Genomic DNA, 144,179 nt, shown 5'->3' with positions numbered 1-144,179 from the left:
TGCGGCGCACGATTATCCCTCTCCATCACTAAAGTAAAAGTCACCGAGTTGTGGTCACTGTCCCCGAAGTGCTCACCTACCTCCAAGTCTAACACCTGGCCTGGTTCATTACCTAGAACCAAATCCAATATAGCCTCCCCTCTTGTTGGCCTGTCGACATATTGTGTCAGGAAACCCTCCTGCACACATTGTACAAACACCGACCCATCTAATGAACTCGAGCTATAGCTCTCCCAGTCAATATCTGGGAAGTTAAAGTCCCCCATAACAACCACCCTGCTACCTTCACTCTTTTCCTGAATCATCCTCGCAATATTATCCTCTACTTCTCTGGGACTATTAGGAGGCCTGTAGAAAACACCTAACAGGGTGACCTCACCTTTCCTATTTCTAACCTCAGCCCAAACTACCTCAGATGGCAAGTCCTCTTCCATCGTCCATTCCACTGCTGTGATACTATCTTTGACAAGTAATGCCACGCCTCCCCCTTTTTTACCCCCATGTCTGATCCTACTAAAACATTTGAACCCTGGAACGTGCAACAGCCATTCTTGTCCCTGTTCTACCCATGTCTCTGTAATGGCCACAACATCGAAGTCCCAGGTACCAACCCACGCTGCAAGTTCACCTACCTTATTCCTTATACTTCTGGCATTGAAGTATACACACTTCAATCCACCTTTCTGGTTACAGGCACCCTCCTTAGAGATCACTGCATTATTCCTAACCTCCCTACACTCAAGGTCCTGTACCCTAAAGCTACAGTCCTGGTTCCCATGCCCCCACGGAGTTAGTTTAAACTGGGATGTCGATATGAATCATGCCTCTAACCACATCTTCTCTGACAGGTTGTACCTTTCTAACTCTAACGTCCCGACCGACAACGTGCGCATTGCCGTGTCGCCATATTGTGCATTTTCATTTACAACGTATTGTATGTCCAGTGTTTGGCCGTCCCGCTGCCCGAATATCCCCCAGCCCACTGATTTTGTCTCTCTCCTTTTCCCCCGCTGGTCACAGGCCTCAGGCCTCCAGCTAGGATGTGCTACTCAGCACCCAGCAGGGTGCTTGGCCCATCTCCCTTCCTCGCGGCCGCTCACTCATCTTTTTGTCCATCGGCATGGGTGTTTAGGCCATCCCTTTTCCCCTCGTGTTCACAAAGTGCCAAGAACGAGGGGGGGCCCACCTACTCCTTCTTCTGTCTATGCCCTCCACATTTTTCTGCCCCCTCTCACGAACCCATTTTTATCTTTTCTCCCAAGTCCACAGATTTTTTCATTCGCTAAAGCATTATGGACGCTCATAGTCACGCCTCTTCATCGTTTTCTCCCAAACCCACACACTTTATGTTCACCGCCGGATCTGAGGTCGTCTTAGTTCTGTCTTTCATTCAGCTTGCAGGAATTCAACTGGGTCTTGCTGAATAGAAGATCCGCGGATCCTTACGCTCCATCTCTTTTTAAGGTTTTCAGCTCCCTGAGGTTTTCTACCAGGGCACAGTAACTCATCTTCTGGCCTCATCTCTCCATTAGGGCATTTCACTCACTATGCTTCTACTGCCTTGCTCTGCGCCCCATCTTCTTTCCAAAGTCTCATGCTCCCTGAGGTTTGCCACCAGGACTTCCCAACCCTCATGCCCTGCCCAAATCCTTCAGTCTCCTCAGCTGCGAGTGCTCCTCGCCAATTCATCTGTTCATATCTTTTGCGACGCACAGGTACGCACTGAGAACGGCAGGGTCACCAGGTTCCTTTATGATTCTTTTCCCGGGGTATCTTTTAAAGGCTGTTACTTCCCTCAAACTGATCAAATCCTCAAGTGTCAAACGGAGGAAAGTGCTACTCAGACAATTTCTGTCCTGACCTGTCTGACCATCCTTTTATGATACTCTCCCTCTCCCTCTCCTTTACACAGGGATGAAGTCCGATATGGCCGCAGCACCTGCGCATTCTCTTTTGTCTATGCCACACGGCCCTACACACACACAGATGCTTGCATTCACAAGGATTATACTTGCACCTCTCGTTTTGTATCTCGTTTGGGGGGACAAGTCCCCTCAGGCAAACAGTCCAATTTCGTCCCACCGCAAATCTCCTAATTGCCCAGAGTTTTACATTGTCCCCCTCTCCATAATCATCATCATCATATCTTATACTGAGCTGGCTGGAAACACATAGGCCACTACACGCACCACTTCTCCCATTGCTCCAGGTCAGCGCAACCTAATATATCCCTAAAATCACTCGATGAGACAGGACCTCGCGGGGAGATGCAGACTGAGATGGGAACATGCAGCCCCACCTTGACACGGCCCGACATGGGTCCATTTCACTGATATCTTTGCTCTTCTTGTACTTTATTCTGCCGTCTAAACTCTTCATTGGGCCTTCTCTTGGGAGGTCCACCTTGTTAATCATGGACTCCGCTGTGAGCAGGCGAATAGCCGTCCAAGTAGGATTGTGCCCTTTTTAGTTGGTGATTCAACTCCCTTTTCGTCTAAATTTGTCTTTATCCCTTGCGTAGGCGCCTTTTTCTGATGTTACCCATACTCTGAGTTACAGTCGCGTTCCGCTCCAATATCCTAACCAAATGTCTGGGGGCGACAATCCGCCCTGCCTGCAAAGGGGGGGTCCCAGCCGCCTTGAGGCTTACGCTGCACGCCCTGAGAGGTTAGGGCGATCTCCTGCGCTGTGTCTTCCCTAACCACATGGTGGAAATTTACCTGCTCTATTGTCCTGTTGCCACAGAGTTGATGGGGATCCTCATCATTCCCACATTAATGACCCTTATCCTAAACGGTCTCCATGGGTGACTCACCAAACGATTGTCCTACGACAACCCCACTGGTTGTGCGCCCTGAGCACGGGCAATTCCCCGGGGTGCAAATCGGGATTGCTTGCGCCCCTTACCGCGCAGTATCAAGGCGTACCGTAGGCCTTCCCCTATGCAGTCTATTGTAGTTCCCTTCTCAATATTACCAATCCCACTTCCCTCTCGAGGGACTTACTCTATTTTTTCGACACAACTCCTGGACGAATGTTTTTACACTTCAAACATTGCGTTTTAAAACATACAGGCGCCTGCGCTCCTGCAGCTGCTAGTATACATTCCTACCGAGTCAGAACTGCCACTCGTACTATCTTGCATTTATATCAGTGTTCCGACTTTCATCTACCCCGTGTAGTGCTGCTCCTCAAATGGACACGGATTATCCTACTAATTGTCTTCCACACTATGCGCACACTTGATTTTAACTTTGTCAGAATATTTCGACTTGACACCGTTTGCGTGACTGCTCCCCGCAATTACCTCACCCCAGTGTCATGATTACGTTTTTACATTTTTCCTCTGCCTCTTCGTAATTCGACGAACATTAAAACACCTATAGTATAATCTGGCTACCCCTGCCTCGACTGCCTTTTTGTGGCAGCCCGTGCTGGGGAGCCTTTTTTCTCTGATTTGAGATCACGAATCCCTCTGACTACCTTTGTGTAAAGTTGTACCCTTTCCCTTACATGAAACCACTCCTTCTACCTCACACAGAGTTCTCTCTATTCTGATGTGACTCCTTTTTGTCGGATACTGCCACGTACAGGTCCGCAACTCATAAGAAAGGTTAAGGGGTTCAGACTACCTTCATTATTTTCACCATTGTCTTTTTATATCTGCTATCTCCATTCCTCTTACACAAATGGTTGAGTGCACTCTTCCTGCTTGCATTTGACAGTCCACATGAGCACAGACCTTATGTTCAGGAGTACTGACTGGAGACTTTGGGGACTGCCTCCTGTCCATTCTGGTCTCCCAGACATGCCACCCCAAAGACCCCTTACAACACAACACTTTATTTCCCATAGTAGTCACATAGTTCCTGACTGACCCCACCATATATCACCCTGGTGATGCGGGGACTCCTTTTTACTGCATTCCCACAGCCCCATCTCACTCATTTAAAGGTGATAAGGTATTATTACTTTTCAACCGGACCCCCATCCGTTGAGCTCTACCAGGAGACGCCGCTGCCACCAACTCCAACAACACGACAGCCTGTGTGTGACCTCCTACAAACGGACAGGGACACATCCAATACATGCTGTAATGCGACGTCCGCTCGTGAGCCATGACACCGGGTTTCTTGCTTACGGCTGGTTGCGATAAGGGCTGGCGAGTGGGGACCTCCCAATTCTTTTCTTCATTGCTATAAGTACCACCTTTGCATAAGCTCGCGGTTCGGGCGTGGTAAATCCTATCTCACCGGTGCGTGTCAGCTCCCTCAATGACTTTCTTTCGAATTCGTCTGATCCTGTTGTACTCATGACTAACTTTTCATCTTCATGTACGATAAATGCAGCCTGGTTGTCCAAAGAACCCCCACTTATTTATTTTGCCCGTTTAAATTAGGGATATGTGAATTGATCCTTCCATAACAGCGGGTGGGGGAAATGTACTGTGTGCCTTGGCAATTGAGACACTGCTGTTCTCACAGGCGGCCTTTGCGGACTGTCCAGTATTCCTGACTGGCCTCAGCCACCCTCGGAGGCCACTGACCATGCTACTGAGCTGCCCATGCCTGTCCTTGGGGTGGTGAAATGGATGTCACCATCTATTACTCAATGCAGCACGACTGGTTAGCCAATGACGGGTAAGATCCCTCGGGCGAGGGACAACCTAAGACAGGCACAGTCGCGCATTGACATCGGAACGCGTGGCCTCCGTTTGTCTCCATTTGATGAGATTTCTGCCTATTTGCATCCGTGTCGGATGGTTGAACAGCACTGCTGCTCTCTAGAGCATACTGAACTACGGGACCACCGGGGCACAGTACAGTTTCACACTGGGTTTCAGATCTCTAGCGGGTACCTAACTGCTGGTACCAGGCTGTTCCTACTCCCTTTCCAAACTTACAACGCCTATTTACATTTGCCGGCTCTTTGGACTACAGACTTGCGTTTACTAAATGGCTTACTCATTCTGACGCACTCGCGTCCATATCGCCAGCTCTGAATGACTTATTGCAATGCTTGTCTAATCCTGTGCTTTTCGTTATTCCTGCAGACACTGCCTCAATTACTTCAACTATTAGTTTAGCTTAGCATGCAGCTGTGACCATCTATTGCTTAATTGTGTAGCGGCGCGTTTTTCAGGGCACCCTTCATCCCCATATGACTGTCTCCTTAGAACCGGTGAATCTGGTCGATACAACACCGGACACCGGTCGCCTCGTGGGGTTGCGTTCCTTACGGGATAAGGGGGTGTGGCCTCTTTCGAGGCCAAGGGAGGGAATGTTGGGGAGAATCTGCTATCGGGGTACCTACATTGGGACTAGGGAGGGGAGCACCATTATTAAAGCAGACACTGTCAGATACCAGCTAAAACACAGCCATGTAAAGTAAACCCAGCCACTGCAGGACTGTCTGCCTGGGGCCACATTCCTGGGGGATTAGAACATGTCCGTCAGTTTCAGATCATCCTATTACACTCTCATTGTTAATAAAGGAAACCGGTAACTATCGGATAGTGTAAATCGCACCGATACCACACTTGATTGATAAAGTACTTGCTAATGCCTCCGCTGACGTCAAACTCATTCGGGTCCTATGTTAAATGATAATATCTGTATATTCAACTATGGAGAACTATTGTGAACGCCCAGACAGCCAGACGCATGGCAATGAGGAAACCCTTCCAACAATAAACCTTTAATTTACAAGATCGGAAACTGCCGAACCCAGGATGTCTACCCATTGTTCGGCACAGCAGGAGTGGGACAGGTATCTCGGGGCAGCCAATAGAGACACTAATCCCTTCACAGACAGGTGAACCGACCAATGAAAGAGCCGAACAAGGGGAACCTGACCGGGAACTCGAGGAAGCGCGAAGTATAACTGCACCAGATCCGAAGGGAGAGACAGAACGCCTTCTCCAACGAATTGCATGCCTTTGAATTCGTTGTATAGTTTGCCAGTCTTGATTCTGTAATAAACGGTGTTTTTGCTCCAAACTCTAGCCGGTTTGATCTCTCCTTCCAACGAACACGTAGAGACGAGACCATTCGGTTTCCGTCTCAACACACCACAGCTGGCAACGCATTCCACACACTCACAACTCTCTGCATAAAGAACCTACCTCTGATGTCTGCTCTATACCTTCCTCCTAACACCTTAAAACCATGACCCCTCATGGCAGTCAATCCTGCCCTGGGGAAAAATCTCTGCTTTTTGACTCTAAGCATGTCTCTCATTACCTTGTATACCTCGATCAGGTCACCTCTCTTCCTCCTTCTCTCCAAACAGAAATGTCCGAGCTAAGTCAATGCCAAGAGCTGTGGATTTGCCGAGAGGTGCGAGGGAGGAGCGAAGGACTTCTGGGAAGTTTTTAAGTGGGTGAGATCTAAACCCGAGACCCTACACTGTAGGGTCTCCCTCCCACCCACCTCCTCTAACCTTACTAAGAGTCTGTAAACTAAGTAAGTTTTCAGGTTTTTTTTCTTCTCTTCCTTTGTTTAGTCCTGTGTTGGCTTTCAGAGCAGCGCGATATGGATGTTAGGGCAGTTGCATGTTCCTCCTGCAGAATGTGGCAGGTGAGAGACACTTCACATGTCTCTACGACTACATCAGCGGGAAGTGCAGCCAACTCCAGCTCCTCGAAAACCGAGTTAGGGAACTGGAGCTGGAGCTGGATGAACTGCAGATCATCTGGGAGGCTGAGGGGGAAAGTGAGAGGATTTACAGGGAGGTGGTCACTCCCCAGACACAGGATAAGGACAGCTGGTTACAGTCAGGGGGAGCAAAGGGAATGGACAGACAGAGCAGGGATCCCCTGTGACCGTTCCCTCTCAGCAATAAGTATATCGTTTTGGATACTGCTGGTGGGGACTGCCTACCAGGGGAAAGCCATAGTTGTCAGGTCTCTGGCACTGAGCCTGGTACTGAGGATCAGAAGGGAAGGGGGGAGAATAGAAAAGCACTAGTGGCAGGGGACTCAATAGTTAGACTGATTGACAGGAGATCTTGTGGTCAGGAACGTGATTCACGGAAGGTATGTTGCCTTCCTCGTGCCAGGGTCTGGGATGTCACCAATCGGGTTTACAAGATTTTGAAGGGGGAGAGTGAGCAGCCACAAATCATGGTACATATTGGCACCAAAGATATAGCCAGGAAAGGGATTGAGGATCTGAAAAGTGACTACAGAGTGCTAGGTTGGAAGCTGAAGAACAGGACGAGTAGAGTAGTGATCTCAGGCTTGCTACCAGTGCCATGAGATAGTGAGATGAGGAACAGTCAGCTGGTGCAGGAGGGAGGGGTACAAATGTCCTGGGTGAGAGATTTGCTTGTGTGATTTGGGAGGTTTTAAACTAGGTTGGCAGGGGAGTAGGAATCAGAGCTATATGTCTGAGATGGGGTCAGTTGCAGATGGGGCAGTGACAGGATGTATTGAATCTATCGGGAAGGTTTCTCATGTGTTGAAACAAAGCGATCGGTTAAAGTGTGTCTGCTTTAATGCAAGAAGTGTCCGGAATAAGAGTGACGAACTTTGAGCATGGATCAGTACTTGGGGCTACGATGTTGTGGCCATAATGAAGACATGGGTTTCACTGGGGCAGGAATGGCTGCTTGATGTTCCAGGGTTTAGAAAGTTTAAAAAGAACAGGGAGGGTGGAAAAAGAGGAGGGGGCGTAGCATTGTTAATCAGAGAGTGCATCACAGCTACAGAAATGAAGGTTGTTGAGGAAGGTTTGTCTACTGAGTCAGTATGGGTGGAAGGTAGGAACAGCAAGGGAGCAGTCACCTCATTGGGGGTTTTCTACTGACCCCCTAATAGCAGTAGAGAGATTGAAGATCTCACAGGCAGGAAGATTCTGGAAAAATGCAGAAGTAACAGGGTGGTTGTTATGGGTGATTTCAACTTTCCCAATATTGACTGGAACCTCCTTAGTGCAGATGGTTTGGATGGAGCCGTTTTTGTCAGGTGTGTTCAGGAGGGTTTCCTTATTCAGTATTTAGACAGAGCGATGGGGGAGAGGCCATTTTGGATTTGGTGCTCAGCAATGAGCCAGGACAGGTGTCAGATCTTGCGGTGGGAGAACACTTTGGTGACAATGATCACAACTGCCTCACATTTACCATAGCCTTGGGAGAGGGAAAGGAGCAGTCACCAAGGGAAGATATTTAATTGGGGAAAAGGAAATTATGATGCTATCAGATAGGAATTGGGAAGTATAGACTGGGAGCAATTGTTCCACAGAAAGGGCACAGCAGACATGTGGAGACTATTTAAGGAGCACTTGTTGCGAGTGATGCACAAATTTGTTCCTCTGAGACAGGTGAGAAGGGTTAAGATTGAGGAACTTTGGATGACGAGAACAGAGGAACTTCTGTTCTGAGGAGAGCCAGGAGGAGGCATGAAAAAGGCTTGGCAAGGAGGATTAAGGAGAACCCAAAGGCATTTTACTCATATGTGAGGAATAAGAGAATGCTCAGGGAGAAGACAGGGCCGATCAGGGATAGGGGAGGGAACTTGTGCGTGGAGTATGAGCAGATAGGGGAAGCCCTAAATGAGTTTTTTGGTTCAGTTTTAACCAAGGAAAGGGAACTTGTTGTAAATGTAAACTTAGAGAAGCTGGGATACAGTCTTAACCAGATTGATAAGTCCCCAGGGCAGACCAGATTTATCCCAGGCTGCTCCGGGAAGTGAGAAGGGAGGTTGCTAAGCCACTGGCGAGGATATTTGCCTCTCCACAGGAGTCGTACTGGAGGATTGGAAGGAGACGTGTTGTTTCACTTTTCAAGAAGGGTAATAGGGAAATCCCTGGCAATTACAGACCAGTCAGTCTTATATCTGTGGTTAGCAAAGTTGTGGAAAGAATTCTGAGGGATCTCACCTACTTAAGAAACAATCACTTACCTTCCTGGCAGCCCTCGCTTCTCTCCTTAGTTGCTATTTTGACAATTCAAATTTAACCAATCAATTTAAACTATGCTCCAGGATACTAAAACCCAATCAAGCTTAGATTAGATTAGACTTACAGTGTGGAAACAGGCCCTTCGGCCCAACAAGTCCACACCGACCCGCCGAAGCGAAACCCACCATTACCCCTACATTACCCCTTACCTAACACTACGGGCAATTTAGCATGGCCAATTCACCTGACCCGCACATCTTTGGACTGTGGGAGGAAACCGGAGCACCCGGAGGAAACCCACGCAGACACGGGGAGAACATGCAAACTCCACACAGTCAGTCGCCTGAGTCGGGAATTGAACCCGGGTCTTCAGGCGCTGTGAGGCAGCAGTGCTAACCACTGTGCCACCGTGCCGCCCATAAAAATTTTATTGTTTTTGCCAACTTTGAACCAATGAGATGATCCGATATTTGGGATATAAAGAAGCAGGTAGCTTGAAAGTTAGACAGAAAGTAAACCGCCATTGAGAGAATAAAGGCGATTGAGAGATTGCCATTCAAAACATTCTCTATCATAGGTCCCTTCTTCATGTGTCATGTCATTGCAGTAAAAGACAGAAGACGACACAGGGAGATCTACAGCCAGAGGAAGACAGACACTGATGATGACAGCCACTGTGTGGTTTTGAAATTAAGTTGATGTAATTTTAATAAGTTTCTTATTGGAACAATATATTGTTCTAGAGTTGGAAGCAGATAATAAGTAGTTAAGATAAAGGGGGGCTTAAAGTTGTGAATAGTTGTTGTTTAATATTCACTTTCAGAGTTAAGGAATAAATTGATATTATTTTCATTAAATAGTGGAATTTGGGAGTTCTCTGTCACTCATTTTAACAGATTACGAGGCAAGGTGAGGTTTTCTGGGTGTTTGGTTTAATTAACAAAGGGGTTCACTGCCATGTAGTAACACTAGCCTCGGGTGACTGTGTGGAGTTGCGCGTTCTCCCAGTGTCAGCGTGGTTTCTTCCCAGTGCTCTGGTTTCCATCCACAGTCCAAAGATGGCCATGGAAAATGCAAGGTGACAGGGTAGGGATGGTAGGTCTGGGTGGATGCTCTTCACATGGTCACCATGGGCTCATTGGTCAAATAACCTGTTTCTACACTGTAAAGATTCTGTATTTCTCTTTGTTACACATCTACCTAATACAGGACCTATCCATTACATATCTATCTACTAGAGACATAGAAGTTTATAGCATGGAACAGACCCTTCAGCCCAACTTGTCTATGCTACCCAGTTTTCACAGTTTAAACTAGTCCCATTTGCCAGTGTTTGGTCCATATCCCTCCATACTCTTCAGACCTCTTGCCTTGAAATAAATGCTGTTTAAGTCAGGCTCCCCTGCTTTCTGCTGTGCTCTGAGCTGCCCTGTCTAGCACTGAGACTACCAACACTGCCTTCACTATTTAACTTGCTCTCACTAACCTCTGTACTGTTATCACTTTCTCTTTTCTTTCCCTACTGGTTTGGATTCTACCCACTTGCCACACTAGTTTAAACCCTCCTGAGTGGCTTTACCAAATCTCCCTGCCATGATATTGATCCCCTCCCATTTCAGGTGCAATCCTTCCCTCTTGTACAGGTCACCTCTGCCCTGTAAGAGATCCCAATGATCCAAGAATCTGAATCCCTGCCCCCTGTACTACCTCTCAAGCCAGACATTCATCTGCCAAACCCTCCTATTCCTACTCTCACTAACACATAGCACTGGTAGCAGTCGAGGAATTATTACCATTGAGGTCCTGCATTTTAACCTTCTGCCTAATTCCCAATAATCATTCTTCAGTTCCTCATCCTTTTTCCTGCCCATGTCATTGGTACCAAAATGTACAATCACCTCTAGTTGCTCACCCTCCCCTTAAAGAATTTCATGCAACACTCAGAGACACTTTGACCCAAGCACCAGGGAGTCTCAATCACAGCCATAGAAACACCTGTCTATGCCCCTGTCTATTGAGTCCCCTACTAGTAATGCTCACTTGGACTTTGCCTACCCCCGGCCTACAGTTGATCTAGTGGTGATGCCACAGACCTGGCTACTGCTGTTCTAAGGGCGGCACAGTGGCTCAGTGGTTAGCACTGTTGCCTCACAGCTCCAGGGTCCCAGGTTCGATCCCAGCCTTGGGTGATTGTCTGTGTGGAGTTTGCACATTCTCCCCATGTCTGCGTGGGTTTCCTCCGGGTGCTCTGGTTTCCTCCCACAGTCCAAAGATGTGCAGGCCAGGTGAATTGCCCATAGTGTTAGATGCATTAACCAGAGGGAAATGGGACTGTGTGGATTACTCTTCAGAGGGTTGGTGTGGACTTGTTGGGCTAAAGGACCTGTTTCCACACTGTAGGGAATCTAATCTACTCCCCAAGAGGCTATCCCTCCACAACAGTATACCGGTTAGAGAGGGGAATAGCCACAGATGACTCCTGCACTACCTGCCTGCCTCTCCTGGTGGCCATCCATCTACCTGACTGATCTTGTCGTGTGACCACCTCCTGTGACTAATGTCTACCATACTCTCTGTCCCCTGTATGCTCCTCAGTGTGTCCAACTATCGTTCCAAATGAAGTACGCAGTCTGTGAGGAGCTGCTGCCGGTCACACTTCCTGCAGACACAGTCCTCTGCGACACTAGACTGCTCCCTGATCTCCCACATTTGGCAGGAGGAGCACACCACTGCCATAACTGCCAACACTACCCCTTTACATCAAAACAAAGAACAGAATCTTACCTTAGCCACACCTTGTTGCTGATCACCCTCCTCAAGAAAGCCCAGTATTCTCCAAAGCTCACACTTAAACCTCCAGCAGCCATTCCACTGCAAAGCAGCACTTCTCAAAACGGCTGCTCCACTAGAGTTTGCTTCCTTTTATTCACTGCTGGGCAGTCTCTGGCGACCGAGTCGATTCCTCCCAGAATCCTCCTGTCACTTCTCAGTAGTGCCTTGTGTACAATCCCACCTTTTTCATATCCACTGACTACATACATATCTATTGCTTACACATGTATCAATTATTCACTGTCCAGTTATATTCCTGTGTTGGCATAAGTTCCCGACTCAGGCGACTGACTGTGTGGAGTTTGCACGTTCTCCCCATGTCTGTGTGGGTTTCCTCCGGGTGCTCCGGTTTCCTCCCACACTCCAAAGATGTGCAGGTCAGGTGAATTGGCTATGCTAAATTGCCGCTAGTGTTAGGTAAGGGGTAAATGTAGGGGTACGCTTCGGCAGGTCGGTGTGGACTTGTTGGGCTGAAGGGCCTATTTCCACACTGTAAGTCTAATCTAATCTAATCTAATCTAAGTGGTTTTCAAACCTAATAGAAGATTTCTGTTATGCTCCATTCTGGATGGTTTTGAACTTTTTAAGTTCTGTTGCACTTTGAAGTAAATTATTCATATTCTATGTCAGCTTTGTAGATGGTGGAGAAAATTTAAGGGGTCAGAAGGTGAGCTATTCATCACAGAATATTCAACCCCTGACCTGTTCTTGCAGTGAGTCTATTGATGAAGTTTGGCCAGTTCTGCGGTGTCCAGGCATATGTTTTATACACTAACTCTCATTCCAATTAAAGCAGTATTGATTTGCAGTTTCTGAAGTTCATTTCCATCACATCATGTCTACACTCCCACCCCTTCCCCATAACCCCCTTTGATTGACTCTGTTTCTGTTCATGCTTTCACTCCTGGATTGAGTCACTCTTTACTGTCTCATGTGTCCATGAACCCTCTCCACTCTGCTCCCCCAATCCCACCCCAGAACACATTTTTTTTCTTTCTCTGCTTCCCATTCTCTGCCATCTCCTCCCACCCCTCTGTTAGGATCAGTTCCTTATCATTACTTGATTTCTTCCTAGTTCCTCACCACAAGCTCAGTCTCTTGGTTAAAAGTGAAATCGCAAATTGATTCTTCCCTTCACCATATGGATTCCAGTTTAAATCCCACTTCCCAAATGTACACTGAGAACAACTCAGTAGAGATTGGGAATTGGGACCCATCACTAGGCGAACTCACGGATTATCAGGAGCAAAGTGATACAGTAAAACACTTGGTTAGACTTTATGTGAGAGAATTCACGGGATAATTAATAAAACTGGGGAAGTACAGTCACAGATTGCCTTGTGGGAATGTGTTAGGGTGATATCAGAGACTTGGCTGATGGAAGGGCAGGTCTGGGTGTTAAATATTTCTGGTTATTACATGTTTACAAGAAATGGGAAAGGTGGAAGGTTGGCAATTTTGGTTAAGGAGAGCATTGCCATGCTGGAGGTAGAAGATGTCTCAGAGGGTTCAAGGATCAACTCGACAAGAGTCAAACAATAAGAAGTGTGCAATTGCATTGTTTGATGGGAAGGACATAGAAAAAACTGCAAGGAAATTAGAGAGGTGTAAACATCATAGAAATAATTATAAAGGAGGACCTTAATGACCCACATATTGACTGGGATAGTGTCAGTACAAGGGGTGGTGAGGGATAAGTGTTCCTAGATTGTATTGAGGAGAATTTTGTATACAAGTATGTGACCAGTCTAACAAAGAAAGGAATGACTGCTGTACCAGTTCTTGGAATTGAGGTGGGCCAAATAGAACATTTAGGAGACAGTGATCATCGTATAAAAAGGCTTAGGTTGATAGAAACTGATAGGACCAATCCAAACTCTATTCAACACACTATAAAAATTGGGAAGCTCAAAGTTAGCGGGGTGAGGTTTACGGCTAACTGAAATACAATTCTGTTAAAAGTGTAGTCTTGATTGTTGTTTAAATACAGTTGTCCTAACATTGATAGCAGACGGTGGTTGAGTCAAAATGGAAAGTTTTAGCATATGAGTACCCACTCTTGTTTCCTGACAGAGAGCTTAATGACTATAGTCACAGAAACAAACCCTTCAGTCCAACTCATCCACACCAACCAGAGTGCAGTTGCAGAGGGTTTAAACTAACATGGCAGGAGGATAGGAACCAATACAGGAAATCAGAGGGAAGTAAAGTGGGGACAGAAATACAGGATAGGAAGGGGAAAAGTAAAAGTGGAAGGCACAGAAACCCAAGACAAAAATCAAAAAGGGCTATGATTCTAAAAGGCTCTGTGCCTCAGTGTGAGGAGCATTTGTAATAAAGTGGATGAATTAACTGTGCAAACAGTCATTAATGGATATGATGTAATTGGGATCACAGAGACCTGCCTCCAAGGTGACCAAGGATGAGAACTCAACATGCACGGTTATTCAATGTTCAGGAAAGACTGACAGAAAGGAAAGGGAAATGGTTAAGGAGGAGATTAACACAAGGACATTAGCCTGGACAATGTGGAACTTGTTTGGGTACAGCTGCGGAACACTAAGGGGAAAAAAACATTAGTGGCAGTTGTGTATAGACAAACAGTAATTGTAATGTTGGGAACTGTATCAACCAGGAAATTAGAGATGAATGCAGTAAGAGTGCAGCAGTTATTATGGATAACTTCAATATACATATTGATTAGATTAATCAAACTGGAAGCAGTGTGATGGAGGAGGATTACCTGGAATGTATGAGGGATGGTTTCCTTGCCCAATATGTCAAGGAACCGACTCGAGAGCAAGTCATCCCAGACTTTTTACTACTGGTGGCATGAGGTCTTCTTGGTTAATACTCTTGCCTCACAGCGCCAGGGACCCGGGTTTGATTCCACCCTCAGGTGACGTCTGTGTGGAGTTTGTATATTCTCTCAGTGTCTGCATGGATTTCCTCCCACAGTCTAAAGGTATACAGGTTAGGTAGTTTGGCCATAGGAAAAGGCAGGGTTACCAGTATGGGGTGGGTGGGTGCTCTTCAGAGAGGCAGTGTGGACTCGGTGGGCCGAATGGCCTGCTTCCACACTGTACCGATTTTATGATGGCACACCACCAATTTTCATGTCATGTGAACTTACTGATCATACCTCCTACATCTATTTCTGTCTTTAATGCACACATCAAACAGCAAGGAACCCTGTGGTACACCTGTAATCCAGTGACCTACAACCATTAACATCTCCCTCTGGCTATCAAGCCCATTTTTGATCCAAATTATCATTTTTCCCTGAATCCCACAGGCTCTCAGCTTCTTGACCAGTCTTCCATGTTGTAACCTATCAAAAGCCTCACTGAAGCCCACGTGAGACTACATCCCTTGCACCACCCTCAACCAAACAGCTAGTCACCACCTCAACAAACTTATTTAAACCTGACAGATATAATCTCCCACTGACAAAGCCATGCAGACTATTCTTGGTTAATACTTACCTCTCCAAGTGGAGATGAATTTTATTGCCCAGAATTTTTTCCAATATATCCCATGTTGTAGACATTAGACTCATTTGCCAGTAGTTTTCTAGCTTATGTCTGCCTCCCTTCTTGAACAATGCTAACACTTTACCTGTCTTCTGTGGCCAGAGAGGATTTGAACATTAATGACAGAATCTCAGTAATCTCCTCCCATTCTCCCACATCCCACCTGAGATTCAGCTCCTCTGGCCTTTGGATTTCTCCACATTTAAACATGCTCAAACCAAGAACAATGCTCGGGCTTTTTTTTTAAATTATATCGCAGTTTTCTTTCCTGGGCTTTATACCTACGTTGTCTTTCTCTACAGTCAATACAGATATGAAGTACTCATTTAAATTTCATCTGTCTCTGGCTCCATATACAAATTGTTATTACAATCCCTGATGTGCCCTGCTCTTTCCCTTTGGATTATCTCTTACCTGCCCTCAATCTCTTCATTGAAAACTGCCACTATGACATTGGCCTTCTCAATTTCTCTGCTACTCTTATCCACTCTAACCTGTCCCCTTCTAAAATTGCTGCAATTCGCACTCTCAGGTCAAATCCTAACTTTGTTATCAAACTCACTGACAAAGGGAGTGTTGTAGCCTGGCACAATGATCTTTACCCTATGGAGGCTCAATGTCAACTCTCTGTCAACTACCTGTCCCAGACCATAACCTCACATCCGAACATCAAGCCATTGTTACCAGGACTGTCACCAACCTCATTACCTTCAGAGATCTTCCCTCACTGCTTCCAATCTTACAGTCTCCCAATCCCAGATAGCCCGCTTCTGCCTCCTTCCCAAAATCCACAGACCAGACTATCCTAGGATGCCCATTGTATCATCCTGTTCCTGCCCCACTAAGCTCATGTCCACCTACCATGACTCCATCTTCTCTCCACTTGTCCAGACCCTGCCCATCTATATCCATGAGTCCTCTGAAGCCCTCCACCATATTGACAATTTCCAGTTCCCTGGCCAACTGCTGCCTGTTCACCATGAATGTCCAATCCCTCTGTATCTCTATTCCCCACCGGGATGGTCTGTGAGCTCTCAGTCTTTTTCTTGACCAGAGGCCTGAACAATCTCCATCCATCACAAATGTCCTCCACTTGGCCGAACTTGTTCTCACATTGAATAATTTCTCTTTAAATTCATCTCACTTCTACCATGTCAAGGAGTGGCTCTAGGCACCCGCATGGGTCATGGACTCATTGAGCTGTAGAATGGAAACAGACCCTTCCGTCCAACTTGTCCATGCCAACCAGAAATCCTAAATTAATCTAGTCCCATTTGCCAACACTTGGCCTATATCCATCTAAACCCTTTCCTTTTCATATACCCATCCAGATGCCTTTTAAATGCTGTAATTGTACCAGCCTTCACCACCTCCTTGGGCAGCTCCACAGTTATGCGTCTTTAATGGGTATGTGGAACAATCCTGGGTAGTCGTACACTAGCCCCTCCCACAACTCTTCGTGCAGTACAGCAACTACTGTTTTTGGTTTCTCTTCATGCTCCCACCTGGACCTTGAAAACATTGTTCATTTTGCCTCCAATATCCACCCCTCTATAACTGTTACATCATGCATTTTCGACACTTCTCTTCCTTTCCTTAAGCTCTCTGTCTCCATTTCTGGGAACAAACTGTCATCTGCCATTCACTACAAAGCCACTGACTCCCACAGCTACCTTCACTATAACTTGTCACACCCCACATCCTACAAGGACTCCATCTTATTCTCCCTAATCCTTTACCTATCTGTTCAGATGATACCACCTTCCCCATCAGCGCTGCTGACATGGCTTCCTTCTTCCAAAATAGAGGTTTCCCACCCACTGTGGTTGACAGGGCCCTCAACTGCATCCGACCTATCACCTGTGCTTCTGCCCTTGCCCCTTCCCATCATGCACAGCAGCTTGATCAGGTCTTCCTTGTCCTCATTTTTCATTCCACCAGACTCCGCATTTAAAAGGATCAGTCTACATCATTTCAGACAACTCCAGCAGAACGCCACCACCAAACACATCTTCCCCTCACTCCCCCCATCTGCATTTTGCACAGATTGTTCTCTCCAGGACAGCCTAGCCCATTCCACAATCACTAACACCACCCCTTTCCCCCAACCCTCCACAATATCTTCCCATGTAACCGCAGAAGGTGCAACAGCTGCCCCTTCACCTCCTCCCTGCTCACCATCAAGGGGCTCAGTCTTTCCAGATGAAATAGCATTTTCCCTATACCCCCTCCAATCTTATGTATTGTATTTACCACACCCAATGTGGTCTACTCTACATTGGAGAAACCAAACACAGACTGGGTGCTCACTTTGCAGAACTTTGTGGGCGGTACGGTGGTTAGCACTGCTGCCTCACAGCACCTGAGACCCGGGTTCAATTCCCGCCTCAGGCGACTGACTGTGTGGAGTTTGCACGTTCCCCCCATGTCTGCGTGGGTTTCCTCCGGGTGCTCCGGTTTCCTCCCACAGTCCAAAAGATGTGTGGGCCAGGTGAATTGGCCATGCTAAATTGCCCGTAGTGTTAGGTAAGGGGTAAACGTATGGGTGGGTTGTGCTTCAGCGGGTCGGTGTGGACTTGTTGGGCCAAAGGGCCTGTTTCCACACTGTTAGTAATCTAAAAAAAACTCCTCCAGTCTGTGCTCCAGCAGTACCCCCACAGCCGGTCATTTTAATACAGCATCCTGCCCATACGTCCAAATGTCTGCCCTCAGTATGCTGCAATGGTCCAGTGAATCCCAGTGAAAACTGGAGGAATAACATGGCTTCTTCAGACTGGACACTTTATAACCTCTGGGCTCAATACAGAGTTCAACATCTTCAGCATGGAGTTCAACGCCTTCAAACTGTGATCCTTCCCCTTCTGTTTGTTTTGCTTGTTATATTCTCTCTGTACTCTCTTCCCGCCCCCCCCATGGGACTGTCTGTTCTTGCCAGTTTGACAGTTAAACATATCATTCTTCTGTCATTTCACATTCCATTCACTCAATCTGAACTATCAAGATCCTTTCTCCGCCACCCCCCACCCCAAACTCCAAAATTCCCTCCCCTCCATGACAGCATCAATGTTGCCCCTCCCACACTTCACTTCAGCTCTGATGAAGGGTCATCTAGACTCAAAACATTAGCTTGCTCTCTCTCTCTCTATGGATGTTCCCTGTTGTGATCTCCAGCATATTTTGTTTTCACCTTTGGATTATCCTTAATTTTTCACCTGTGCTTTTTTTGTAATGCTCCCTCCTCACTCTCCTGATTTCCTTGTGCAACTCTGGGATATTTCTCTATCTCTAGTGCTTCTGATATTTTGAGCCCATGGTATTTACCCCATCCAATCTTGTACAGCCCTTGACATTCAGAGTTCTCCGCACTTACTGTTCCCATCCCTCAACTTTACAGGAACATGTTAGCCCTGCACTCTTCCTATTACCCTTTTAAACATCCACCCCCTGCTCCGATGTTGATTTTCCTATAAATAGCTCCTCTCAGTTCACTTTAGCCAGTTCCTGTCTTATTGTAACAGACATTCCCCTAATTCATGACCTTCTATTCCAGACCATCTTTGTCCTTTACCATAACCACTTCAGATCATATTGAATTAGAGTCACTGTCACCAAAACACTCCCCCCACTGCCACATTTACCTCTTGCCCAGCTTCATTCCAGAAAACTACACTTTCTTATGATGCCTATCATACTTCCTTCAAACTCTGCCAAACAGTTATGGAGTGGTGCTCCTACTTGGAAATGGACCCCTGTTGTCCCAGAAGTTATAATTTACATAACATTCATATACATTCAAGAGAAACAGGAGGCTGGGAAAAGGTATCAGCATAGCTACTAACAAGACATTGGTACGATAGTGAGATGATCTCAGTTCAAAATTATAGCATCAGTTAAGGTTGGAACTAAAAAAAAAGAGGCAATGTTTGGTGGTATATAATGTAAATTACAACATAAATCAGGAAATTGTTGGCTGCATGTAACAAGGATAATACAGTCATCAGGAAGGATTTTGACACATATAGACTGAAGCTGTGAAGGACAAATTGTCTGCAGATTTGGAAATTACATTAAATGTACAACATTAATGGCTGACGTTTAAAGAACTAATACATAGTTTACAACAAAAATACATTTCATTGTGTTACGATTAGGTTAACAAAAGAAAGCAAAAATTGTATTAGATCAAATGAAAACACCCATAAATTTGCCAAACAAAACAGCAAATCTGATGATTGGGATGATTTTAGAATTTTGCAAAGGAGAACAAAAAAATTAAAGAGAGAAATGAAGAAATAGCAATAAATATCAAAACTGTAGGAGTTCTTTTGGTTGTGGCCAGGCCGGCTGCTCAAAATGATGGATTAATGAAAATGGGCAATAAACAAGGCATGCTGGGAAGTTGAGACAAGCCTTGGCCAAAAGTGGGCAGCACGGTGGCTCAGTGGTTAGCACTGCTGCCTCATAGCACCATGGACACAGGTTTGATTCCCGCCTTGGGTGACTGTGTGGAGTTTACACATTCTCTCCATGTCTGCGTGGGGTTCTGCCCACAGTCCAAAGATGTGCAGGTCAGGTGAATTGGCCGTGCTAAATTGCCCATAATGTTCAGGGATATGTAGGTTAAATGCATTACTTAGGGGTAAATGTAGAGTAGTAGGATAGGGGAATGGGTCTGGTGGGTGACTTTTTAAAAGATGTCAGCATGGATTTGTTGGGCTGAATGGCCTGTTTCCTGCCGGGATTCTATGATTTGGTGGTGCCGGTGTTGGACTGGGGTGGACAAAGTTAAAAATCACACAACACCAGGTTATAGTCCAACAGGTTTATTTCAAAACACTAGCTTTTGGAGCGCTGCTTCTTCATCAGGTGGTTGTGTAGAAAATGAAAAGTGACTGTGCTCAAAGACTCTGGAGTAAACAAGCTACAGAATCCAGACAGGCTGCAGCTAAAGACAAAAGACCATGACCCAGCAGCTGCAGACAATACAATACAATATACAATTGAATTTGACAGGAACGGGATCGAACTGAATGTCATCCCCAGGTCAATCAGAAACAGAGTTGTTTACCCGACACAGGGGCACCTCACACCTTTATTTGGAAAGGACTATCTGACCTATGCGTGCCTAACACTTCCAAGGAAGGATGCTCACTGACCACCCTGCATCGCCTGATTGGATCCAATCGATCAGGGTGATTGAGGTGCAGTAACTCGAGACTAACCACCATGAAGAGAAGACAGTCCTAGGGCCACCAAGAGAAGACAACCAGATGATCATCGCCACATGGATCAAGACCAAGATCTAGCATGTTGGGATATGATCATCCAGATTTAAGGTAAAGCACAAGACAGTTAAAGTAATAAATGATAATATTTATTTAAGAGTCAACTCACAGTTTCTTTGCTAGATACAAGTGTTTAAACAAAAACTGTGTGGTAACAGTATGCAAAATAGAAAAGTTGGAAAAGCCCAGCAAGTCAGGTACCATCAGGAGTTGGAGAAATTGGTATTTTGGGTATAATCTTTCTTCAGGACTAGGGGTGAGGGTAGGTGGAGTTGTAGACAAGGAGAAGGGGGGTGGGGAGAGGGGCAGAGTGGTGAGGTAGTGATAGGTGAATACAGGTAGTCGGTACGAACTGTTAGGTCCACAGGAGGAATGAATCCTGTTGGTAGCTGGAAAGTGGGGTCACTGGGAGGGATGGAAGGGAGGAGGTGGGGCAGCAAAGGGAGTTGGGGGATTAGTGAGAAGGTTATTTGAAATTGAACAACTCAATATTGAGTCCTCCGGGCTGTAGGCTGCTTAGGCGGAAGATGAGGTGTTCTTCCTCCTACAATACCTCATCTCCTGCCTGGGCAGCCTACAGCCTGAAGGACTCCACATCGAGTTCTCCAATTTCAAATAACGTCCCTTCCCATCCCATCATTCCCTTTACTGCCCCACCTCTTCCCTTCCATCCCTCCCACTGACCCCTCCTTCCAGCTACCAACCGGATTCATTCCTCCAATGGACCAAACAGTTTGTACCTACTACCTGTATTCATCTATCACTACCTCCCCACCCATAACCCTTCCCCCATCTTCTATTTATCTGCAGCTCCCCTTACCTCTCCCTCCAGTCCTGAAGAAGATTATACCCAAAACGTCGACTTCTCCACTTCCTGACGCTACCTGGCTTGCTGTGTTCTTCCAGCCTCCTGCTGATCAACTTTGGATTCCAGCACCTACAGTTTTTTTTTGTCACTAACTGAAATAGAAAAGTTGAGCAAATAGAAATGTGGGTCCATTACAAGTCAAGAAGGAAGAATTTATAATGGGGAATATGAAATAATAAAACTAAAACGGAATCTGTCTCCCTAACTTCAAGGACAAAAATCCTACTAATCTCCAAGTAGTAATGGAGAATCTCAGAATTAAAGCATTTTGGGTAATCCAAGATAGAAGATAGGACAAAAATATGACTGTCAGAGTTGCTCCTTTTTTGAGGTATTTTGGGTGTTTGAGGTGATTTCCTAAAATTCCAGGAGCAACAATTACTGTTTTATAAGCTGTTGCATTGTTTTGGAACTTTGGGGGAGAAAATATCGAAACAATGGCTTTTTAAAAAGGAAGACAGACAAAGGCAGTCACCAGATGGTCACAGAAAGAAACCTATCCTGCTGTCTGACACAGCAGTGAATCTGCACAGTTACTGCCTTTGCTGTTTGAGTTCAAGTACCGCTGGACATCGGAGTGCATGTAGGAAAAATTAAACAGCAAAATTCTCAGCTAACCTTGGAGGAACCTGTGTGGGAGAGCTCAAAGCACAGGAACAGTTAAGTGCATAGCTTTTAAGTGAGGCCTTGCTGCAAATCTACAATAGTGAGTATAGGGGGTTCCTTCTTGATTATATGTTTTACTGAGATCTGTCCCTTGATTAAATTTTTAAAATATATTAAGTTTGCCTGGAGCAGTGTCTTTTTTTACAGCAAGAAGACAGTGCTATTTTCTGGGTCTGTAGATTCTGAAGGAGCAAATATGACCTTGAGTAGAATGATGTGCTCTTCCTGTCAGATGTGGGAGTTTCCATGTTACTGATGATTATGTCTGCAGAAAGTGTTTTTGGTTGCGAATCCTATCAGATTACATGGATTAATTGGAATGACAGTTAGAGGCAATGAGGAATTTATAAGAGCTAGGAGGTATGATGGATGGCAGTTGTAGGAAGGAAGAAAAGCCGCAGATACAGTCAGGTCAATGAGTTAACTCCAGGAAAGGTAGGAGGAGTAGATAGGTAGTGCAGGAGTCTCCTGTGGCTATCCCTATTTCAGACAAGTATTTTGTTTTAGAAAATGTAGGGGCCAATGGACTTTCAGGGGAATGTAGCACAAACAGCTAAGTCTCTGGTACCGAGAATGGCTCTAACGTAATGAGGGGTACATCTGGTTCTAAGCGATTGATTGTGATAGTGGACTGTCCAGTCAGAGACACAGATGACATTTCCACAGCCGGCAATGAGAAATCAGAATGCTGTGTTGTCTCCCTGGTGCCAGATTCAGAGAGGGTGCACAATGTTCTCAAAGGGGAAAGAGACTAGCAGGAGGTCATTGTACACATTGGAGCCAATGACATAGGAAGGGAAAATGAGATTCTAAAGGGAGAATATAGAAAGTTGGGTGGGAATTTAAAAAGGAGGTCCTCGAGGGTAGTAATATCTGGATTACTCCCAGTGCTACAAGCTAGTGAGAGTAGGATTAGGAGGATAGAGCAGATGAATGCATAGCTAAGGAGCTGGTACATGGGAGAAGGATTCACACTTTTGGATTATTGGATTCTCTTCTGGGGTAGAAGTCACCTATATAAGAAGGACAGATTGCACCCAAATTGGAAGGGGACTAATATACTGGCAGGTAGAGCTGCTCAAGGGGATTTAAACTAGGGGGGTTGGAATCCAGGGAGATAGTGAAGAAGGAGATCAAACTGAGAATGGTACAGTTGAGAACAGAAGAGAGTCAGTCAGGACAGGCAGGGACAAAGCAGAGAACAAGGGAGGACTGATAAACTAAGCTGCATTTATTTCAGTGCAAGGGGCCTAACAAGAAAGACAGATGAACTCAGGGCATGGTCAGGAACATGGGACTGGGATATCACAGCAATTACAGAAACATGGCTCAGGGATGGGCAGGACTGGCAGCTTAATGTTCCAGGATACAAATGTTACAGGAAGGATAGAAAAAGGGGGCGAGAGGAGAGGGAGTGGTGTTTATGATATAGCATTAGTACTGTACTTAAAATGGAGGATATTTTTGGGAACATATCCAGGGACGTTATTTGGCTGAAACCGAGAAATAAGAAAGGGATGATCACCTTATTGGGATTGTATTGTAGAGCCCCCCAATAGTCAGAGTGAAATTGAGAAACAAATTTGTAAGGACATCTATAAGAATAATAGGGTGGTTATGGTAGGGGATTTTAACTTTCTTTTAACTTTAACAGATCTAAAAGTTGCAGTTCTAAATTTGAGGAAGGCCAATTTTGACAGTATTAGGTAAGGACTTTCAAATGTTGATTGGGGGCGAATGTTTGCTGGAAAACAGGAAGCTTTCAGAAATGCGATAATAAGAATCCAGAGACTCTATATTCCCCTTAGGGTGAAAGGAAAGGTTTGTAGGTTTAGGAAATGGTGGATGACTAGAAAAATTGAGGTTTAGTTAAGAAAAAGGAAGTATATATCAGGTACAGACAGGATAGATCAAGTGAATCCTTAGAAGAGTATAAAGGCAGTTAGGAGTATACTTAAGAGAGAAATCAGGAGGGAAAAAAGGGGACATGAGATAGCTTTGGCAAATAGGGTTAAGGAGATTCCAAAGAGATTCTACAAATGCATTAAGGACAAAAGGGTAACTACAGAGACAATATGGCCCCTCAAAGATCAGCAAGGCAGATTATGTGTAGAGCTGCAGGAGATGGGGGAGATACTAAATGAGTATTCTCCATCAGTGTTTACTGTGGAGAAGGACATGCAAGGTAAAGAATGTGGTGACATCTTTTTAAAATGTCCATATTAGAAAGAGGAGTGGTGCTGGATGCATAATGGTGGATAAATCCCAGGACCTGATCAGATGTACCTTAGAATTCTGTGAGAAGCGAGGGAAGTGATTGCTGGGAACCTTACTGAGATATTTGTATCATCAATAGTCATAGGTGAGATGCTGGAAGACTGGAAGTTGGCTAACATGGTGCCACTACTTACGAAATGTGGTAAGGAAAAGCCAGAGGTCTATAAACCTGTGAGCCTGACATCAGTGGTGTGCAAATTGTTGGAGGGACAGGATTTACATCCAGTTGGAAAGGCACGGACGGATTCGGGATAGTCAACACAGATTTTTGCATGCAAATTATGTCTCATGAATTTCATTGAGTTTGGTGAAGAAGTAATGAAGTGGATTGATGAGGGCAGAGTGGTGGATGTGATCTTATATGGACTTCAATAAGGTGTTCAACAAGGTTCCCCATGGAGACTGAGTAGCAAGGTTAGATCGCATGGAATACAGGGAGAACTCACCATCTAGATACAGAACTGGCTCAAAGGTAGAAGACAGAGGGTGGCGTGGAGGGTTGCTTCTCAGACTGGAGGCCTGTGACCAGTGGAGTGCCACAAAGATCGGTGCTGGGTCCAGTGCCTTTGGTCATTTATGGATGTAAGTTTGCTTGCTGAGCTGGAAGGTTTTCAGATGTTTCGTCACCATGCTAGGAAACATCTTCAGTGAGCCTTTGGATGAAGCCCACTGTGTGCGGAGGCTCAACGAAGATGTTACCTATTATGGTGATGAAATATCTGGAAATGAACCTTCCAGCTCAACGAACAAACCTACATTCAGAACCTCAACCTGAGCTACAAATCTTCTCAAAACTCGTTTGGTCATTTATATAAATGAATTAGATGTGAACATAGGAGGTATAGTTAGTAAGTCTGCAAATGACACTGAAATTGGAGGTGTAGTGGACAGCAAAGAAGGTTACCTCAGAGTACAACAGGCTCCTGATCAGATGGGCCAATGGGTTGAGGAGTGGTGGATGGAGTTCAATTTATATAAATGTGAGGTGCTGCAGTTTGGAAAGAAATATTATAGCAGGACTTATAGAATTAATGGTAAGGTCCTGGGGAATGTTGCTGAACAGAGCCCTTGTAGTGCAGGTTCATAGCTCCTTGAAAGTGGAGTCACAGGTAGATAGGATAGTGAAGAAGGTGTTTGGTATGCTTTCCTTTATTGGTCAGAGCATTGAGTACAGGAGTTGGCAGGACATATTGGTCAGGCCACATTTGTAATATTGCATGCAATTGTGGTCTCCTTCCTATCGGAAAGATGTTGTGAATCTTGAAAGGGTTTATAAAGGATTTATAAGGATGTTGCCAGGGTTGGACGATTTGAGCTACAGGGAGAGGTTGAACAGGCTGGGGCTGTTTTCCCTGGAGCGTTAAAGGCTGAGACGTGACCTTATAGAGGTTTACAAAATCATTAGGGTCAAGGATAGGTTAAGTAGACAAAGTCTTTTCCCTGGGGTGGGTGAGTCAAGAACAAGAGGGAATAGGTTTAAGGTGAGAGGAGAAAGATTTAAAAGGGACCTAAGGGGCAACCTTTTCACACAAAGGGTGGTGCGTGTTTGGAATGAGCTGCCAGAGGAAGTGGTGGAGGCTGGTATAATTACAGCATTTAAAGGCATTTGGATGGGTATACGAATAGGAAGGGTTTAGATGGACATGGGCCAGGTGCTGGCAAATGGGACTAGATTAGGTTGGGTTATCTGGTTGGCATGGACTATTTTGACCAAAGGGTCTGTTTCCGTGCTGTACATCTCTACGACTCTATTCACAATCTATATAAAAATGATTTGAATATGGGATTAAACATAATATTTCCAAGTTTGCAGATGACACCAAGCTAAATGGTAGTGAGAGCTATGAGGAGGATGCACTGATGGTTCAAGGGGATTTATCGACACTAGATGAGTGGACAAAAAATTGGCAGAGAATTGACAAAATGGAGAAATGTGAAAATATCCACCTTGGCAGGAAAGACAAGAGCATATGTTGGGAAATGTTTAACTACAAAGAGACATGGATATTCACTCATGGGTCACAAAGTAAACAAGTAGATACAGCGAACATTTAAGGAGGACCTTCCAAACCCATGACCACTACCATCTACAAGGACAAGGGAAACAGTTGCATGGAAACACCACCACCTGCAAGTTTTCCACTGAGCCCCACTCACAATCCTGGCTTGGTAGTGTATTGTTATTACTTCAGTGTTGTTAGGTCAGAATCCTGGATGTCTCTTTGCAATGGCATTATGGTCGGCCTGGACCTGCACTGCAGTTGTTCAAGGCGGCAGCTTGGCACGACTTTCTCCAGGGAAACTAGAGGCAGGCTATAAATGCGAGCCCAGCCAACAATACCCACATCCCATGAATAAATAAAATATTGGAGTAACAATGTAGAAATCTGAAAGGTGATGAGAAATACAAGTACGATCTCTACAGCCACTTCTTTCAACACTCAGATGTAAATCATTAGATTCAGGGGAAAATGTTACCTTGTTATGGATATTAACTACCTTGCAGTTTTGCTTACACCGATCCTTACTGGACTTCCACAGACGATACTTGGAGTATTGCCTGCAGCTTGGCCTTCTTGCCTAAGGAAAGATATACCTGCTGTACAGCCAGTGTAATAAAGATTCACCAAATTAATTCCTGAGTTCGAGTGATGTTCCCATGAAGAAAGATTAAATAAAGGCCCCTCATCCCCATGAATAGACAGCAAGATAAGTTTCCATATCCTACACATCCAATTTACCCATTTCAGCAGGGGAACAGTCTGGCAGGGCAGAGAAAGAGACAGAGACAGGAAAGAGAAGGGGAGGGGGGTGAGAAGGTGGGAAGAGAGGGAGAAAATATTAAGGAAGAACTGGGGAATCTTTTGTACTCATCCTGTCTCCTAAAGCACATTATCAACCTTACCAACCAGCTGCAAGTCTTTGTCAGCCATCTGCAATGCTGTAGCTCCCATCACACTGCTCTTCAGTGGACACTGAGCCACAGTCTAGGGCAATAATGAAATAAATAACCCCAATTGCCAGTGACCAGATTAAATTGTTTTTTAAGATTCCCTACAGTGTGGAAACAGGCCCTCCAGCCCGAACCTCCAAAGAGTAACCCACCTAGACCCATTTCACTTTGACTCAGGCAGCTAACACTATGGGCAATTTTGCATGGCCAATTCACCTGACCTGCACATCTTTGGACTGTGGGAGGAAACCGGAGCACCCGTAGGAAACCCACGCAGACACGGGGACAATGTGCAAACTCCACGCAGACAGTCACCCGAGGCTAGGATTGAACCTGGGACCCTGGTACTGTGAGGCTGGAGTGCTAACCACTGAGCCACAGTGCTGCCAGGTGGTGGTCAGGATTGGGATTGCCATCAATCTATTTCAATCTGAGACAAAGTTTTGCTACCAGGTTTTTGCAAATCTCTGTACAACTACACACTTCTCAAAAAGCAGAACTTACACCGATCTTTGATCCACCAACTTGACTTTGGTCATTTTATTCCTCTTCAGCATCATTTTGCAATGTTGTGGGTCTTCCCCTCAGCTAGAGTGACATTGCAGGGAGACAGAATAACATCAGCATCTTTAGCCACTCCAGCCACACCAATGACCAACTCTGTGACAACCTGAGGCACTGAACCCATCAGGGCAGTGAACTTGGATGTGGACCAGGATCAGGATACTGGGTATCTCAGCCCCTGGTCTCTGTCCCCCACTATTTATCTGTACTTCTTCCTAGTCCCAGGGGGTGAGGCTTAAATGTCTACACTTCAATGAGGCCTCAACAGAAAGAAGCAGTAAGTCAATCAATATAAATCAGTGAACACAGATTCAACACAAAAAGACAAGAAACTTCTTCAGACAGAATAAAAACAAGAAATTTCTCTTCCCATACAATATATTCAATATACAATGAATATATACAGCACCACAAAGTAACAATAGCATGAAAATATTCAGCGTAACATTTGTAAATTTTATAATTTAACATAATGTACACAGACATATACAGTTTCAATGTACAATATAAATATCTTTAGACTATTACCATGTTCTCTAAATCACACAAATGCCTAACTGGAATTAATTGTTGATCAATATTCCAACTATAAACACTAGAGTACAACAATTATGGGTAGATCTTAGTCAGGAATGAGGAGTCCACTCCCAGTGGAATTTAACTCTATGGCTCTGATAACTCCTGGTAATTTTATGCTTCAGTTCTGACCTTGAATGACTGAGTGGCACCAACACAAGAATATAGGGGAGGATGGTCAGCAGATAAACTGGTGGAATAGTAATAGACAAATCTGCTGTGAAACTATTCCAAAACTTTGATAGGTAATTGCTGTTTTCTATTGTTCAATCTCTTTTCTCACATTGATTTGATTTAATATTAGTTTTTTAGAACTTTTCTCTCTATATTAAAATCATATCTGCAAACTCTTGACTTTTGCCTTTATAAGCTTCTCATTGACACCAGAAGGTCCAATGACATTTGTGTATCATAATCCATCCACCCTATGAAGGAGCTCAGTGCCACCCTGGTGCACGGTGTCATGACAACCTGATAAATTTGTAAAGACTGGAACTCAACAAAAAATACAAGGCACCAGGAGAAACTTGTGCTAATTATTTGACTGCAGTGCTACATGTTCTCAATAAGTGTCTCCTCTATGTTCCAAACGTTAAAACTGACTAACCTTGTGTATCTGTGCCAAGTCAGCAGAAGTCCCCTGAGAAATACAGGGATGATTGACACTGCAAAGCTGATAACTTTAAGCCTCATCTCTGCTGTTGGCATTCCACTGGTGTCTCTGTTTTGATCAACGTTTATATAGAGACTTGGTAGTGACTATGTCTAAAGCATTAGCTACTTGTCAGTGCGACTAGTTCAGTGCCAGTAAATGTTCCTTTACACTACATCCTCCAATATGCTACTTAAAAGTCTCTCACCATCTACTCCCTTTCACACAGTCCAATACCAAAAGATGTCAGTCTGACGAAGCATTACTTACTGCATTCACCTTAATTTAAAACATTAAATAGAACTCTCTTCCTCTTCTCCAGCCTGATAATACCAATTACAAACAGTAAATAAAAGCAATAGGCTATTGGCCCTTTGAGCTTGCTCTGCCTTTCAATATGGTCATCCAAAAGTTGCGATTTCAAATAAACTTATGAACTATAAGCTGGTGTTGACTGACTTCTGAACTAGAGTTTACATAGCCACTGGCCCCACCTGCAGTTGAAAGATTGTACTGCAAGCAAGCTCCCTCCTGCCCCACATTTTCTTACATCTAGTTGATGTTAATACATCTGCTTAAGTGTAAAGAATTTTATCTGAAAGCAGATTAGTGTAATTTTCAATAAATTAATTACATAAATACTTTTGAAAGGATAAAAATGAAGTGTAGGAGGAATGGGACTGATTATATAGCTCTACCAAAAGAGCTAGTACAGGTGTGAGGAGCTAAACTGCCTCCCTTTGGGCTGTATATAATTCTGCCTCTGGATTAAATAGCGAACTTCTAGGAATAATAAAGTGCAATTAACAATTATATCTGATCCAACTGATTGTACAATTTATCAACACTTTAAAGCTGAAAACTATAAATCTCTGAAAACAGTAGGATCTAACTACACCAAATCTAGAGAAATTGCAATGGTACGTTTCTCACTGTGCTTACCATCTTGTGCTAAACATTAACTGGGCTCCACAGAACGTCTAAAATAATTTGCTCCCCAGACACACACACTTACCACACTACCTAAAATACCAACAATATCGACAGAAACTTTAACTACTGACATCTAACACGAATACATCAATCTCTGAACATTATACAGAATGCAACGATTATTACTCAGCACCAGGAATTTGCTGCTTATTTGTTGAAGTTGTTACTTGTATATTTTGAGCTTTAATACTGTAATTTATAAACCAACACTGATTTTTCAGTGACGGTGAGACCAGCTGCCACCTACAAGTCGATCATTAAACAATATCAACAAAGTTGAAAAAGCTGAGGGGCACAATGGGTTATGTTGGCACTGCATGTTGATGCATTGTGTGTCAATTCTTGCTGGGCAGATCTTGCCTGACTCAGCTGTGGCTTACATCCCTGTGACAAGGAAGCAGTGAAACTCAGTTGGAACACTTTATGAGAAGAATCTGTTTGAATAAGATTTGAGCCATGAATGGTTTCTGCTGTTCTCATGACTGCAAATTCATTCCGGATCTGCCAGAACCCAAATGATTTCAACCAGAAACTGCTCACAAGATCTCAGCTCTTCCTACTGCCTCCATAAAAAGGTTCAAATTCTGTATTAAAAGGTGAAATTACAATAGTAGACTATGGGAGCCAAGTGATGTAGATTTCACATAATGGAACGTTAACTGAAACCAGAGAGGAAAGCAGGTGAAGGGGAGAGTGAAGGGCCAGGAGTCCACATGCTGACCAAATCAGTATGCAGTAGAAATGTTGGCTCTCTCTTGAATTTGTATCTCTTGCAAACTGTCCAGATGAGTGAAAATGACAAGCTTTAACAAAAAAATTATTTTTTAAACAATAATCAAGTTCTATACCATCAAACAATTAATAACAATGTGCAAGGACACCTACTTTACACTGTTAAATATCACACAACACCAGGTTATAGTCCAACAGGTTTAATTGGAAGTACACTAGCTTTCGGAGCGACGCTCCTTCATCAGGTGATAGTGGACGGCTCGATCGTTACACAGAACTTATAGCAAAAATTTACAGTGTGATGTAACTGAAATTATACATTGAAAGATTGATTATCTGTTAAGCCTTTCATCTGTTAGAATACAGTGATAGTTTCACTTCTTTCATGTGTAAATCACAAAACCTTTTTTTTAAAATTGCACTCTCAGGTTAGCTGTTAACAATGGTGATAGCTAGACAATATGTTGAAGGTGTTGGCCTCCTGTGTTCTCTGTCTATGACCTGATGTTTAGATTGATTCTAATCTAAAAAGTGAGATAACAAAGTTTTACATATATTCATGCAGTTTTTGAGCTCAGAGTTCTACATGAATGTATGCAGTTTTTGAGCAAAGTACAATGTAACTCTGCAAGTACTAATTCACCCCACAAAAAATATGTGTGCATGTGGGTCTTTGTCTGTCTGTGTGTGTGTGTCTGTCTGGGGTTGGGAGTGTGAGAAAGTGTGTGTGTGTGTGTGTGTGTGTGTATAGTGAGTGCAGAGTATCTTAAGTCTGTGAGGAGGTGCATGTGAGAGTGTGGGAGTGTGTGTGGCTCTCTGTGTATACCTGTGTCTGTGTGTGTGTAGGAGTATCTGTGAGTGTGTGTAATGCAATGGTGATCGCCTGTAATGTGACATGAGCAGAGGCTGATAGCTAAGTTCGGTACCCATAGGGAGGGCCTCAACCAGGACCTTGGGTTCATGGCACATTACAGGTGATCATCATTGCACTACACACAAACACAGATATTCCTGCACACACACACACACACACACACACACACACACACACACACACACACACACACACACGCACCCCCTCACAGACTTATGACACTCTGCACTCACTACATACACACACACACTTTCTCACACTCACAATCCCCACCCCAGACAGACACATACAAAGACCCACATGCACACATATATTTTGTGGGGTGAATTTGTACTTGCAGAGTTACATTGCACTTTGCTCAAAAACCACATACATTCATGTAGAACTCTGAGCTCAAAAACTGCATGAATATATGTAAAACTTTGTTATCTCACTTTTTAGATTAGAATCAATCTAAACATCAGGTCATAGACAGAGAACACAGAAGGCCAACACCTTCAACATATTGTCTAGCTATCACCATTGTTAACAGCTAACCCGAGAATGCAACTTTTTAAAAGAGGTTTTGTGATTTACACATGAAAGAAGTGAAACTATCACTGTATTCTAACAGATGAAAGGCTTAACAGACAATCAATTTTTCAATGTATATTTCAGTTACATCACACTGCAAATTTTTGCTATAAATTCTGTGTTATGATCGAGCCCTCCACTATCACCTGATGAAGGAACGTCACTCCGAAAGCTAGTGTGCTTCCAATTAAACCTGTTGGACTATAACCTGGTGTTGTGTGATTTTTAACTTTGTACACACCAGTCCAACACTGGCATCTCCAAATCATGACTACTTTACACTGTATGTGTTATTCTGAATGGGTCACTAAAGATCATTTTACACTTATTCACGTGTATTACTTGTGCAGATTTTGGAAAGTTAGGGTCCAATGACAGAAAAGGAGAATCAAAGGTAAACACAGTCAGGTGATCAAGGGAACAATGATCATCACAGAAATGCAACTAGTAATGGCCTTGCAAGTTCTCAGGGACTGCTCTCAGAATAACTGACTGAATTTACCACTCTGTTACCAGTTTTTGTGCTTTAGTCGAGGTCTTTACCTATAGATCCTTAGCTGATAGAGCTCGATTTGTAGGATAATCCTCCGAGGTTAGGATACAGTGTGTTCACTGGAACTTCAGAGCCTGCATCACTTACACACAGGTGCTATCAGTCCACACATGCTCAAACTCAGGGTTAGTAACAAATCCATACAAGGCCTAGTACCAAAGCTTCAATGAGATCATTAATACAGCAACAACATTAATAACAAAACCAAAGACAAGCTTAACATATCTGGACTGACACACCGAGCACACACTCATACTGACTCATGGCAAGTACACAACACTTACACGCTCAGTTAGTACACAGACTCATACTGACTCTGGTTAGTACATGCATTGCTTGTCTTCATAAATGGCAGTATATGGCATGTACGTGCAGATACAGGCCTAACATTTGTGCTATTTCAGGGCTGATATGGTGTTTGGAGTAATATAGTGTAGCAGATGTCGCTCTTGTGCTGATTTTGTTTCAGGATGTGCATTTCCTGTACAGTATTTGCATTATCTGTACTTAAACTCAGTTTTTATTTCATCTGCTACTGCTGAAGGGGACAGGGCAAAATCTTCAGCATTGATTCCGAGTAAGAGCTAGTATACTTGTCTTGATGCAGGTTCAGCATATGTAGTGTATGTGCAGATAAAAGGTGAGTATATACATATCTGCACTGATGCAAGGCTGGTATATGTGGTATTTGTGCTATTACAGGTAAATGTGTATGACTGATTTGATACAAGGTAATATATTCAATGTTTGCTGATATAGGGTCAGATCAATTACAGTGATTCCCATTGTAGCATTGTACATGCAGTGCCCGCACTGCTACAGGTCCAGTCTATCATTGGCTAATTTACATAATTGTGTGTTTTTTTTAAACCAGTGGAGATCAATGTCAAATTGACCAGATTTCAATCAATGGTGCTAGTTACAGGTTGTTTTCTCCAATTACAACCTGCTAGTTAATCGTTACACCTCTCACCAATTCACTCAATATTATAACTATATTAGATGCTGATTTGCCTCTTGAAAGCCCAGCTTACAGTTCTGATTCAGGAGTGCCAGCGGACAGGTAACCAATGCCGTATCGTCCATTAGCAGCAGTCATCTCCAGCGGTGATATACTGTCTGGCCCATTATAGGAGCGATGAATAGGCATTGGTGAGGGAGTCTCACTGGGGACCTTACTCAGGATGAATCGAGTCTCATCGTGATCATCCAAATTGGACATATCTTTCATCATTCGACCTCTGTTGTAGGAGACTGATAAAGTGTTGGACCCATCAGACACGAGATGGAAGTGCCGGACAATGAAAACAATAGGAATGGGGAGAACTCCCAGCACAATCAGAGTTACAGTCAAACCCAGGGCCCAGCCCGGGAATATCAGGAACCTCTCCATAGCCTGTTCAAAGAAAGGAAGACTCTTAATTATTAATCAATATACTCAACTAGCAAAAAGGTAACTGGATTATGTTAGGGTTATGGGTAGTGCCTATAACCAACTGCAATCCTAAACTAGAGGGAAATTGAGATCATCACTGATGAGGCTAATCCATAAAGATCCTGTCCCATTATAATTTCCTGTTCAATTCTAACACCTCACTGTCAAATGCCAGACAGCTCAGGATCTGCTTGGAGGCATTTTTCCAATCCCCGGCATCTCACCAACCCCAATCTCACAGAAACACTGCACTGACCCCATTCCTAAGCAGCTCCCACCTCTGCGACCCCATCGTCACACAGCCCCACCACCATCAACCCCATCCTCACACAGCCCCACCACAATCAACCCCATCCTCACACAGCTCCAATGCACCCACCCCATCCCCACAAAGCTCCCACCTCACCGTCCCCATCCATACACAGCCCCCAACCGCAGCAAACCTACCCTCACACTATGACTCCATTCCCCCAACATCCCACTGCATCCCCAATACAAACTCTTCACACACCCCTCATAGCCCAGTGATTTGATGACTGTCTCTACACATCCAGATTCTGTCCTTTGGAAAGTAATCACTTCTCATTGCAACCATAAGACTAATGTATCTCTGTATTTGAGAATATTAACATCAGATATGCCATCTTTCGATTACCTCCTCCATTATCCAGGCATTGTATCCTGGTGGAGTGATCCCCATCTGAATAATACTGGCCAACATCAGAATGACCATAGCCAGAGGGGAGATATACTTCCAGGTGTAATAGTAGTATCTGTATGGAGTGAAACCCAACATTTCTGTCAACTCCTGCATGAATCTGAAAAACAGCAGAGTTTATGTTAGCTGGTACCTTATGCTCGCAACAGTTGGATTTCTGCCTTTGGTTGTTACTCACTGCCAACAATGTGTGCTGACGTAGCAGTTCAAATGACAAAACCCTCCATTATCTGTAATTATGGCATCACTATTGGAATGTATTTATTGAGCAAATTCAAATTCTCAGAGCCAAGTTATCACCACCTCACTTGCTCAGTTTGAGTGAATGTGCTCAGTCTTGAGAGGGGTTACTCCTCAGTAATCAGCAGCACCGTGAGAGTCTCTCTGCAAGAACATTATGGCTTTATCCTGAGGCCTCAATGATGGGGCTGGCTGCTGGCTGCTGGCTGGTCAGCAAGGACTACTCTCACTGTGATACCTTAAGGCCTGCCATTTGACAGATAGGGTTTGTCACAAATAACTTTTTGTGAAATCATTAGCTGGAGCATAGAATACAGGAGCAGTGAAGTCTTGTTACAAGTTTATAAAATATTGGTTAGGCCACAGATGGAATACTTTGTGTAGTTCTGGTTACCACACTACCAGAAAGATATGATTGCACTGAAGAGGGTGCAGAGGAGATTTGTTGCTGGTTAAAGCGCAGCAGGTCAGGCAGCATCCAAGGAACAGGAAATTCGATGCTTTGGGCATTTCTGATGAAGGGCTTATGCCCAAAACGTCGAATTTCCTGTTCCTTGGATGCTGCCTGACCTGCTGCGCTTTAACCAGCAACACATTTTCAGCTCTGATCTCCAGCATCTGCAGACCTCACTTTTTACTTGCAGAGGAGATCTACCAGGATATTGCCAGGGATGAAAATCTCAGTCTCAGAGACTAGATAGTCTGGGACCTGGGATTAGGCAAAATTAAGGATTGCACGTGCTGGAGATCAGAGTCTAGATCAGAGTGGTGCTGGAAAAGCACAGCAGGTCAGGCAGCATCCGAGGAGCAGGAAAATCGACGTTTCGGGCAAAAGCCCTTCATCAGAAATGAAGGCAGGGAGCCTCTGGGATGGAGAGATAAATGGGAGCAGAGTGGGGCTGGGGAGATGGTAGCCAAGAATACAATAGGTAGATGGAGGTAGGGATGAAGGTGATGGTTGAAGAGTTACCAACCTATCATCTTGGCAAACAAAAATCTCTCTACCTCTGCCTTAAAAATATTTGAACATTCTGCAGTATTCTACAATATTTGAACAGTCTTTTGAGAAAGGGAATTCCAAACACACACGCAGAAAGTAAAAAAATTTCTTAATTTCTATATTAAATGGGTGCCCCAAAAAAAACATTTTCCCAAATGCCCTCCCACTCTGACTTTTGCCACTTTGCATGCCTCATTCCCTACAACCCCTCCCTGTAGGGCTGGAAATATACTGTTCCAGAAAGTTCTCTGCACACACTGCAAGGATTTCTCCCGTTCCATGCCCCACACTCTAATGTTTTTCCCCAGTCTGCCCTTGGATAATTGAAAATGGCTTGTCCATTTTCATATTCTGCTTACAAAGGTCTTTACTAATTCCTTCTTACTATATGGAGTCTATAATAAATACTCAGCAAGGTCACTGCTGTCTTCATGTTTCTCACTCTAACCATTTAATTTCTACTACAGAAACTGCATCTCATTTATGGGCAATGTTACTATCTTTGACCAAGACTGCTACGCCTCCTCCCTTTCTAACCCATCCTGTTTCTACTGAACATTTTATAACCCAGGTTATTAAGTATCCAGTCCTATACTGGCTTGAGCTGTGTTTCTGTTAATACTACTATGTCATATCCTCCTAGTGCAATTTCTGCTTCCAGTTCTTTGTCCACAATCCCCTTCTCAGTTGTAGTTAGTGAGCTGAATTCTCTCAGAATTCTCCTTAATCAGTTCTCACTCCCGGCCTCTCTGATTCATTCTTGTAATTCTGATCTCATTCTCAAAGAGGCTCACATCATTACTAATATGTGATGAGAAGATCTGGTCACATTACTCCAGTTCTGACTTGATCAGAGCTTTACAAAAGGTTCAGAATAACCTCCCTGATTTTATGATCAGTATCACAGAATGCTGTAGAATAAGAGGTGGCCATTCGCACCATCACACTTGCACAATTCACCTGGTGTCATTCCGTTATGATATAATAATCATCATCACTCAAATAATTTCCTACTGACACTTACTTTACTTGGTGCACCTCATTCCCAAGAACTAGGTCTAGCAGTGCATCTTTTCTCATTGGACTGGTAACATACTGCTGCAGAAAACTGTCATGGATACATCCTAGAAATCTTTGTACCTTTCCACTCTTTGCATGACTACTATCCCAGTCTATTTTTAGATAATTAAATACCTTCATTATAACCACTCAAATTCTTGCATCTCAATGCTGATGTAAATTGTTCCTCTACATCACTGACTGATAGTCTACAGACTATTCTCAGTAAAAGGATTTCTTCATCCTCAAATAGATTCTGTCCTTGACCCCTCTGGGGCAAAATCTCTTTTCAGTTTTGCAATATTCTGCTTAATCAATACTACCTTCCCTCTGTTCAGTTCCTTATTTTTATGAATACGTTGCATCCAGGAATATAACTGTCCTGGATACTGTAACACAGTAAAATTTCATAATTTGCTGATGACACCACATTGTGAAGTGCAGTTAACTGCCAAGTTAATGACAATGGACTGCAACAGGAGAAAGAGAGGCCAGCTGATCCAATTTAATACAGAGAAGTGTGAGGTGATGCATTTTGGCAGAAGGGATGGAGAGAAGCAACACAGACTTAATGAACCAGTTCTAAAGCGTGCAGGGACACATCAGTCATGATTTTTCAAAGTGGCAGGACATATTGAAGCAAGCACATGGGATCATGGACTTCATAAATAAAGGTATTGAGGGAGATTTTCTCTTAGAATGGTGGGATAGGAGGACTGACTGGGCTCCTTCTTTACTTATCTCCCTTGGTCTTAAGGAAGCAGAGATGATGGTTACACAATGGGCAGCAGCCTGGGCCAGTTAGAGTAAGGGTTTAATGGGGATTATAGCATTAAACAAATATACATAACCCAGGGATTTGTCTTTGCTCTCAGCTTTAATGAAATATATATCAGAGGATTTGGGAAGACTTACTTTTTTGTCCCATAGATCCATGAAACAGAGATATTTTCCAAAATGACCACAATTGTGAGGGGTAATGTAGCAGAGTAGTCATCGAACATGGTGACAAAGTAGTTCCCAGAACGCTGAACGAATATGAGTCCGATTGAGAAAGCGATAATTGTGCAGCCAACTGTGAGAACGAGGAGAAATTAAAATTGATCACAAATAATCATTGCGTAATTAAATAAACAGAAGCTCGTTTTGCAAATAGCTTCAGAAACTTAAGAGTTCAGGCCATGAAAGTCTTTATTTCACTAAAAATTTCTCTTTAAAATGCCACCTCTCTCAGACCATCATTCAATGGCATGGTCTGAGAGCAAATGCTAATGAGGGTGAATACAGCAGTGACCAGTGAGGCACAACAGGGCTCAATATGAGGATCCCAGCTATTCACAATATACATTCATGATTTAGATGAGAGAACTAAAGGTTACATCTCAACATTTGCAGATGGTACACAGCTGGATGGGAAAGTGAGCCATGAGGTCGATACAGAGATGTTATGATGTGACTTGGCTTGAACACACTGAGTGAGTGCAAACCCATGACAGATGCAGTGTTATGTGGGCAAGTGTGACATTATTCACTTTGGCAACAAAATTAGGAAGGCTGATTATTATCTGAATTGTAAGTTGAGAAGGGGAATGATCAACGAGATCTGAATGCTCTCATGCACCAATTACTGAAAGTAAATCTGCAGGTGCAACAAGTGGGAAAGAAGACAAACTGCATGTTGGATTTCATAGCGAGAGGATTCGAGTACAGCAGCAAGGATATCTTGCTACAATTATTTAGGAGTTGTTAAGGCCACATCTGGAAAAGAGTGTGCCATTTTGGTCTCCTTATTGGAGGAAGTGTGTTCTTGCTGTAGAGGTGGTACACTGAAGAATTATCAAATGAAGTCCTGGAATGTCAGGACTGATATTTAAGGAGAGACAGAGTCAGTTAGGATTGTATTCACTGGAATTTAGAACAATGAGGGGAGGGGAGGAAGATCTCACAGAAATCTATAAAATTCTAACAAGATTCAGCAGGTTAGATGCGGGAAGGATATTCCCAATGGTGGGAGAGTCCAGAACCAGAGGTCAGGTTTAAGGATATAGGTAAACATTTTAGGAAGAAGATAAGGAGAAATTGCTTCACCCAGAGGGTGATGAGCCTGTGGAATTCACTATCACAGAAAGTAATTGAGGCCAAAGTATTGTATATATTCAAGGAGTTAGATATAGCTCTTAGGGATAAAGACATCAAGGGATACAAGGAGGACGAGATTAGGGTATTATGCTTGATGATTAGCCATGATCATATTGAATGGTGGTGCAGGCTTCAGGGGTGGAATAGCCTGCTCCTATCTTTCACGTTTCAATGTAAATTTCTTCATGCAAACTATCAAGAAACTTTAATATCCTTTGCACCAGACAGTTCTGGTTTATCCATCACTAAATAATGTTTTAGACTAAAGTAGCATGCTTTGATTTCTCGGGAAAAAAAGGTATGAACAGCAGGAGATTAAGTGGAGTTGGAGGCCAAGATCATCCATGATCTTACGAAATGGTGAAGCATATCACTGCTGCTGGAATAGTTCTACATGATCTACTCCTGCTCTTACTTCTTATTTTGTGTTATTTTAATGGGACAGTGTTGATGGAATTTTACTCTTGTGCAAGTCATGGTTCAATTGATAACACTTTTGACTGAGAAGAGTATGAGACAAATCATGGGAACATTGCCATCATTAATAAGGGATTCCAGCAAGTCAGCTCAAGACACAAGTTGAAATTCTGAATTCTGGACAATTAATTTTTACTCCAGCAAGTAACTGACAAAGTCCCAGAAAGTAACATTGGACTCTTACTTGTCAAGAACTCTTTGCGCATTTTAAATGAGTCAACAATCGGTGAGATGATGCCTTCCATGGTTCCCATCATGCTGCCCAATCCCAGGTTAATGAGCATCAGGAAAAAGAGCACAGACCAGAAAGGGGAGGCTGGGAAATGGGTCATTGCCTCCGTGAAAGCAATAAAGGCAAGGCCTGTACCCTGCACTGACTGCAAGAGATCAGAAAGGTCAAATTAATGGCAGAAATTGAATAATCATGACAGAATAAACTGCAGCCAGGTATCAAATGGCACATTGCAATCAGAGTGCTATCTATAAAACAGTGGATTAAAAATTTTTGCCATGTCTGTATGTTGTGCACAGATAGCGCTCATTTTCAAACTGACAATTTTTGCCCAGTTCCGACTCAACTCTTTTGTATACCAAACATTAAGTCTTTAAAGAGCCAACAAAACTAGCAGCATTTAGAAAATAATATTTTTTAGAAATACACTAAAAGTTATTTCTTGATATATTTAAGATTGATAACTTGTTGCAGCTCTTAAGGCTAAAAACAGGCCCATTCAACAATAACCTGCATAAATATGATGCTTTGAAGGTAATAAAACATCTCACAGGTGTTATTAGATATTAGAGATTAGGATTATTAAAGGATTATTAGAGAGGAGGATCAAGGGCTTCTGCAAAAAGGAATATTTTAAGCAACGTCCTAAAGGAAGAGATTAGAGAGGGAAAGAGACAGAATTCGAAAGTTTAGGGCCCAGACAATTAAAAGAATCAATTGTGGAATGATTAACAACAGAGAAGCTGAACAGACCAAAACCGAAGGAGTGCAGATATCTCAAAGCATAGAGGGGCTAGAGGTAGTTAGCTTTGGGGAGGGGCTGGACTATAGTATAATTTGTAAAGATAATAGTTTAGTGAGTTCAGGGATGTCAGGTAAATGCAAGCTAAAACACAGCAGAATTTTAAATTACCTCATGTTTATGGAGGGTAAAATGTGGCAGATCAGCCAAAAATGTTCTGAAATAGTCAAGGTTAACAGAGATACAAACATGGAGTCCAGCAGCAGATGAGCAGATACTGGGTAGAAAGTTGGGTGGTGTCATGGAGACTGCAAAAGGCAGTCACAGCAATGGCACAGATATGTTATCCTGGGGGTCAGAAATGACATGAAGTTGAAAACAATATGATTCAATCTCAGTCAGTTGTCATGGATACCATTAATAGCTCAGGAAGGACAGGGCTACGTACTAAAAAGAAGCCTTCAGAGATTCATAAATCCTACAATGACTGATTAATAAAATTTAACTTAAATTAGAACTGAAACTAAAGAACAAGATGAAAATACACCAATTTATTTCTTTAGTAACTGGCAAGGAGAGAAGGATACAGAAACAGAACTCTGCATTTAAACAACAATTTAAATGTGAGTGCTAGGAGCAAGGAAACTGACTCTGCCATGATGTGATGTGGTCAGAAAATATCTTTTATTAATCAGCTTTGAGGTCGTTGCACATTGTGTCAGTAGAAACCTCTCTACTCAAAGTGGTTTTGAAATAGCTGCTGTTAAAATATTGAGGTATTGACGTCAACTCCCTCCCGTCATCCCAACCCCACCACCTCAAAAAGTAGGACAAATCCAACCCAGCCAATTACCACACAATCAGTCTACTCTCGATCATCAGTAAAATGATGAAAGGCATCATCAGTGCTATCAAGCAGCACCTGCTCAGTGACACCTTGTTTGGATTCTGCCAGGGCCACTCAGCTCCTGACCTCATTATAGCTTTGGTTCAAACATGGTCGAAAGAATTAAATTACTGACATCACTGGTTGTGGTTGTTGAAAACGAGTCATCTCAGCTCCAGGACATCTCTACAGGAGTTCGTCAGGGTAGTTTCTTGGGCCCAAACATCTTCAGCTGCTTCATCAATGACCTTCCTTCCATCATAAGGCCAGAGTGGGGATGTTTGCCAATGTTCACACCATTCATGACTCCTCAGATACTTAGAAGTCCATTCAATTGCAACAAGATCTGGACAACATCCAGGCTTCGGCTGACAAGTGGCAAGTAATATTCGCTCAGACAAATGTCAGGCTATAACCATCTCCAATAAGAGACAATCTAACTACTGTCCCTTAACATTCAATGGTGTTACCATCACTGAATCCCCACTAGCAACATCCTGGAGGTTACCACTGACCAGAAACTCAAATGGACTCACCACATAAACATAGTGGCTACAAGAGCAGGTCAGAGGCTAAGGATAGTATAGTGAGTAATTCACCTCCTGACTCCCTAAACCTGTCCAAGGCACAGGTCAGGGGTGTGATGGAATACTCCCCACTAGCCTGGATGGCACAGCTCCAACAACAGTCAAGAAGTTTGAGCCAAGAGTGTGGTGCTGAAAAAGCACAGCAGGTCAGGCAGCATCACAGGAACAGGAGAATTGACGTTTTGGGCGTAAGCCCATCATCAGGAATTCATCATCCCTGATGAAGGGCTTATGCCTGAAATGTTGATTCTCCTGCTCCTCAGATGCTGCCTGACCTGTTCTTTTCCAGCACCCCATTCTCGACTCTGATCTCCTGCATCTGGAGTCCTCACTTTCTCCTAGTCAAGAAGCTTTACACCATTCAAGACAAAGCAGCCCCCAAAACTACATCCACAAGCATCCACCCCTCTGCCACTGAAGCTCAGTAGTAGCAGTGTGTACCATCTACAAAATGCACCTCAGAAATTCATTAAGGCTCTTTAGACAACTTCCAAACCCATGAAGACTTCCATCTGGAAGGACAAGGGCAGCAGATAAATGGGAATATCACCACCTGCAGTTCCCTTTCAAGCCACTCACCATCCAGACTTGGAAATACATTGCCTTTCTTTCAATGTCACTGGGTCAAAATTCTGGAATTGCCTCCCTAATAGCAGCTCATCACCATTTTCTCAAAGGTAACTAGGGACCAGCAATAAATGCTGACAGCTGGCGACACCCATGTTCTACAAGTGAATTTAAAAAAACACTGTATGGGGTCTTGGGTAACCTTTCAAATTTCCCTCACAACTGTGGCACTCCATCCACTGAAATTTAATCGATGAAACATTTTCACTGATTGGTATTGCTGAAATTAAGACTTCACAATTTTGATTCCCAGGTGTCTGACCACTGAACACCTGTGACAACTAGTTAAATTGTAAGCACTAACTGAACAGCTAATCTGGCTTGAGTAATAAATGTAAATAAATGAGGTGAATTCATTAGTTCTTTTCATTTTGGCTAATTCTTCCATTTTTAAATTAACTGCAACAACTTATTTTAATAATGCATTGTTTAAAAATATAAATATATAAAAGATAATAAAGTTCCCTTTAAAGTCCATTAGAATTAGTGATTTTGGTGGAAACAACAGAAAATTGTACACTTCACACAATCTTAACATTTCCCATCAAAGAAATTAAAACTAACAAAATGAAACACCAGTATCTGTCCATTTCAAAGATTAATTCTGCCTCTTTACCTCACTGTTCATCCACAGTTGGCTCATTGATTTAACATTGCACTAACCGGCAATCATGTCTCACCTTATCCAGCTCATCCTCCAGTTGACATGTGTCCAGCCCAAGTTCACTGAAATGATTTTCCTTTACGGTCTTTATGACACTGTACATCTCAGAATAATCAGAAGCTGTCAGATGTGAGAAGTTGATATGGGGTGGAATCAGATCATGGCTCAGTACTTTGGAATTCAGGTATCCAATAATCTTTTCAGAATTTCTGCCAACAAAAAAACCTCTTAAAAGTTGAAGAATGAAAGGTACAGACTGTACCTCATGTGTCAAACACAGAGCAGTAATGCTGCCAGCACAGTCAAGACCAATGTCCTACACTCAATACAATATCCAACCATTGGAAAGAGTGCAGTGGAGATTTACTAGGAAGTGGCCTGGGCTGGGGAGTTTTAGTTATGAAAAGGGACTGAGAAACCGGGGTTTCCTTGGAGCAGAGCGTACTCAGTGGGGGATATGACTGAGATGGATACAATTATGAGGGGCACAGATAGAGTAGACTGAAAGAAACTTTTCCCTTTTGCTGGGCAGATCAATGATCAGGGCCACATATATTGAGTAAGGGTCAAGAGGTAAGGCGTTTGATAAGGTTCCACATGGTAGGCTATTGCACAAAATACAGAGGCATGGGATTGAAGGTGATTTAACGGTTTGGATCAGAAATTGGCTTGCTGAAAGAAGACAGAGGATGGTGGTCGATGAGAAATGTTCATCCTGGAGTCCAGTTACTAGTGGTATCCTGCAAGGATCTGTTTTGGGGCCACTGCATTTGTCATTTTCATAAATGACCTGGATGAGAGTGTAGAAGGATGGGTTGGTAAATTTATGGATGACACCAAGGTTGGTGGAGTTGTGGGTAGTACTGAAGGATGTTGTAGGTTACAGAGAGACAGATAAGCTGAAGAGCTGGGCTGAGAGATGGCAAATGGGAGTTTAATGTGGAAAAGCATGAGGTGATTCACTATGAAAAGAATAACAGGAATGCAGATTACTGGGCTAATGGTAAGATTCTTAATCGTGTAGATGAGCAGAGAGATCTCGGCGCCCATGTACATCGATCCCTTAAAGTTGTCACCCAGGTTGTTAGGTATATGGTGTGTTAGCTTTTATTGGAAAAGGGATTGAGTTTCAGAACCATGAGATCATGCTGTAGCTGTACAAAACTCTGGTGCCGTCGCACTTGGAGTATTGCATATAGTCCTGGTCACCGCATTATAGGAAGGATGAGGAAGGTTTGGAAAAGGTTCAGAGGAGATTTACTACAATGTTGCCTGGTATAGAGGGAAGGTCTAATGAGGAAAGGTTGAGGGACGTGAGACTGTTTTTGTTAGAAAAAGGTGGAGAGGCGACTTAATTGAGACATAGAAGATAATCAGAGGATTAGATAGGGTGGACAGTGAGAGCCTTTTTCCTTGATTGGAGATGGCTAGCATGTGGGGACATAGCTTTAAATTGAGGGGTGATAGATATAGGACAGATGTCAGAAGGAGCTTCTTTACTCAGAGATGTAGGGGCATGGAACACCCTGCTTGCAACAGTAGCAGACTCTCCAACTTTTAAGAGTATTTAACTGGTCATTGTATAAACATATGAATAATAATGGAATAGTGTAGGGTAGATGGGCTTCAGATTGGTTCCACAGGTCGGTGCAACATCAAGGGCCGAAGGGCCTGTACTGCGCTGTGGTGTTCTGTGTAGGATTAGAAGGGATGTGTGGATAGTTTTCTTTACCATATGGTAGTGGTAATCTGGAACTCACTGCCAGTAAAGATAATAGAGGAAGAAACGCTCATAATGTTTAAGATGTATTTAGGTATCAAAGCATCCAAGGCTGAAAAATGGAATTTGAATAGCTAGGTGGTTGTTTTTGAACCAACATAGATTTGCTGGGCCCAAGGCATTTTCTGTGCTGTAGACCTCTTTGACTCTATGACACATGAACCACATTACAATTCGATCAATTTCATTATTTATTATAATTCGAGCAGATCCTAAAAGTGCAAACAATAAAACCTCAGAAGCCACTCTCCCATTAACCAAGAACACAACCCAAAACAAAAAAAATCAGGTGCTACACTCAACTCTTTAGCCAATGATGATTACTCTGCCATTCAGTTAGATCGAGTTATCGAAGTAGATAGGAGGTGGAAGTGCAGATCAGTCACGATCATTGAAATAAATCAAAGAAACAGGAAGTGTTGGAGAAACTTAAAGTTTGGCAGAATCTGTACAGAGGAAGATTATCTGGGGGATAAATTTGAATTATAGATCATGTGATTGCACTGAATGCTCAAAAGGCTGATTGGTCTACTTCTGCTCCAATTTCACACATTCATTGGACAACCTCCCCTCACCCCACGCCCCCCACATCCTCACCGCCAACCCCCCCACACCCTGCCCACCCGTCCCCCCAACACCCCTGCCCCACTACACCCCGCCCCCCCTACACCCCGGTCCCCCCTACACCCACCCCCCCCCCCCCCCCCCCCCAGTTGACAGGTGACCCAAAAAACATTTATAAAACAATGAGGGCCGTAGTTTGAGTTAATGATAGTTATCTTTTCTTTCGGATGGGGATTTCAAGACTGGGGACACATTTTTAAAGTGAGAGGAGAGAGATTTAAAAAAGACATGAAGGCAATTTTGTTTTACACAGAGGTTGTGAAGAAGTGGTGGATGTTGACACAATTACAACTTTTAAAAGACATTTGGATAGGTACATGAATAGGAAAGGTTTCTAGGGAATATGGTCAGGAGCAGGCAGGTGGGACTAGTTTGGGATTACATTCGGCATGGACTACTTGGCACAAAGGGTCTATTTCCTTGCTGTATGACTATGAACGCGAGAGCAAGTAGGACTTGAACTTGTGCCTCTTGTCTCAGAGGTAGGATACTACCATTATGCCACAAGAACTGTCTTCCTGTGCTTGTATTGTGAGTTTGCATCTTCCTTGTACAAGTATACTCGAGTCTCTCAGAACATTTTTAATTTCACACATTTTTTAAAAATTCTGTTTTTCTATTCTTAAGATCAAAGTGAATAACTTGACAGTTCCGCACATTATATTCCATCTGTTATTTTACTTCCCACCCACAATCTCTCTAGATCACTTTACAGCCTTTCTATATCCTTGCCACAGATTGCATTTCCCACCGAGCTTTGTACCATCACCAGATGTGATACCATTTCCTTTATAAAGACAGAACTGTTCTGAGGAAGGGTCACTCAACCCAAAAGATTAACTCTGCTTCCTCTGCACAGATGCTGCCAGACTTGCTGAGTTTTTCCCACAATTTCAGCTTTTGTTTCTGACTTACAGCATCCACAGTTCTTTTGGTTTTTATACAATTTCCTCTGTCTGCTCAGTCACTAATGTAGATTATAAGAGTAGCAAGGCACCAGCACTGTTCCTCATGGCAACCAGTGCTCATAGCCTACCAACTTGAAAATGTCTTGTTCATGGCCTCTCTCTGCTTTTTGTATGTTAATCAATTCTGTTTCCATGCTAACATATTCCCCTGAAGCCTGGTTTTGCCTGGTTAATATGGGAAGCATATATGATAATGACAATAGTGATGTCAAAATCTCTGGCACAGTCTGAGCTTCATGACAAACATCTAAATTGAATGTTAACTCACAAGCTCTCATGCGTTAATGTAATAATTATACAAAATCCAGGAGAAAGAAATTGAACACCCTTTTCAGAACATTGGAATGAAAATTGGCCTTTCTCCAATTTAGAACTTCAACTTTTAGATCTGGTCTATCCTTTTCCATCACTTTTAAAACGAATAGAATTATGGTCGCTGGCCCCAAAGTGCTCCCCCACTAACACATCAGTCACCTGCCCTGCCTTATTTCCCAAGAGTAGATCATGTTTAGCACCTTCTCTAATAGGTACATCCACATACTGAATCAGAAAATTGTTTTGTACACACTTAACAAATTCCTCTCCATTTAAACCTTTAACACTATGGCAGTCCCAGTCTATGTTCGGAAAGTTAAAATCCCCTACCATAACCACTCTATTATTCTTACAGATAGCTGAGATCTCCTTACAAGTTTGTTTCTCAATTTCCCTCTGACTATTGGGAGGTCTATAATACAATTCCAATAAGGTGATCATCCCTTTTTTATTTCACGGTTTCAGCCAAATAACTTCCCTGGATATATTCCCAGGAATATCCTCCCTAAGTACAGTAGTAATGCTATATCATAAACACCACCCCCTCTCCTCTCGCCCCCTTTTCTATACTTCCTGTAGCATTTGTATCCTGGAACATTAAGCTGCCAGTCCTGCCCATCCCTGAGCCATGTTTCCGTAATTGCTATGATATCCCAGTCCCATGTTCCTAACCATGCCCTGAGTTCATCTGCCTTCCCTATTAGGCCCCTTGCACTGAAATAAATGCAGTTTAATTTATTAGTCCTACCTTGTCCCTGCCTGCCCTGACTGTTTGACTCACTTCTCTTCTCAGCTGTACCCATCTCAGATCGATCTCTTTCCTCACTACCTCCCTGGGTCCCAACACCTCCCCCCCACCCCTCCCCTCCACCTTACTAGTTTAAATCCTCCCGAGCAGTTCTAGCAAATTTCCTTGCCAGTATATTAGTCCCCTTCCAATTTAGGTGCAATCCGTCCTTCTTGTTCAGGTCACTTCTACCCCAAAAGAGTTTCCAATGATCCAATAATGTGAATCCTTCTCCCATACACCAGCTCCTCAGCCATGCATTCATCTGCTGCATCCTCCTATTCCTGCCCTCACTAGCTCGTAGCACTGGGAGTAATCCAGATATTACTACCCTTGAAGACCTCCTTTTTAAATTTCTGCCTAACTCTCTGTAATCTCCCTTCAGAATCTCAACCTTTTCCCTTCCTATGTCGTTGGTTCCAATGTGGACAATGACCTCCTGCTGGCCTCTCTCCCCCGTGAGAACATTCTGCACCCTCTCTGAGACATCCTTGATCCTGGCACCAGGGGAAGAACACACCATTCTGCTTTTTCTCTGCTGGCCACAGAAACATCTGTCTGTACCTCTAACTATAGAATCCCCTAACACAATTGATCTCTTGGAAGTCGACATACCCCTCGTTGCATTAGGGCCAGTCTCAATACCAGAAACTTGACTGTTCGTGCTACGTTCCCCTGAGAACCCATCGCCCCTTACATTTTCCAAAACAGCATACCTGTTTGAAATGGGTAAATCCACAAAAGACACCTGCACGAGCTACCTTCCTCTCTTACCCTTCCTGGAGTTAACCCATCTATGTGACTGTATCTGAGACTTTCCCCCCTTCCTGTCCCCGAACCAGAGGACACTGTTTAAAAATAAGGGGTAGGCCATTTAGAACAGAGTTGAGGAGAACATCTTCACCCAGAGAGTGGTGGGTGTGTGGAATGCTCTGCCCCAGAAGGCTGTGGAGGCCAAGTCTCTGGATACTTTCAAGAAAGAGTTGGATAGCCCTCATAAGGATAGTGGAATCAAGGGTTATGGGGATAACGCAGGAACAGGATACTGATTGAGGATGATCAGCCATGATCATAATGAATGGTGGCGCTGGCTCAAAGGGCAGAATGGCCTACTCCTGCACCTATTGTCTAATAACTGCCATCCATCACATACTGCTGCTGTTGCAAGTTCCTCATCGCTTTTATTTGTCTCTCCAACCGATCCACTCGATCTGATAAGATTCGCATCCAACAGCATTTATGGCAGATATAATCCGCAGTATCCCTTAAACTCTCTTTATGTTGCCTCCCAGGTGCAAGGGTACGTGATGTCTCTGATCGTGTTTTCCGGGTTCTTAAGGGGGAGGGGGAGCAGCCCCAGATCGTGGTCCATGTTGGCACCAACGATATAGGTAGGAAGAGGGGTGAGGATGTCAGGCAGGCTTTCAGGGAGCTAGGTTGGAAGCTCAGAGTTAGAACAAACAGAGTTGTTGTCTCTGGTTTGTTACCCGTGCCACGTGATAGAGAGTCGAGGAACAGGGAGAGAGAGCAGTTAAACGCGTGGCTACAGGGATGGTGCAGGAGGGAGGGATTCTGGTTTCTGGACAACTGGGGTTCTTTCTGGGGAAGGTGGGACCTCTATAAAAAGGATGGTCTACACCTGAACCTGAGGGGCACCAGTATCCTTGGGGGGACGTTTGCTAGTGCTCTTTGGGAGGGTTTAAACTAACTCCGCCGGGGCATGGGAACCTGGACTGTAGCTTTAGGGTACAGGACCTTGAGTGTAGGGAGGTTATGAACAAGGCAGCAATCTCGAAGGAGGGTGCCTGTAAACAGGAAGGTGGCTTGAAGTGTGTGTACTTCAATGCCAGAAGTATAAGAAATAAGGTAGGTGAACTTGCAGCGTGGGTTGGTACCTGGGACTTCGATGTTGTGGCCATTACAGAGACGTGGGTAGAACAGGGACAAGAATGGCTGTTGCAGGTTCCAGGGTTTAAATGTTTTAGTAGGGTCAGACATGGGGGTAAAAGAGGGGGAGGTGTGGCATTACTTGTCAAGGATAGTATTACAGCGGTGGAAAGGACGATGGAGGAAGACTTGCCATCTGAGGTAGTTTGTGCTGAGGTTAGAAATAGGAAAGGTGAGGTCACCCTGTTAGGTGTTTTCTACAGGCTTCCTAATAGTCCGAGAGAAGTAGAGGATAGTATTGCGAGGATGATTCAGGAGAAGAGTGAAAGTAGCAGGGTGGTTGTTATGGGGGACTTTAACTTCCCAGATATTGACTGGGAAAGCTATAGCTCGAGGTCGTTAGATGGGTTGGTGTTTGTCCAATGTGTGCAGGAGGGTTTCCTGACACAATATGTAGACAGGCCAACAAGAGGTGAGGCTATACTGGATTTGGTTCTAGGTAATGAACCAGGCCAGGTGTTTGACTTGGAGGTAGGTGAGCACTTCGGGGACAGTGACCACAACTCGGTGACTTTTACTTTAGTGATGGAGAGGGATAAGTGTGCACTGCAGGGCAAGAGTTATAGCTGGGGGCAGGGAAATTATGATGCGGTGAGGCATGACTTAGGATGTGTGGATTGGAAAAACAGGCTTCAAGAGAAGAATACTAATGATATGTGGAGATTGTTCAAGGAACAGCTACTGAGTGTCCTTGATAAGTATGTACCAGTCAGGCATGGAGTTAAGGGTCTTGTGAAGGAGCCGTGGTTTAATAAGGAATTGGAATCCCTTGTGAAAGGGAAGAAGGCGGCATATGTAAAGATGAGGCGTGAAGGTTCAGTTGGGGTGATTGAGAGTTATAAGGTAGCCAGGAAGGATCTAAAGAGAGAGCTAAGAGCAGCGAGAAGGGGACATGAAAAGTCCTTAGCTGATAGGATTAGGGAAAATCCAAAGGCTTTCTATAGGTTTTTTTTTAGATTAGATTACTTACAATGTGGAAACAGGCCTTTCGGCCCAACAAGTCCACACCCACCCGCCGAAGCGCAACCCACCATTTACCCCTTAACTAACACTACGGGCAATTTAGCATGGCCAATTCACCTGACCTGCACATCTTTGGACTATGGGAGGAAACCGGAGCACCCGGAGGAAACCCACGCAGACACGGGGAGAACGTGCAAACTCCACACAGTCGCCTGAGTCGGGAATTGAACCCGGGTCTCAGGCGCTGTGAGGCAGCAGTGCTAACCACTGTGCCACCGTGCCGTCCAGGTATGTCAGGAATAAAAGGATGACTAGGGTAGGTATCGGTCCAGTCAAGGATAGTAGTGGGAAGTTGTGCGTGGAGGCGGAGGAGATTGGAGAGACACTAAATCAATACTTTTCATCAGTATTCACTCAGGAACAGGACACTGTTGCTGGTGTGAATATTGAGTCACAAGTGATTAGAATGGATGGCATTGAAGTATGTAGGGAAGAGGTCTGGGGAATACTGGAAAGGATGAAAATAGATAAGTCTCCTGGGCCTGATGGCATTTATCCTAGGATCCTCTGGGAAGCTAGGGAGGAGATAGCAGAGCCATTGGCCTGGATTTTTATGTTGTCATTGTCAACGGGAATAGTACCAGAAGACTGGAGGATGGCGAATGTGGTCCCCTTGTTCAAGAAGGGGAGTAGGGATAGCCCTAGTAACTATAGGCCAGTGAGTCTGACTTCTGTGGTGGGCAAAGTCTTAGAGAGAATTGTAAGGGATAAGATTTATGAACATCTGGATAGGAATAACGTGATCAAGGATAGTCAGCATGGTTTTGTGAAGGGCAGGTCGTGCCTCACAAACCTTATTGAGTTCTTTGAGCAGGTGACTAAGGAGGTGGACGAGGGTAAAGCAGTAGATGTTGTGTATATGGATTTTAGTAAGGCGTTCGATAAGGTACCCCATGGTAGGCTAATGCAAAAACTACGGAGGTATGGCATTGAGGGTGCATTAGAGGTTTGGATTAGGAATTGGCTGGCTGGAAGGAGACAGAGGGTAGTAGTTGACGGTATAGGTTCATCTTGGAGTGCAGTTACTAGCGGTGTACCTCAAGGATCTGTTTTGGGACCATTGCTTTTTGTTATCTTTATAAATGATCTAGAGGAGGGGCTTGAAAGCTGGGTGAGTAAGTTTGCGGATGACACAAAAGTCGGTGGAGTTGTGGATAGTGAGGAAGGATGTGGCAGGTTACAGCGGGATATAGACAAGTTGCAAAGCTGGGCAGAAAGGTGGCAAATGGAATTCAATGTAGCTAAGTGTGAAGTCATTCACTTTGGTAGGAGTAACAAGAAGATGGATTACTGAGCTAATGGTAGGCTACTTGGTAGTGTGGATGAGCAGAGGGATCTTGGTGTCCATGTACACAGATCTCTGAAAGTTGCCACCCAGGTAAATAGTGCTGTGAGGAAGGCATATGGTGTACTGGGCTTTATTGGCAGAGGAATTGAGTTCCGGAGTCCTGAGGTCATGTTGCAGTTGTATAAGACTCTGGTGCGGCCTCATCTGGAGTATTGTGTGCAGTTTTGGTCGCCATACTATAGGAAGGATGTGGAGGCATTGGAACGAGTGCAGAGGAGGTTTACCAGGATGTTGCCTGGTATGGTAGGAAAATCGTATGAGGAAAGACAGAGGCACTTGGGGCTGTTCTCATTGGAGAAAAGAAGGTTTAGGGGAGATTTGATAGAGGTGTACAAGATGATTAGGGGTTTAGATAGGGTAGACACTGAGAACCTTTTACCGCTAATGGAGTCAGCTGTTACAAGGGGACACAGCTTTAAATTAAGGGGTGGAAGGTATAGGACAGATGTTAGGGGTAGATTCTTTACACAGCGGGTTGTGAGTTCATGGAATGCCCTGCCAGTAGCAGTGGTGAACTCTCCCTCTTTATGGTCTTTTAAGCAGGCATTGGATAGGCATTTGGAAGTTATTGGGCTAGTGTAGGTTAGGTAGGATTCGGTCAGCGCAACATTGAGGGCCGAAGGGCCTGTACTGCGCTGTATTTTTCTATGTTCTATGTTCTATAAACTCCCACATCTGACAAGAAGTACATATTACTGCAAAGGCCATTTTTGCTCCTTCACAATTTACAGACCCAGAAAATGAGGTGTCAGTGGGGGAGCACTTTGGGGCCATCCACCATAATTCTATTTGTTTTAAAATAGTGATGGAAAAGGATAGACTGGATCTAAAAGTTGAAGTTCGAAATTGGAGAAAGGCCAATTTTGACGGTATTAGGCAAGAACTTTTAGAAGCTGATTGGAGGCAGATGTTCGCAAGTAAAGGAACGGCTGGAAAATGGGAAGCCTTCAAAAATGAGATAACAAGAATCCAGAGAAAGTATATTCCTGTCAGAATGAAAGGGAAGGCTGGTAGGTATAGGGAATGCTGGATGACTAAAGAAATCCAGGGTTTGGTTAAGGAAAAGAAGGAAGCAAAAGAAGGTATAGACAGGATAGATCGAGTGAATCCTTAGAAGAGTATAAAGGAAGTAGGAGTATTCTTAAGAGGGAAATCAGGAGGGCAAAACGGGGACATGAGATAGCTTTGGAAAACAGAATTAAGGAGAATCCAAAGGGTTTTTACAAATATATTAAGGACAAAAGGGTAACTAGGGAGAGAATAGGGCCCCTCGAAGATCAGCAAGGCGGCCTTTGCGTGGAGCTGCAGAAAATGGGGGAGATACTAAATGAATATTTTGCATCAGTATTTACTATGGAAAAGGATATGGAAGATATAGACTGTAGGGAAATAGATGGTGACATTTTGCAAAATGTCCAGATTACAGAGGAGGAAGTGCTGGATATCTTGAAACGGGTAAAGATGGATAAATCCCCAGGATCTGATCAGGTGTACCCAAGAACTCTGTGGGAAGCTAGAGAAGTGATTGCTGGGCCTCTTGCTGAGATATTTGTTTCATCAGTAGTCACAGGTGAGGTGCTGGAAGACTGGAGGTTGGCAAATGTGGTGCCACTGTTTAAGAAGGGTGGTAAAGACAAGCCAAGGAACTATAGACCGGTGAGCTTTACCTCACTAGTGGGCAAGTTGTTGGAGGGAATCCTGAGGGACAGGATGTACATGTATTTGGATAGGCAAGGATAGATTCAGGATAGTCAACATGGCTTTGTGCATAGGAAATCATGTCTCACAAACTTGATTGAGTTTTTTGAAGAAGTAACAAGGAAGATTGATGAGGGCAGAGCAGTAGATGTGACCTATATGGACTTCAGTAAGGTGTTCGACAAGGTTCCCAATGGGAGACTGATTAGCAAGATTAGATCTCATGGAATACAGGGAGAACTAGCCATTTGGATACAGAACTGGCTCAAAGGTAGAAGACAGACGGTGGTGGTGGAGGGCTGTTTTTCAGACTGGTGCCCTGTGACCAGTGGAGTGCCACAAGGATCGGTGCTGGGCCCTCTACTTTTTGTCATTTACATAAATTATTTGGATGCAAGAATAAGAGATACAGTTAGTAGGTTTGCAGATGACACCAAAATTGGAGGTGTAGTGGATAACAAAGAGGATTACCTCAGATTACAACAGGATCTGGACCAGATGGGCCAATGGACTGAGAAGTGGCAGATGGAGTTTAATTCAGATAAATGCGAGATGGAAAAGCAAATCTTAGCAGGACTTATACACTTAATGGTAAGGTCCTAGGGAGTGTTGTTGAACAAAGAGACCTTGGAGTGCAGGTTCACAGCTCCTTGAAAGTTGGAATCGCAGGTAGATAGGATAGTGAAGAAGTCATTTGGTATGCTTTCCTTTATTGGTCAGAGTATTGAGTACAGGAGTTGGGAGGTCATGTTGTGGCTGTACAGGACATTGGTTAGGGCACTGTTAGAATATTACGTGCAATTCTGGTCTCCTTCCTATCGGAAAGATGTTATGAAATTTGAAAGGGTTCAGAAAAGACTTACAAGGATGTTGCCAGGGTTGGAGATCTGAGCTACAGTGAGAGGCTGAACAGGCTGGGGCTGTTTTCCATACAGCGTCGGAGGCTGAGGGGTGACTGTTTAGAGGTTTACAAAATTATGAGGGGCATGGATAGGATAAGTAGACAAAGTCTTTTTCCTGGGGTTGGGGAGTCCAGAACTAGAGGACATAGGCTTAGGGTGAGAGGGGAAAGGTATAAAAGAGACCTAAGGGGCAATATTTTCACGCAGAGGATGGTACGTGTATGGAATGAGTTGCCAGAGGATGTGGTGGAGGCTGGTACAATTGCAACATTTAAGAGGCATTTGGATTGGTATATGAATAGGAAGGGTTTGGAGGGATATGGGCCGGGTACTGGCATGTGGGACTAGATTGGGGTGGGATATCTGGTCGGCATGGACAGGTAGGACCGAATGGTCTGTTTCCATGCTGTACATCTCTATGACTCTATGACCCCATTTGGGTAAAAACATGCCACTTGACACAAAAGGCTCATCCTTCATTGGTTGATGATGGTCAAATCCACCAACATCTTATGACATTTGGGTAATTTGATTCCTTTTTTGTATAACTCACCATCAATAGCTTGCAAAGGTCTCTATCAGTATTTATAGAATGGTCATTAATAATTCTAAAGAAATGAAGTGCAGTCACACACAGTGTCAAGAGAAACTCAAGTCCCATTGTGCCTGATGTAGGGTTGCTTAACCTCAATCAGTCGGAACACTTCCTATACCAACAAACATCTGGGAATTCTCAATGAGCACAGCTGTGTTTACTCTGTTCCACACAGTAACCCAACTATTCCGATACCACGGTTCACAATCATATCTTTGAGCACACTCCCTGACCTCACTCCTTATATCAACATCATTAAGTAGTGCTCATGGAAATAAAGCATTTCATTGTGTGATTCATAGATCACACAATGATCATCATCACTGCTCTGGGTTTCATTCTATTTTTCTATACACAGATTATTCAATAAACATCTGACAAACGTACGTTATGACGCATTTCTCATTCATCACATTAGCTTTGAATCCGAGGACTGCGAACACCACAAGTGTTGCCAAAACAGAGGTGAAGAAATTGATAAAAGCAACAAGGGCTGCATCAAAATGACAGTTGTTATCTTTCTTGTTGTAACTTGAGAATGCGATGACTCCTCCAAACCCGAGTCCAAGAGCAAAGAATACTTGTGTAGCAGCTTCCCTCCATACCTGAGCTTCCATCATCTTCTCCAACTATAAAACAACAAAAAGAGAGAGCTGTATGCAAAAACAAGTTAGACAAGCTGGAGGTTGGAAGAACACAACAAGCCAAGCAGCATCATCAGGTGGAGAAGACAATGCTAGGGGTGTAACCTTCTTCAAGAACAAAAATAAGCCAGTCTCATTGTCATGGTGCGAGACAGGGTCTGGGGTCAGGGCAGGGGACAGGGCCTGAAGTCAGGGTGGGGGACGAGGGATAGGGCTTGGGTCACATCAAAGTTTCAGATGTGACTGGCAGTTGGAACCGGGTTAACTGATCTCAGTAAGATGGCAGTTTTAACTTTACAATCAGATAAAGAAGGAAGGAAATGATAATTGTCAGCCTGAAGCCCATTTAATGCGGTATGTAGATAATATTTATATACCACACGTGGAAGTTGCTTTCAGATAGTGACTGAATTCATCAAACAATAAACAATTAGGAATATATCAATTACACACAACATATGTAAAAAGACTAAAAAATAATCAATCCAACTGGCTCCCACATCAGGGTCAAATTCAACAGCCAATTCCGAAGAGAGCATAATCGAGTGGTTCTTATTCTTTAATTAAATTTCCAGGTTGAAACCCCTTTGTTTGTTCCTACCTACAAAAATTAATACAATTTCTTTTTTGAAGAATCAATTTTACTAAAAGCAGAAATTTTGAGAAATTTATTCATAAGCTGTGGGCCTCACCAGCTGGGACAGCATTTACTGCCCATCTTAACTGGCCTTGAGATGGGGTGTGGTGAGCTGCTTCTTGAATACAGCTCCATGGCTCAATAATAGACATCAGAAGGCAGTTATGAATAACCACATTACTGCGGCTCTGGAATCACATGTAGGCCAAGCCAGCTGTGGGTGGAATCAGTAAATCAGATAGTTTTTTAGAACAATTTGATAATTTCTATGTCCCCATTGTGAATGCAGACTTTTAATTCAAGATTATTTAATTGAATTTAAATTCCTGTGGTTATTTGACAAAATTTGAACACATTTCTTGAGCATGAATTCACTCTGTATTATATAATTCAGTCACATGATCTCTCTGCAGCTGTACCTTAGCAAAGAACAATTCAAGGAATGGAAAAGCTGGTTCTTAAAATTAAAATTAAGTTAAAACATAACAAACTAAAAGATTTTCCTCTCCTGTCGAGGCTAACGGAATTGACTTGTCCAGAAGTCCCTATCAAACAGCTCAGTCTGCTCCACTGCACCCTGCTCCAGCCAGCTGCACCCATTTGACTGACAGACTGTGCTGCTAGACATTCAGTACCTTAGGAGTGAACATGTGAAGAATTCCATCAATCGAGCCTCTGAGAAGCAGACTTCGAACCAGGAAGCAAATCAGAACGACATATGGAAACAGAGAACTGAAATACATCACCTGAAAAGAGTACAAACAAATATATGGAATCATATTCCTCTATTGAATATAAGTTTGTTATTAATTTTATAGCAACTTGAACTAAGCTTTCTACTTTAGTACTGAGTGGGCAATCAGATAAGTGGAGTATGGATGCTGGGGCAGTTGCTTGCTCCTCCTGCAGAATGTGGCAGGTGGGAGACATGGCACACTCTCCGCTGGCTACATCTGCGGGAAGTGCATCCAACTCCAGCTCCTTGAAAATCGTGTTAGGGAATTGGAGCTGGAGCTGGATGAACTACGGATCATTCGGGAGGCTGAGGGGGTAATTGAGAGGAGTTACTGGGAGTTGGTCACTCCTAAGGCTCAGGACAAGGATAGATGGGTTACAGTTAGGGGGAGGAAAGGGGACAGACAGACAGTGCAGAGATCCCCTGTGGACATTCCCCTCAGCAATAAGTACACCGTTTTGGATACTGCTGGGGTGGGATGACCTACCAGAGGAAAGCCATAGCAGTCAGTTCCTCTGGCACTGAGCCTGACACTGTGGCAAAGAAGGGAAGGGGGCAGAATAGAAAAGTACTCGTGGTAGGGGACTCGATAGTTAAGGGAATCGACAGGAGATTTTGTGGTCAGGATTGGGATTCCCAGAAGGTATATCGCCTCCCTGGCGCCAGGGTCCGGGACATCTCCGATCGGGTGTATAAGGTTCTAAAAGGGGAGGGCGAACAGCCAGAAATCGTGTTTCATATTGTCACCAATGATATAGCCAGGAAAAGGATCGAGGATATAAACAGTGATTTCAGGGAGTTAGGATGGAAGCTGCAGAGCAGGACGAACAGAGTAATGTTCACTAGTTTACTACCGGTGCCACGAGATAGCGAGGCGAGGAACAGGGAGCGGGCGCAGCTTAATACGTGACTGCGCAGCTGGTGTAGGAGGGAGGGCTTCAGATATGTAGATAATTGGGATGCCTTCTGGGAAAGGTGGGACCTGTACAGGAAGGACGGGTTGCATCTGAACTGGAAGGGGACCAATGTCCTGGGTGGAAGGTTTGCTCGAGTAGTTCGAGACGGTTTAAACCAGTACGGCAGGGGGTGGGAACTTGAGCTGTATACCGGAGGTGAGAGTTGATGCAGGTGAGGCAACAGCAAGAGGTAGACCAGCTAGTGGGAAGGATTTTCCTGGGAAGGAACCAAGGGATCAATTAAAGTGTGTTTGCTTTAACGCAAGGAGTATCAGGAATAAAAGTGATGAACTTAGAGCATGGATCAGTACCTGGTGCTATGATGTGGTGGCCATAACAGAGACATGGGTTTCTCAGGGGCAGGAATGGTTGCTGGATGTTCCAGGGTTTAGAGCATTTAAAAAGAATAGTGAGGGGGGGAAAAAGAGGAGGGGGGTGTAGCACTACTAATCAGAGAGGGTATCACAGCTACAGAAGCTTCCATTGTCGAGGAAGATCTGCCTACCGAGTCAGTATGGGTGGAAATTAGGAACAGCAAGGGAGCAGTCACCTCGTTAGGGGTTTACTACAGGCCCCCCAATAGCAGCAGGGAGATGGAAGAAAGCATAGGTCGGCAGATTTTGGAAAAGTGTGGACGTAATAGGGTTGTTTTAATGGGTGACTTTAACTTTCCCAATATTGATTGGAACCTCCTTCGAGCAGAAGATTTGAATGGAGCTGTTTTTGTAAGGTGTGTTCAGGAGGGTTTCCTAACTCAGTACGTTAACAGGGCGACGAGGGGAGAGGCTATTGTAGACTTGGTGCTCGGAAATGAGCCGGGGCAGGTATCAGATCTTGTGGTGGGAGAGCATTTTGGTGATAGTGACCACAACTGCCTCACATTCTACATAGCTATGGAGAAGGAGAGGATTAGGCAAAATGGGAGGATATTTAATTGGGGAAGAGGAAACTATGATGCGATTAGACATGAGTTAGGAAGCATGGATTGGGAGCAATTGTTCCATGGTAAAGACACTATAGGCATGTGGAGACTGTTTAAGGAACAGCTGTTGCAAGTGATGAATAAATATGTCCCTCTGAGACAGGCAAGAAGTGGATGACGAGAGCGGTGGAGCTTCTCGTCAAAAGGAAAAACGTAGCTTACATAAGCTGGAAGAAGCTAGGGTCAAGCTCGGCTCTAGAGGATCACAGGCAGGCGAGGAAGGACCTCAAAAATGGTCTGAGGAGAGCCAGGAGGGGGCAGGAGAAAGGCTTGGCAGGACGGATTAGGGAGAACACAAAGGCATTTTACACTTATGTGAGGAATAAAAGAATGGTTAAAGAAAGAGTAGGGCCGATCAGGGATAGCATAGGGAATTTGTGTGTGGAGTCTGAGGAGGTAGGGGAAGCCCTAACTGAGGTTTTTGCTTCTGTCTTTACGAAAGAAACAAATTTTGTAGTGAATGAAACCTTTGAAGAGCAGGTGTGCATGCTGGAATGGATAGAGATAGAGGAAACTGATGTGCTGAAAATTTTGTCAAACATTAAAATTGTCAAGTTGCCAGGCCCAGACCAGATTTGTCCTCGGCTGCTTTGAGAAACGAGAAATGCAATTGCTTCGCCACTTGCGAAGATCTTTGCATCCTCGCTCTCCACTGGAGTCGTATCTGAGGACTGGAGAGAGACAAATGTAATTCCTCTCTTCAAGAAAGGAAATAGGGAAATCCCCAGCAATTACAGACCAGTAAGTCTCACATCTGTCGTCTGCAAGGTGTTAGAAAGGATTCTGAGGGTTAGGATTTATGACCATCTGGAAGAGATGGCTTGATTAAATGCAGTCAACACGGCTTTGTGAGGGGTAGGTCATGCCTCACAAACCTTATCGAGTTCTTTGAGGATGTGACTAGAAAAGTTGATGAGAGTCAAGCTGTGGATGTGGTGTATATGGACTTCAGCAAGGCATTTGATAAGGTTCCCCACGGTAGGCTCATTCAGAAGGTCAGGAGGAATGGGATACAGGGGAACCTAGCTGTCTGGATACAGAATTGGCTGGCCAACAGAAGACAGCGAGTGGTAGTAGAAGGAAAATATTCTGCCTGGAAGTCTGTGGTGAGTGGTGTTCCACGGGGCTCTGTCCTTGGGCCTCTACTGTTTGTAATTTTTATTAACGACTTGGATGAGGGGATTGAAGGATGGATCAGCAAGTTTGCAGATGACACAAAGGTTGGAGGTGTCGTTGACAGTATAGAGGGCTGTTGTATGCTGCAGCGGGACATTGACAGGATGCAGAGATGGGCTGAGGGTGGCAGATGGAGTTCAACCTGGATAAATGCGAGGTGATGCATTTTGGAAGGTCGAATTTGAGAGCTGAGTACAGGATTAAGGATAGGATTCTTGGCAGTGTGGAGGAACAGAGGGATCTTGGTGTGCAGGTACATAGATCCCTTAAAATGGTCACCCAAGTGGACAGGGTGTTTTGGCTTTCATTAACAGGGGATTGAGTTTAAGAGATGTGAGATCTTGTTGCAGCTCTATAAAACTTTGGTTAGACCGCACTTGGAATACTGTGTCCAGTTCTGGTCGCCCTATTCTAGGAAAGATGTGGATGCTTTGGAGAGGGTTCAGAGGAGGTTTACCAGGATGCTGCCTGGACTGGAGGGCTTATCTTATGAAGAGAGGTTCACTGAGCTCGGACTTTTTTCATTGGAGAAAAGGAGGAGGAGAGGGGACCTAATTGAGGTATACAAGATAATGAGAGGCATAGATAGAGTCAATAGCCAGAGACTATTTCCCAGGGCAGAAATGACTAACACGAGGGGTCATAGTTTTAAGCTGATTGGAGGAAAGTATGGCAGGGATGTCAGAGGCAGGTTCTTTACACAGAGAGTTGTGAGAGCATGGAATGCGTTGCCAGCAGCAGTTGTGGAAGCAAGGTCATTGGGGTCATTTAAGAGACTACTGGACATGCATATGGTCACAGAAATTTGAGAGTGCATACATGAGGATCAGTGGTCGGCACAACATCGTGGGCTGAAGGGCCTGTACTGCGCTGTACTGTTCTATGTTCTATATCTAATGAGTGGCAAGAGTTATTATCTTGACAACTGAAAACCAGTGCAGGCATTATCAAATCAGTGAATTAATTGTTGATTTTACCAACTTTCAGCATTTTACTGCTGTACACAATAAAATTCCTTCCATACTATCACATCAAACATTCCCAGAACAAATACAACGGTGAGTTCAACACAGCAAAGCTCCCTCTATGCAGTTTCCCTGAAACTGATGGTCTTACCTTACCAGATGACTGGATACCTTTGATCGTACACAATCCTACAAGGAACCAAGCTGATAGGAGACACAGAGTCATCTTCCAGTTCAGACCTCCTCCTTCATTGATGTTATTGGCAATGTTCAGAGTGTCTCTGTACCAGAAGTAGGTAGTAGCTGAACTCTTTTCACATTCCGGTTCCACAACTAGAGTGAGAGACATATCCACAGTCAGTGCAATCACCAACTTCATTGTCAATGTTAATGTGACTTACTTCATCCAGCAACATCCAGACATTGGATCACAGGACTGTGCTGGAGGAAGTGTTTCTGGAAACATGGAACACCAGTGTCTGTTTGACACAAGGGAATCCAAACTGAGGGAAAAGACATTGAGCGTGGAACCAATGGAGTGGGGTGTGATGAAAAGAGACTCAATGGGGCATAGCGTAGTTTGATCAGAAATGACCTTGTTGGAGGGCGAGTCACCCCAGTTTCAGTTTGTCTGGTTAGTGTTGCATAACAAATCCAATATGTCAGAGAATGTTCATTGTCTGAGAAACTCTGACCTGTTTATTCATTAACTGTATTTTTTTCAATTCTCATTAGATGACTGATTGACACAAATGTTTCCTATTCTTATTTTAGTATTGTTGGAAAACAAATTATGACTTTTACACATTTTTACCTCAAGCAAGCTGTTCCATTGGCTTAAGCTAAACAAGTGAAGGAGAGCAAAGACTTGACCTTGAATCACAACATTGACAGGAGGGAGTACTGAGGAAACACAAATAACAAGCCTCAGAATTGAATATTTTACTTACTGGTAACACTACCATTGGTGATAAGAGGACACTCGCTCCATGGGAGGGGAGACTGGAATGATTTAAAAAAATAAAAAATACTCCAGCCAATGATAACATTGTAATAAAGTCCAACAAAGAAACAGACCTAGGGAGAGACAACAGAGAGTTCAGTCTGAATGATGGTCACAGCAGCAAGAATACAGGAAGGGAGGAGAATGAGGGAGACAGGATAATTAGGAAAAGGAGAAGGGGACTGAGGAAAGCAGAAGGGAGATCAGGACAGGTTGATCGAAGACATTGGGTTGGGGATCGGTAGGTGAGAAGGATGTGGAGAAAGAGGAGAAGTGGGAATTGGAGGAGACAGAGGGGAGTACAAAGAGATGCAGGTAAGGAATGCCATTATGAGCATTTCTCATTTCATGCCTGCATCAGATCAGGAACAATCATTGATTTGTTACAGTGCAGAAGTACTTTATAAAGTTCCGACAGAGTCACTGGACCTGAAACATTAACTCTGATTTCTCTTCACAGATGCTGTCAGACCTGCTGAGCTTTTCCAGCAACTTCTGTTTTTTCTTCAGAATAACTTCAGTTTGTCAAACAGCCCAGTGTGAGGATTGGGATACCGAAAGCTAGAACATTGCCACAATGGCAACAGTTTAACCAGTCTCAGGCTGGGTGAACAATAATGGGCAAAATGGACTGAACAGACCTAGTCCAGTACAGTAGCAGCACAACAACTCACCATTACTAAAAATGAAACAATATAATGACTGAATTAAATTGAAACATTTCCCCTGGAGTTGTCAGTCAGATTAGGTGCTTGACAAAAAGAAATCAAGGCCTTGTAAATTAAGATTTCTGCTTCCACTAAACAAATAGGTGCTGGATCGAGTACTGACGATAAAAAACATTTTGTAACACAGATATTTCTCAATTTAAAATTCTGAGGGCTTACATTTGCAAAAAAACTAAGATGGTGACAAATTTGAAACAGCCACAAAGTTAATTTTAAAGTGTTTGAAAATATTTTTGCCCAGAGGAACTCTCTCAGGCAAACTGGAGCTGATTCAGATTATGGAAATTTACTGAGAAATTTAAATGGTGATCTGAATTGAAGAAACATTCCAGAATATCATAGGCAGTGAGTGAAAGCGTGGGGTTAGACTGGTACAGGTAACAAGAAACAGTTGGATCAGACTCAGACTGACAGAAGCATGAGTCAGGACCTTGGAATTGCAGTTCAAATTACATAGAACATAGAATATTACAGCACAGTACAGGCCCTTCGACCTTCGATGTTGCGCCCACCTGTCATACCAATCTGAAGCACATCCCACCTACACTATTCCATGTACATCCATATGCTTGTCCAATGACGACTTAAACGTACTTAAAGTTGGTGAATCTACTGCCGTTGCAGGCAAAGCATTCCATACCCTTACTACTCTCTGAGTAAAGAAACTACCTCTGACATCTGTCCTATATCTATCACTCCTCAGTTTAAAGCTATGCCCCCTTGTGCTCGCCGTCACCATACTTGGAAAAAGGCCCTCCCTGTCCACCCTATCTAACCCTCTGATTATCTTCTATGTCTCTATTAAGTCACCTCTTAAACCTTGTCTCCAACGAAAACAGCCTCAAGTCCCTCAGCCTTTCCTCGTAAGACCTTCCCTCCATACCAGGCAACATCCTAGTAAATCTCCTCTGCACCCTTTCCAAAGCTTCCACATCTTCTTATAATGTGGTGACCAGAACTGTACACAGAGTTTTGTACAGCTGTAGCATAACCTCATGGTTCCGGAACTCGATCCTTTCTATTAATAAAAGCTAAAACACTGTATGCCTTCTTAACAACTCTGTCAACCTGGGGGGCAACTTTCAAGGATCTGTGTACATGGACACCGAGATCTCTCTGCTCATCTACACTACCAAAAATCTTACCATTAGCCCAGTACTTTGCATTCCGGTTACTCCGACCAAAGTGAATCACCTCACACTTACAAAATGGTACAGCATACAATGCAAATCAGTCCATCAAGCCAATATTGGTACTTTCAAAAATCTATACAACTAGCCCGACTCCCCTGTAAATCTTTCTACTTTAAGTGTTTATCCAATTCTCTTTTCAAAGTTAGCACTAATTCTGCTTCTATTACCCCTTCAGGCAATACATTTCAAATCAATGTGCTGCATCAAAAAACTCATCTTTCTTTTGGTTCATTTCCAAATTGGAAAGGGAATATAAAACTCAGCACAGGACAACATCTGGAGTACTGTATACAATAACGGATCCCTTATTTGAAAAAAAAATCCTTGCTTAGAAACAGTTCAAAAAAGTTTCACTCAAATTAATCCTGGGATGAAGGGATCATCTTGGAAAGAAATGTAGGAAAACATTTGAAACATACAAGATATTAAAGGGACTTGACAAGGTAGCTACCAGGAGAGTCTTTCCCCTTACCAAGGAGAGTACAATTAGGAAAAAAAAACTGTTTAAGAATAAGAGGGCCCTCTTGTAAAATGCAAATAAGACATTTTTTCTCTCAGAAGCTGGTTGGTCTACGGAATTGTGAAAGATTAGGCATTCTCTCATCTTCTTCCTTGGGACCCTCCAACCACACGGATCAAAGTAGATTTCACCAGTTTCTCCATTTCACCTTCTCTCAACTTATCCCAGATCAAACCTTTCAACTCGCACCGTCCTCCTGAACTGTCCCACCTGCCCACCTTCCTTCCCACCTATCTGCTCCACCCTTCTCTCCAACCTATCACTATCACCTCCATCTACCTATCGTATTCCCTGCTACTTCCACCCTCGCCACGCCACCACTCCCCCCACCACCCCCCCCCCCCCCCCCCCCCACCCCCCCACCCCGGGCTACCCCCTCATTCCTGATGAAGGGCTTATGCCAAATCAGTGACTCTCCTGCTCCTTGGATGCTGCCTGGCCGACTATGCTTTTCCAGCACCACACTCTTCGACTGGCATTGAATGATGGAGCAGGCTTGAGAGGCCTACTTCTCCTCCTATGTCCTATCATCCTGTATTCAAGCAAATGAAATGTGCGGTCTCTGGTTGCTGATTCTCCTAACCATTCAAACAGACTCTCTCCATTTATCCTATTAAAAGCCATCGTGATTTTTAACATCTTTAAGTCTCCTCTTAATCTGCTTGGCTTTAAAAAGAACAATCCTAGTTTCTCCAGCCTCTTGACATAACTTGATGAGATGTATCCAGGCTGCGATGGGAGGCAAGGGAGAAGATTGCTGCAGCGCTGGCAGAAATAGCGAATACTTTGCTGACTGGCAGATCGATAATGCGGTTCCTTTGGTCAAGGTGGGCTGCAGGATAGGCCAGGTAATTTCAGACCAGTTAGTCTATACATCACCGGGAGGGAAATTATTGGAAAAAAATCTGAGCAACACGATTAATCAATCCTGTCTGGTTTGCAAAAGGGAGAAGATTTTCTCTAACTTAATTGAGTTTTTTGAAATAGTGACAAAATACATTGATGAGGTAAGTGTTGTTGACATGATATATAAAGACTTCAGTAAGGCCTTTCACAATCCCACACGGAAAGCTGGTCCGAAATGTAACAGTCCATGGAATCCAAGGCAAATTGGGAAACTGGATCTAAAACTGACTTGTAAACACTGGGCAAATGTATTGGTGGAGGGGTACCTTTGTGATCAGAAGACTGTGACCAGCAGTGTACCACAGAAATTATTGCTGGGACCCTTGTTGTTTATTTTATATATTAACGACTTGAATACGAATGTAAAAGTTTGCAGATGACCAAAATTGGTGCGTGTTGATGGTGCAGAGGATAGTCTCAGGCTACAGTCTGATATTGATCACACAGTCAATTGAACAGAGCAATGGTAGATGAAATTTAATCCTGATAAGTGTGAGATGATGCATTTTGGGAGGTCTAATAAGGGAAGGACATACACAATGAATAAGCCTCTGGAGAGTACTGAGGAATAAAGGCATCTTGGGTGTACAAATTCATAGATCCCTGAAGGTGACAGTACAGGTGGACAGGGTGAAGGCAGCATACAGGATACTTGACTTCGTCAGCTAGGATATGGAGCAAGGAAGTCTTGTTACACCTTTATAAAACATTGGTTAGGCCCAAGGTAGAATACTGTGTGCAGTTCTGGTCACCACACGGATTGGACAAATGTGATTACACTGAAGAAGGTGCAGAGGAGATTCGTGAAAAGTCTTAGTTATGAGGAGAGGCTGGATAAGTTCGGTTTATTTTCCTTGGAGCAGAGGTGGCAGTAGGGAGAATCTTATTGAGATGTATAAATCTCTTCCTGATGGCAAATACAACTAAGACCAGACAGACATAAGTTGAGATGTAAGTGGTTTTGAGGAAAGAAACCTTTCACCCAGAGGGTTGTAGAAATATGGAACATGCTGCCTGAGGGGGCAGTTGAGGCAGGTACTTTTGCAATATTTAAGGAGCATCTGGATGAGCACCTAAAATGCCAGGGCCCAGTAGGCTATAGAGCAAGTGCAGACAAATGAAAGTAGTTTAGTTTGGTGTTTATTGATTGACAGGCCTGTTTCTATGCTGTATGACTCTAAGTCCTTCATCGCTGGAAACATTTTAGTAAAACCACTCCTTAACTCCAAAAGTCTTGACGTTCTTTCTAAAGTACAATTAGTCTACAATTAGTCACAAGGCTCCAGATGAGGTCTAAAATGTAATTTTTAAATGTTAAACATGATTTCCTTCTCTTTAATCTCAATGCCTTTATTTATAAAAGTCAAATCAGATCTACAGTTTTAACAGCTTCTCAACATTCAGCGATGGTACTCACAATGCAACTTGCAAATCCAATGCCGCCCAGCCTGGGGCATATGTAGTTCCAGACACCAATACTCCCACGTCTTATTCTTTGGCCCACTGCAAGTTCCAGGAAAAACAGGGGAATTCCAATGATAAGGAGCAGGATGAAATAGGGAACAAGATAAGCACCTGCAAATAAGACAGATCTTTAGCATGAATTAAAATAATTTGACAGGATCACACAGTCTGTAATATTCAGACAACGTGTTCTCAGACTGATGCGTGAAATCTCTGCTCCTTGCAGTTTGCTTTGTGTTTGAAGGGCAACTGCAGTCAAGGTTAAGCTGATGCTGTCTTCAAAATCTCAAACAGAAGGCTTATCTGCTTTTCACATAACAGAAATTGACACCAATTCCATGTCCCCTTCTGTCGTATCTTTTTGCAACTTCTCCTCACTGATATCAATTTTCTGCAATATAGCCAAGTCTTGTTTCATCCTGCTCCCCAGACCCCTGACCAAGAAACTGTTCCTGATCCCAAAATCCTGATTCTGAAACCATTCCAATCACCCCATCGTTCTTCCAATGCTAGATCTAAACCCCATCCCTAATCTGAACCCTGATCTTAACTCTAATGCTCAAAACTGATGCCTGACAAAGCCCTCAGTGTTCTGTTCAAAACCCCAACCCAAACACATGCCCTGATCCAGCTACAGTCCCCCTCCTGGAGCCCACTACCAACTCTATAACCGGTCTGGCCTCTTGCTCTTGTCAACCTTGACATGTCTCTTGACTTTAATTGCTGCTGCAGACAGTAATGAACCAGCAGGACACAGAATATAAATCTTCACAGCTTGGTTGCCCAGCTGTCACGCTTCTCAAAAAATCTTATTTTAAAGCAAGAAATCAAAATCTCGAGGTTGAATGTGTGACAACCATGAATAGTTTGGTTTTATCAAATTTTAAGGTATTGGAATTCATTCAACTTGCATTGAGAAGGCATCTTTAACATTGTTAACACAGGAAAATTATCAAAGTATGAATCATACCACATAAGGATATCAGTTCAGGGCAAACTCTTGCTCAAGGAGGCTAGTTTTAAGGAGTTTCTTACAGACTCAGAGAGAAGGACACAAGCGCTTAGGGAGGGAATTTTAAAGATCTGGTGAAGGACAATGAAAGATATGGCCACTACTGATGGAGTGCTTCAAACTGGGGAGGTTCAAGAGGGCAGAAATGCAGAGGTTGGAGTGTGAAGAAGATTACAGAGATAGAGAATGGGGAAGCCACAACGGGATTTGAGAACAAGATGAGAATTTTTAAAAGTTGAGGCAGTGCTTGACCAAGAGCTAATGTGGTCAGCAGTTAAGGGGCAGGGCTTGGTGCAAATTCAGATACATGCAGAATAGTTGAAGGCTAGATTAAGTTTAGCTAGGAGGGAATGTGTACACTCAGCCTCCAAGAATCACAGCTCAGAATAAACAAAACAAAACCTTTCAGGTTATGAGCTGAGAAATCTGCAAGTTGAACAATGCAATGGAAATGAAAATAGACACCATTGCTGATAAGAGATTAGCTATGATAAATGCTGGGTAATGGGGATAGGGTCGTGGAATGGGTCTATATGGGATGTTCTTCAGAGGATCAGTGCAGACTTGACTGACCAATTGTAGAGATTTTATTTTTCCAGAAATTTCTTCAGCCAGAGGATGATGGATCAGTGGAACTCATTGCTGCAGAAGACTGTTGAGGTCAAGTCATTAAATATACTTAAGACAGAAATAGGCTCTTGATCAGCGAGGCGATCAAGGGATCCGGGGAGAGGGTGAGAGAATAGCGTTGAGAAACATATCAGCCATGATCAAATGGTGGAGCAGATCCAATGGGCTGAATGGCCTAATTCTGTTCCAATACCTTTATAGTCTATGGTTTTATGGTAATCATAAGTCTACTTGAAATAAAAAGTACTCACCAGCCACCCACTTTTTGTTATAGATCACAGAATGGTACAGCGCAGCACAGGCCCTTCAGCCGACCTGTGAAATTTATCTGATGCCCATCTAACCTTCACCCTTCCATTATTATCCACATGTATGCCCAATGTCCATTTAAACGCCCTTAACATCAGTAAGTCTACTACTGTTGCAGGCAGCCATTCCACGCCCCTACTATGAGTAAAGAAACTACCCCAATATCTGTCCTAAATCAATCCCACCTCAATTTAAAGCTATGTCCCTTCATGTTCGCCTTCACCATCCAAGGAAAAAGGTTCTCACTATCCACCCTATCTAACTCTCTGACTACCTTATATGTCGCAATTAAGTCACCTCTCAACCTTCTTCTCTCCAATGAAAACAACCTCAGTTCCCTCAGCCTTTCCTCATAAGACCTCACCAGGCAACATCTGAGTAAGTCTCCTCTAAGCACTTTCCATAGCTTCCACATCCTTCTTATAATGCAGTGACCGAAACTGTACACGCGATTCTCCAGGTGCGGCCTTACCAGTGTCTTGTACAGGTGAAGTATAACCTCATGGCTCAGAATTCTGTCCCCCTACCGATAAACGCCAATCATCATATGCCTTCTTAAAAACCCTATCAACCTGGGTGACAACTTTCAGGGATCTATGTATGTGGATACCGAGACCTCTCTGTTCATCTACACTGCCAAGAATTTTACCATTAGCCCGGTACTCTGCATTCCTGTTACTTCTTCTGAAGTGAACTACCTCACACTTTTCCGCACTTCTCCAACCCACAACATGCTTTGGCACTATCTAAAACTCTGCCTACCTTAGCGTCATCCACAAATTTATTAACACATCCTTCTATGCCCACATCCAGATCATTTATGAAAATGACAAAGTAGTGGCCCCAAAACAGATCCTTGTGGCACACCACAGGTAACTGAGCTCCAGGATGAACATTTCCCAATAACCATCATCCTCTGTCTTTTTTCAGTTCGCCAATTTCTAATCCAAACCGCTAAGTCACCTTCAATCCCCAAAACTCTGTATTTTATGCAATAGCCTACTGTGTGGAACTTTATCAAATGCCTTACTGAAGTCAATGTACACCACATCAACCACTTTACCTTCATCAACCTGTTTTGTCACCTTCCCAAAGAAATCAATAAGGTTAGTGAGGGATGACCAACCACCCATAAACCATGTTGTGGTATTGTGAAGGATAGGTCTATCCCTAATCAAATTATTCCTTTCCCGATGATTATAAATTCTCTCTCTTATAACCTTTTCCAACAACCAAAGTAAGGCTCACCGGTCTATAATTACCAGGGCTGTCCCGACTCCCCTTCTTAAACAAGGCAACAAGATTTGCTATCTTCCAGTCATCTGGCACTACTACTGTCAACAATGATGAGATAAAGATCAAAGCCAAAGGCTCTGCAATATCTTTCCTGGCTTCCCAGAGAATCGGAGGATAAATCCCATCTGGCCCAGGCGTCTTACCTATTTTCAGATCTTCAAAAATTGCTAAAACCTCTTCTTTGTCAACCGCAATCCCATCTCATCTTGTAGCTTGTATCTCCATATTCTCACTAACATTGCCCTTTCCAATGTGAATACTGATGAAAAATATTCATTAAGCACTTCCTCAATGTCATCAGATTCCACACACAAGTTCCCACTACTGTCTTTGATTGGCCCTGATCTTACTCTAGTCATTCTTTTATTTCTGATATACCTATAGAAGGCCTTAGAGTTTTCCTTGATCCTATCCACCAACAACTTCTCATGTCCCCTCCTGGCTCTTCTTAGCCCTCTCTTTAGATCTTTTCTGGCTAACGTATATCTCAGAAGCCCCCTAATGGAGCTTTCTCGCCTCATCCTCACATAAGCCGCCTTCTTCCTCTTGACAAGAGCTTCAACTTCTTTAGTAAACCATGGCTCCCTCTCTTGACAACTACCTCACTGCTTGATAGGTGTATACTTATCAAGGATCTGCAGTTGCTGTTCCTTGAATAAGCTCCACATTTCAATTGTGTCCATCCCCTGCAGTTTCCTTCCCCATCCTATGTATCCTAAATCTTGCCCAATTGCATCATAATTGCCTTTCCCCTAGTTGTACCTCTTTCCTTGCGGTATATATCTATCCCTGTTCATTGCTATTGTAAACATAACCAAATTGTGGTCACTATCATCAAAGTGCTCACCTACCTCCAAACCTAATTCTGGATTAGTGGTGCTGGAAGAGCACAGCAGTTCAGGCAGCATCCGAGGAACAGTAAAATTGATGTTTCAGGCAAAAGTCCGTCATCAGGAATAGAGGCAGAGAGCCTGAAGGGTGGAGAGATAAGGTAGAGGAGGGTGGGGGTGGGGACAAAGTAGCATAGAGTACAATAGGTGACTGGCGGAGGGGATGAAGGTGATAGGTCAGGGAGGAGGGTGGAGTGGATAGGTGGAAAAGAAGATAGGCAGGTAGGACAAGTCATGGGAACAGTGCTGAACTGCAAGTTTGGACTAGGGTGAGGTGGGGGAAGGGGAAATGAGGAAACTGGTGAAGTCCACCTTGAGGCCCTAGGGTTGAAGTATTCTGAGGCAGAAGATGAGGCATTCTTCCTCCAGGCATCTGGTGGTGAGGGAGCGGCGGTAAAGGAGGCCCAGGACCTCCATATCCTCAGCAGAGTGGGAGGAGGAGTTGAAATGTTGGGCCACAGGGCAGTGTGGTTGATTGGTGCGAGTGTCCCGGAGATGTTCCCTAAAGCACTCTGCTAGGAGGCATCCAGTCTCCCCAATGTAGAGGAGACCACATCGGGAGCAACGGATACAACAAATGACATTGGTGGATGTGCAGATAAACCTTTGATGGATGCGGAAGGCTCCTTTAGGGCCTTGGATGGAGGTGAAGGAGGAGGTGTGGGCACAGGTTTCGCAATTCCTGCGGTGACAGGGGAAGGTGCCAGGATGGGAGGGTGGGTTGCTGGGGGCATGGACCTGACCAGGTAGTCACGGAGGGAACGGTCTTTGTGGAAGGTGGAAACGGGTGGGGAGGGAAATATATCTCTGATGGTGAGGTCTTTTTGGAGGTGGCGGAAATGTCGACGGATGATTTGGTTTATGCGAAGGTTGGTAGGGTGGAAGGTGAGCACCAGGGCCGTTCTGTCCGTGTTACGGTTGGAGGGGTGGGGTCTGAGGGCGGAGGTGCGGGATGTGGATGAGATGCGTTGGAGGGCATCTTTAACCACATGGGAAGGGAAATTGCGGTCTCTAAATAAGGAGGCCATCTGACGTGTTCTATGGTGGATCTGGTCCTCCTGAGAGCAGATACGGCAGAGGTGGAGGAACTGGGAATACGGGATGGCATTTTTGCAAGACGTAGGGTGGGAAGAGGTGTAATCCAGGTAGCTGTGGGAGTCGGTGGATTTGTAAAAAATGTTAGTGTCAAGTCGGTCATCATTAATGGAGATGGAGAGGTCCAGGAAGGGGAGGGAGGTGTCAGAGAGGTCCAGGTAAATTTAAGGTCAGGGTGGAATGTGTTGGTGAAGTTGTGAATTGCTCAACCTCCTCGCGGGAGCACGAGGTGGTGCCAATGCAGTCATCAACGTAGCGGAGGAAGAGGTGGGGAGTGGTGCCGGTGTAATTACGGAAGATCGACTGTTCTACGTAGCCAACAAAGAGACAGGCATAGCTGGGGCCTATACATGTGTCCATGGCTACCCCTTTGGTCTGGAGGAAGTGGGAGGATTCAAAGGAGAAATTGTTAAGGGTGAGGACCAGTTCAGCCAAACGAATGAGTGTGTCGGTGGAAGGGTACTGTTGGGGACGTCGGGAGAGGAAAAAAACGGAGGACTTGGCGGCCCTGGTCATGGCAGATGGAGGTGTAGAGGGATTGGATATCCATGGTGAAGATGAGGCGTTGGGGGCCGGGGAAACGGAAGTCTTGGAGGAGGTGGAGGGCGTGGGTGGTGTCTCGAACGTATGTGTGGAGTTCCTGGACTAGGGGGATATTTCAGTGTCGAGGTAGGTAGAGATGAGTTCAATGGGGCAGAAGCATGCTGAGACAATAGGTCGGCCAGGGTGGTCAGATGTGTGGATCTTGGGAAGGAGGTAGAACCGGGCAGTGTGGGGTTCCCGGACTATGAGGTTGGAAGCTGTGGGTGGGAGATCTCCTGAGGTGATGAGGTTCTGTATGGTCTGGGAGATGATGGTTTGGTGATGGGGGGTGGGGTCATGGTCGAGGGGGCGGTAGGAAGAGGTGTCCTCGAGTTGGCGTTTGGCTTTTTTGGCTAGTTTTTACCTCCAAACCTAACACCTGGCCAAGTTCATTACCCAGTACCAAATCCATATGGCATCGCCCCTTGTTGGCCTATGTACATACTGTGTCAGAAAACCCTCCTGGACACATTGAACAAAAACTGACCCATCTAAACTACTTGAACTATAGTATTCCCAGTCAATACTGGGGAAGTTAAAGTATCCCATAACAACTACCCTTTCACACTCACTCCTCTCGAGATTCATCTTTGCTATCCTTTCCTCTACATCCCTGGAACAATTCGGAGACCTACAGAAAACTCCCAACAGGATAACCTCTCCTTTCCTGTTTCTAACCTAAGCCCAAACTACCTCAGTGGATGAGTCCTCAAACATTATCTCATCTGCTGTAATACAACCCTTGATTAACAATGCCTCATCTGCCCCTCTTTTACCATCTTCTCTGTTCTTACTGAAACATCTAAATCCCGGAATCTGCAACCATTCCTGTCCCTCCTCTAGTCATGTGTCTAAAATGGCCACAACATCGAAATTCCAGGTACCAGCTCATGCTGCAAGTTCACCCACCTTATTCCGGATGTGCCTGGCGTTGAAGTACGCACATTGCAAACCAACTTCCGATTGCTGGTGCACTTTCGCGACCTTGCAAACCTATCCCTGGCCTCAGTATCCTCAACGTCCAAGTGGAACTACAATTCAGGTTCCCATCCTCCTGCTGCATTATATTAATCCCCCTCCCACCCGCCCCCTGCCCCTTCCCCACCCCTCCCAAAGAGCATTAGCAAATTTCCACCCCAGGATATTGGTATCCCTCTGGTTCAGGTGAAGACCATCCTGTTTGTAGAGGCCCCACCTTCTCCAGAAAGAGCCCCAATTATCCAAGAATCCAAAACCCTCCCTCCTGCTCCATCCCTGCAGCCACATGTTCAGCTCCACTCTCCCCCTATTCCTCACCTCACTAGAATGTGGCATGGGCAACAAACCAGAGATAACAACTCTGTTTGTTCCAGCTCTAAGCTTCCACCCAAGCTCCCTGAATTTCTGCCTTAGACCCCCACTTTTCTTCCTACCTATGTCGTTGGTGCCTATGTGGACCATGACATGGGGCTCCTCCCCCTCCCCCTCAAGGATCCCAAAAACACGACCTAAGACATCACAAACCCTGGCATCTGGGAGGCAACACACCAATTGTGAGACTCTCTCATTCCCATAAAAGCTCCTATCTGCCCCCCTAACTTTGGAGTCCCCTCTGCTCCTTTCCCTCTGAGCAACAGGGACAGACTCTGCCCCATTGCTTACTACTGATAGGTTGTCCCTCCCAACAGCATCCAAAATGGCATACTTATTGTGGAGGGGAACCACTACAGGAGATCCCTGCACTGCCTGCCAGTTCCCTTTCTTACACCTGATGGTAACTCATCTACCTTCTTCACAGGGCTGTGGAGTAACTACCTCCCTGTAACTCCTTTCAATAACCCCCTCCACCTCCCGAATGACCCGAAGTTCATCCAGCTCCAGCTCCTGTTCCCCAACGTTGTTCTCGAGGAGTTGGAGTTGGGTGCACTTCTCACAAATGCAGTCAGCAGGGACACTAGTGGTGACCCTTACCTCCCACATACTGCAGGAGGAACATTCAACTACCCCAACTTCCATTCTAAGTTCCCATATTGGACCGTTGAAAAAATGAAATATGAAAGAAAACACTTCTCACCTTACCAAATGATGCACAAATTTTTTTTTGGTTAAAGGAGGATGATGGGTGGAAGATACTACCTGAGTAGTGTTTCGGGTAAAGCAACTGTCCAAATATGTGACTTTGCGACCCCTCCAAATGCCTCCAGGAACTAAAGAATGCTGGACCTAAAAGTAATTTAAATTATCTCCCCATGTATCCCGACAGGCTCCGCTGCCTCCTGGTGACCTCTCCGACTGCCTCCAGGAATTTGACAGAATTTTAATACTTGAATGATTATCCTGACTGAAATTTCAAAATTAATTAATACCAAAATGGAAATTACTCCCTAGCCAATCACTTACCTACTCCCTTCTGACATCATATCGATTTTACTTTCTGGCCATATGCTCTGCTGCTAGTGTCCTGATATTCTCTGTTTAAACTTCTCTCTCTCCGTTAGCTTTTGCTGTTGTGTCTTTGCCTGTTTCCCACTTTTGGTGGGGGGAGGGAATTTGTTAGGTGTGCCCAGGACAGGTTTTTAAAACAAAACATGAACAGTGCAACAAGGGAAGAGGTTATACTAGACCTGGAATTGGGGAATAAGCTCTGCCATGTGATCCACATTACAATAGTGGAGTATTTCAGGAACAATGACCATAATTCTAAGTTTTAAGTTACTTATAAAGATGACACTGCAAAATTAGGTGGGAATGAGGGAATGTAGATTGGGTGGTTGAGGGAAATTCATTTCTGGCATGTGGAAGTCATTTAAAGATCAGTTGATTAGAGTTTAGGATCAGAATATTCCCATGAAAATGAAGGATAAGGATGGCAAAATTTGGGAACCTTGGATAACGAGAGAAATTGAGAGCAGAGTCAAAATGAAAAAGGAAGTAGCAAGATTTAGGAAACTAAAGAGAGAGAGAGCCCTCGAAGAACACAATGATAGCAGGAAAAAACTCAAATACGGAATGAGGATGGCTAAAAGGGGTCATGAAATGTCCTCAGCAAACAGAATTACAGAAAATCCCAAGGCACTTTGTACACATATTAGGAACAAGAGGGTAGCTAGGGAAAGGGTAGGTCATTCAAGTCAAAGGAGGGAATTTATACATGGAGCAGAGGAAGTGGGTGAGGTCCTTAATGAACACTTTGCATCAATATTCACAAAAGGAAAAAGACATCAGGGACGATGAATCTCCAAACAGGTATGCTGATACTCTGGACATGTCAATACAAAAAAAAGGGGATGTTGAGTGTTTTAAAAAGCATTAAGTTTGACATATCCCCCGGACCTGATGGGATCTATCCCAGAATGCTGAGGTAGTTACTAGGGCCTTGCGTGAAATGTTTGAATCCTTCTTAGTCACAGGAGAGGTTCCAGAGAACTGGAGAACAGTAAACATGGTTCCATTAAGAAGGGCAACAGGAATAATCTGGGAGATTACAGGCCGGTGGGCCTTACATCAATGGTAGGGGAATTATTGGAGAAGGTTTTTAGGAACAGGATTTACTCACATTTCAAAAAACCTGGGCTTACAGTGATAGGCAGGACTTACTAGGACTTACTAGAACAGGATTTACTAGGCAGTGTGGCTTTGTGTGGGTGAGGTCATGTCTTTCAAACTTGATTGAGATTTTTGAGTAAGTGACAAAGATGATTGATGAGTTCAGGGAGGTAGATGAAGTCTATTTGGACTTTAACAAGGCCTCTGACAAGGTCCCTCATGGCAGGCTGAATCAAAAGGTGAAGTCACATGGGATCTATGGTGGGCTGGTAAGATGGATACAGAGCTGACTTAGTCATAGAAGACAGACAGTAGCAGTGGAGGGGTGCTTTTTCTGACTGGAGATCTGTCACCAGTTATGTTCTGCAGGGATCAATGCTGGGATTCCGTTTTATATATATAGTTTAAATGCTTTGGAGGAGAATGTACATGGCCTGATCAATAAGTTTGTGGATGACACAAAGATTGCAGAGATGCAGATAGTGGGAAGGATTGCCAGAAGATACAGCAAGATATAGATAGCCTGGAGACCTTGGCTAAGAAATGACATAGAATTTAATCCAGACAAATGAGAGGAGATGCATTTTGGAATGTCTAATGCAGGAGGAAAGTATCCAGTAAATGGCAGAACCCTTAAAAACATCAACATGTAGAGGGTTCTCGGTATACAGGTCCATAGTAGTGCTGGTGGGTCACAGAATCTGCGGATGCTGGAATCTGAAACCAAAACCTGAACTGTTCTGGTCTTTGTTCTTTTTTCCTCGACACCACAAACAGTCAACACCGTAAAAGGTTAACTCTAACACTCACCATGAGCCTGTATAAGCTGCATCAATGACGTCATGTTCACAGGAGGATATAAGACAGAGTCAAGAGCAGCAGCTCAGATCTTGTGTTCATTTAGAATGTCTACAGCTAGTACTATGGAAATCAAGGATTACTTCAAAAGTACTCAACCTCTAAGCACATTGATTTTTTTTTAAAAATGGGAGAATCATTCTCGGAGACACCAATCAACAGGACAATGCATTTGGGTAGGTCAGGGAGAATTCCTGCTTTCTGAGATTCTGTAAATGGCTGAAATTCTAGAGGTTAAACCTCCTTATAGGCGAATTTCCCAAGGAATTCAAAACATATCAATCCCAGCCTTGAGGATATTGATACCTGGCTTTCTTAAGATTCACAACTTTGAAATGAAGAAATCTCTTCTCATGACACACTTATCTCCAAGTAGACTCCCCAGTGTTAGGGCTAACAGACTGCAGCAGGTCACTAGGATCAAGGTTCACTAGGATCGCAGTTTACCATGTCTGTTTCTCATAGCAACTAGTGATGGCAAATCATACAATTTGAAAGTCAATAATGGAGTATTTCTGGCAATCCAATTTCACTCTGCCCGAATCTCATTGGACAGGCTAAAGAGAAATAAGGATCATGAGGAGGCTCCACTTTTCAAAAAAATAATGACTGATCTGGTTGTGGTCTCAAACCCACTTTCCTGCCTGCCCCTATTACCCTGGATTCCCTTGTCTAACTAGATCATCTATCTAGTTCCCTCGAATTTAACTTTCACTAAAATCACCTCTCATTCTTGTAAACTCCTCTCTATAACAGTTCAACCTGATCGACCTTGCATCATCAGCCCTTTATCCCAGCAATCAATCAAGGAAAACTCCTCTGAACTGCCTGTAACACAATTATCTTCTAGATTAGTGGTGCTGGAAGAGCACAGCAGTTCAGGCAGCATCCGTGGAGCAGTAAAATCGACATTTCGGGCAAAAGCCCTTCATCAGGAATACAGGCAGAGTACCTGAAGGGTGGAGAGATAAAAGAGATGGGTGGGAGTGGGGAGAAAGTAGCATAGAGTACAATAGGTGAGTGGGGATGGGGATGAAGGTGATAGGTCAGACAGGAGAGTGGAGTGGATAGTGGAAAAGAAGATAGGCAGGTAGGACAGGTCATGGGGACAGTGCTGAGCTGGAAGGTTGGAACTGGGGTGAGGTGGGGAAGGGGAAATGAGGAAATTGTTGAAGTCCACATTGATGCCCTGGGGTTTAAGTGTTCCGAGGCGGAAGATGAGGTGTTCTTCTTCCAGGCGTTGGGTGGTGAGGGAGCGGCGGTGAAGGAGGCCCAGGACCTCCATGTCCTCGGCAGAGTGGGAGGGGGAGTTGAAATGTTGGGCCACAGGGCAGTGTGGTTGATTGGTGCAGATGTCCCAGAGATGTTCCCTAAAGCGTTCTGCTAGAAGGTGTCCAGTCTCCCCAATGTAGAGGAGACCGCATCGGGAGCAACGGATACAATATATGATATTGGTGGATGTGCAGGTAAAATTTTGATGGATGTGGAAGGATCCTTTGGGGCCTTGGATGGAGGTGAGGGAGGAGGTGTGGGTGCAGGTTTTACAATTCCTGCGGTGGCATGGGAAGGTGCCAGGACGGGAGGGTGGGTTGTTGGGGGGGGGGGGGGGGGGGCATGGCTCTGACCAGGTAGTCACGGAGGGAACGGTCTTTGCGGAAGACAGAAAGGGGTGGGGAAGGAAATATATCCCTGGTGGTGGGGACCGTTTGGAGGTGGCGGAAATGTCGGCGGATAATTTGGTTTATGCGAAGGTTCGTAGGGTGGAAGGTGAGCACCGAGGGGTTCTGTCCTTGTTAGGGTTGGAGGGGTGGGGTCTGAGAGCAGAGGTGCAGGATGTGGACGAGATGCGTTGGAGGGCACCTTTAACCATGTGGGGAGGGAAATTGCGGTCTCTAAAGAAGGAGGCCATCTGTGTGTTCTGCGGTGGAACTGGTCCTCCTGGGAGCAGATACAGCGGAGGCGGAAGCGTATTCCCAATTCCAAGAGGAAAGAATTAGTTAATAGCAGGACCTTTGGAACTTGATAAACAGAGAGAGGTGCAAGTTCACAGCTCCCTGAAAGTGGTAACACAAGTGGATATGATGGTTAAAAAAAAGGCATACACCACATTGCCTTTATTGGCTGGGGCGCTGAATATAAAAGTAGACAAGTCATGTTGCACCTGTCTGAGACTTTAGTTAGGCCACATTGTGGAGTATTGTGCACAGTTCTAGTCCCTATACGAAAGGAAGGTGTGGAGACATAGAACATAGAACATAGAAGGATACAGCGCAGTACAGGCCCTTCGGCCCTCGATGTTGCGCCGACCGAATCCTACCTAACCTATACTAGCCCAATAACTTCCAAATGCCTATCCAATGCCCGCTTAAATGACCATAAAGAAGGAGAGTTCACCACTGATACGGGCAGGGCATTCCATGAACTCACAACCCGCTGTGTGAAGAATCTACCCCTAACATCTGTCCTATACCTACCACCCCTTAATTTAAAGCTATGTCCCCTAGTAACACCTGACTCCATTAGCGGTAAAAGGTTCTTAGTATCTACCCTATCTAAACCCCTAAACATTTGAGAGGGTGCAAAAGAGATTTACCAGGATGTTCCCTGAATTGGAGTGTATTCACCATAATGAGAGGTTGGACACTCTTGGATTGTTTATCTAGCAGCATTATTCACACAGGTCATTTAGCAGCCTCGGACAATGGGATGGTGGCCAACTTCCCATATGCCAAACAAGGAGTCTCGAGACTAATTTTGCAGTGTATGGGGGAGGACTATCTCATCATATACAGGGATCAGAGGGGTACATCCTCGTCCCTCTTATGTGGCATTAATCAGGAAGCTGAGGTGCTTAAAATGAGGCACTACCATTACTTTAAACTGGCAATGCAAATGAGTCATTGAAATAGAAAGTTAAACAAGCATGAAGTGGATTATTGTTTAAATTAACAGTTATTATTAGCTCCAAGTGACTGAACACCAGGGCCAACACTAGGACAAAATGATCATAGGAAAAATTATTGATTTCATAAGAATACGATTTATGTATAGAGTGAATGGAGTTTCAGTGTGCAATTTCAATGAGGTAAGCATACTGCTTTTGACTCAATCTTCAGATAAACAAAAACTAACAACTTGCCTTCCCATTTTTAGCCTCAGTCAGCCCTGGGGGTAAAATAAAAGTGTTCCTACTGGTGGAAAGATCAAGGTTGATAAGGTGTTTTCCTGTTCCTTGGATGCTGCCTGACCTGCTGCGCTTTTCCAGCAACACATTTTCAGTTCTGATCTCCAGCATCTGCAGACCTCACTTTCTCCAAGAAACAACAGGAACTCGAGTGGTTAAGGTCTATAATGTACTCTCTGAGAATGTGGTGGAAGTAGGTTCCCTTGAGTGCTTAGGGTCTAGAATGCACTGCTAAAGGTGGATTTTCAAAAGAGAATGGGAGTATTAACTGAAATGGAGCTCTAGGGTGAAGTTGGGGCACAGTGGCCTTATGCAAAATCTTCATCTGGAGAAATGGTGCAGACCTGATGGGTTGAATGGCCTGCGGTAGTAATTCTGTCATGACAATGGCTGCTGCTTTGGTTGCTCTGCATTTAAAGAAACTGATCACAGCAGCCAAGCACATGCCCACCAATTTCATTTGTATTTCTTCCAGGGCCACTCAGCTAGTGACTGCCCTTGACACCTTTGCATTCGACCGGGTATGGCAGCAAGGAGAGTGAGCAAACCTGGATTCAATGGGAACTGGGAGGCAATCTTGCTGCTGGTTGGAGTCATACCTGTGTCACAAAGTTGGTCCTTTTTTCTAAAAGTGGTTCCTTTTCTCAAGGATACAGAGTCTTTGATTTCTTTCAGAGGAGTCATAAAAATAGTCCAGGTTCCGAATTGATTGGGTTGGTACAGAAATGAAAAGGACATTGGGAGGTCTTTTTGTTTATGTGTAAACAGATGAGACTTTAGGCCACAGCTTTATTGTTTTGGAAGTGACCTGTATAACAAAAGGGGAGTGGTCAGTCCTAAAAGCTGTCAGTTCAGCAGTGGGCTGTGTGGAAACAAGCAACTAGATTCTCTCCTAACTTCAACCTGTCAGCCTTTGTTTCGTTTTTGCTCTGTGTTTAAAGGGTTTGTTTATTGGGACTGTTGCACGTAATATTTGGAACAGCACAATTAAGTCTAGTTTGGATAGACGGAGTTCTGTGGGTATTCCATATTCTGCTCTTTGAGTTTCATTCAGTGATTTTGTAAATAACTTTTTGACTGTTTTAAAACCTGGTAATCAACCTAGCTAACTAACTATGGTTAATTTTCACTGTACACTTACCAAAACAAATAGCAAACCTACGATCTGGGCTGCCTGCTTAAGAATGTTTTGAGTGGTCTCACTTAGTCCATAACATCTGGCACAAAGATAGCTACAATGGGTGAAGGTCAGTCATCTCAGCTCCAGGACATCTCTGCAGAAGTTCCTCAGGATAGTGTCCTAGGTCCAACCATCTTCAGCTTCTTCATCAATGACCTTCCTTCCATCACAAAGTCAGAAATGGGGATGTTTGCTGATGACTGCAGTGTTCAGCACCAACCACAACTCCTCAGATACTAAAGGAGTCCAGATCAAATGCAACAGGACCTAGACAATATCCAGGCTTGGGCTGACAAGTGGAAAATAACATTTGTGCTATACAAGTGCTAGCAGTGACTCCCTCCAACAAAAGATAATCCAACCAGCACACCTTGACATTCAATGATGTTACCATCACTGAATCCCCCATTGTTAACATCCTGGGGGTGGTTACCATTGACCAGAAACTGAACTGAAGTATGTAAGTTTTGGATGTAGGTTTGCTCACTGAGCTGAAAGGTTCATTTCCAGACATTTCATTACCTTACTAGGTAACCTCTTCAGTGAATTTTATACAGGGCAATGCTGAAACTTCCTGCTTTCTATTTATATGTTTGCGTTTCTTTGAGTTGGTGATGTCATTTCCTGTGGTGAAGTCACTTCCTGTTCCTTTTCTCAGGGTGTGGTAGATGGGCTCTAACTCGATGTGTTTGTTGAAAGAGTTCTCGATGGAATGCCATGCTTCCAGGAATTCTCGTGCGTGTCTTTGTTTGGCTTATCCTAGGATGGATGTATTTGTTATGTAAGTATTGTAGCCACAAGAGTAGGTCAGAGACTAGGAATCGTGTGGTGGGTAATTCACTTCCTGACTCTCCAAAGTCTGTTCATCTTCAAGGCACAAGTCAGTAGTATGATAAAATACTCCTGACTCATAGTTCTAGCGATGCTCAAGAATTTTGAAACCATCCAGACAAAATAAATTAGCCCACATAACCAGCACAACATTGACAAATATTCTTCCACGGTCAACACTCAGTAGCAGCAGTATGTACTCCGTACAAGATACACTGCAGAAATTCACCCGGGCTTCTTACCTAGCACATTCCAAAAACATAACCATTTCCATCTGAAAGAATGAGGGTAACAGATACCTGGGAACGCTACCAACTGCAAGTTCCATTCTAACCCACTGATCGTTCTGGCTTGGAAATATGTCACCATCTGTTCAGTGTTGCTGAGACTAGAATTCTCTCCTTAACAGCACTGTGATCCTAGCTACAACAGTTGGACTGCAGTGGTACAAGAAGACAGCTCATCACCTTCTCAAGGACAATAAATGAATAAAATCAGAATTGGGATCTCATTCTGGATAGTCAACATCTGTTTTTGGCTAGACATCTGCAGAACGATATAGCGCGCTGTCCAGTACATCCTTGGTGAGGCTTTCTCACCATCCATCAGTTACCTGAGTAGAGTATTGATCAATCTAATTTCTAAACCTGTGATTCAATCTCACATCATTAGGCTCCAGCTGGAAGACTGCGTGCATCTCTGAATTTACCTTCATTGACAGTAACTGTAACAATTACAATAATCATTTGGATTAATATGACACCTTTGACATATCACAACATCCAAAGCAATGTTAACCAAATAAAATCTGACTTCATGTCACAGAAGGATATATTCCTGTCTACTGAAGAACAGTGCCAGATGACTGGAGGATAGCAAATGTTGTTCCCTTGTTCAAGAAGGGGAGTAGAGACAACCCTGGTCATTATAGACCAGTGAGCCTTAATTCAGTTGTGGGTAAAGGGTTGGGAAAGGTTATAAGAGATAGCTTTCTCAGGGAGCTGAGGAAATTTGACATGACGGTGAATCCCCTTCCCAACTTTCACAGGTGCACCACCAAGAACATTGTGTCTGGATTAACATACCTGGAATGGCAACTATACCATTCAAGATCAGAAACTCTCTGTAATGGTGAACTCAGCCCAGCCAATCACAAAGGCCAACCTCCCATCTATAGAATCCATCTACCAGGCCCGCTGTCAAGGAAAGGCTGCCAGCATTCTCAAAGATCCATCCCACCCTGGCAATGTTTTTCTACAACCTCTACTATCAAGGAGAAGGTACAGAAGCCTGAACACACACCAACTGGTTTGTAACAGTTTCTATCCTCCTGTTGTTAGAATACTAAATAGACTCACAAAGTCTTAACATTCGCCTGTACCTGGGTTTTTGTTTTTGCTGCTGTTTACCTAATACCTATGCTACTTAACTCTGTGATCTGCCTGTATTGCTCGCAAGACAAAGCTTTTTACTGTGCCTCAATACACGTGACAATAAATTCAATTCAACGTATAATCATCTAGAAAGGAATGAATTGATTAGGGATAGTCAACACATTTTTGTGAAAGGTAGGTCATGCCTCACAAACCTTATTGAGTTCTTTGAAAAGGTGACCAAACAGGTGGATGAGGGTAAAGTGGTTGATATGATGTATATGGAGTTCAGTAAGGCATTTGATAAAGTTTCCCACAGTAGGCTATTGCACAAAATACAGAGGCATGGAATTGAGGGTGATTTGGCAGTTGGATCAGAAATTGGCTAACTGAAAGGACAGAGGGTGGTGGTTGATGGGAAATGTTCATCCTGGAGTTCAGTTACTAGTGGTGTACTGCAAAAACCTGTTTTGGGTCCACTGCTGTTTGTCATGTTTATAAACAACCTGGATGAGGGTGTAGAAGGTTGGGTTAGTAAATTTGCAGATGACACTAAGGTCAGTGGAGTTGTGGATAGTGCAGAAGGATGTTGCAGGTTACAGAGGGACACAGATACGCTGCAGAGCTGGGCTGAGAAGTGGCATAATGGAGTTTAATGTGGAAAAGTGTGAAGTGATTCACTTTGGAAGGAGCAACAGGAATGCAGAGTACTGGGCAAATGGTAAGATTCTCAAATGTGATCAGGAATGAGAAACTGTTTTAGTGACAAAAGTAGTGAAAGCATGTGGCTCTTTCCAGTGGAACAGGTCAGTATGGATTAAATTAAGATCTTAACGCTCTGAAGGTTTGCATGGGGACTCGTCCATAGGTTATGTCCCTTGAAGAACGGATCAGACTGGACATCTTCAGTCACCTATTGTGGTTATTTGACTGGTGAAGTAAACTGTTTCAGACCCTCAGGCCAGTTACTGAATTCTCACTGCTCACTCAGCACGCACTCTCTCTCATTCCATTGATTGTTCAGTTTTAGGAGACAGAGGATTGAACATTTCCCCAATCTCATGCTTCTTCTTCAAAAAATGTATGTTTTCCTGCCTTTCATAGTCTAAAATACCAAGCACATTCTGTGTCACAATTTGTTTTGAAGGAAGATCCTGGTCGCTGTGTTTATAAATCTTCCTTTTGAATTCAGAGAGTTCTGGTTCTTTTAAATCATCAATTTTCCCTGAAATGGCATTCTTCTACTAGTTTTAATTAAATTTACTCATTTTCAGTAAAAATAAATTCTGAGGATTTCTCAACTCCATAGCCTTTGTCTAATTTCTTTTCTGCCTCTCATTGTCCTTTGCAGCTGAACTAATGACCCGGACCAAAAACTAAAGTTGCTGGAAAAGCTCAGCCCAAGGAAGGGTCACTTGGCCTGAAATGTTAACTCTGATTTCTCTTCACAGATGCTGCTCAACCTGCTGAGCTTTCCCAGCAAATTCTGTTTTCGTTTCTGATTTACAGCATTCATAGTTTTTTCAGTTTTTATCTAAGTGACCTGGACAGTGATTACAAAATTGTCTCTGTGTAGGAAGCAACTATTTGGCTGACTGTTACATTGCTCAGAGAGCAAGTGTGACACATTGGCCCAATCTTTTGCTCTCTTCCCATAGCCCTGCAAATTGGCTATTAGGATAGAATTTATCAGTGCTCTCTTGAACCTGCCTTCACTATATTTCCACACAGTGCATTCCATACTTTAACTACTCACCAAGTGAAAAAGGTTTTTCTCACTTCACACCTGCACATTTGCAAAGCACTTTAAAACTGTGCCCTCTGGTTCTTGATTCATTTACAAAAACAGATTCTCCTATCCATTCTATCCAGATCCCTCATGATTTCAAAAACTCCTCTCAAATCTCTGCTCCAAGAAAAACAGTTCCAATTTGTCCAATCTTCCTTGTAACTCAAGTTCCTTATCCCTGGAACCATTCTTGTAAACCTTTTCTGCACGCTCTCCAATCTATTCCCATCCTTCCTTTATCCTCGTGCTTTTATCTCTTCTACAAGTTCACCATAAACTTCAAGCTATTGTACTCCATGCACCTCTATGAACCCCAAAACAGTGCATGTTTTAACTATCTTCTCTACCACCTTCATGATGTTGGTATATATAAATCCAAGTCTTTATACTCCTGTGCACCTTGCAGAACAGTACCCTATATTCTCCCTCCATGTTCTTCTTACCAAAATGCATCATCTCACACTTCCCCAAGCTGAACTTCATCTGTCATTTATCCACCCACTCCCCTAAGCTGTCAATGTCCTTTAGAAGTTCTTCTCTCAGTTAACAATTCCATCAAAGTTTGCCATTCACAAGCTTTGAAATTGTGCCCTGGAGACCAAGAACTAGTGATTAGGTGTTATTTATGTGACAAGGAATAGCAATAGAGCTTAATTCAAATAAAGGCGTGATGTTACATTTGGCAAGACAAACTAGGGCAGGACTCACATAGGGGAGAGTTGTCCAACATAGAGACCTAGGGATGCAGAACATAGTTCCTTGAAAGGAGCATCACAGGCAGACAGGGTAGTGAAGGTACATTTGACACACTTACCTTCATTGATCAGAGCACTGTGTAAAGTAGTTAGGGCATCATGTTAGAGCTTCATAAGACATTGCTAAGGCCACATTTGGAGCACTGCATACAATTCTGGTTACCCTGCTATCGGAAGGATGTCATGAAACTGGAAAGGGTGCAAATAAAATTTAAAAGAATGTTATCAAGACTGGAAGATTTGAGTTATAAAGAGAGGCTGGATATGCTGGAGTTTAGGAGTCTGAGGAGTGACCTTATAGAGGTTAATGAAATCATGAGGTGAATAGCCAAGGTCTATTCCCCAAGATAGAGGAGTCCAAAATAGAGGGCATAGGTTTAAAGTGAGAGGGGAAAAGTTTAAAAGGGATCTGAGAGGCAACTTTTTCACACAGAGGGTAGTTTATATGTAGAATGAGCTGCCAGAAGAAATGGTAGAGAGGGGTACAATTATAATATTGAAAAGACTTTTGGATGGGTACATAATCCGCTAATGGAGTCAGGTGTTACTAGGGGACATAGCTTTAAATTAAGGGGTGGTAGGTATAGGACAGATGTTAGGGGTAGATTCTTCACACAGCGGGTTGAGAGTTCATGGAATGCCCTGCCCGTATCAGTGGTGAACTCTCCTTCTTTATGGTCATTTAAGCGGGCATTGGATAGGCATTTGGAAGTTATTGGGCTAGTGTAGGTTAGGTAGGATTCGGTCGGCGCAACATCGAGGGCCGAAGGGCCTGTACTGCGCTGTATCCTTCTATGTTCTATGTTCTATAATAGGAAAAGACTGGAGAGATATGGGCCTAATGCAGATAAATGGGACTATTTGGGAATCCTGGTCAGCGTGGATGAGTTGAGCTGAAAGGTATGTCTCCATGTTGTATGACCCTATGATGCTATTTCAGGAAAACAAAGGTCCCAATACCAGGTGGGGAACTCCACTACTATCCTTCTTCCAGTCTGATTAACCATTTTTCTGTTTCCTCTGATGCTTGTTGAAGGTTATATTTGGTAAAAAAAAAGCTGAATTGGGCTTTCATGCAAGTACAATGGCTGCAACAGCTGATGAAAGACTAGAAATTCTGTAATAAGGAGCAAGTGAGGACTGCAGATGCTGGAGATAAGAATCAAGAGTGTGTAATTGGAAAAGCACAGTAGGTCAGGCAGCATCTGAGGAGCAGGAGAATCAACATTGGGCATAAGCCCTTCACTAGGAATGAGGCTTGTGGGTTGGGGCTGAGATATAGATGGGAGGGGGATGGGGTTGGTGGGAGGAACCAGCTACCTCCCATTTATCTCTCAGCCCCAACCCACGAGCCTCATTCCTGATGAAGGGCTTATGTCCAAAACATCAATTCTCCTGCTCCTCAGATGCTGCCTGACCTGCTGTGCTTTTCACTCTTGACTGCAATGAGTAAGTCACTCCTTTACTCCCCATAATCTGTCCATCGTTTGCCACATGTCAGAAGTGTGATGCCTGGATGAGTGCAGTTCCAACAATACCCAAGAAGTTTGACAGAGATCGTTTGACAGCACCTTTCAAACACATGACCACTTCCATCTAGAAGGACAAGGGTAACAGATACATGGGAGTACCAGCAGCTGCACGATCCCCTCCAAATTACTCATCGTCCTGACTTGGAAATATATCATTGTTCGTGCACTGTTGCTGGGTCAAAACCTGGAATTCCCTCCCTCAGGGCAATGTGGGTCAACCTACAGCACATGGATTTACAGTGTTCGAGAAGGCAACTCACCCCTACTTTCTCAAGGATAGGTAAGGACAGGCAATAAATATTGGGCCAACCAGTGATGGCCACATTCTGTCAAATAATACATCTAGAAATAAAACAGGAGCAGACAATATGGGAATGTATTTAGTTAGGGGAGGGGGAATTACAATGCTATTAGGTGGGAACTGTGGAGTATAAACTGGGAACAGATATTCTCAGGAAATGCATGACAGAAAAGCGGAGGTTGTTTAGGGAGCATTTGCTCCGAGTGCTGAATAGGTTTGTTCCACTGAAGCAAGGAAGGTTTAATGCGGACAAGTGTAAGGTGATTCACTTTGGTCGGAGTAACCAGAATGCAAAATACTGGGCTAATGGTAAGATTCTTGGTAGTGTAAATGAGCAGAGAGATCTCGGTGTCCAGGTACACAGATTCTTGAAAGTTGCCACCCAAGTTGACAGGATTGTTAAGAAGGCATACAGTGTTTTAGCTTTTACTAATAGAAGGGATCGAGTTCCGGAACCATGAGGTTATGCTGCAGCTGTACGAAACTTTGGTGTGATTAGATTAGATTACTTAGATTAGATTACTTACAGTGTAGAAACAGGCCCTTCGGCCCAACAAGTCCACACCCACCCGCCGAAGCGCAACCCATCCATACCCCTACATTTACCCCTTACCTAACACTACGGGCAATTTAGCATGGCCAATTCACCTGACCCGCACATCTTTGGACTGTGGGAGGAAACCGGAGCACCCGGAGGAAACCCACGCAGACACGGGGAGAACGTGCAAACTCCACACAGTCAGTCACCTGAGTCGGGAATTGAACCCGGGTCTCAGGTGCTGTGAGGCAGCAGTGCTAACCACTGTGCCACCATGCCGCCCACTTGGTGTGGCTGCACTTGGAGCACTGTGTACAGTTCTGGTCAGCGCATTATAAGAAGGATGTGGAAGCTTTGGAAAGAGTGCAGAGGAGATTTACTAGGATGGTGCCTGGTATGGAGGGAAGATCTTACGAGGAAAGGCTGAGGGACTTGAGGCTGTTTTCGTTAAAATGTGACTTAATAGAGACATATAAGATAATCAGAGGGTTAGATAGGGTGGACAGGGAGAGCCTGTTTCCAAGAATGGTGACGGTGAGCACGAGGGGGCATAGCTTTAAATTGAGGAGTGATAGATATAGGACAGATGTCAGAGGTAGTTTTTTAACTCAGAGAGTAGTAAGGGTATGGAATGCTTTGCCTGCAACGGTAGTAGATTCGCCAACTTTAAGTACATTTAAGTCGTCATTGGACATGCATATGGACGTACATGGAATAGTGTAGGTTAGATGGGCTTCAGATTGGTATGACAGGTCAGCACAACATCGAGGGCCGAAGGGCCTGTACTGCGCTGTAATGTTCTATGTTCACAGGATGGAGAAGGAAACTGCAGAGAATGGACACACTTGAAATGTGGAGCTTATTCAAGGAACAGCTAGGGATCCCTTAATAAGTATATACTTATCAAGCAGTGGGGTAGTTGTCGAGAGAGGAAGCCATGGTTTACTAAAGAAGTTGAAGATCTTGTCAAGAGGAAGAAGGAATATGTGGGGATGAGGCATGAAGGCTCAGTTAGAGGGCTTGAGAGTTATACGTTAGCCAGAAAAGATCTAAAGAGAAGGCTAAGAGGAGCCAGGAGGGGCCATGGGAGTTTGTCGGTGGATAGGATCAAGAAAAACCCTAAGGCTTTCTATATGTATGCCAGAAATAAAAGAATGACTAGAGCAAGATTAGGGCTGATCAAAAACAGTAGTGGGAAGTTGTGTGTTGAATCTGAGGACATAGGGGAAGCACTTAATATATATTTTCATCGGTATTCACACTGGAAAAGAACGATATAAGTGAGCATATGGAGATACAGGCTACTAGATTTTTGATGGGATTGAGGTTGGCAAAAAGGAGGTTTTAGTAATTTTGGAAGATCTTAAAAAAGATAATATGCCTGGGCCGGATGGGATTTATCCTTGGATTCTCTGGGAAGTCAGGGAAGAGACTGCACAGCCTTTGGCTTCGATCTTTATGTCATCATTATCGACAGGAGTCGTGCCAGAGGCGCGGTGGATAGCAAATGTTGCTCCCTTGTTTAAGAAGGGGAGTCGGGACAACCCTGGAATTATAGGCCAGTGAGCCTTACTTTGGTTGTGGATAAGGTGTTGGAAAAGGTTAATAAGAGATAGGACTTATTGTCATCTTGAAAGGAATAAGTTGATCAGGAATAGTCAACACAGTTTTGTGAAGGATCGGTCGTGCTTCACTAACCTTATTGAGTTCTTCAAGAAGGTGACAAAACAGGTGGATGAAGGTAAAGCAGTTGATGTGGTGTATATGAACTTCAGTAAGGCATTTCACAAGGTTCCACATGGTAGGCTATTGCACAAAATATGGAGTTATGGGATTGAAGGTGATATAGTGGTTTGGATCCGAAATTGGCTAGCTAAAAGAAGACAGAGGGTGGTGTTGATGGGAAATGTTCATCCTGGAGTTCAGTCATCTGTGGTGTACCACAAGGATCTGTTTTGGGGCCATTGCTATTTGTCATTTTCATAAATGATCTGGATGTGGGTGTAGAAGGATGGGTTTGTAAATTTGCGGATGACACTAAGGTAGACAGAGTTGTAGATAGTGCCAAAGGATGTTGTGAATTACAGAGGGACATAAATAAGATGCAGAGCTTGACTCTGAAGTGGCAAATGGAGTTTAATGTGAAAAGTATGAGGTTGTTCACTTTGGAAAAAGTAAAAGGAATGCAGAGTACTGGGTTAATGGTAACATTTTTGGAAGTTCAGATGAACAATGTGTCCTGGTGCATAAATCCCTGAAAGTTGCCATCTAAGTTGATAGCGTTGTTAAGAAGGCATATGGTATGTTGGTGGTTATTGGTCGTCAGATTGAGTTTCGGAGCCACAACGTCATGCTTCAGCTGTACAAGACACTGGTAAGGTTGCACCAGGAGTATTACGTACAGTTCTGGCCACTGCATTATGGAAAGGATGTGGAAGCTTTGGAACGGGTTCAGAGGTGATTTACGAGGATGTTGCCTGGTATGGAGAGAAGGTCTTATGAGGAAAGGCTGAGGGAATGGAGGCTGTTTTCATTGGTGAGAAGAAGGTTGAGAGGTGACTTAATTGAGACATACAAGATAATCAGAGAGTTAGATAAGGTGAATAGTGGCAGCCTTTTTCCTCAGATGGTGAAGGCTAACACAAGGGGATGATAGATTTAGGATAGATATCAGGGGTAGTTTCTTTTTATTGGAGAGTAGTAGGGGCATGAAACGACCTGCCTGAAATAGTAGTGGACTCACTGGCATTAAGGGCATTTAAATGGGCACTGGACATACATATGGATAATAATGGAACCATGTAGGTTAGATGGGCATCAGATGAATTTCACAGGGTGGCACATTGAGGGTTGGACGGCTTGTACTGCGCTGTAACGTTCTATGTTCTATTTGTGCCTGGAGTCAGAAGAGGTAGGGGAGGTTCTTAATCAAAACTTTGCTTCAGTATTCATTAGAGAGAGGGACTTTGTCGTTTTTGAGGACAGTATGAAACAGGCTGATACACTCGAACGGGTTGATGTTAAGAAGTAGGATGTGCTAGAAATTTTAAATAACATGAGGATAGTTATGTCCCCTGGACCAGACGCGATATACCCAAGGTTTCTACGGGGAAGCGAGGGAAGGGATTGTGCACCTTCGGTGATGATCTTTGCATCCTCAGTGTCCACTAGAGAAATATCAGATGATTGGAGGGAGGCAAACGTTATTCCCTTGTTCAAGAAAGGGAATAGGGATAATCCGGGGAATTACAGACTAGTCAATCTTATGTTGGTGGTTGAGCAAATTATTGAAGATGAATCTGAGAGACAGGATTTCTGATTATATGGAAAAGCATATCTTGATTCAAGATAAGCTGCATGGCTTTGAGAGGGACAGGTCATGCCTCACAAACCTTGTTGAATTCTTTGAGAATGTGGCAGAACACATTGATGAAGGTAGAGCAGTGAATGTGGTGTATATGGATTTTAGCAAGGCGTTTAATAAGGTTCCTCATAGTAGGCTCTTTCAGAAAATAAGGAGACATGGGATACAGGGAAATTTGGCTGTCTGGATACAGAATTGGCTGGCCCATAGAAGACTGAGGATGGTAGTAGATGGAAAGTATTCATCCTGGAGCTCGGAAACCAGTGGAGTTCCACAGGCATCTGTTCTGGAACCTTTGCTCTTTGTGATTTTTATAAATGAATTGGATGAGGAAGTGGAAGGGTGGGTTAATAAGTTTGCCAATAACACGAAGGATGGTGGAGTTGTGGATAGTGTGAAGGGCTGTTGTAGGGTGCAACAGGACATTGACAGGATGCAGAGCTGGGCTGAGAAGTGGCAAATGGAGTTCAACCTTGAAAAGTGTGAAGTGATTCATTTTGGAAGGTCGAATTTGAATGCAGTTTACAGGGTTAAAGGCAGGATTCTTGGCAGTGTGGAGGAACAAAGGGATCTTGGAGTCCATGTCCATAGACTCCTCAAGTTCTTCCCAAGTTGATGGGGTTGTTAAGAAGGCGGATGATGTATTCGCTTTCGTTAGTGGGGAAATTGAGTTTAAGACCCAGAAGGTTATGCTGCAGCTCTATGGAGCCCTGGTGAGATCACATTTGGAATATTGTGCTCTTTTCTGGTTGCCGCATTATTGAAGAATGTGAAAGCTTTAGACAGGGTACAGAGGAGATTTATCAGGATGCTGCCTGGACTGGAGAGCATGTCTGATGAAGAAAGGGTGGTACAGTTGCCTAAGTGGTTAGCACTGCTGCCTCACAGTGCCAGGGACCCAGGTTTGATTCCCGCTTTGGACGATTGTCTGTTTGGAGTTTGCACATTCGCTCTGTCTGCGTAGGTTTCCTCCAGGTACTCCGATTTCTTCCAGATGTGCAGGTTCAGTGAATTGGCCATGCTAAATTGCCCATAGTGTTCAGGATATGTAGATTAGATGCATTAGTCAGGGGAAATGTTGAGTAATAGGTTGGGGAATGGGTCCAGATGGGATACTCTTCGGAAGGTCGGTTCAGGCTTGTTGGGCCTAATTGTCTGTTTCCGCACTATAGGATTCTATAAGAAAGGTTGAGAGAGTGAGGGCTTTTCTCATTGGAGTGAAGAAGGGTGAGAGGTGACTTGATGGAGGTGTACAAGATGATGAGAGGCATAGAGTGGATAACCCGAGACTTTTCCCCAGGGCGGAAACGGCTATCACAATGGGACATAATTTTAAGATTGTTGGAGGAAGGTTTAAGGGGAGACGTCAGAGATAGATTCTTTACACAAGAGTGGTAGGTGCGTGGAATGCACTGCCAGCGGTGGTAGAGTCACATTTGTTAGGGACATTTAAATGACTCTTAGATAGGTACATGGATGATAGTAAAATGTAGGGTATGTGTGGATTAACATAGAACATAGAACATAGAAGGATACAGCGCAGTACAGGCCCTTCGGCCCTCGATGTTGCGCCGACCGAGTCCTACCTAACCTATACTAGCCCAATAACTTCCAAATGCCTATCCAATGCCCGCTTAAATGAAATGGATTAGTTTGATCTTAGAGCACAATAAAAGATCAGTACAACATTGAGGGCCAAAGGGCCTTGTCCTGTTCTATCTTAAAAAACTATAATACAAAAAGCTACAAGAGAACATAAACAGAACAGTGACGGATGAAATTAAGATGAAACTTCCTTCAGTAAATGCGGCAGAATATCTATTACACAAATTGTATGCAGAAAATTTCCAGAAGGTTGGAAGAGACATGAAGACACCTAACTGTGAGGAAAGCTCAGCTACAGATTGCAGAGCTGCATTAAAGCACACAATGAATCATTGACCTAGTTTCACAAGGGTAGTATCAGCTGTAACAGACAGACAGCCAGGAGCAGCAAAATGGGGAACAAATTCCCAAATGATCGTCGAATTTGTAGCCATTCTCCCCACAGCTCTGCAAACCTCCAGTTTATCCCACTGACCTGATCTTTCCATAGCCTCATACTTCCCCAAACTTATCCCACTGCCCCAGTCATTCCCTATATTGCTTATCTCTTTCTCTCCCTCTCACTCACACTCCATTCCCTCATGCCTCCCATTCACACCCCCTTCCCCAACCCATCAACCCCTCACTCCCAAAATGTTCCCAGCCAACCCCTCAATCCCAAAACCAGCCCCAAACTCCTCACTCCCAAACTATCCCCTCCCCCCCCAAAACCCTCACTCCCAAACCCTTCTCTCCTACCCCTTACACACACCTCAATCCTCACTTTTTTCTTCTCTCTCTCCTGACGAAATCCTGCTATTTTCAAACTGGATGACCTCCAACTGGCTGTCTATGTTACAAATCCTACCATCCTTAATTGGCTAATTGGTGGAGAACTATGTGTGTGCATGCATGGGAGAGAGAGTGGAAGCGCGAGAGACAGAGAGAGAGAGAGAGAGACAGAGAGAGAGAGAGACAGAGAGAGAGAGAGAGAGAGAGAGAGAGAGACACACACACACAGAGAGAGTGCTCAACAAGCCCACATTGACCCTCCGAAGAGTAACCCGCCAGATCCATTCCTCTAACCTATTACTCTGCATTTCCCCTGACTAATGCACCTAACCTACACATCCCTGAACACTATGGGCAATTTGGCATGGTCAACCCTCCCTAATCTGCACATCTTTGGGCTGTTGGAGGAAACCGGAGCACCCAGAGAAACCCACGTATGACATGAGGAAAATGTGCAAACCCCACACAGACAATTGTCCGAGGCTAGCATCGAACCGGTCCCTGGCACTGTGAGGCAGCAGGGCTAACCATTGAGCCACCATGCTGCTGATTACTCTGGACCAGAAAGCTTCAGCCATCATGAAGAAGTCCTGAATTCTTCTCCATCCCCTCCTTCCCACAGTCTCTCCATCTCAATCTCTTCCTCCCCCCAACACACAATGTTGCATGCCTTTTGCCCTTTTGTAACCATTACTTATTGGTCAACCTTGCTTTCATCTGGACATTTGTTTGATTGCTTGTGCTGAGTAGGACAAGTCCCCACTCCAGAAAATGTTACTCGTCATCATGGAGCTACTTCCAATATGTGCACCTATGTTTGTACACTATTTCAGCATATAGCTAAAACTCACTCTCACACAAATGATGAAAAACATTCATAGTTTCCTACTGCCACATCATATTATCTATAAATGTACATACTGTGTAAATAAATTGAGTTCCCATGACTAGCATCATCTATTCCTCTATTCTATTTATTCAGTAATGTACAAATAACCACATCTGCATTAGCTGTTAGTCACTTATGGACAATATAGACCCTTCACAGTTCAAGCATCTCCTGTTCTAAATTGACAGGCTATTTTATCAATATTACTACAGTCATTTCTTCCCCAAAATTTCCTCTAGTTTCTGTCAAGCCACAGATCACCCCCTCCCCACTCTCTGAGTTATGTTTCTCTACCATTTTTCAAATGGATTCACTGCATTAGTCCCCAAGGCCAAACTATTTTCTCCCACAATCGCCAAGCCACAGGAGACTTCAAGTGCTCCCCTCTCGGTTCCCTCAGCCTCATTCCCAACTGCACCCCAATTTATCTCCACCCCAACCTAATTCATAGGGATTTTAATTACCAGTCTCACAATAACCTTTTCTCCCTTCTTGAGCCCACGAGGAGTGGGGATCTTAGCCACACATAATGAAGATGAATGGATTCTGTGACTATCTTACCTCCACCATTTTTTTGACACAGGTAAGGGAAACGCCAGACATTTCCCAGGCCTACGGAGTAGCCAATCTGGGCAAGGATGTACTGCAGCTTATTGTTCCAGACTGGGCGATCATCATTCTCGATTGCATTCCCTCCATCCTGGTCTTTTGTCACAGGGACTCCTCCCACATTCAGCACACTGTGTTTATAGTCAACAGGTTCTTCTCCAGCGAGCAGGTCAGCAACAGATTCTGTGACAGGATCATTGCTGTGCTCTCGTTGCGTGACTTTACTGTTTTTCGGCATTGGGCAGACCTATAGGCAAAGCTTCATAAATGAGGACCAGAGGCAAGAACGTTCGAAGGTGCCACAGTCTCTGGAATATTCTGGGACTCCCGATATTGATATAGGCAGTAAGAGTCTTCTTTGTGACAACCCTAATTACAAAAATAATCACAAGTTAGATGCATAAATGGTGAACTTCAAAATCACAGACCCCAAATTGTTGGAGACTTGACACTGCTCCCATAGCATTTGAGAGGTTCCCATAAACCACAGAGAGACATGCTTCTCAACAAATCTGAATTCCAAAATGAGGATCAGTGCCTCAACAGCCCATGTGATTTTGTCTCTTTTTTTGGAGGTGGAGGGGGGAGGTGGCATGCAGTGGGTTGTGTGCAGAAAGAGAGATAGGACGTCTGGAATTCGGAGACATGAGGAATTGAGGGTACAGGTTTGGTCTCAATAGGGGACTGTGGAGGGACAGGGTTGGATCTCAAAGGGAATTGGGCTTACAGAGCCTCATCTCGATAGGAGAAAGGAGGGTGGGGGCAGAAGGACTGTTCTCGATAGGGAATTGGAGGTGGTCAGGCAGTGCAGGAATAGAGTCAGGTCTCAATTAGGCACCACATGGCTGGGTTTTGATTGGACACTGATAGACAGTTGGGTCTCAGTGGCGGCTGGTACACATTTGGGCTTTGATGGGGCAAGGGTAAACGGTTGGGTCTCAGTTCTCTCTTTGTAGTGGTCACATTGCAGAGCAGCAGAAGATCCTGAGAAAAATCATCCAAAAGGTAAAACACTCATGTTACTGCTGAAAATCTGGGACTCTGCCATCTCTGAGTAAACAATTGGAAAAAGATTAGTTTTGCAAATTTCAAAACACTGGGACTTGTGTATCAGAATCAGGAATTAAAATTCTCCAATCAACCAAAGACTCTCAATTTTGGGTTGCTGAATTATAATCTCTGAACAAGGCATACATTTGGTTTCTTTTCTCCTCAGCAGGATTCTGTCTGAACATCTAACTCAATAACGTTTTGAAAATGGTGCACTGGAGGTTAGCTCAGCTTTCTTCAATCACCTTGAATTCTTCTTTACTCTATTAAACTCCTTTTTTTTCCAAACAACCTGTTCAAAACATTTATTACACTCCTCTGAAGCAGGTGAGACTTGAATCAAGGATATGGACACTACCATTGAGATGTAAGAGGGCCCCGATCTAATCTTTTCATTCTTCATTATTTTATGAATTGTAAATTATTCAATCTCACTTTCCCCAACTACATAATTGACACTATGGGGGGTAGGTGGGGGGGGGGGTAAATCTTTTCAAATGGAGCAACTAACATTGGGCCAGAACCAATAGGAGACTACAACTGGACCTGGCAGCTGGGCTCCCCAAGGATTTCTAGGATTTGAGAAGATATTTACTCCACATGGTAAAGCTCCTGTCAAGAGCTCAGACTGTCAAAACTGTACCCACTAAGGTTTCTAGATTAGATTAGATTAGATTACTTACAGTGTAGAAACAGGCTCTTCGGCCCAACAAGTCCAACCAACCCACCACCCACCTAGCCCCTTTCCCCTACATTTACCCCTTCACCTAACACTACGGGCAATTTAGCATGGCCAATTCACTTAACCTGCACATTTTTGGACTGTGGGAGGAAACCGGAACACCCAGAGTAAACCCACGCAGACACGGAATATGCAAAATTCACACAGTCAGTCACCTGAGGCGGGAATTGAACCTGGGTCTCTGGCGCTATGAGGCTGCAGTGCTCACCACTGTGCCGCCCATAAGTCTCAACTCACAAGTCTCTCGCATTTTAATAATCCTTCAAAAATCTGAATATCTCAATTAAATCTCACTAATATTTCTCTGCACCAAGAAGACAGCTGTCATCTCCACACAGGTCCCACTCCAGGGACAAGACTGGTAAAGTCTTGTTAGGAGTAACAAGAAGATGATTACTGGGCTAATGGTAGGCTACTTGGTAGTGTGGATGAGCAGAGGGATCTTGGTGTCCATGTACACAGATCTCTGAAAGTTGCCACCCAGGTAAATAGAGCTGTGAAGAAGGCATATGGTGTACTGGGCTTTATTGGTAGAAGAATTGAGTTCCAGAGTCCTGAGGTCATGTTGCAGTTGTATAAGACTCTGGTGCGGCCTCATCTGGAGTATTGTGTGCAGTTTTGGTCGCCATACTATAGGAAGGATGTGGAGGCATTGGAACGAGTGCAGAGGAGGTTTACCAGGATGTTGCCTGGCATGATAGGAAGATCGTATGAGGAAAGGCTGAGGCACTTGGAGCTGTTCTCATTGGAGAAAAGAAGGTTTAGGGGAGATTTGATAGAGGTGTACAAGATGATTAGGGGTTTAGATAGGGTAGACACTGAGAACCTTTTTCTGTTAATGGAGTCAGCTGTTACTAGGGGACACAGTTTTAAATTAAGGGGTGGTAGGTATAGGACAGATGTTAGGGGTAGATTCTTTACTCAGCGGGTTGTGAGTTCATGGAATGCCCTGCCAGTAGCAGTGGTGAACTCTCCCTCTTTATGGTCATTTAAGCGGGCATTGGATAAGCATATGGAGGTTATTGGGCTAGTGTAGGTTAGGTAGACTTTGGTCGGCGCAACATCGAGGGCCGAAGGGCCTGTACTGCGCTGTATTTTTCTATGTTCTATTCTATGTTCTAAAATGAGTCTGTGCCTTTCCAAGACCTGATATCAATGCCAAAAGTTGAGGCTAAACCAGACATCAGAGAAAGTTGATCAATTAATCTTTGCTTTTTTGAATTTCAAAAAAAGTTTGTCAAGTGTATTTCACTGAGATTTTCAGGAACAGGAGATCAGAGATTAATTCAGAACTAAAATCCACAGAATAAATTGATAATCACCCAATGAATGTGAAATAGTTTTGTTATGAGATGCAGTGCACTATGAAATGGCAGGGTGAGTTTATATGGATCTAACAGACTGAGTAGTTTATAGAAAATGAATAACTTGTAGGCATATTTAGAGTCCAGTGGGGAGTCTCAAACAATCTTCAACAATATGGAGCCTACAAGCATCATGTGAATGTGAGAGTAGGAGTGGGGATTGTAACTGAGAACAATGTGCTCATAATAACCAAGCCTTCTAATAATAACTGGATAAACATTCAGTTAGATAACCAAAATGCTCAATTTATCTGCTGACTGTTACTCAGGACAAAAGCAATTCACACCAGGTTTCATCATTAACAGAAAGTAACTACGTATTATAATAGGCTTAAATTTAACACCTGGCAAAGAAAGGAATCTAAATCTATTACCTCATGAGTTGAACTATACTACCAAAGAAAACCCAGCTCACATTAATTCATGCTTCACACAAATGGAAGACAATTTGACACAGGTATTGTGTGGGGGAGAAAACAGGCAACAAAATTCTGAAGAACAAATGACCAGATCTCAAGAATGGGTTAAATTGTTCTCTGTTTCTTTTCACTTTAACAATAAGAATAGTGTTGTCTATAAAACAAAAGTTTGGTCTTCACTTCAAGTGTTGATTAGTTGAAGCCAAGACTTCTCTATTTACAAATCTTTATTTTAAACTTTATTGTTTGTCTGTTAGAAGATAAACAGGGAGGGAGGGAGGTAGAGAGAAATGTGGAGGAGGGACAGAGGGGGAGGGGGAAGGGAAGTAAAGTGGATAAGGAGACCAAAACTCCTGGAATGGCTTCACCAGTCCTCTGTGTAACTGCAACAAGACATGCCTGTTCCTGTATTCAAATCCTGACTATGGAAGTCAACATACCATTTGCCTACTTTACTGGCTGCTGCATCTAAGACCAAAAGACGTAGGAGCAGAGATTAGGCCATTCAGCCCATCAAGTCAGCTCCACCATTCCATCATGGCGGGGACCTTTCTCAACCCCATTCTCCCACTTTCTCCCTGTACCCCTTGATACTCCAGAACCTAGCTATCTCAGTCTTAAATACACTCAAAGACCCGGCCTCCACAGCCTTCTGTGGCAATGAAAAGGCCATTCGGCCCAACAAGTCCACACCAACCCTCTGAAGAGTAACCCAACCACACCCATTTCCTTACCTTACTCATCTACATTTACCCCTTCCTAAAGCACCTAACCTACACACTCCTGAACACAATGGGCAATTTAGCATGGCCAATTCAACTAATCTGCACATCTTTGTGATTGCGGGAGGAAACTGGAGCACCCGGAGGAAACTCACACAGACACTGGGAGTTTGCACAGTTGCCTGAGAGTGGAATAGAACCTGGGTCCCTGGTGCTGTAAGGCAGCAGTGCTAACCACTAAATACCGTGGCACCCTATGATTTCTGTGGATTCACCACTCTCTAGCTGAAGCTGCATGCTTACTTTCAGCAGCTGGTGTACGAGGACACCTAGGTCTCATTGCGCATTTCCCGGTTTCAATATATGGCCACTCAGATAATAATCTGACTTCCAGTGTTTGCAATCAAAGTGGATAACCTCACATTTATTCATATTATACTGCACTACCATCCATTTGTCTATTCTTATAGCAGCCTAATTTCCATTCTAGTTTAGAGACCAATAAAATGTGGCTACTTAAAACAGGAGTATGCAGAATGGGAATGAATAGTTGATGGGACAGTGCAGAGGGAGCTTTATCTGGATCTAAGCCCATGCTGTCCTAGTCCCAGCAACGTTTGGGAATTGTTTAGAGGAAGCTTAACTTCAGTTTAAGTGTGTAGAGGTAGCTTTACTCTGTAGCATGTTCTGTCCTTCCCCAAGAATACTTCACAGGGAAAATGTAGACAGAGCTTTCCTTCAGAATGTATCAGACATTAGATCATTTGATAAGAAAACAGCCTTGGTGTTGGGGTAGTCTCAGCATGGACATAAGGTTGGCTAAATAGCAGAAGACTGAAAGCTGATGTAAGGGGGCATTTTAAAGATAGCAATCTGGAACAAGTGGAGGGCTACAGAGATCAGTGCTAGGTCCACAAATATATAAATATGAAGTAGGGTTGAGGATTATCAGATCAAACATAATTGATTGGCCTTGCAGACTCAATGAGCTGAATGGCTTACTTCTGTTCTTCTGTCTTTGGTCTTATAGGCCTTCTCCTGATTCGTAAGTTTGTATATCACAGCAACTATCAAGAATCACAGTCAATCTGTGTGACACTTAGTTGAGTCCCAGATGTATCAACTCACCTGCACTTGAATCGAATTATTGAAGCAAATTGAAGTTTATACAAAAATATGCATAGTAGGAACACAGCAAGTTGATCCAGGAGAGAGAAACAGACCCAACAGGTTTATTGTGTCTCTTATATTCTTGTTCTGTTATGAATCCTTTCTGGGTGCCAGCTGCCACTGAACAGGCTCCAACCTTTCATTAACAGGAATTCTTTCTCCATGACTGAACTAAAATGCGCATCACAGTGGGATACACACCAGCTGCACTTAATCTTGTTCTCAGTTCACACATGCTCACCCTCAACAGAATTTCCCTCACCTTTGACATGTTAATCCCTCAATAGACACACCCTTAGCATACACCCCCTCATCAGACAAATGCTCACCCTCAGTACACATACTCTCAATAGATATACACTCACCATGGACATGCTCAATCTCAATAGATTCACCTTCAGCACACATACCCTCAACAGACTCACCCTTATCCTGCTTGACAAACAGCCCCCAACTTCTAGGTGTAGGTTAAAGAAGGGAGGCGCGGTAGTAGTTTGGCGCACCGACCTTTATACCGCTGAGGCCAAACGCCAGCTCGCGGACACCTCCTCTTATCGCCCCCTTGACCACGACCCCACCTCCCACCACCAAACCATCATCTCCCAGACCATCCATAACCTCATCACCTCAGGGGATCTCCCTTCCACCGCCTCCAACCTCATAGTCCCACAACCCCGCACCGCCCGTTTCTACCTCCTGCCCAAAATCCACAAACCTGACTGCCCCGGCCGACCCATTGTCTCAGCCTGCTCCTGCTCCACCGAACTCATCTCCGCATACCTCGACACGGTTCTGTCCCCTTTAGTCCAAGAACTCCCCACCTACGTTCGGGACACCACCCACGCCCTCCACCTCCTCCAGGATTTTCGCTTCCCCGGTCCCCAACGCCTTATTTTCACGATGGACATCCAGTCCCTGTACACCACCATCCCCCATCACGAAGGACTCAAAGCCCTCCGCTTCTTCCTTTCCCGCCGCACCAACCAGTACCCTTCCACTGACACCCTCCTTCGACTGACTGAACTGGTCCTCACCCTGAATAACTTCTCTTTTCAATCCTCCCACTTCCTCCAAACTAAAGGAGTTGCCATGGGCACCCACATGGGCCCCAGCTATGCCTGTCTCTTCGTAGGATATGTGGAACAGTCCATCTTCCGCAGCTACACTGGCACCACCCCCCACCTTTTCCTCCGCTACATCGATGACTGTATCGGCGCTGCCTCGTGCTCCCACGAGGAGGTTGAACAGTTCATCACCTTTACTAACACCTTCCATCCCAACCTCAAATTCACCTGGACTGTCTCAGACTCCTCCCTCCCCTTCCTAGACCTTTCCATTTCTATCTCAGGCGACCGACTCAACACAGACATCTACTATAAACCGACTGACTCCCACAGCTATCTGGACTACACCTCCTCCCACCCTGCCCCCTGTAAAAACTCCATCCCATATTCCCAATTCCTTCGTCTCCGCCGCATCTGCTCCCAGGAGGACCAGTTCCAACACCGCACAGCCCAGATGGCCTCCTTCTTCAAGGACCGCAGATTCCCCCCAAACGTGATCGACGATGCCCTCCACCGCATCTCCTCCACTTCCCGCTCCTCCGCCCTTGAGCCCCGCTCCTCCAACTGCCACCAAGACAGAACCCCACTGGTTCTCACCTACCACCCCACCAACCTCCGTATACAACGTATCATCTGCAGTCATTTCCGCCACCTCCAAACGGACCCCACCACCAGGGATATATTTCCCTCCCCTCCCCATCAGCGTTCCGCAAAGACCACTCCCTTCGTGATTCCCTCGTCAGGTCCACACCCCCCACCAACCCAACCTCCACTCCCGGCACCTTCCCCTGCAACCGCAGGAAATGTAAAACTTGCGCCCACACCTCCTCCCTCACTTCCCTCCAAGGCCCCAAGGGATCCTTCCATATCCGCCACAAGTTCACCTGTACCTCCACACACATCATCTATTGCTGCACCCGATGTGGCCTCCTCTACATTGGGGAGACGGGCCGCTTACTTGCGGAACGCTTCAGAGAACACCTCAGGGACTCCCGGACCAACCAACCCAACCACCCCGTGGCTCAACACTTTAACTCTCCCTCCCACTCCACCTCCACCGGCAGAACATAACAACACGACGGCTGGAGGAGGAGCGCCTCATCTTCCGCCTGGGAACCCTCCAACCACAAGGGATGAACTCAGATTTCTCCAGTTTCCTCATTTCCCCTCCCCCCACCTTGTCTCAGTCGGTTCCCTCAACTCAGCACCGCCCTCCTAACCTGCAATCTTCTTCCTAACCTCTCCGCCCCCACCCCACTCCGGCCTATCACCCTCACCTTGACCTCCTTCCACCTATCACATCTCCATCACCCCTCCCCCAAGTCCCTCCTCCCTACCTTTTATCTTAGCCTGCTTGGCACACTCTCCTCATTCCTGATGAAGGGCTTATGCCCGAAACATCGAATTTCCTATTCCTTGGATGCTGCCTAACCTGCTGTGCTTTAACCAGCAACACATTTTCAACAGCCCCCAACTTCTACATTTGCATACTCACGAACAAACTTTCCAAATGTAATAAGAAACACCAGTGCTATGTGAGGCCAGTAACATCAGTGCTATGTGAACCCAGTAACCTGTCCCAAATTGGATGTGTGGTGGACAGTGAAGAGGGTTAGTTTGGAGCACAACGGGATCTTGATCAGATATGCCAGTGGGCCAAGGAGTGGCAGATGGAGTTTAATTTAGATAAATGTGAGGTGTTGCATTTTGGAAAAGCAAATCAGAACAGGACTTTTACACTCAATATTAAAGTCCTGGGGAGTGTTGCTGAACAAAGAGACCTTGGAGTGTAGGTTCGTAGATCCTTGAAAATAGAGGCACAGGTAGATATGATAGTGAAGAAGGCATTTGGTATGCTTTCTTTTGTTGGACAGAGCATTGAGTACAGAAGTTGTGAGGTCATGTTGCATCTGTACAGCACATTGGTTAGGCCACTTCTGGAATATTCTGTGCAACTCTGGTCTCCCTCATATAGGAAGGATGTTGCGAAACCTGAAAGAGTTCAGAAAAGATTTATATGGATGTTGCCAGGGTTGAAGGGTTTGAGCTACAGGGAGAGGCTGAATAGGCTGGGGCTGTTTTCCCTGGAGTGTAGGAGGCTGAGGGGTACCTTAGGTTTATAAAATCATGAGGGGAACGGATAGGGTAAAGAGACAAAGTCTTTTCCTTGGGGTGGGGGAGTCCAGAGCTAAAGGGCATAGGTTTAGGGTGAGAGGGGAAAAATGTAAATGGGACCCTAAGGGGCAACTTTTTCATGCAGATGGTAGTGTGTGTATGGAATGACCTGCCAGAGGAAATGGTGGAGGCTGATACAATTACAACATTTAAAAGGCATCTGAATGAGTACATGAAGTGTTTAGAAGGATATGGGCCAAGTGCTGGCTAATGGGACTAGATTAGGTAAGGATATCTGGTTGGCATGGGTGAGTTGGACCGAAGGATCTGTTTCCGTGCTATACATCTCTCTGACTCAAAGTGACTAAGAATGTTGATAAAGGTAGGGTAGTGGACGTAGTCTGTATGGATTTCAGTAAGGCCTTTGACAAGATTCCACATGGTAGACTGTTCTGGAAGGTTTGATTGCATGGAATCCAGGGAGAGCTGGCAAATTGGATATGCAATTGGCTTGATGAAAGCAGAGGGTAATAGTGGAAGGGTGCTTGTTGCTGTCTCGGCCTGTGTCTAGGGTATACCTCATCCTGCAGTCCCTATTACTGTTTCTTATCTATATAAGTGATTTCGATGAGAATGTACAAGGGATGATTAGTAAGTTTGCAGATGACATTAAATGTGAGGTGCTGCATTTTGAGAAAGCAAATCTTAGCAGGACTTATACACTTAATGGTAAGGTCCTAGGGAGTGTTGCTGAACAAAGAGACCTTGGAGTACAGGTTCATAGCTCCTTGAAAGTGGAGTCGCAGGTAGATAGGATAGTGAAGAAGGCGTTTGGTATGCTTTCCTTTATTGGTCAGAGTATTGAGTACAGGGGTTGGGAGGTCATGTTGTGGCAGTACAGGACATTGGTTAGGCCACTGTTGGAAAATTGCATGCAATTCTGGTCTCCTTCCTATCGGGAAGATGTTGTGAAACTTGACAGGGTTCTGAAAAGATTTACAAAGATGTTGCCAGGGTTGGAGGATTTGAGCTATAGGGAGAGGCTGAACAGGCTGGGGCTGTTTTCCCTGGAGCATCGGAGGCTGAGGGGTAACCTTATAGAAGTTGACAAAATTATGAGGGGCATGGATAGGGTAAATAGACAAAGTCCTTTCCCTGGGGTCGGGAAGTCCAGGACTAGAGGGCATAGGTTAGGGTGTGAGGGGAAAGATATAAAAGAGACCTAAGGGGCAACTTTTTCACACGTGCATAGAATGAGCTGCCAGAGGAAGTGGTGGAGGCTGGTACAATTGCAATATTTAAGAGGCATCTGGATGGGTATATGAATAGGAAGGGTTTGGAGGGATATGGGCCGGGTGCTGACAGGTGAGACTAGATTGGGTTGGGATATCTGGTCGGCATGGACAGGTGGGACCGAAGGGTCTGTTTCCATGCTGTACATCTCTATGACTCAAATGAGATCACTTGCCTTGACTGTGTCAATCATCAACTAATCCTCATTCAATCGAACAGGATGGAGCACAAAGTAATGGATATTGAGGTGACATGAAATGTGCTTCACTGGCAATATACGTCGATCAGTGAACACAGTCTGGTCACAGGAAACAAGCAGCTTTTTAAATCCACACTCTGAACCCAAGAACTGAATGTGACCAGGTGGAAGACTGACGAATGATTGTGTGAAGGTGTTAGGTGATCCATTTGCCATCTTTCTCAGCCAGGCACTATCCAGCATTGTTGGCATTTTACCAGCTGAGGAGTAATCTCTCGCCCATAGAAAAGCCACCAGGAAAATCCAAATCTTCCAATAGATACTGTGGAGGATTTGTTTATAGACGTTCTACGGCCCAGGAAAGGGCATTTCTATGGCAACTACTCCATCTCCCATCAGTGATCCCCTTTCATCCACTGTTACCGGGCAATGCCTGACTAACCTCAGTGCCTCCAGACCCTACTTACTGGATCCATCAGTTCCCCATATCTTACCTGTTTTCTTGATGCACTTGCCCTGTCACAGGACTGTCACAGCATCTGCCTGTGTTATTAGATTTTTAAACTGAAGAACATAGTACATTGTTATAAAGGAATGTAATTTCATCCAATTCTCTTCACCCATGGATTCTGGGGTTTCAGGTGGGTTCATAACTGACACCCTGTCCCAGAATGTTCAATGCTGAAAACATCTGCAGTTCAGGGCTAATTCGGAATTAGGGTTCCCAACCCTGATCACAAGATATGTACCAATATAACAATCATTGTATTCTTCAAAATGAGGATATTAGCACCTTTCTGAATTAAGGAATGAAAAGTGAGAGGACAAGTTTTGCCTTCTGTATTGTAACATTTTCATATAATCACGAGGCTCCTCTGGTCACCTTTGGGAGTTTTTCCCAAGACACACATTCTTTTTGACATGTAGTCACTATTACAATGGAATTGAGCATGGAAAAAGATACTGTATGCAGACAGCAATTAACTAAAGGGCCAGTTTTCGTTTTCTGGTACGACTGACAATGGAAACTGGAATGTTATTCAGGAGCCTGGGACACGCCTTCCTACTCTGCTCTCTCCCAAATAGCACAAAGGGATCTCAAACAGCTTCCTACAACACTGAAAAAAACAGACTGTCTCAATTTAATGTCTCAAGACAGCACCTCAAGCACGTACAGCTTGTGAGAGTATAAAGGGTAGTTAGGGCAGGGAGTGGCAGTGACGGCTGCATCCTGCATCATTTGATTCAAGAGCAAAAGCCTGCTGGGGATACAAACCAACGCAGTGATGATGTACCATATATATAAACTGTCATTTCAAGCTATAAATAACCTCAGCTGGATCAGACTTTAAAGAGTTCACTGCAGTGAAGGATTTTAGTGCTGAAATATTTCTCCACCTGATGTGTATATAAGCCCTGAGTATACTTTGCTTGGTGCTTTTTTTCCCTGATCTTCAAACACAACAGCTAATTTATGATTAGATTTTGCGAGGCAATCTCATGTTTACCCTAGTACTGGAGTCCTCTCATATCAAACTGGCCTTGCTACAACACAGTCACAGAAATGGTAGACAATGCTAAAACCTCATGTAGCCTACATGCCAAGGTACTACTGAAGAACAAAGTATGTCATTTACTAGTGGAAAACACTAATCTACCAGTTTAAAGGATTCATATTTATTGGCACCAATAGCTCATGCGTGTTAATTGACAACAAGTTTCAAAAATGATGACAGGTGCTTAAAACAGTCTTTAACAGATGAATGTTTCCTATTATGCATTTACCTCTGGGAGATAACATTGGGGCAGGGCCCTTGTGGCACAGTGGTAACATCCCTACCTCCAGACTGTGGAAGCTGAGGCTTAGGTCTCACCTGCTCCAAAGTTGTGTAATAACATCCCTTGATTTTTTTTTAAAATACATAGGACCTAAAATTTGGAGTAAACCCAGTGAAGGTTCAGCTTTGATTTGGTGTGTGTGATGCAATCAGAAGACAAGGTCTGATTTGGGAGCAGGATTCCAGAAAAGGATTAAGGAAAAGATTCTTTCATTTAGGTTTTCAATATTTAAAAATCTGTAGCAAGTGTTTTCAAAAAGCTACCAAAGGACTACAATAAAGTTTTGAAGACATTAAGAGGAAAGACCAAATAAATCAATAGTTAAGGGCTTTAAAACATTTCTGTGGCAAGACATTGAGGGGGAAGGGCTGGAGGGGTTTTGAGAATCTGGCATTATTATAGAGTGGGTGTTTTGTGGAAGCACAAGGTGCAGGAAATTAATCACAGAATCATACGGTGCAGGAGAGGTTTTTAGCATTTTGAGTCTGCACCAATAGAAAAACCACTGTCAATCTACACTAGTCCAACTTTCCAGCACTTGGCACACATCCTTGAATGTACTGACATTTCAACTGCTCATCTGAGTACTTTTTAAAGATTAAATTTTACCCTTTCCATATCAAACCTAAAATATAGGGTGTTGTGGTTCCTACCAATAAAAGCTCTCCCACTGCCACCTTGAATATTTGTCTGTTGTGTTCCACTTAATTAGATCCGGAATTATTGTAAAAGCCTACACCATTGAATTAAAATAACCTGCTTCATCAAATTATCCAGGAATAATGAGCCACTTAAAAGGAAAATCAGAAAAGGCCTTACTAGGAAATGACCTTAGACTGGGCAAAGTATGTATTCAGTTTGTCTGCTGCAAGCTATCAAGGTGAATGAAGTGAGACACAGCGTTTGACTACGTATGCTGCTCATTCATCACTCAATTTTAGGTTAGATATATCCAGGAAGCATATTTGGAAATATTTCAGAAAACAATTTGTTACTGAAGAGAAACACATCAGATTTTGCACTTAACAGAATTACTGGAAGTGTTAATTTTCACATAGGTGTTAATCATATTTTAATCATTCCTGGAATATGAGCATTGCTAGCTCAGCTAACATTAATTGTCCATCCCTAACTGCCCAACTTCACAAACAGCTGCATTCCACAGGGTGCAAGAACACCCACAATCTCTTTAAGAAGTGAGTTCCAGGATTCTGACACAATGAATAGCTATATGATTCCAGGTCAGGGGAGTGAATAGCTTGAAGAGGGTGGTGTTCTCATGTATCTGCTGTCCTAGTCCTTCCATATGCAAGTGGTTGCAGTGTTTAGAAAGTGCTATCTAAAGATTTTTGGTGAATTTCTGCTGTGCTTCTTGTAGATAGTACGCACTGCTTCTACTGAGTGCTGGTGTTGGAAGGAGTGCATGTTTTAGGATGTGTGCCAATCAAGCCGGCTACTTTGTTGTGAACGGTATCAGGTTTCTCAAGTGTTCTTGGAGCTCCATCTATCCAGGCAAGTGAGGAGTACTCCAACAAACTCCTGACTTGTGCCTTGTAGATGGGCAAGTTTTTGGGGTGTCAGGATGTGAGATACTCATCACACAGCTGCTTTTGTAGTCACCTTAGTTATATGATGAGAGGAAGTGAGGACTGTGGATGCTGGCAATCAGAGTCAAAAACTGTGGCATTGGTAAAGCACAGCAGGTCAGGCAGCATCTGAGGAGCAGCAGAGTCAATGTTTTGTGCATAAGCCTTTCATCAGTACTGGTGAGGGCGATGGGTGGTGAGACATACATAGGAGGGTGGGGATAGTGGGTTCGTGAGGGTAAAAGTAGCTGAGAAGGTGATAAGTAGATGCAGGTGGCGGATGATGGAGATAGGGCAGAGGGACACCAACTCATGGAACGTTTTAGAGAATATCGCTGGGACAACCCCACCACCCTGTGGCTGAACACTTCAACCAAAAACCCCACCCCCCACCCCAGTCCATCAACGACATGGAAGCCTCCTTTATCGCCAAATCGATCCCACCTAACACCTGGAGGAAGAATGCCTCATCTTCCAACTTGGGACCCTCCCATCCACATGGCATCAATGTTGACTTCACCAGTTTCCTCATCTCCCCTCCCCCATTTCATCAGAGATCCAACCCTCCAAAGTTGGCTCTGCCCTCTTGAATTGTCCATTGTCCTTTTCACCTATCCGCTCCACCCTCAATTCCAACCTATCACCATCAACCCTTGCCTTCATCTACCTATCGCATTCCCAGCTACCTTCCCCCACTCCCCCCTCCTATTTATCTCTCAGCCCCCTTCCCCACAGCCCCACCCCCACCCCACCCCACATTCCTGATGAAGGGCTTATGCCTAAAGTGTCAACTCTCCTGCTCCTCAGATGCTGTCTGATCTGATGTGCTTTTCCAGCACCACACTTTGACTCTTATTTTTGTGGTGAGTCCAGTTCAGTTACTAGTCATTGGAAACGCTAGGATGTTGGTTTTGAGAGATTCATTGATGGTAAAGACACTGAAGGCCAAGGAACGATGGTTAGATTCTATTTGAAAATGGTCATTAGCTCTTACTTATGTGACACAAAATGCTAATTGCCACCTTTAAGCCCAAGCTAAGAAATTTCCAAGTCTTGCTGCTTTCACCATACACTATTTTAGTATCTAAGGAGCTGCAAATGGTGCAGAACTTTCTACAATTGTAGGCAAATACACCCACTTCTGATATTATGATAGGGAGAAGATTGTTGATGGAGCAGCTGAAGAGCACTTGCAGAGACGTCCTGGAACTAAGATGACTGACTTCCAACAACCACAAACATCTTTGTCTGTGCCAGGTATGAATCCAAATAGTGGAGATTTTTCCCTAATTAACCGTGACTTCAATTTTACTAGGGGTTGTTTGATCTTACACTGAGTTACAGGGCAGTCATTCTTGCCTCACTTCTAAAATTCAATTTATAGCCCAATTTGCTGTGATGGCACCTCAGTCAAATACCCTTTGTGGAACTCAAAACTGAGCATCAATGATAGATCATTGGTCACTACCACCTGCTAAGACCATTGACACCATCTTCCATCAGTTTGCTGAGGATTGAGGGCAGACTAGTGTGGCAGCAATTGGTTAGGTTGCATTTGTCCTTTTTCTTGTGATGGGAAGTATTGTCCAGTAGATGTCATATGGTTGTTGTACTGGAACAGCTTGGTTGGGGCACACGAAGTTCTCAGTATGCAACATGTTATCAGATCCATGGTGTTCACTGTCACCAGTACCTGCAGCCATTTCTTGATATCACAAAGTGAATTGGCCGAAGACTCTTTTTTGGGACAGGTGGCAATTTGCATTCGTGCCACATAAGTAATAGCTAGTGATCATTTTAAATGGAACCTAACCATTGTACCTTGACAAGGTCAGGAGGAGACAGAATTGGATTAAATACTGCTCGCTGAAAATGCTGGCAAATGCTTGCTCTTTATCTTTTGTATTGCAACATTTAGGAGGCATTTGGATGGGTACATGAATAGGAAGGGTTTGGAGGGATATGGGTCGGGTGCTGGCAGGTGGGACTAGATTGGGTTGGGATATCTGGTCGGCATGGACAGGTTGGACCGAAGGGTCTGTTTCCATGCTGTACATCTCTATGACTCTATGTATTGGGCTCTATTATCAAGGGCACATTACGCATGGAGTCTTGTCCTTCCACTAGTGGCCGAATGGTCCACTGCTGTTCATGGCTAATGTCACATGGAGATCTTCCTTTGTTTGGTTTGCTATTGGTCATGTATTGTAGTTCCATGACATTGTGACTTCAGTTTAGATGCTTGTTTTGCTGTTCTCACCAGTAAGCTTCACATGAGCAGCTGGGAGAGAACATATCCAGAGAAAGAGACAGCCAGACTAAATGTGTTCTCCTGGAAATTTGGAACACATGGGAATTCAATGCAGAGGGGAAGAGGTGTATTTAGCTCTTTTGGTTTATAGCTCCTAAGGTCTATATTCCATAGTATTGAAGACCTGGTAATAACAGCCTGGACTAACTGATATTATTTAATATTAAACATCTTCCAAAATGTTTAATTTAAAGGGGAAAGTTATGGCAGGAGAGCTCAAAACCATGGAGTGTTCTTCCTGCTTTATACGGGAAGTTGACATGGTTTCAATGCCCTGGGCCAGCATGTATACAGGAAGTATCTCCAGCTGCAGCTCCCAGACACTCAGGTTTTAGAGCTGGAACAACCAGGAGGCAGATGGTATCATGGATAGTGTGTAGAGGGGAGGTGGTCACACCACAGACTAAGACTCCATGTTTAAAGACTGGAAACCTCTTTCCATGACCTTCACCTACCAATACACCTGTGGCATGACATGAACTGTTTTCAGCACATACAGACCATTTTCACCCACTCATAGACCGCATTATCACCATCTAGCTTTTCTCCTTCCTTCCCTTCCCTCAACAATCCCTTTGCTCCTGTTTCTCTCCGGCCTCTGTCTCTGTTTATCAGCTCCTCCATTCCCCCCCAGCCCTTGTCATCAAGATGCTATTCAGTACTCAACTGGGCTTGAAGTTAACTGCTTTCTCTCAGTCAGTCCTGCTGAGGTTCTCCAACAACATGTTTTTCTTTCTATGCAAATTTTGTAACTTACAAAATAAGTCAGAGGCATAGAGATGTACAGCATGGAAACAGACCCTTCGGTCCGACTCATCCATGCCAACCAAATATCCTAATCTAATCCAGTCCCATTTCCAACATTTAGTCCATATCCCTCTAAACCCTTTCTATTCACATACCCATCCAGATGCCTTTTAAATGTTGTTATTGTACCAGCCTCTACTACCTCCTCTGGCAGCTCATTCCATAAACACGCCACCCTCTACTTGAAAAAGTTGCCCCTTAGGTCCCTTTTAAATCTTTCCCCTCTCACCCTAAACCTATGCCATCCAGTTCTGGACTCCCCCACCCCAGGGAAAAGGTCTTGACTATTTATCCTTTCCATGCCCCTCATGATTTTATAAACCTCTAGAAGGTCACCCCTCTGCCTCCTATGCTCCAGGGAAAACAGCCCCAGCCTACTCAGCTTCTCCCTATAGCTCAAACCCTCCAATCCCAGCAACATCTTTCTAAATCTTTTCTGAACCCTTTTGAGCTTCACACTATTGTTCCGATAGGAAAGAGACCGGAATTACACACAATATTCCAAAAGTGGCCTAACCAATGTCCTGTGCAGCGGCAATATGACCTCCCAAATCCTATGCTCAATGCTCTGACCAATAAAGGAAAACATACCAAATGCCTTCTTCACTATCCTATCTACCTGCGACTCCACTTTCAAGATGCTATGAACCCGCACTCCAAGGTCTCTTTGTTTAGCAACACTCCCTAAGATCTTACAATCAAGTGTATAAGTCCTGCTTTGATTTGCTTTTCCAAACTGCAGCACCTCGCATTATATATAAATTAAACTCCATCTGCCATTCCTCAGTCCATTTGCCCATCTGATCAAGAGCCCATTGTACTCTGAGGTAACCTCCTTCGCTGTCCACTACACCTCCAATTATGATGTCAACTGCAAGTGCATTAACGATCCCTCCTATGCTCATACCCAAATCATTTATGTAAATGACAAAAAGTAGCACCAATCCTTGTGACACACCACTGGTCACAGGTTTCCACTCTGAAAGGCAACCCTCCACCATCACCCTCGGTCTTCTACCTTCAAGTCAGTTCTGTATCCAAAGAGCTAGCTCTCTCTGTACTCCATGAGATCTAACCTTGTTAATCAGTCTATCACGAGGAACCTTGGTGAACACCTTACTGAAGTCCATACAGATCACATCCACTCTTGAAAACTCAAGAAATGGAGGAAAGGGTTACAGCAGGGGTTATCTATGAGCCTTCAGGAAAAAAAGGGACGGCACAGTGGTTAGCACTGCTGCTTCACAGCACCAGGAACCGGGTTCGATTCCAGTCTTGTGTGGAGCTGCACATTCTCCCCGTGTCTGCGTGGATTTCATCTGGTTGCACCAGTTTCCTCACACAGTCCAAAGACATACAGGTTAGGTGAATTAGCCATGCTGAATTGCCCATTGTGTTCAGGGATGTGTAGGTTAGGTGCATTAGTCAGGGGGAATGGATTTGGGTGAAATACTCTTAGGGGGGTTGGTGTGGACTTGTTGGGCCAAATGGCCTGTTTCCACACTGTAGGGATTCTAAGTTTCAGGTCATGATTGCTCTGACCTCATCAATCCTCTTTCTTACTTCTTCAAAAAACTCAGTTTTGTGAGACATGATTTCCCACGTACAAAGCCATGTTGACTATCCCTAATCAGTCCTCGCCTTTCCAAATATGTGTAAATCCTGTCCCTCAAGATTCTCTCCAACAACTTGCCCACCAGGAACGTCAGGCTCCCTGGTCTATAGTTCCCTAGCTTTTCCTTACCACCTTTCTTTGCACCACCAGACAACACATCCAACAACGCAGCATTCCCCAGGAATGCACTGGAACATTAGCTTTCTAATCTTTACACTTAAGTCCTGGAATAGGACTTAAGGTCATGAAAATCAGAAGAGCAACTGAGTACGAGCTCCTGTTTAAACTATGACTATATGTTGTAATTGAGAACTCACACAGAGCTAATGTTTAATTATGCAAACTTATGTTACAGTGGATGGATATTGCCAGGAGCACTGAGGATCCAATGATATAATTAACTCACAACTGCCTGCAGGAGAAAAATAAAATACTCTGACAACCTTAAAATCAGAGAATATGATAACCCAGTACTTCATATTTAAAAGTCCTAAAGAGCTTGATTAGGTCCCAACATGTAATTTAACCCCAGCTAGTGTTTACATAAACACCACCTTCCTTCCATACCTCTCAATTAGATTCCAGTTTTGAACTCACTCCGAGGAAAGTGTTACAGGCAACACAAGATGATTTAAAAGCAAATGGGTGACTTGAATTTTTCATGAGAAGCACACTGCAAGTTCATACATTCTAGAGAGATTAACAGGGACTTGAGCATGCAGAGCTTACACGGTAACAGTCAAAATGCAGGGCATACTGACCACACCAGCTTTTTCAAAGATGTTGCTATAGGTTTGTACAGTCCTTCTGTGTATATACCCAAAGCTCACAATTACGTTTCAGTCTGAAACTCCCTGTCTCAAACTGCTCAGATAAGTTACTTTTGGGATTTGGGAGGCATGTAACTTGTGACATGATTTGCTATGAGCATAGTATGATTGGGAGAAATAGATGACCTTGGGCCAATGGTTCCAAAAGTTCTCCATTCAATGGAGTTTCCTCACTTCATATCCAGGTCTGTTGGAAACTCACTGGCAGAGATTAATGAGAGGAGAAAGTGAGGTCTGCAGATCAGAGCTGAAAATGTGTTGCTGGAAAAGCGCAGCAGGTCAGGTAGCATCCAAGGAACAGGCGATTCGACGTTTCGGGCATAAGCCCTTCTTCAGGATTCCTGAAGGATTCAGGCTTATGCCCGAAATGTCGAACCTCCTGCTCCTTGGATGCTGCCTGACCTGCTGCGCTTTTCCAGCAACACATTTTCAGCTCTTGGCAGAGATTAATCACTGTGATTCATCACCATCTATCACTGTCTCATGTAACCACTAGGATTACAAAAGAACATAAGAAATAGGAAAAGTAAACCATTTGACCCCTCACACCTGGCCTGCAATTCAACAAGATCATGGCAGATCTACCCCAAGGCCTCAACTCCTCTTTCATGCCAAATCATCATAGCCTTAACTTGATAAACTTTAAAAAAAAACTTACCCACATCCTCTTTAAATATTTCCAGTGAGCTAGTCTCCACAACATGTTGGGATGAAAACTAACAGACATTCACTACCTTCCAGGAGAAGACATTCTTTCCACATCTCAGTTTTAAATTTATCTCCTCCTATTCTGTAATTACATTAGCTAATTTGAGACTCCCACTAGTGGAAACATCTTAACATCTACCCTGCCAATTACTCTAAGAATCTTGTATATTTCATTGGGATCATCCCTCAATCTTCTAAATTCTAATAAAGACCTAATCTGCTTTATCGGTTCTTGATGAGTCAACTTCATCGAAGGAATCAACTTAGTGAAACTCTTTTGAGCATCCTTTCCTAAACTGTTCACAGTACTCCAGATGTAACCTCACCAACACCCTACAGTTGTAATGATGTTAAAGAAACATAGTGCGAACAAACCTCAGCAGATCTAGCAGCATCCAGGAAAAGGGAAACAGAATTAACATTTTGAGTCCGATATAACCCTTCGTCAGAACTCACATTTTATGTTCGAGTTTTGAAGAAGAGTCATATTGGAGTTGAAATGAGATTTCTGGTTCTCTCTCCACAGATGCTGCCAGACCGGAGTTTCTCCAGCATTTCCTGTTTTTATTTTGGACTTCCTGCACCTGCAATATTTTGCTTTTAATTGAGTGTAACAAGATTTCCTTGCTTTTAAACTCCAATCCCCAAACAATAAAGGCCCAATTAAATTTTTCTTCTTAACTACTCTCTGCATCCGCACACTAACATGTTGTGTTTCATGTACACCACCAAAAGCCCTCAACACTACAATTTCTTTTTGAAATTTATTTAAATAATAGCCTGCTTTTTGATTCTTCCTAGCAAAATGCATGGCCTGACACTTTCTTACATTAAACTCCGTTGCTAGCACTCTGTCCTGTCGAGAACACTTGGCAGATTCTTCATGTCCTCTTCACAACACACCCTCTCACCTATTTCTGTATCATCAGAAAATGTGGATACACCCACCCCCTCCTCCAAATGTGGATACACCCGTCCCCTCCTCCAAATTATGAATATAGATAATAAGTAATTGAGATTCTAGGTTTGATCCTTGGGGCACTCTACTTTCTTTCCAACCTGAAAATGACCCATGAATCCCAACCCTGTCTTCTGTGTATTAACCAATCTTCAATCCATGCTAATGCATTAACCCTAATACAGTGAGTTCCCACATTGCAGAATAACTTTTTACCTGATACCTTATCTCCTGATGAAGGGCTCCGGCCCGAAACGTCGAATTTACTGTTCCTTGGATGCTGCCTGACCTGCTGTGCTTTAACCAGCAACACATTTTCAGACCTTATCAAATACTTTCTGGAAATCCAAATACACCACATTGACCAGTTCACCTTTTATCAACTCTGCTTGTTATATCCTCAAAGAACTCTAACAGAGTTGTCAAATATGACTTCCCTTTCCCAATTTCATGTTGATTTTTATTGTGTTCAGCTTTTCTTCAATGGCCTACTATTTCTTCTTTAATAATGGACTACACATTTTCCCAATGACAAATGATAAGCTAACTGGTTTGTAATTTTCCACTTTCTATCTACCTCCATTCTTGACCAGGGTGTCATATTAGCAGTTTTCCAATTTGCTGCAACCCTTCTGGAATCTAAAGAGTTCTAGAATGTTTCAACCAATGCCTCCACCATCACCACAGCTACTTCCATTCAAACTCTTGGATACCAGACATCAGTGTTGCGACAGACTGGTCTGCTTGAAGTCCCACTAATTTGTCCAACACTTGTCCCTCATTAAGAGATCTTTGCTTCCATTAGCACACTTGCTTATTTATTATATTTTAGGTGTTTTGTAGTGTCCTCCATTGTGAAGACTGTTAAAAAAAATTACTTTAAACTATCTGCTATTTCGTTACTCTCTTTATTAATTCCCACCTGCCAGGTCTCCAAACATAAAAATGGGGTAAATAATTTATTTACTAGTGCAACCTCTTGCTGTTTGTTCTCATTTTTCCTGCCAATTTACTTTCATAATCAATTGTTCTGTTAGTTTTTTAGTCATGTGTTGCAAGTTCCTGAAACAAAACCCCAATCCTCTGGCCTACCACTATGTCACTGCTTTGTAGGCCTTAGTCTTTGATTGGATTCTCTCCTTGAATGTCTTTGTTAACCATTGGTGGTTCATCCTTCTCATCGAGCCCTTCTTTTTGTGGAATAATATGTTGTTGAGTCTTATAAAATTGTTTAAATGCCTTCCACTGCCCATCCACTGACTTCCTCAGCTAGCTTTAGTTAACACTTTCTTTAGTAATTGCTTTTATTTAAGTTCAGACTCAAGTCTCTCTTCAAACAAAATTTGTAATTCATTCTGTGATCACTTTGCCCAGAGGACTCTTAACTACAAAATCTCTAATGACTCCTATTTCACTACACATTACTCGATCTAAAATTGCCTGTTCTGGACACATTGTACCTTCGAGAAATAAAGTACACAATCTCCATTGTATTCTACAAATTTACCTTCCATGTTTCCCTTAACCATCTGATTTGTCCAATGAGGATTATAGAAAAACCAGAAGAATCCTGATCTATTTTCAAATTCCTTTCTTCCTCAACATTATTCTTTATGTAACCCCACTCATTGTACCTGGAATTGCCATGAAGAGAAAGAGACTTGCATTTTTGCGGTACCTTTTGTAGAACCTCAGGACACTACATGGTTCTTTACAGTGAGAAAGGACTTTGGATATGCAATCCTATTGAAACTTAAAGTGCAGCAGATACTTTATGCAAAGAAGATTGCAGCAACATTGAAATAAATCATTTTAATTTGCTGATATTCTAAGTATTGGTCTGAATACTGGGAGGACTCCCCTAGACTTCCTCAAATAACGTAAGGAAAACCTTAATTTACTGAGTGAGAAACATGGCTCATGGTTTATTGTCTTAGCTGAAAGTGTGCTCGTGTCAACCAGAATAACATAGTCGCTACGGAGCAAAGCTGAAATACATCACCTTCTGACCTAACATGTGAGTTCTCCACACTCAGCCAGCAAACACTAATTTATAACTTTTATTAGATTTAATTAGGTATTTTTATAAATAATACTTTGTTTGAAATGACTTCCAGGATGCCCTCTGCCCTCCATGAGCTGACATGACAGAGAAATGGTAGCAATATTAAGCAAATATTTCACTTCAGTATTTATCGGGGAGATAAAACAGATACACATGACATTGAATGAAAAATTAAATGCATTTAAATGAAAAAGGAGGATGTATCAAATAAAGTCAATAACTCTAAGAGGATACATTCCCAATTCCATGCATTTTAAAATAATTATTTATTGTAAATTACTTAAATAAATACTTCTTTTTACAGAGGGTAGTAAGTGCCTGGAATCTGCTGCCAAGGGAGGTGGCAAAAGCAGATACGACAGCACAGTTTAAGAGGTATTTAGACAGACACAGAGAATAGAGGGATACGGACCATGTGCAGGAACATAGAATTAATTTAGAATAGCATCACAGTCAGCACAGATGTGGTGGGCTGTTGTCATGCTATGCTGTTCCATGTTCTAACAAGGTATTACTACTCACATTTAATGATTCATTAGGAAAAGGTGTTGGACCAGTAGAATGGTAGATAGCTATATAGTATTTAACAAGAGGAACAGAATATGCTGGGGAATCATGGGCCAGTCATCCTAATATTTGTAATAGGAAAAATAATGGACTCCTTATTAAATAAGAGATAAAAAGGATATCTGCAAATGAAAAAAAAATCATCAGCATGGGATACTGATAAAGATGCTAAAAGTTCATGGGATCTAAGTGTCACAAAACTAGTCCCTTATTTTTCTAAAAGCTATTTCTTGGCTCAAGGAGACTCAGTCTTGATGTTTTTCAGTGGGGCAATAAACTGGGCCGGGCTCCGATCAGGCTGGTTTGGTCCAGAGATGAAAAGGATTTTGAGAAGCTCTTTGTTTATATGTAAATAGATAAGACTTCAGATCAAGTGATCATGTGTTAGAAGTGACCTGTATAAAGAAAGGGGAATGATCAGCCATCCAGCTCAGATGAGCAGTTTTAGTTCAGTCCTGAACTGGTTGGAAGTTCAACAGGGAGCTGTGTTGAAATTCTCTCTCTCTTTCTGCCCTTCAACTTCAACCTGTAAACATGTGTTCCATTTATACTAGTTTTTAAAGGGTATTTGCTGATTGGGACTGTTGTGTATGTTCAGAACAGCATAATTAAGTCTTGTTGGATAGGTTGAATTCTGTTCTTTGTGTTTAATTGTGTAATTTTGTGAATAACCTTTTGTCTGTTTTAAAATCTAATAGTCAACTTCGCTAACTAAATCCAGATAATTTTCACTTTTCATGTACCAAATCAAATTGCAAAGTTATGGTCTGGGCTGCCTGCTTAAGAACGTTTTGAGTGGTCTGGTTTAGTTTATCACAGCTTGGAGGCTCTTTGTGGTATTTTAAACAGTGAGTGGTAGGTGCTAGTGCCTTTATTTCGGGTGTTGGTTTGATTGGGTAGACAAGGTTTGGGATAGTAATGGCTCTTTCAATCACCAAACGTTTTCTGGACGTGGATGCAGTGACTTTGGAAGTTTTGCAAAAACTGAATAAGACTAAGTTGCACGAATTAGCAGAGAAGCTGGAATTGGAACAAACTGCTTCTGTGAGGAAAGGAGAGATAATTACAGCAGTAGCTCAGCATTTAAACTTGCTGGAGAAACCATCAGAATTTACAGAGATGGCAAGAATTCAATTGCAAATGAAGCAGCTTGAGTTAGAGGTGAGAGGCAAGGAAAAGGCAGCAGAAATGAAACTGTTTGAGTTACAGAAGAGAAAGGAAAAGAGAGAGCTTTTGACCTTCAAAAACTGACACTTAAAAAGGAAAGTCAGCTTAAAAGGTTAGAGATAAAGGCTGAGGGTCGGCTCAGTGAGGGAGTGAGGGTGAGCAAGCCCCTGGTAATTAGAAGCCTCATGAGAAACCCTTTAAGTATGTTCAAGCATTGCCTAAATTTGATGAGAAGGATGTGGAAGCCTTTCTCATCTCATTTGAAAAGGTGGCTAAACAAATGCAGTGGCCAATGGCAATGTGGGTTTTGTTGATCCAAGCAAACATTGTAGGTAGGGCTCATGAGGTATTTGCATCACTAACAGAGGAGGTATCTGGGGAGTATCAGGAGGTTAAAAAAGCCATTTTAAGGGGAGAGAGGGAGAGAGAGAGAGAGATAGAAAGAGAGATAAAACCTGCATAGTTACTGCCTTTGCTGTTTGAATTCATATATTGTTGGACATTGGAGTGCATCTGGGAAAATTAACGAACAGTGAAATTCACAACTGATCTTGGAGAAACTGTTGTATGAAGTTCACAGCACAGAATCAGATAAGTTAATCATTGGTTCAAGTGTGGCCTACAGAGAATCTGCAGTAGTGAGTGGCGTGGGTTCTTTCAGGATTACATGTTTTTGGAGATATGTCTCTTGATTAAACTTAAAATATAAGCCATATCTATTAATTTAACCTGGAGCAGTGTTTGTAGAGGAATAAGACGGTGTTAATTTCTGGGTCTGTAGATTGAGAAGGAGCAAAAATGGCCTTTAATAGAGTGATATGTACTTCTTGTCAGATGTGTGTGTTTAAAGAGAGTTTAAGGGTTATTGCAGATTACATCTGCCATAAATGCTATTGGCTGTGAATCTTATCAGATCAAATTGATCGGTTGGAGAGACAGTTAGGAGCAATGAGAAGTTTGCAACAGCAAAAGTATGTGATTGATGGCAGTTATAAGAAGTTGGGGGCAGGGAGTCTCAGATACAGTCACATAAATGGGTTAACTCCCGGAAAGGTAAGAGAGGTCAACAGTGAGTGCAGGAGTCGTTTGTGGATATACCCATTTCTAACAGGTATGCTGTTTTGGAAAACGTAGGGGGTGCTGGATTCTCAAGGGAACGTAGCACGAACAGCCAAGTTTCTGGTATTGAGACTGGCTCTAATGCAGTGAGGGATATATCAGGTTCCAAGAGAAAGATTGTGCAGGGAATTCTGTAGTCCGAGGTACTGACAGACATTTCTGTGGCCAGCAGCGAAAAAGCAGGATGGTATGTTGTTTCCCTGGTGCCAGGATCAAGGAAGTCTCAGACAGGGAGCAGAATGTTCTCACTGGGGAGAGGGGCCAGCAAGAGGTCATTATCCACATTGGAACCAATGACATAGGAAGGGGAAAGGTTGAGATTCTGAAAGGAGATCACAGGAAGTTAGGCAGAAATTTAAAAAGGTCCTCAAGAGTAGTAATATCTGGATTACTCCCTGTGCTATGAGCTAGAGAGGGCAGGAATAGGAGGATTGAGCAGATGAATGATGGCTGAGGAGCTGGTGTATGGGAGAAGGACTCACATTTTTGGATATTGGAATCTCTTTTGGGGTAGAAATGACCGGTATAAGGACGGATTGCACCTAAATTGGAAGGGGACTAACATACTGGCAGGGAAATTTGCGAGAGCTGCTTGGAAGGATTTAAACTAGTAAGGTGAGGGGGTGGGACCCAGGGAGATGGTGAAGAAAGAGATCAATCTGAGACAGGTACAGTTCAGAACAGAAGCGAGTCAAACAGTCAGGGCAGGCCGGGACAAGGAAGGACTAATAAATTAAACTGCATATATTTCAATGCAAGGGGCCTAACAGGGAAAGCAGATGAATTCAGGGCATGATCAGGAACATGGGACTGAGATACCACAGCAATTACAGAAACATGGCTCAGGGATGGGCAGGACTGGCAGCTTAATGTTCCAGGATACAAATTCTACAGGAAGGATAGAAAGGGAGGCAAGAGAGGAGGGGGAGTGGCAGTTTTGATAGGGGAAAGCATTACAGTTATGCTGAGGGAGGATATTCCTGCAGAAACATCCAGGGATGTCATTTGGGTGGAACTGAGAAATAAGAAAGGGATGATCACCTTATTGGGATTGTATTATAGACTCCCTAATAGAGGGAAATTGAGAAACAAACTTGTAAGGAGTTCTCAGCTATCTGTAAGAATAATAGGGTAGTTATGGTCGGGGATTTTAACTTTCCAAACATTGACTGGGACTGCCAGAGTGTTAAGGGTTTAGATGGAAAGGAAATTTGCCAAGTGTGTACAAGACAATTTTCTGATTCAGTATGTGGATGTACCTACTAGAGAAGGTGCAAAACCTGACCTATTCTTGGGAAATAAAGCAGGGCAGGTGACTGAGGTGTCAGTGGGGGAGCACTTTGGGGCTAGCGACCATAATTCTATTAGATTTAAAATAGTGATGGAAAAGGATAGACCAGACAGATCTAAAAGTTGAAGTTCTAAATTGGAGAAAGGCCAATTTTGATGGTATTAGGCAAGAACTTTCGAAAGCTGATTGGGGGCAGATGTTTGCAGGTAAAGGGACGTCTGGAAAATGGGAAGCCTTCAGAAATGAGATAATGAGAATCCAGAGAAAGTATATTCATGACAGGGTGAAAGGAAGACTGGTAGGTATAGGGAATGCTGGATAACTAAAGAAATTCAGGGTTTGATTAAGAAAAAGAAGGAAGCAAAAGAAGGTATAGGCAGGATAGATCAAGAGAATACAAGAGTATAAACACATAGGAGTATACTTAAGAGGGAAATCAGAAGGACAAAAAGGGGACATGATATAGCTTTGGCAAATAGAATTAAGGAGAATCCAAAGAGTTTTTACATTAAGGACAAAAGGTAACTAGGGAGAGAATAGGGCCCCTAAAAGATCAGCAAGGCGGCCTTTGTGTGGAGCTGCAGAAAATGGGGGAGATACTAAATGAGTATTTTGCATCAGTATTTACTGTGGAAAAGGACATGGAAGATATAGACTGCAGGGAAATAGATGGTGACATTTTGCAAAATGTCCACATTACAGAAGAGGAAGTGCTGGATGTCTTGAAACGGGTAAAGGTAGATAAACCCCCAGGATCTGATCAGGTGTACGCTACAACTCTGTGGGAAGCTAGAGAAGTGATTGCTGGGCCTCTTGCTGAGATATCTGTATCATCGGTCGTCACAGGTGAGGTGCTAGAAGACTGGAGGTTGGAAAACATGGTGCCACTGTTTAAGAAGGGTGGTAAGGACAAGCCAGGGAACTATAGACCAGTGAGCCTGACCTCGGTGGTGCGCAAGTTGTTGGAGGGAATCCTGAGGGACAGAATGTACATGTATTTGGAAAGGCAAGGACTGATTAGGCATAGTCAACATGGCTTTGTGCATGGAAAATCATGTCTCACAAAACTGATTGAGATTTTTTGAAGAAGTAACAAAGAGGATTGATGAGGGCAGAGCGGTAGATGTGATCTATATAGAATTCAGTAAGGCGTTCGACAAGGTTCCCCATGGGAGACTGATTAGCAAGGTTAGATCTCACGGAATACAGGGAAAACTAGCCATTTGGATACAGAACTGGCTCAAAGGTATAAGACAGACGGTGGTGGTGGAGGGTTGTTTTTCAGACTGGAGGCCTGTGACCAGTGGAGTGCCACAAGGATCTGTGCTGGGTCCTCTACTTTTTATTGGATTTGGATGCAAGCATAAGAGGTACAGTTAGTAAGTTTGCAGATGACATCAAAATTGGGGGTGTAGTGGACAGTGAAGCAGGTTACCTCAGATTACAACAGGATCTGGACCAGATGGGCCAATGGGCTGAGAAGTGGCAGATGGAGTTTAATTCAGATAAACGTGAGGTGTTGCATTTTGGGAAAGGAAATCTTAGCAGGACTTATACACTTTATGGTAAGGTCCTAGGGAGTGTTGCTGAACAAAGTGACCTTGGAGTGCAGGTTCATAGCTCCTTGAAAGTGGAGTCACAGGTATATAGGATAATGAAGAAGGCGTTTGATATGCATTCCTTTATTGGTCAGAGTATTGAATACAGGGGTTGGGAAGTCATGTTGTGGCAGTACAGGACATTGGTTAGGCCACAGTTGGAATACTGCATGCAGTTCTGGTCTCCTTCCTATCAGAAAGATGTTGAAACTTGAAAGGGTTCAGAAAAGATTTACAAGGATGTTGCCAGGGTTGGAGGATTTGAGCTATCAGGAGAGGCTGAACAGGCTGGGGCTGTTTTCCCTGGAGCATCAGAGGCTGAGGGGTGACCTTATAGAGGTTTACAAAATTTGAGGGGCATGGATAGGGTAAATAGGCAAAGTCTTTTCCCTGGGGTCGGGGTGTCCAGAACTATAGGGCATAGGTTTAGGGTGAGAGGAGAAAGATATAAAAGAGATGTATGGGGCAATGTTTTCACGCAGAGGGTGGTACGTGTATGGAATGAGCTGCCGGAGGATGTGGTGGAGGCTGGTATATTTGCAACATTTAAGAGGCATTTGGATGGGTATATGAATAGGAAGGGTTTGGAGGGATATGGGCCGGGTGCTGGCAGTTGGGACTAGATTGGGTTAGGATATCTGGTCAGCATGGATGGGTTGGACCGAAGGGTCTGTTTCCGTGCTGTACAATTCTATGACTCGAACTGCATATGAGTTTGTACCAGAAGCTTAGAGACAATGATTCAGGAATCGAAGGAGGGACCCTGGTCAAACCTATATTGAGTTTGAAGGATCAAACAGAGTAATTTCAATAAATGGATTAGAGCTTTAAGAATCATGAAAACCTATGATGCCTTTAGATATAATTATTTTTGAGGAATTCAAAAATTCACTGCCTGAACTCATGTGGAGGAGCAGAGAGTTAAAACAGCGAGGTTAGCAGCTGAAGTGGCTGATGATTATGAGCTGGTCCATAAAACTTGGTTTGGTTTCCAGAATCAACTTCAGTCCATGAGGGATAGAAATTGGGGCGAAGAGAAATTTTCATGTGGAAAGGGAATGGTAGATCTCAGTGAAGATCATAAGGATAACTTACCACAGGGTAAAAAAGAAACCCTTGATGGGGACAAAGAAGTTAAAAAGCTCCGATGTTTCATTGTAATAAAGTGGGCCACACCAAATCACAGTGTTGGTGGGCTAGGAGAAAGCCAGATGTAGGAAAACAGACAAGCCTGGACTAGTAGCAAAAAGCACAAGGGAAGTTAGACAATTGCCTCAGAATCTACAAGATGTTCAGAGGTTGATTAAGGAGGATGTGCCAGATCTGCTTAAAAAATATACGTGCAAGGGTGAAGTTTATTCACATCGGACAGGAATAATAGGTAAGGAGGTTACAATATTAAGGGACACAGGATCCTCTCAGTCAGTAATGCTGAAGGATGAGCAGTTATGCACTCCTCAGGGATTATTGCCAGAAATGCTACTGGTAACAGAAAATCATGGTGAGACAAAAAGTGTTCATTTATGTAAAGTGAGGCGAGAGAGTCCAGAGAAGAGTGGAGAATTTGTGGTAGGAGTACGGGACAAACTCTCAGCTCCAGGAATACAATTTGTCCTTGCAAATGATACAGCTTATTCACCTGTAGGTGTGCTGCCTACTCTACTTGAAAAGACATGGAGAATGTTTATCCAGAAATTTTTCCTGATTGTGTGATCACAAGATGAAGCAGGAGAGATCAAAAGGCACAGAAAGAAAGCTGACACAGCTTTGTCAGAAACTTCTTTCGATCAGATATATGGATCAGATAAGGAGCAAATAGGTAAACATGCAAGTATCTTTGCCTCTACTAAGCTGATTGAATTACAGCAGAAGGATGAGGAATTAAAACAGTTATATCAAAAGGCGTACACAGAGAAAGAAAGTGAATGCATTCCTGTGTGCTATTACTTAGCAAATGATGTCTTAATGAGGAAATGGAGACCATCACACATTCAAGCAGATGAGAAACAGGAAGAGATTCATCAAATTGTTTCGCCTGTAGGGTATAGGAAGGAGGCACCATGAATGGCACATGAGCTACAACTTGGAGACCATTTAGGAGTGAGGAAAACATAGGCTAAAATACAAATACATTTTTACTGGCTTGGACTACACAAAGATACAGTTGAACTTTGCCAGACGTGTCATACATGTCAGCTAATTGGAAAACCACAGGCAGTAATAAAACCTGCACCTTTAATCCCTATTCCAGCATTTGAGGAAACCTTCACAAGACTCTTGATTAATTATGTGGGTCCCCTACCTCAAACAAAAAGTGAGAATAAGTCTTTATTAACAATAATGGATTGTTACACAACATCACAGCTAAAAGGGCTGTAGAAGCATTACTTAAATGTTTAATGAGATACGGACTAGCAATAGAGATCTAGTCAGATCAAGGATCAAAGTTCACATCCAAACTATTCAAGGAGGTTATGGATAACTTGGGAATAAAGCAATTTAAATTGACTGCATACCATCCGGAATCACGGGGAACATAGGGATGGCATCAAACACCAAAGACCATGTTGAGGGCTTGTGGTCAGGATTATCCAGATGCGTGGGATAAGGGAATTCAGTTTGTACTTTTTTGATCAGCGATGCACCAAACGAATTGACCAAATTCAGCCCATTTGAATTAATTATTGGGCATGAAGTAAGGGGACCATTAAAACTGATTAAGGAGAAATTAATATGTCAGAATTCAGAGACCACTCATTTGGAATACGTGCCAAATTTTAGGGAACGATTAAATAGAGCTGGAGGGCTGGCTAGACAGCATTTAAAAGGTATCACAACATACAATGAAACAGGAAGCAGATAAGAGATCACAAGTGCACAATTTTGCAATTGGGGATCAGGTATTTGTGTTACTTCCAGTAACAGATGAGCCTTTAAAGGCAAGGTTTAGTGGGCTGTATCAAATTGAGAGGAAATTGAGTGAGGTGAACTACTCGATAAGGACTCCAGACAGGAAGAAATCTCACAAAGTGTGTCATGTGAATATGCTGTAGAGATATTTTGACAGGGAAGGAAAGCAAGAGGAGAAGGTGTTAATGATGACAGCACAGAAGGAAGAACCAAGTTCAGGAGATTCTGAATTGGACATTCCTCAAATCAAATTGGACAGTGAGGAAGTTGTCAAAAATTGGGATAAATTATTCAGTTACCTTCCACAAGAAAATAGAAATGATCTGAAAGACTTATTACTATCACATGGGGAGATATGCAGAAATACACTCGGAAGTACTGACCTAATTGTGTATGACGTAGATAAGGAGATGCTGTTCCGATTAAGCAATATCCTTACAGGCATAACCTTCTAAAGTTGGCACAGGTTCAGAACGAGATAGAGCGCATGCTCCAAGGTGGCATAATCAAAGTGAGTTACAGTGACTGGACTTCATCTATAGTCATGGTGCCAAAGCCAGATAGTGCCCAACAGTTATGTGTGGACTATCACAAAGTCAACGCCATTACAAAGACTGATGCATATCCAATTCCACAGTTAGAGGACTGTGTTGAAAATGCGTGACAAGCAATTCACATTTCCAGGTTGGATTTGCTCAGAGGCTTCTGACAAGTACCTCTATAGAGAGAGAGCAAAGGCAATTTCAGCTTTCGTAACGCCAAATGGACAATATCAGTTCAAAGTCATGCCATTTGGTATGAAAAATGTTCCAGCCACATTTCAGAGACTGACTAAGAAGGTCATTGCCAGATTACCCAACTGTGTGGTGTATATTGATGACCTAGTGATTTTTAGTCACTCATAGAAGGAACATTTCCAGCATTTATTGGACTTGTTTGATCGACTTGGGAAGGCAGGCATAGATAATAGACAATAGGTGCAGGAGTAGGCCATTCTGTCCTTCGAGCCAGCATCACCATTCATTATGATCATGGCTAATCATCCTCAATCAGTATCCTGTTCCTGCCTTATCCCCATAACCCTTGATTCCACCATCTTTAGGAGCTCTATCCAACTCTTTCTTGAAAGTATCCAGGGACTGGGCCTCCACAGCCTTCTGGGGCAGAGCATTCCACACACCCACCACTCTCTGGGTGAAGAAGTTTCTCCTCAACTCTGTTCTAAATGGCCTACCCCTTATTTTTAAACTGTCTCCTCTGGTTTGGGTCTCACCCATCAGCTTGGTAGTCAACCTAGCTAAAAGTGAATTTGTCAAAGCCCAAGTTATCTTCCTGGGCCACGTTATTGCACATGGACAAATGGCCTTATGAGATGCGAAAAATGAAAGTAATTGGGGAATTTCCCACACAGTCACCAAAAATAGCAGTACTACGGTTCCTGGGATTGAGTGGATTTTACTGTAAATTTGTGCAGAACTTTAGCAATGTGGCTGTTCCACTTACTGAATTGTTAAAGAAGGGCAAGATGTTGCAGTGGGACAGCGGACTGTCAAAGGCATTTGACAGCCTAAAATCAGCGTTAACCACTGCCCCAGTATTAGCCACACCAGATAACACAAAGCCTTTCAAGGTGCCTGTCAATGGTAGTGATGTGGGTGTCGTAATGGTGCTGCTGCAGGAGGGTGATGAGGGAACAGAAAGACCCATCAGGTATTTTTCCAGGGAGTTGAACATTCACCAACAGAAATATTCAACGGTGGAGAAAGAGACTTTAAGCTTGGTGTTGGCATTACAACATTTCAGTGTTTATGTTACCAGCAATGCATCTGAGATAATTGTACACACTGATCACAACCCATTGACATTTGTGGAAAGATTTAAGGACAAAAATGCCAGACTGTTTAGATGGAGATTGTTATTGCAGCTGTTCAAGTTGACAATTGTGCATGTGGCAGGTCATGAAAACCGTGCATCATCGATAACTTGAATGAGACAGAGGCATTCGGTAGAGGGTGTACTGTGGCCTATTTACATGTTTAATAGTGTATATGTGTGTTTAAACTATAAACCGAGTTTTGAAGAATTAAAAATGAAGCCATCTTTAGCATTGATGGGGTTTTTTTAGTGGGGGAGGTGGAAGGTCTCACAAAGCTAGTCCTTCTTATCTAAAAGCTGTCCCTTGGCTCAAGGAGACTCTGTCCTTGATTTTTATTCCAAGGGGCAATAAACCAGGCCGGGCTCCAATCAGTCTGGTTTGGTACAGAGATGAAAAGGATTTTGAGAGGCCTTTTGTTTATATATAAACAGGTGAGACTTCAAGCCAAAGTGGTCATGCGTTAGAAGTGACCTGTATAAAGAAAGGGAAGTGGTCACCTCTCTCTCTCTTTCTCTCTCTCTGAGCTGAGCAATTTTAGTTCAGTCTTGAACTGGTTGGAAGTTCTACAGGGAGCTGCGTGGAAACTCTCTCACTCTCTCTTTATGTCCTTCAATTTCAACCTGTAAGCATGTATTCCATTTATTTAAAGGGAGTTTGTTTATTGGGACTGGTGTATATATTTGGAACAGCATAATTAAGTCTTGTTGGATTGGTTGAGTTCTGCAGAGGTTCTTTATTCCATTCTTTGTGTTTCATTGTGTAATTTGTGAATAAAGTTTTGTCTGTTTTAAAATCTAGTAGTCAACCTAGCTAACTCAATCCAGGTAATTTTCACTGTACGCTTACCGAAACAAATTGCAAAGCTATGGTCTCAGCTGCCTGCTTAAGAATGTTTTGAGTGGTCTGGCTTAGTCCATAACACAGGGTAACTCGGTAAGTTGGATCCAAAACTGGCTCAGTGGTAGGACAGAATGTTTGGTGGTAGAAGGCTGTGCGTGTGAGCATGTGTGTGCACGCGCGATGACTGGAGCCTGGTGTGCAATGGTGTATCAGACATCACAGCTGGGTCCCTTATTTTTTGTGATATTCATAAATGATGTCAAGCGGGGGATGACGAGTTTGCTGATGACTTAACAATTGACTGGGTAGTTGACAGTGACGAAGAAGGTATTAGATTAAAGGAGGATATAAAAGGATTGGTCAGAAGGACAGTTCAGTGGCAGATGGAATTTAATCATAATAAATGTGAGGTAGTGAATTTTGGAAAAGGAACAATGGAGTACTCAATGAATGGCAAGAAGGGACAGAGGAACAGAGGGTTCTTGGGGTGCTCAACCACAAATCTCTGAAGGTGGCAAGACAGGTCAATAGAGTAGTTAAGAAAATTAACCAAGTTGATACCAGGTGCTTGCCTTTATCAGTCCTGGTATAGACTATAACAGTAGGTAGATTTTGTTTGATCTGTTCAGGATTTTGGTTAGACCACAGCAAGAGTACTGTGTGCAGATCTGGTCACTGTGCTGTTGGCAGGATATGGCTGCATTGGAGGGGACACAAAAGAGATTCACCAGTGTGTTGCCTGAGATGGAGCATTTCAGCTCTAGAAAAGCTGGATAAGCTTGAGTTATTTTCTTTAGAGCAAATAATGTTGAAGGGGGACCTGATAAAGATGTATAAAGATTTTGAGAGACACAGAGTCAGATAGACAGGACAGAAACAGACCCCTCAGTCCAATTTGTCTGTGCTGACCAGATATCCTGAATCCAGTCCCATTTGCCAGCATTTGGGCCAAACTCCTCTAAACCCTTCCTATTCATACAACCACCCAGATGTCCGTTAAATGTTGTAATTGTACCAGCCTCCATCACTTCCTCTGGCAGCTCATTCAATATATGCACTACCCTTAGCATGAAAAAATTACCCCTTAGGTCTCCCTTTTAAATCTTTCCCCTCTCACCTTAAACCTATGCCCTCTAGTTTGAGACTCCCTCACCCACTCCAGAGAAAAGATCTAGTCTATTTGCCCTACCCATGCCCTCATGATTTTATAAATTTCTATAAAAGTCATCAGCAGCCTCCAAGACTCCAGGAAAAACAGCCCCAGCATGTTCAGTCTCGCCCTATAGTTCAAACCCGTCAGCCCCAGCAACATCCATGTAAACCTTTTCCGAACCCTTTCAAATTTCACAACATCCTTCCTATGGCAGGGAGACCAGAATTGTACACAATATTCCACAAGTGGCCTAACCAATACCCTGCTCAGTCATAACTTTATCTCCCAACTCCTATACTCAATACACTGACCAATAAAGGGAAGCCTAACAAATGCCTTCTTCACTGTTCTATCTACCTGTCATTCTTTCCAAGGTCTTTTTTTCAGCAATATTCCTCAGGACCTCACCATTAAGTGTATACGTCCTGCCCTGATTTGCCTTTCCAAAATGCAGAATCTTTCATTTATCCAAATTAAACTCCAACAGCCACTCAGCCCATTGGCCCATCTGATCAAGATCTCCAGGTACTCTGAGGTAACCTTTTTCGATGTCCACTACCATGTCCAATTCTGATGTCAGCTGCAAACTTACTAATCATATCTCATATATTCATATCCAAATCATTTATATAAATGATGAAAAGCAATGGACCCAGCATCGATCCTTGTGGCACCTCGCTGGTCACATGACACATGGCAAGATGAATAGAAAGCAGCTGCTCCCCTCAGTCAAAGGGTCAATAACAAGGGGACATAATTTTAATGCAAAAGATTTTGTAGATAAGAAATGTTTTCATCCAGAGAGTGGTCGAGATTTTGATTACCTTTCCTGGGTGTGTAGTTGAGGCAGAAAACCTCACAATCTTTAAAAAATAGTTTGATGAGCGCTTGAAATGTCATAACATTCAATGCTATGGGCCTAGTGTAGGAAAGTGGGACTAGCGTAAACAACTGAATAATTTTGGATGCACAGACTCAAAGGGATTATTCTATACCATATGATAAATCCTGATGAAGGGCTTATGCGCGAAGTTGTTTCTCCTGTTCCTCAGATGCTGCCCGACCTGTTGTACTTTTCCAGCACCTCACTCTCGACTCTGATCTTCAGGATCTGCAGTCCTCACTTTCTCCACATATGATTCAATGATGGATTTGAAAATGAAAAATCTTGCCTGGGTAATTTTTTTTTGAGGAACTAATACTGGGGATAGACAATGGCAATGCAATGAATATCTGGGTATTCAAAAGGGCTTTGATAGGATTAAATTAGATTACTTACAGTGTGGAAACAGGCCCTTCGGCCCAACAAGTCCACACCGACCCGCCGAAGCGCAACCCACCCATACCCCTACATTTACCCCTTACCTAACATTACGGGCAATTTTAGCATGGCCAATTCACCTAACCTGCACATCTTTGGACTGTGGGAGGAAACCAGAGCACCCGGAGGAAACCCACGCAGACACTGGGAGAATGTGCAAACTCCACACAGTCAGTCGCCTGAGTCAGGAATTGAACCCAGGTCTCTGGCGCTGTGAGGCAACAGTGCTAACCACTGTGCCACCGTGCTGCCCACGATACCCCAAAATAAATGATTGATTATGGTCAGTGAATGTAGAGTCAGGGACAAGCAGCAGAATGGATTTGTCACTGTCTTCAGGACAATTAGAGAGTGGTGTAAAAAGGAGTTAATCAGAGTGACAAAGTGGGAGATGGTATTCCACAAGGTTCAGTGCTGGGTCCACTGCCGTTCACAAATTGCACTAATAACGTGGACTTTGGAGTCAAAAATATAATTCCTAAATTTTTGACTGATACCAAATTCTATGATGAAGACAGTCAACACAGAAAACTGCAACAAATTAGAGCAGGACAGATTAAAATTCAGAATGGGAAATAATTATCAAATGCAGGATCAACTCAGACAAACATGAAGCTATACACTTCAGTAGGAAAATGTTGGAGGTCACTTATCACACAAAGCGCCAGCGTGACTTTGGGAGAGGAATCGAGGGATCTCAGATACAAATACATTGAAAGCTGTGCCATAGGTTATCAAGACCAGAACAATCAGTTTTATTTCCAGAGGGAGAGAAGGGGAGTCATGTTGTAGCTGCACTGAACCCTGGTGAGAGCACACGTCAGCTACTGTGTTCAGTTCTGGTCACTGTAAGGCACTGAATGGTCGTGGAGGGACATTGATGAGGACAATACTGGAAAGGCATGAGTTTACCCATTAGGAAGAGATTCACAGACTGGGTTTCTGTTCATTTGCAAAATCACAAAGAGCTGGCCGCATGAATGTGAGTGAAGCAAGAATACAGGTGTTGGCTGGTTTAATGCAGCCCACATGAACGAGGTATAGACATATCATTCAGCTTGCTTCACTATACAATAAGGTTGTGGCTGTTTATTTAGAATTCTATGTTCCCACCTACCATGACAAATTTTGATTGCTCTTCCTAGCAGGAATTTATCCTCTTGTCTTAAAAATGTTTAATGACTCCCACTTTTACCATCGTATGAGGCAGAGTTCCAAAGTTGCACAACATTCAGACAAAAAAGATCTGATCCCTAAATCAGCAATCCCTAATTTTAAAACAGTTCTGGATCACGCCCACAAAAGGAAACATCCTTCTGATATCTATTTTAATAAGATTGTTCAGGATCTTATACATTTCAATCAAATCACCCCTCTCACACATCGAAGCCCCAGTGCAAACAAGCCCAGTCTGTCCAAACTTTCCTAACCCTCCTCTGAACCACCACCACCAAATCATTTAGATCCTTCCTCAAGGAAGGAGGCACAATATTCCTGGGGGATCGCTGAGTAACTGAAGCATCACACAGGAACATAGGAATTAGGGGAAGATGGCCATTTAACACACTGAGTCCGCTCCATAGTTCAACATGATCATGGACCACCCACGCCCTCCACCTCCTCCAGGATTTTCGCTTCCCCGGTCCCCAACGCCTTATTTTCACTATGGACATCCAGTCCCTGTACACCTCCATCCCCCATCACGAAGGACTCAAAGCCCTCCGCTTCTTCCTTTCCCGCCGCACTAACCAGTACCCTTCCACTGACACCCTCCTTCGACTGACTGAACTGGTCCTCACCCTGAATAACTTCTCTTTTCAATCCTCCCACTTCCTCCAAACTAAAGGAGTTGCCATGGGCACCCGCATGGGCCCCAGCTATGCCTGCCTCTTCGTAGGATATGTGGAACAGTCCATCTTCCGCAACTACACTGGCACCACCCCCCACCTTTTCCTCCGCTACATCGATGACTGTATCGGCGCTGCCTCGTGCTCCCACGAGGAGGTTGAACAGTTCATCAACTTTACTAACACCTTCCATCCCGACCTGAAATTCACCTGGACTGTCTCAGACTCCTCCCTCCCCTTCCTAGACCTTTCCATTTCTATCTCGGGCGACCGACTCAACACAGACATCTATTATAAACCGACTGACTCCCACAGCTACCTGGACTACACCTCCTCCCACCCTGCCCCCTGTAAAAACGCCATCCCATATTCCCAATTCCTTCGTCTCCGCCGCATCTGCTCCCAGGAGGACCAATTCCAACACCGCACAACCCAGATGGCCTCCTTCTTCAAGGACCGCAGATTCCCCCCAGACGTGATCGACGATGCCCTCCACCGCATCTCCTCCACTTCCCGCTCCTCCGCCCTTGAGCCCCGCTCCTCCAACCGCCACCAAGACAGAACCCCACTGGTTCTCACCTACCACCCCACCAACCTGCGCATACAACGTATTATCCGCCGCCATTTCCGCCACCTCCAAACGGACCCCACCACCAAGGATATATTTCCCTCCCCTCCCCTATCAGCATTCCGCAAGGACCACTCCCTTCGTGACTCCCTTGTCAGATCCACACCCCCCACCAACCCAACCTCCACCCCCGGCACCTTCCCCTGCAACCGCAGGAAATGTAAAACTTGCGCCCACACCTCCACACTCACTTCCCTCCAAGGCCCCAAGGGATCCTTCCATATCCGCCACAAGTTCACCTGTACCTCCACACACATCATCTATTGCATCCGCTGCACCCGATGTGGCCTCCTCTATATTGGTGAGACAGGCCGCTTACTTGCGGAACGCTTCAGAGAACACCTCTGGGCCGCCCGAACCAACCAACCCAATCACCCCGTGGCTCAACACTTTAACTCCCCCTCCCACTCCACCGAGGACATGCAGGTCCTTGGACTCCTCCACCGGCAGAACACAACTACACGACGGCTGGAGGAGGAGCGCCTCATCTTCCGCCTGGGAACCCTCCAACTACAAGGTATGAATTCAGATTTCTCCAGCTTCCTCATTTCCCCTCCCCCCACCTTGTCTCAGTCGGTTCCCTCAACTCAGCACCGCCCTCCTAACCTGCAATCCTCTTCCTGACCTCTCCGCCCCCACCCCACTCCGGCCTATCACCCTCACCTTGACCTCCTTCCACCTATCCCACCTCCATCGCCCCTCCCCCTAGTCCCTCCTCCCTACCTTTTATCTCAGCCGGCTTGGCTCTCTCTCTCTTATTCCTGATGAAGGGCTTATGCTCGAAACGTCGAATTCTCTATTCCTGAGATGCTGCCTAACCTGCTGTGCTTTGACCAGCAACACATTTGCAGCTGTGATCGTCTACCCCAAACCACACTCCACCTCTCTCCCTATGCCCTTTGCCACCTTTGCCTCTTAACATCTATTTCTTTATTAAATATATTCAGTGACTTGGCCTCCACAGCCTTCAGTGGTAGAGAATTCCACAGGTCCATCCTGCCAAGTCTCTAGAGACTATGACTCTGATTCTAGGTCCCTGGCCACTGTAGCACCTCCAGTCAGCCCAGCCCTGCCAGAATTTTATATACTTCATTCAGATCTTCTCTCATTCCAGAAAACTCCAGAGAATACAGACCTGATTAGCTGGTTTCCAGCATCTGCAAGTGGGGGTGGGGTGGGAGAGCGAAGGGGGAATGAGGATGGAAAATGTAGTAAGGGTGATCAGATAGAGAGAGGGGGCACATGGGGGAGGAGAAAGACGAGAGGGAAAAATGAGGGAGGAGTTGAACACGTTAAATGTCGGTTGTTATTACCGGTTGAAACGGTCCAGTAAAACCAAGTGTTAAAAGGATAAGTCCTGGCCGTACCGGAATCTCCAGGACACTCGGCCCATTCACTTGACACTCTCCCCGAGGGTAAGGGACAGATGTTAAAATAATCTAGAATTCCCATAATTCTGATTTTTTTTTTATTTTGAAACCCAATATGAGTTTTGTTTTTCCCCCTACAGCGAGACCGTGTGTAGATAATTCGGAGTGAAATCGGAGCGAGGCAGAGGGAGGTCTACAGCAACTGGAGCCTTATTGAGGGTCAGAGGCAGGGGCTTGGATCCCTCTCCCCGGAGCCCAAAGCCATCGCCTCTTCCTTTTCCCCAATTCCAAAATAAACATCCGCACCCCCATCCCATCCCATCCCATCCCATCCCATCCGCACCCCCATCCCATCCCAACCCCCATCCCATCCCATCCCATCCCATCCGCACCCCCATCCCATCCCATCCCATCCCATCCCAAACCCACATTCTCTCCGAATAATTACAATGAGGACATTTATTCAATGCAGAGTCTCCTCCCACCCGCATCGAGAATTTTTTCCTCAATCTCCGCACAAAAATAATCTAAAGACAGCGGTTTTCCAGAAGCCGGCACTCCCCTGGGTTTTGGGGAATGGGGGGGGGGGGGTGAGGGGGTGGGGGTTTATGTGAAACCCCGAGCGGGTCCCGGGGAAAGGGGCGGATTCTCTGTAAATTGTCGGTGAAACAGACTAACGCCCGCCCCCGGATAACGAAGGACTTACCGCCGAGAATCAGCGCAGACACAGAGAGAGAACTCGGAGCAGCTGCACAATCAGGAGCCGATCACGATTGAGACAGACTCGCACAGAAAGATCCCAAACTCCAAGCAGCAGCGTCCGCTCACATTGACGCAGGAACACATCGCCCCGCCCAGAACACAGCCCCCGGGCACTGAGGGCAACTCAGAGGGAGGGAGCCACTGGGGGGTAAACTGGAGACAGATATCACAGAGGGCTCAGGGGGTTTTGTAGACTATTGGTGAGGAGCTGAGGGAGAGTAACAGACAATATTGGGGCAATGGGGGGGGTAACTGAAGAGGGGGCAGCTGTGTTGCAGAGGACACTTGAGGGCAAATGGAAAGAGGAGATGGAGACTGGGTAGGCAACAATTCCCTGAATGTCCTGTAGAGGGCACTGAGCTCTTGGAGTGGATGTGTGATGGGGCAACTAGGGTTATGAAGACAATGTGATTTGCAATTGGGGCAACTGAGTTTGGAGGCAAGTTATGGGGTTGACACTCGTGGTGGGACGGCAGCCCCCCCCCTGTCAGCCGGAGGGGGGGAGAGGGAATGTGCCCCCCTTCACTCTGACTCTGGCTGGGGGTAGTCCCGTCTCCTCTCTCTGGGAGGGTAGAGCTGTGAACGTGGCACGAAGTGAGCCCCTATCACTCTCTGTATTACCGTGCGTCAGTGCTCGGTGTAGGAAGGTGGGGAACGTGATGCAGATGAAAAGGACAGAGCTTGTGGTCCGAAACCAGAGCCTGACGCAGGCTGAGTCAATGCCAATGACGTCAGCATGTGTCTGAGGCACATTCTTGGGAAAAGGGTGGGAGAGATTAACGGAACCACTGTCAACAACATGTCATCATAAGGGATGAGTGAAACATTTTCAGAAATGCTTTTTTCTTTGTGAAATTCAGCCTTCTTTTCATTCAGGGGATGTGTGCATGACTGGATAGGTCAGATTTTATTGCCTTTCCCGAGTTGAGAAGGTGGTATTGAGCTGCCTTCTTGCAGCCAATGTGGTGTAGATAAATCCATAATGCTATTGGGGAAGGAATTCCACACTTTTCACCCAGTAAGAGTGAAAGAGCGATAGTCGGAATGCTGAGTGGCTGGGAGTGGAACTTGCAGGTGGTGGTGTTCCCAATATCTTAAGTGGTTGAATTCAGGGATTTGAAAAGTGTTGTTCCATCTCTGGATTCTCAACAAAGCAGGATCTAATCTTTGTCACTCTCCATTCAACTATATTACCATCACTAAATCTCCCACTGTCAACATCCTGGGGTTACCACTCACCTGAAAATGAACTTGATCAGCTTTATTAATACTGAGAAAGTGAGGACTGCAGATGATGGAGATCAGAGTTCAAACGTGTGATACTAAAAAAGCACAGCAGGTCAGGCAGCATTTGAGGAACAGAAGAGTCGATATTTTGGGTGTAAGCTCTTCATCAGGAATGCGATAGGGTTCAGGTTGGGTTATTCCTAATGAAGGGCTTATGCCCAAATTCTCCTCAGATGCTGCCTGACCTGCTGTGCTTTTCCAGTGCCACACTTTTCAACCCCATATTAATACTATGACTACAACAGCAGGTGAACCTTGGTGAGTTACTGCAGTGTTTTTTGCAGATGGTACACACCTGCTTCCACTGAGTGGTGGTGGTGAACCAGATGAATGTTGAAGATGTTGAATGTGGGGGGCTGCTTTGTCCTGGATGGGGTCAAGTTTCTTGAGTGTTGTTGGAGCTGCACTTATTCTGGCAAGTGGGAAGTGTTCCTTCACACTCCTGACTTGTACCTTGTAGATGGGGGATTGGCTTTTAGGAGTCAGGAGGTGAGTTACTTACTGCAGTATTCCTACCTTCCAACCTGCTGTTGTGGTCATAGTATTAATATGGGGTTGAAAAGTGGTGTTGGAAAGGCACAGCAGGTCAGGCAGCATCCAAGGAGCAGGCAAGTCGACAATTTGCGCATAAGCCCTTCATTAGGAATAACTCAGCCTGAACCCTATTGCATTCCTAATGAAGAGCTTATGCCCAAAATATTGACTCTCATGCTCTTCAAATGCTGCCTGACCTGCTGTGCTTTTTCAGTGCCACACGTTTGAATTCTGATTTCCATCATCTGCAGTCCTCACTTTCTCAGTATTAATATAGCTGATCAAGTTCATTTTCTGGTCAGTGGTAACCCCAGGATGTTGACAGTGGGAGATTTAGTGATGGTAATACAGTTGAATGGAGAGTGACAAAGATTAGACCCTGCTTTGTTGAGAACCCAGAGATGGATCAATAATTCAATGTCTCTGGCTAAAGACGGATGCAAATTTTCAACCTGGTACTTTGCATTGATGTGCTGATCTCACTGATGTGCTAGTCTCACTGATGTGCTGGTCTCCCCCATTATTGACAATGATGACAAAAACAAATTGCTGGAAAAGCTCAGCAGGTCTGTTAGCATCTGTGAATCAGAGTCAATGTTTCTGGACCACTGACCCTTTCTCAGAACTGCAGGAAGATTCACCAGCCCCAAACTCTGATTTCTCTTCACAGATGCTATCAGACCTATTGAGCATTTCCAGCAATTTGTTTTTGTTTCTGATTTACAGCATCCACAGTTCCTTCAGTTTTATCGATAATGATGATATTTGCAGAGCTTCCTCCTTCAGTGAGTTGTTTAGTTGTCTTCCACCATTCAAAACTGGATGTGTTAGTACTGCAGAGCTTAGGTTTGATCCATTGGTTGTGGGGTCACTTAGCTCTGTCTGTTGCATGTTGTTTCTGCTGGTTAACACACATGTAGTTTCACCAGGTTGGAACCTCATTTTTAGTTATGCCTGGTGTTGTTTCTGGCATGCCCTCATACACTTTTGCTTTAAACTGTCCTATTACAGAATTGGACAGATTTTTTTAATGTAACAGTGAAGATTTTGCACTTAATAAGTTGCAAGATAATTTAATAAATCAAGTTAATAAGTGGGTGGATAAGATATTTTGTAGTGGGTAATAAATCAACCGATCTCATGCTAAGTATAATGGGACCAGACTTGATTATTTGTGTGGTTATACCACATAATGCCCACAAAGATCTGCTCCATAGCAGCAGTAGATTCACTGCTGAAGTGGCTGGTTGAGGCGAAAGCTGTAATCTGTACCATCACTCAGCTTCTCACTGCTGCACAGTGCCAAACACCACATTGTTAAGGTGTGCTGCTGTTGAAAGTTAAAATGCAGGGATTAGACTTTCATTTGAGATTATTTAATGGAAATGTTAGCTCTGTTGAACTCCTGCAGGAATGTTCTGGAGCTGAGGTGAATGGAATATAATGTGGTTTGGGCAGAAAGAATAGAGGAGCTGAATATTATTCAGATGGAAAAAGATTACACAAAGCTACAGAACAGAGGGATTTGGGTGTCCTCATCAATGAATCACAAAAAGCTGGCATCCAAAACAAAGTAGCCAGCTTGATTAGCACTACATCCATATTCAAAGAGTATGGTGTTGGAAAAGGACAGCCAGTCAGGCAGCATCTGAGGAGCAGAGATTTGACATTTCGAGCATAAGCTCTTCATCAGGAATGAGGCTTGTAGGCCAAAGGGGCTGAGAGCTAAATGGGAGGTGGGGGGGTGGAGATGGGACTGGGGTGGAAGGTAGCTGGGAATGCGATAGGTAGATAAAGGTGGGGGTGAAGATGATCGGTCAGAGTGGAGGCTGGACCGGAGGGTTTGGCAGTGGAGGAGGCCCAGGACTTGTACGTCCTTAACAGAGTGGGAGGGAGAGTTAAAGTGTTCAACCACTTTCATGCGTGTGACCCAGAGATGTTCTCTGAACTGTTTCGCAAGTTGGCGTTCGGTCTCCCTACTGTAGAGGTGACCACATCGAGAGCAATGGAGACAGTAGTTGATGTGTGGAAGTACAGGTAAATCTCTGTTGGATATCCCTCCATTTCCTTGCAACAAGGACAGAACCCATCGGTTCTCACCATCCACCCCACCAAATTCCGCCATTTTCACCACCTCCAAACAGACCTCACCACCAGGGATATATTTACCTCCCCACCCCTATCTGCGTTCTGCAGAGACCATTCCCTCTGTGACTCCCTTGCTAGGTTCACGACTCCCAACTGCTCACCTGCTAATCCCAGCATCTACTCTTGCTACTGCAAGTGCAAAACCTGTGCCCACACCTCCCTCCTCACCTCCGTCCAAGACACCAAAGGATCCTTCTGCATCTGACAGAAATTTACCTGTACTTAAGAGTCATAGAGTCATAGAAGTGTACAGTATGGAAACAGACCCTTCGGTCCAACCTGTCCATGCCGACCAGGTCCCACCTGCCAGCACCCGGCCCATATCCCTCCAAACCCTTCCTATTCATATACCTATCCAAATGACTCTTAAATGTTGCAATTGTACCAGCCTCCACCACTTCCTCTGGCAGCTCAATCCATACACGTACCACCCTCTGCATGAAAAAGTTGCCCCTTAGGTCTCTTTTGTATCTTTCCCTTCTCTAAACCTATGTCCTCTAGTTCTGGACTCCCTGCTCCCAGGGAAAAGGCTTTGTCTATTTATCCTATACATGTCCCTCATAATTTTGTAAACCTCTACAAGGTCACCCCTCAGCCTCCAATGCTCCAGGGAAAACAGCCTCAGCCTGTTCAGCCTCTCCCTATAGTTCAAACCCTCCAACCCTGGCAACATCCTTGTAAATCTTTTCTGAACCCTTTCAAGTTTCACAACATCTTTCCAATGGGAAGGAGGCCAGAATTGCACGCAATATTCCAACAGTGGCCTAACCAATGTCTTGTACAGCCGCAACATGACCTCCCAACACCTGTATTCAATACTCTGACCAATAAAGGAAAGCATACCAAACGTCGTCTTCACAATCCTACCAACCTGCAAATCCACTTTCAAGGAGCTATGAACCTGCACTCCAAGGTCACTTTGTTCAGCAACACTCCCTAGGACCTTACCATTAAGTGTATAAGTCCTGCTAAGATTCCCTTTCCCAAAATGCAGCACCTCGCGTTTATCTGAATTAAACGCTATCTGCCACTTCTCAGCCCTTTGGCCCATCTGGTCCAGATCCTGTTGTAATCTGAGGTAACTCTCTTCGCTGTACACTACACCTCCAATTTTGGTGTCATCTGCAAACTTACTAACTGTACCTCTTCTGCTCGCATCCAAATCATTTATGTAAATGACAAAAAGTAGAGGACCCAGCACAGATCCTTGTGGCACTCTGCTGGTTACAGGCCTCCAGTCTGAAAAGCAACCCACCACCACCACCCTCTGTCTTCTACCTTTGAGTCAATTCTGTATCCAAATGGGTAGTTCTCCCTGTATTCCTTGAGATCTAACCTTGCTAATCAGTCTCCCGTGGGGGACCTTGTCGAACGCCTTACTGAAGTCCATAAAGAACACATCTACTGGTCTGCCCTCATCAACCTTAGACATAGAACATTACAGCGCAGTACAGGCCCTTTGGCCCTCGATGTTGTGCTGACCTGTCATATTAATCTGAAGCCCATCTAACCTATACTATTCCATGTACATCCATATGCTTGTCCAATGACGATTTAAATGTATTTAAAGTTGACAAATCTACTACTGTTGCAGGCAAAGCATTCCATGCCCTTACTACTCTCTGAGTAAAGAAGCTACTTGTGGCATCTGTCCTGTATCTATCACACCTCAATTTAAAGCTATGCCCCCTTGTGCTCACCGTCACCATTCTTGAAAAAAGGCTCTCCTTGTCCAATCTTCTTTGTTACTTCTTCAAAAAACTCAATCAAGTTTGTGCGACATGATTTCCCATGCACAAAGCCACGTTGACTATCCCTAATCAGTCCTTGCCTTTCCAATACAGGTACATCCTGACCCTCAGGATTCTCTCCACACACATCATCTACTGTGTCTATTGCTCTTGATGTGGTCTCCTCTACAATGGGGGGACAGGATGCCAACTTGTGGAATGTTTCAGAGAACATCTTTGAGACACACACACCAATCAATCCCACCGCCCTGTAGCCGAAAACTTCAACTCTCCCTCCCACTCTGTCAAGGATATGCAAGTCCTTAGCTGCCTCCACCGTCAAACTCTAACCGCCCGACACCTGGAAGAAGATAGCCTTATCTTCTACCTTGGAACCCCCCAATCAGATGGAATCAAATTTGATTTCACCAGTTTCCTCATCTCCCTGTGTCCCCACCTTATCCCAGATCCAACCATCAAACTTGGCACTGGCCTCTTGAACTGTCCTACCTGTCCATCTTCCTTCCCACCTATCTGCTCCACTCTACTCTCTGACCTAATACCATCACCCCCAACCTTCATCTAACTATCACATTTCCAGCTGCATTTCACCAGCCCCACCCCTCTCCCATTTATCTCTCAGCCCCCTTGACCGCACCCCAAAGAGCTCATGCTTGATATGTCGACTCTCCTGCTCCTTGGATGCTACCTCATAGCTGTGC

The 144,179-nt window shown here is 44.0% G+C and overlaps 1 protein-coding gene across 1 annotated transcript; it reads right to left on the bottom strand.

Annotated features, from left to right (window-relative positions):
* Positions 1–32,501: 32,501 nt before the first annotated feature.
* slc6a17 (solute carrier family 6 member 17) lies at positions 32,502–137,777 on the bottom strand. Its single transcript, XM_060845035.1, has 12 exons — positions 137,703–137,777; positions 96,405–96,821; positions 67,488–67,645; positions 62,671–62,797; positions 61,872–62,053; positions 57,541–57,651; positions 56,012–56,253; positions 43,654–43,846; positions 40,084–40,276; positions 38,199–38,358; positions 34,922–35,084; positions 32,502–34,227 (listed from the first exon to the last, which is right to left on the bottom strand). The coding sequence occupies exons 2-12, from the start codon at positions 96,688–96,690 to the stop codon at positions 33,862–33,864; spliced, it is 2,181 nt and encodes a 726-aa protein (XP_060701018.1). The 5' UTR covers positions 96,691–96,821; positions 137,703–137,777; the 3' UTR covers positions 32,502–33,861.
* Positions 137,778–144,179: the final 6,402 nt, after the last annotated feature.

The sequence above is a fragment of the Hemiscyllium ocellatum genome, chromosome 26 (genome assembly GCF_020745735.1).
Source record: "Hemiscyllium ocellatum isolate sHemOce1 chromosome 26, sHemOce1.pat.X.cur, whole genome shotgun sequence".
Classification (NCBI taxonomy): Eukaryota; Metazoa; Chordata; class Chondrichthyes; order Orectolobiformes; family Hemiscylliidae; genus Hemiscyllium; species Hemiscyllium ocellatum.
This window is presented reverse-complemented; position numbering and strand designations above follow the sequence as displayed.

Excerpts from the sequence above, each read along its gene's own strand:
- slc6a17 (XM_060845035.1), bottom strand. The coding sequence starts at position 96,690 with ATGCCGAAAAACAGTAAAGTCACGCAACGAGAGCACAGCAATGATCCT. Across the intron at positions 62,054-62,670 it reads CACCAATGGTAGTGTTACCA|TTGTGGAACCGGAATGTGAA; the intron begins GTAAGTAAAATA and ends CTCTCACTCTAG. Across the intron at positions 43,847-56,011 it reads AATGAGAAATGCGTCATAAC|AAATTCTGAAAAGATTATTG; the intron begins GTACGTTTGTCA and ends TTTTGTTGGCAG.